The 144179-nt window shown below is 37.7% G+C and overlaps 2 protein-coding genes across 2 annotated transcripts in view; one reads left to right on the forward strand and one right to left on the reverse strand.

The window, feature by feature from the left end:
* Positions 1-3211: 3211 nt before the first annotated feature.
* Positions 3212-65536, forward strand: DNAJC15 (DnaJ heat shock protein family (Hsp40) member C15). Its single transcript, XM_044669385.1, has 7 exons — positions 3212-3259; positions 5557-5715; positions 13714-13765; positions 23469-23542; positions 46871-46947; positions 51418-51488; positions 65295-65536. The coding sequence occupies exons 1-7, from the start codon at positions 3212-3214 to the stop codon at positions 65363-65365; spliced, it is 552 nt and encodes a 183-aa protein (XP_044525320.1). The 3' UTR covers positions 65366-65536.
* Positions 65537-100910: 35374 nt separating this feature from the next.
* The window catches only part of ENOX1 (ecto-NOX disulfide-thiol exchanger 1), a 388236-nt gene continuing 344967 nt past the window's right edge, over positions 100911-144179 (reverse strand). Inside the window, exon 14 of the mRNA XM_044669387.1 lies at positions 100911-101114. Coding sequence (XP_044525322.1) covers positions 100911-101114 — 204 coding nt within the window. The remainder of the gene's footprint in view (positions 101115-144179) is intronic.

The following is a 144179-nucleotide window of genomic DNA, read 5'->3' on the forward strand; positions in this document are numbered from 1 at the left end:
GGTAGGCATTTTTTTATTGCTCTTTGGGCATAGTTCCAAATTTCCATCCAGAATGGTTGGATCAGTTCACAACTCCACCAGCAATGCATTAATGTCCCAATTTTGCCACATCCCCTCCAGCATTCATTACTCTCCCCTGCTATCATTTTAGCAATTTCTCAGAATTCCAAGTTTCCTTCAAAATGGCATTCCTATAGGAGTCCTTTCCTGTTCCCCCCTAGTTATTAGTGCCCACTTTGTTGTTGAGTCATTTCAGTCATGTCTATAGAGTGCCACCCAGCTGCCCTTACCCAGAGTGGGTGGTGGCCTGTCCTCAGGCAGGCCAGGCTTGCTCCAGGTTAGCTTCCTTGACTTCCCAGCCATCTCTTGAGCAGACCCCTTGTGGCTGTGGGGGTACTGTTATGAGGAGGAATATAGATGACAAGCTTGAGGAAATCTTGAACTTCATGGACATTCCATAATGGAATGAAGCTGGGCTTTCAAGCTGTCATCTATATTCCTCCTCATTACAGTACCCATCCCACTTCTAGCCCTCTCTTCTCCAGATCGTTTTCCATCTAGCTGTCCAAATATTCTGCCACTAGAGCAAATGGAACCATTTTGCTTCCTTTACCTTTGGTGACTTCCTTTTGTCTCTGGAACAAAGTCTAAATTCTTCAGTCTGCTGTTCAGGGCACGCCACGATCTGATGCCCACTTGTCTTTCCAGGGCATTTCATGTGACTCTCCTACATGCTGGCCAAATCAAACTTCTCCATCTTTCTGTGAATCAGCTGTCTTCCTCTGCCACGTACTGTGTCTCCCTGTCTTCCTCCATTATTTCTTTCCCTCCTCAATTAACCCCGTACTTCCTTATCTGGATATGTGTTAGATTCCCTGATGGAATAGTCACTCCTGGGTGGCTGGGACTGTCTTTGTCTTTGTATCCCCAGCACCTGCCAGAGGGCCTTGCACCATGTGGTGGGATTTAATAAATGTTTATAGAATTGAATTGAGGCAAAACACAAAGATATTTTGCCTTAGAATTGGCCGGAACTGGCAAAATGGCTAAATAACAAATACTATTGTGTTTTAGCTCTAGCCCAGTGATGGCAAGCCTTTAGAGACTAACCTGTAACCCTCACACTGCATGGGAGCCTCCCCTTTACCCCAGACAGGGGAGGGAGGAAGTGCTTCCATTGGCTGTAGGGCAGAGGGGCGGGGCATGGCAGAATGTCCTCAGGTACATGGAGAGGAGGAGGGGAGCAGCTCCTCCAGCCTGCTCTGACACACATAAGATAGGTTTGCCAACACGGATCTAGCCCATAAGGGGTGCAGAGCATCTAGCAACTTGAAGGCAAGGATTTGAGGAGCTATAGGAGGATGGGACCTAAGCCCATGGGGAAAAGGACATTATAAAAAGGTCTTTTCTCCTGTTCTATGGAAGGTACAAGGTTAATCCTCTTCTGAAATACAGTAGAGATAGAAGACCAGTATTTCATTTAGTTACTTACAACATCAGTATGTTATTATTCAGTCGTTTGAGTCACGTCTGACTCTTCAGGACCTTGTTTGAAGTTTTCTTGGCAAAGATGCTAGAGTGGTTGGCATTTCTTTCTCCAGCTCATTTTATAGATGAGGAAACCAAGGCATATGGAGTTTAGTGACTTTTCCAAGGTGACACAACTAAGAAGTTTCTGAGGCCACAATTGAACTAAGGTCTGACTTAAGGCCCAGCACTTTATCAACTGTATCACCAATATGTCCAAATTATGGTATGAAACTTAGTAAATATTGAAATAGCTTCTAACTTCATCAGAGAAATAGATCAATACCTGTTAGCACCTAGGTATTTAATAAATTGATTAGCTAGTAGTTGCTTATTAACTAATTTTAAATACATAATTTCCAAATTACATCGTAATGTATTTCTTTGAAAACAGTAGAGCATGTTTAATTTAAACAAATTCAAGTCTAAATTCTGCCACCACCACCACCCCCGCCACCACCACCCCGCTGACTCTTCACCTTCCCAAAAGAGGAAGAATAGCTGTTTAAATGTGGTCAATTTATGCAGGGAACACACACCCTGGAGATAGCATGAAATGAGAGCAGTGAGTATGCCTTTCTCTGAGCTCATACCTTTCTTTGTAGGAGTCTCTGCATTGAATGTAACCCCTCAAGCTCACAGACAAGCTCATTCTGCTTGAGCTGCTTAAGGTAGCCTTTTTGGCTAGCTACAAGGCCTCTAATATCCTTTTGGCTTCCTTTTATTCTTTCTTACCTCATGGTGAAGCAGAAAGTAAAAATAGTTATGTGATGGTGGGCTCATCTCTAATGTAGCTGCTTTTATGTTTGAAACTCTTTCAAAACTGTTTAATCACCAGGTTTTCAGCTGGGTGGGTTTTTACTTCTTTTTGTATTCTTCTGGTTGAGCAGAAGTCTCTCCTTTCTGCTATTTAATAGCCTAGTTGATATTTTGAAAAATAAAATTTACTTTCATTTGTTGTGAATACTTTCTTCTAAAGATACTCAGCCCCTTTCTAGCTATGGAATCTTCTTTTTGGAAAGTTAAAGAATTTTCAAGGGTAATTTTTCTGTACAGCAATTTTCAGTTTATTCGCCTTCTGCTCTGACTTCAAAACCTGACTCTGTATAAGAGCCATCTCTCCTATAATGTTGTAATACATATTTTAATTATACTGGGATTATGGGAATTGAACAGTGATCACTACTTCCAACTTTGCACCTAGTATGAATGTGTAATAAATACTTTCTGAATTGACTACTAATAAATAATTGAGAAATCAGTGATAAAATTCTTATCTGAGAGGAAAAACTTCCCTCTGGCAAACAGTTTTCAATTGTAACTTGTCCCTGCTGGTTAACAATGTCCCACAAGGTCATTTAAGTTCAGAGAAGTTACCTAGCTTTATGGTAGGTTTTTTTCCCTAACTTTTTTCTTGAACCTTCACATAATAATATCAGTGGAGCCCAGATTACAGGATTACTTTTAATGTGTTTATAGATGTTTTGGGTAATATTTTCTTTCCTCACTTTTTGATGGTAAGCAAATTCCTCATCTAAATACAGACAGCCCTAAACTTACAATTGGATTGTGTCCTAGAAAGTTTATTTCATTGTTATTAAAGCTTGGAATATATTTCCCATTAAAAACAAAACAAATGTCTCCAGTATTTTGAATAGTGGCATTGAAGTAGGATGTTGTGAAGATGGTAGTCATTTATTATTACTACAAGGGTTCAGAGGAACACAGTTTGGTAAATGCTTCACTTTTTGATGATACTCAACATATTTTGTTGTTATTTGAGGCCATAGTAACCCACTGACCCAGTAACTAAAGAGAATTTTCTATAGTGATCTTTTTGCCAGGCCCCTTTCCTAGCTTATATATAGCACCAGCCCAAGCTCATCTATCTATGTGGATTCCTTGGTAAAAATGGAATGGAATTTGAGGTTTTTCCTTATTTGGAAGTTTGTGAACAAAACCTGAATGATACTTGTTGGCTATGTTGAAAACAGATTATGACCTGGTTGTACCAAATGGCCTCTGAGGTTCCTTGTAACTTTAAGATTCTTTACTCAAAGATTATGAAATTAAGAGATACTTTTTTTGACCAACTCATATTATCTACTACTCTTGCTCTTACCATAACATCTTGAATGTGTTCATCAATTTATAACAGGGAAAGGGACTTTGCAATTATATGAATTATTTTCTGCCAACCCTTATTTCTACATTTATTCATATTTTAGTTTAATGTCATCAGTGAAAGCTTTTAGCTTTAATTAGGAAGTAGAAACCATGTTGACATCAGTGGCACCCTGAATAAATATAGAGTAGTACTTAAAAGATTATTCTTAGGCAATCACTGTACATAATGAGGATTTAAGATTTTTTGAAATTATGCATAAAATGCTACTGATTTGGGGTAAGCCTGTGAGATTCTCTTTTATTCACTCACTAATCTCACCATGGAAGTTAGTATATGCCTATTACTCTATTACTTTAGTTATCTATGATGTTAAACATTCAACTTTCCTGTCCGTCAGTGTAGATCATTACCTGCCTATCACTTTTTATTCTGTGTGATTTTTACTCCTGTTATCCCCACATAGCTGCCATGAAGTGTGTTCTAAAGGCCTTCCTCTAGGCCTTGATCTTCTTATATGTTCTATATGCTCTCTAATAGCCCTTGTTCTTGCTAACCAACCCTCCTCCTTTCCCATCATGTCTTTCCTGAATGACTTTCATTTTGTGGTCTCTTTCCTAAAAGAAGGTGAAGTGGACCTAAAAGGAATAGAAATAGAGACTGGACTGCAATTTAATTGGGTGTAGAGAACATCTATGTGAGGAAACACTCCCTAGCAATGTAGGAGCATACAGCCCAATGGATGAAATCAGAGAAAGGATGAAGGATAAAGTGAGGAAATGGGTCTTGAAGCTCAGAATCTAGGACAGGGCCTAGGGACAGAATTCCCTAGAAAGAAATGAAACCTATCCTGGACTAGTAAAAGGTTCAGGTCAATGAAAAACGAATACTGTTCATCTTTCCTATTAAATTAATGCAGTATTTTCATGGAAATTTGTGTTTTAGTGGGGATCTGGTGTATTTACTTTTTTTTTTTAAATCATTTATTAATATTCATTTTTAACATGGTTACATGATTCAAGCTCCTACTTTCCCCTTCACCTCCCGCTGTCCCCCCACCCATGGCCGATGCACATTTCCACTGGTTTTAACATGTGTCATTGATCAAGACCTATTTCCAAATTGTTGATAGTTGCATTGGTGTGGTGGTTTCGAGTCCACATCCCCAATCATGTCCTCCTCAGCCCATGCGTTCAAGCATTTGTTTTTCTTATATGTTTCCTCTCCTGTAGTTCTTCCTCTGAATGTGGGTAGTGTTCATTTCCATAAATCCCTCAGAGCTATCCTGTGTCATTGCTTTCTGCTGGTACAGAAGTCCATTACATTCGATTTTACCACAGTATATCAGTCTCTGTGTACAATGTTCTTCTGGCTCTGCTCCTTTCGCTCTGCATCAGTTCCTGGAGGTCTTTCCAGTTCACTTGGAACTCCTCCAGTTTATTATTCCTTTTAGCACAATAGTATTGGTGTATTTACTTTTGAAGGTAGAACATCAGTTTTTGGTGAGGTGTTCCCCAGCCATTATTAACACAGATCATAAAAGTTTGGGAAATTTGTGACAGGTGTGAAGATTTGAGGGGAGCCTTTCCTCAATGAAATTTTGTCATTCCTGAAACATTCTCCTCAATGTGAATTAAAAAAACCCCAACTACATTTGTAACATCTTCCCACACCAGTATTTGCTGATTCATCAATACTTTATCCTTCCCCTTCCTTTTTCTCCCCTCAACTTCATGTTGTTTGAATTCAAAAAGCTTTGTTCATAGAAATTGAACTAAAATAAGACAGCATGAAAATACTGACTTCAGCAGAATATGGTTTGCCAATGATTAACCCATGAGATTTGAATCACTGTAAGATAATACAAAAAATTGTAAGACATCTGGCTTATTCTTTTCCATTAGTTTGATGTAAACTTGTTTATCCGGGTCCAGCCGGATACAACCGCGAGGTCCGTGAAGCAGCCACCTGAAAAAACCATAGGGGGAGAAAGGAGAGACCAAGCACGCAAGAAAGACAAAATCAATCTAATAGTGTCAAGGCTCGTTTATTGTGTGCAAGGGGTGAGTTTATATGCTTTTAGGGCTGGGGTAAGGAATTTTCTGATGGTTTCAGGCCATTGGTCTTGCCACGCCTATCCCGGATGAAGTTGGATAAGTTTCTATTCCTAACATAAGTTTCGTTTCTCGGGAAACCCTTCACTAAGTTTTGTTTCTATGGTTTTTAGGTTTCGTTCCTTGGTCTCTGACACTTGTTTCTCAGGTATTATGAATTGAAGATTCTGTTCATGTTGCTTTTTTTAAAACAATTTTTATTATTGCACATTTTTAAGAATAAAAATATAGCTCATAAGCACACTTAAGCGTCAACAAGTTTGTAATTGGTTGTGTTATATATCTGCTTTCCCTTTATTAAAGATGGAGGTTCTGTTTTGGTGAGTTGTTGTTTAGGCCATGGATGTTAGCAATTAAATAGAATTATTTAGCTATAAAAATTAGTATAGAACATTTAGTCAAAAACAGGCAGCATTGAATAGCCATGACTTCATATTTTCAAACAGATTGGGCATTTTAGGTTGACAGGATATATTTCTTAATTCCAGGCAGTGTCATTTCAGGGTAGTGAGTAAGAGGCATGAGGGTTGTTTTGGGAAAAGAGATTGGACTGAGGAAGTACAGGTGTGTATTTTATAGGATAAATCCATTAAGTCAAATCTCTGAGTTTTCTCCATTGGTAAGACCAGTGGTTCCCAAACTTTTTTTGGCCTACCACCCCCCTTTCCAGAAAAAATATTACTTAGTGCCCCCTGGAAATTATATATTTTTTAATTTTAATAGCAATTAATAGGAAAGATATATGTATTAATGTTTCTACCTTTTTTGTAAAATATAGTAAAGAAAAGTGTAAATTAGAAACATTGAACTTTGAAATTATGAAACTATTTATTGAACTCAGAATAGAATGTAATACAAAAAAAGTTAAACCTCGTAGCCATCACTGCCCCCCTGGATTGCTGCAACACCCACCGGGGGGTGGCGGCGCCCACTTTGGTAATCACTGGGTAAGACCAACCATTAAATATTTATCTCTGACATATTTCAGCCTTGGATTTTTTTTAACTTTACATTATTTAGTCACAGAATTGGTAGTGAGCAACTGCTATGGTTCTTTTTTCTTTTAATGTGTCTTCTTTTTTCTAAATGAGAAAACATAGACTAAGATGGATTGTCATGTTGATGGAATGTATTCCTTCTCTGGAGGAATGATTCTTTTACACTTAGAGATTGTTTGAATTACTTTAGGTTGTACCCTCTACATTTATGTAGCTTTGTAGAATAATGGAGTATTTTCCCCAAATGTATATTCTGTTGATGGAGGCAGAAAGAAGGAAGGAAGAAAAGAAAGAAGGAAGGAAATAAGCAATTATTAAACACATAATCAATGGATGACTTTACTGAGTTGGATATCTTGCCAAGTTTCCTTCCTCCTTCCCTCTGTCTGTTCTTTTTTAATGGAAGAGGAATGCAAAGAGATGCCAAATGTAACCTTCTGTCTTAGAATAGATACTAAGTATTTGATTTCCAGGCCAGAAGAGTGACAAGACTAGGCAATTGGGGTTTGTGACTTGCCCATTGTCACACAACTAGGTAGTGTCTGAGGTTGGATTTGAATCCAGGACTGGCTCTCTGGTTCACTGAGCCATCTAGCTCCCACGCTTTATTTAAATTAGTTTACCTTTCCCTATCTCTCTCTCTTTCTCTCTGCTTTACACAGTGATAACACTTACAGTAATCCAGCATACTTTTTCGTAAAAGTTTGCAAATGAGTTCACATTTCAAATTGGTGTTGCCATGGGCACCTAGGTGGTACAGTAACTAGAGTGCCAGACTTGGAGTCAGGAAGACTCATCTCGAGTTCATATCTGGCTTCAGACTCTTACTAGTTGTGTGACCCTGGAACATTCACTGTTTGTTCCAGTTTCCTCATCTGCAAGATGAACTGAAGAACGAAATGGCAAACCACTCTATATCTTTGCCTAGAAAACTCCAAGTGGGATCACACTGGACACTACCGAAATGACTAAACCAATTTGTTGTTGCTTTTGCAATCTCTTTCTACCTGGCAAATATATCAAATGTTTGCTGACTATGGTGCTTTCTAGGCTCACTTGGTGCTCTCTTAGTGTCAATTAATTTATATAATTAAATTTCTATATAAAATTATTTTAATTGAGATTGTATTTTTGCTGTCTACCTCCCATTTTTCACTAGAGATTGTTTAAATAGTTCAGGATTGAGGTGCTTGTATGCCATATTTCCTTAATTATTCCTTCTTCTAGCTTTCATTCATTCTAATATTTGCTCTGACAAATCAGTAATTTCACCATTCACAGACAGCTAATTTAGGAGTGACCTCAAAATCAGTAACACATTTTTTTTCTGTTTCTGTTAAAATAATTAATTTCATTTTTAAGGCAATTATAAATATTATATAAGTTGCCATTCAAAAGAGTTTGGACTGTCACTACAGATCAAGAGATTGAAGAATGTCTGTTGACAACATTAGGATATGTGTATATATATATATATATAGACAATCTATTTCCATCAGTATTTATATTGGGGACAGTACATATGGCAACAAGTTGGACCCAAAGGTGAGTGGGAGGAAAGCAAGCCATCCTGTCTTTAGGAAATTGGAAAGCTATTTTCAGACACTAGGTTTCCCATAAAAAGAAATAACAGTTTCTTAATACCAATATTCTAGCAGTGATATCCAGAATACAGAAAGTCCAAAAACATGAAAATAAGTAGAGCAGAGAGCAGTAGAAAGATACACAATGGTTATGGGCACCTATCTCCCAGGATCATTGTGAGAATAACATGGGATAGTATTTATAAACCACTCTGCAAACCTTAAATACCTTATGGATGCTAGATAGTAGTAGTGGTGGTGATGGTGGTGGCAGTGATGGTGGCGATAGAAGTTGTTGTGGTGGTTTGAAAATAGGCTAAATTTAGGACTACAGTCTCATTATTATAGAGTATATCTTCACTTTCATAACTAACTTAAAAGCAGCATGAAAATTTCACAGAAGTTCTGAGATCATTTTATTTAGTCATATAAGCAATTATAATTTTTACTTGGTGATTGCCAAGTTTATTAAAAAATGATTGCAGTTGCAAAATAATAGTGGACTCTGATGCTGGTAACCATGAAAACAATTGTTTTTATACTCTCTAGTAGCTTAATTTTGAAAAAATATTAAAATATTTAAAATAGAGACCAAAGTCCATTTTATATGTGACAATGGATAAAGATGATGATATATGCATAAAAGAAATCAAATAGATCCTCAGCTTAAGGATATGAAATTTAATATTAAGTAAATGTGAAATTAGATGTTGATAAAGAACATGTGGTAGGTTTTTTTGTTTGTTTTTTTTTAGCAATAGTAAAGAAGAGAATATATTGATGGGATTGTAAATCCTTACACCATTTGTGTCAAATGAGCCATGGGAGAGTTTTACAACCAAATGTGTTTTGGATTGTTTTGTTTTAATTAAATTAAATGCTTAAAATAGGTATGTTCCAGAGATTATGTATAAACTACTTGCTCAAAAATTGTAACATTTTTCCTTTATTTTCTTTTTAGAATTTAAAATTATGTGGTTCCCACTTTTTTTTTAAGTCTCCTTTATATTTTTTTCTTCTTTTAGCCTTCTCAGAATATCTGAAAAGGAATTCTTTTATACTACTGCTTTTTTTTTAGTGACAGAAGATGAGGAATTTTTCAGGCCAAGACAATCTATATCCCTTTTTCATACATTTTCTCAAAGGTGTGATTCTCTACCATTGGTGAAAATGTTCTGTCATCCTTATGTGTAGGTTATATATTTTTGTGTGAATATGATTTCTCCCCCACTCAATCCCACCCACCCCTGGTAGAGAGGGGTACAAGGAGAGTCAATTCACGAATCTAAGGAAAAGTCCTCAAAATATATATGAGGAGATGGATAGAGCTAATTAAATGAAGCATGATCATTCATTGGTCTCAGAGTTCAAAAATGATGTTAGTTCTGAAAATGAGCATGTTGATTCTTTCAAACTAGAAAGGAGAACTTAATGGGAGATCCATCAGGAATAGAAGTTTGCAAATAAGAGCAGATCAATCATTTTTCTTTTTGCAGAAATGTATGTCTAGAAAGATACCTCAATTTATTACTATCCAGGCTTCTGATTCAGGTGGTAGCAAACATACTCACCTTTGGCTCACTTGAGCATTTGTTGGGTATTTCCTCACATGATGTTGGAAAGCTGTCATTACAATGAGATAGATTAGGAACCACAACAAGAATGCTTAGGTTACTTACTAAGATTTTTTTTTTTTTCTATTTCCTGAGCCCTGTATGAGTTAGATTTAACAACTCCATTTGTATCTACTCAGACCACTTGTGTTAGGGAATAGTTGTAAATAGCCAAAAATACCGTGTGATTAATGCAATCCTGGATGTTTGTTCAAATCTTGACCCAACTCTATCCATCTCTACTGCCTATCTAGGATACCCAGACTATCCAAACTCCTGTCAAAGTCTAGGCAATATGCATGCTTCATCTCCTTATAGATTACTAGACCAATGTATTTCTGAATTTGTATATGTGTCATTAAGGAGACCCTCTAGTATTCTGACTTTGAGAAGTTTTCTCTTGTCTAGGAATTTTCTGTCTTATTCCTAACAGTACAGAGTGGCCTATTATTTTAAGATAATAAATGGTTCAACATGTAAAGATACATAATAATGGTTTTGAAATGTACATAACTCAGAAATGCCAAGATGTAGTTATTTCTCCAAGGCAGACTTGCTTGTCCTGTTTGTTTTTTGAAATGAGAAAACCAGAGGATAGCTTACAAATTTTGGCTCTGCCAGGTAATTAATCAACAAGCTTTGTATCTACTGTGTCAAGCCTTGGGGATACATGTACAAAGACCCCAAAAGCCCTACTTGCAAGGAGCTAACATTCACATATCAAACATTTGGCAGTACATAGCCATCTAGACCTGGACTAAAGGAAGCTTTTCTGCTTAACAAAAAATACTAATTGGATTCATTGATTTAAATAGCTTTTTTCTATAAGCAAATTGTTACTTGTTACAGCCAAATGCAGAGTTTTGCTAGTTTCTTTAGGACACACAGACATACACACCTCTCTTTCTCTCTCTCTCTCTCTCTCTCTCTCTCTCTCTCTCTCTCTCTCTCTCTCNACACACCTCTCTCTCTCTCTCTCTCTCTCTCTCTCTCTCTCTCTCTCTCTCTCTCTCATGAACTGTATGAACTGGTGCTTTCTTCAAGCCAACTCTACTATGGGACAAGGTAAAAAAATGAGGGGGAAATGGGAAAGATCTTGATTTACCAGATTTAGAAAATTATAGAATTAAAGAATTAATTAATTTGATTTACCAGATTTAGGAAGTTATAGAATTAAAGAATTGATTAATTCTAGTGATTAGAGTGTGGAATAGAGAGACAAGGATAATATGTTCATTTTCATTACATATGTTACATTTCATTACAATAATTTAGGAAAACTCAATTTATAAGAATTAGACCTTATAAAACAAATAAATGAATGAGTGATTATGTACACTGCAGAAGATTCTTCCCTTTTCAGAAGCTTGCCTGTTCTCTGTTAATACTCCCATTGAAGATAACCTCAATTTTTATGTATAGATGACTTATCATAATGATTTTGTAAAAATGGAACAGTAATAAGCATCTATGGTCAATGGATATTGATGTTCTCTTAAAATTTTTTCAATATTAATAAGGTATTAAGACATAGAAAAAACTATGCCCTTGGTGTTTTTTATTCCTTCATATACCTTGTGTACTAACCTCATAATGCCTTTGTTGGATCCCTTCCGGAAAGGATCCTATCTATCTACCTATCTGTCATAGTACATAGGAAGAGTCCATTCAGGCTGCTTTTCCATGTTTACATTTGCATTATTTCTACCTCTCTTGTATTATATATAGTATTATGATATTAGACACTAAGTGTTTTGGTTCTATTTTTTTGACAGAGAAAACAATTTTCTGTAATGATTTTTTCCAAGTCTTGTCTATTTTCTTTTGTCATCCTTCCATTTTCATTTTTAAATAACTTTGTAATATTTTTGCTTAGATGGAGAGCTTGCCCAGCTTTCTTTAAATTTAAAATATAGAATATCAGTGTGCATTTAGGTTTTCAAGAAATTAATCTTTTAGATAAACTAAGGTGAACAATTCCATTGTGATTAGTGTCAATAAATGATAGCATGAGGCCTGATTTCTGGGTCACAGCAAAACAGATGAGATTTTGCAAAGAAGATAAATATATTACCTACTTGATGTTTAAACACACTTTTCTCAGTCTTAAATTTGTTTTTATTTACTGTCTCCATGTATTTTATTAAGACTAAAATTGGGGCCCATTTTGAGTACTGAATATCACTCAGTGCTGAGTAAGTTAACTGAAAAATATGTGCAGAATTCCTATTCCTTTTCTCCATTTCTGCAATTGTGGGCATCCAGGGGAGGATTAAGAAGCTTCTAGCTTTCCTTTGCTTCTTTAGGGGTAGAGAAAAGAATAATTACTTAGATATTTTTTCTTTTTAATTTAACAAGCATTTTTTGAAGAATCTGGATGACTAGAAAACTGGGAAGTAACCTTGACCAAAATGGGGGTATTGGGAATTCAGCTATTTCTCGCTAAATGAAAAATAAAGAGACAAACTCAAGTTTGTTGTCCTTAAAATGATCTGATGGTTACATTGAATTCTCATCCTGGATGTCACATGCTTAACTCTTTTACCTTGTCATAAGATTATAAAGATAAGTTATTTAACTTTTAAAATAACTTTGTTGTTTGTTGTACCAATTTTCAGGAGTTCTAATTCTCCTTAATAAACATGTATCTGAAAATTTGTTTAACTACTTGAAATAGTAAATGGCAGTATCTCAAGAATAAAATAATGGAAGAAAAGTATAGTTACCTTGATAAAAGGTAATAAAAAATTACCAAAAAATCTCAAAAAATTAAAAATAATCCTTAGGTTGTTGTTGTTTTTTGTTTCAGTTTTTGTTTTTTTTTGCCCGAAATATATACTATGGAGGAATTGGTTAGAATGAATTTTGATATGACATTAAGGGAAAATTTTTATTTCTATCAATTTGCTGAAAATTGCCTTTCCTATTTTGTGATAAAAATAGTGATCTCATAGGGTTTTAGACATTTTTAAATCTTCTAAGATTTCTTTTTTCCCTCCTTTTTTTTTTTATTTAGAATATTTTTCCATAGTTACATGATTCCCCTCTATCCCTCCACTCCCCCACCCCACTCTTTCCTCCCCACTCCCGAATTCGACAAGCAGTTCCACTGGGTTATACATGTATCATCATTGTTCAAAACCTATTGCTGTGTTAGTCGTATCTGCATTAGCATGATCCTTTAGCATCAAAACCCCAATCATATCCCTATCACATTACATGATTGATCACATTTTTCTTATGCATTTCTGTTCCCATAGTTCTTTCTCTGGATATGAATAGCGTTCTTTCTCACAAGTTCCTCTGAATTTTCCTGGGTCATTGTATTGCTGCTAATAGAGAAGTCCATTACATTCGATTGTGCCATAATGTATCTGTCTCTGTACAATGTTCTCTGGTTCTGCTCTTTTCACTCTGCATCAATTCCTGGAGATCATTCCATTTCACATGGAATTCCTCCAGTTCATTATTCCTTTTAGCACAATAGTATTTCATCACCAATAGATACCTCAATTTGTTCAGCCATTCCCCAACCAATAGACACCCCCTTTTTTCCAATTTTTTGCTACCACAAAGAGTGTGGCTATTAATATTTTTGTGTAATTTTTTTTCCTTATCTCTTTGGAGTACAAACCTAAATCTCAGATTTTAAAGCAAATTCTGTTATTTTAGAGGTGTTGCACATAAAATGATAATATCAGCTGTTAAAAATGAATCTGCCTTTTGAACACTGCCTTTTTTCTTCTTTCATAGGCCAGGACTCTGATAACAGTGGGACTAGGGGTTGCAGCCTTTGCATTTGCAGGTAAGTAAAATAAAAAGTAAGTAATTAAGGGTTGTAGAGTGTCTCCACATTATTCTTCCCCTTATTATTATTAAAGTTATCTCTTAAGATAGATTTTTGGGTAAGAATGTAAGTTTATTGATTATATCAGGTTTATTTGTTAGGCTAGGATCATAGCTAATAAAATTATATAGGTCTCCATGGCTCTGTCATGACCAGCATTGACCTGAGCTTAATAAATAGATTTTAGATAAATAGATTAAAGATAGACCTCTTTAATTGGTGATAGCTAATTAAAATGTGGTCCATCAACCTATTGTTAAAATCATTATCTGGGATAAGATGGATGCCACCTTGACTGACAGGGATGGCAGTTGAGAATTTGGAATATTCCCGGGTGCTGTGAGCCAGGGGCAAAAGTCGGTTGGCTCCACCCTATAAATACCCCCTAGGAACAGCAGTTGGGGTTCTTAGACTTGAGAGGTCTCTGACTGAGAGCTCAAAGCTCAGAGAAAGAACTGAGACAGAGGGAGGTGAAGAGTGTAGGCCTGAACTTATAACCTATACCTGACTGAGAGAGTGCTAGTGATCAGTGAACACCATTGATGGCAGCTGAGAAAGTATAGAGATCATCTATCAACATCAACATCAATAGGTCAGATGAGATAGGTAAAAATCAATAGGTCAGTGAGAGGGTAAAAACCTCCAGCTTCTACCAGCCTAGCAATCTCCAGACTTGATCAACAATTAGCTTAGTAGCCAAACAATAACAATAGGGTTCCCAGATCCTCAAACCTGTTAACTTGTTTTCCTTTCCCCATCAATAGTTAATACAGTGATTTACCAACAAGTACCTTTCCTGAGTAGTTATTCTACCACAGCCCTTGGGAAGGGGAGAATCAATACTCAGTCAGATAACAATGTTTCCAATAGCCAATTAATAGCCTATTAACAACTAATCCAACCTCAGGTTGGGCCTAGTAAGGTTAACCATCTACCTAATCTCTCAAGGGTCCCAACCTGGGCAATTGTTAGAAGGAAGCCACTGAGAGGCTTAACCAACCAAGCCTGTCAGGGAGAAGAGGAATAGATTACATTAGCAGCTATTGTGAGAGGAGTGTGATTCCTCCTTCACCAAATATAGCCAGCTTAGGCTTTGGGCACCTGATCCCTCCTCCATTCATATTATCTCTGAGATCTACATACCATTTATCCTCCCAGATCTAGAGAGGAAGATCTATAGGGAGATCTATAAAGATATATATTCTTCTATCTTTCATTCCTTTTTAACACTGCCCAACCCTCCTCATCTCCTCAGGTAGGCAGGTAATAGTAGGCAGGACAAGAACCCTTTTCCCCTTCACTTATTAACCAAATTCTTTTAAAAAGGAAGACATTTTTTGAGATTCCCAAGAACAAAGAAAATGCAAAAAGCAACCGTATGGATAGTACTAGGTTCCCAGTCACAGGAATACACAGTAATTCTCTCTAATATATAGGAATTATTATAGTATATGAAAAATAAATTTCAAACTTAAAATCTTAGTGATTCATAGAAACTTTTAGACATCTTTGTATCCAGTGATCTCTTCATTCTGTTCTTATTTCAATTTCTTACACTATCTGTAGTCATTGAAAATGTATCCTTGAAGTTGAAATGGAAGAAGGTCCTCATAAGCCTTGTTCTGAAGGAAAGTAATGAAGCTGTATGCTGTTTTCCAGACTTAATAGGCCCATCAAAATTTAATTATTTCTGTTATTTTAGGTAATGACATATATTATATAAATTTGTGCTTCAGCAAGCCCAGAGTATAAAGGTGGTATAGAGACCATCAGTCCCAATGGCAGCACTATTCTAACTCCATTACTGGCTGCCTGAAAGTTTAGAGCTCAGAGTCCTGAGGTCCTAGTCCTTCAATAAAGGCACTGAAGCATAACTAGAGAAGAAACCTTGTGAAGGCATTGCCAAAGTGCCAATATTTCTGTTTATTCTAATTTTTTTAGTTGCTTGTCCAATTCATTTATCTAATTTATTGCTGTAAGCATTTAGAAAATATAAACTTTCCTCTAAGTACTGCTTTGGCTGTATCTCATAAATCTTGGTATATTGTCTCATTGTTGTCATTCTCATCAATGAAATTACTGATTGTTTCTGTGATTTGTTTTTAGACCCACTTATTCTTTAGAATTAGATTTAGTTTCCAAATAATTTTAAATTTTTCTTTCTATGTTTTTTAATATAATTTTCATTGCATTATGATCCCCCAAAGATGCACTTAATGATACTTCTGCTTTTATGCATTTGTTTGTAAGGGTTTTATGCCCTAATATATGGTCAGTTTTTGTGTAGGTGCCATGTACTGATGAGAAAAAAGTGTATTCTTTTCTATTCCCATTCAGTTGTCCCCAGAGATCTAATTTTTCTAAAATTCTGTTCACTTCCTTAACTTCTTTCTTGTTAATTTTTTGGTTAGATTTTTCTAGTCCTGAGAGGGAAAAGTTGAGATTCCCCAGCTAGTGTAGATTTACTATTTATTTCCTTCTTTAAAAAATTTGGATGCTATACCATTTAGTGCATATATATTTAGCATTGATATTACTTCATTGTCTGTAGTACCTTTTAGGAACAGATAATTTCCTTCATTATCTCTTTTTAATTAGACCATTTTTTTTGCTTTAGCTTTGACTGAGATTGTGATTGTTATTCCTGCTTATTTTACTTCATCTGAAGCACAATAGATTTTAATCTAGCCCTTTACCTTTAGTCTGTATATGTATCCTTGCTTCAAAAGTGTTTCTTGTGGCTAGCATATTGTAGGATTCTGGTATTTGATCCATTCTGTTGTCCACTTCCATTTTATGGGTGAGTTCCTCTCATTCATATTTGTATGTGATTATGATATTTTATGTTATTTATGATAATTGTGATTATGATTATTGTATATATTATTATACATATAATTATGATAATTGTATATTTCCTTCTGTCTTATATTTACCCTGTTTATTCTTCTTTCTCTTTCTTCCTTCTAATAAGTAGTTTACTTTTGAGCACTCTGTAAACCTGTCTTCCCTTCTATCAGTCCTTTCTTCTTCCTTCTCTTACCCTGTCCCTTTTTACTTCCTCATAGAGTACAATAGATTTCTGTGTCAACTTATTATGTATATTTTTCCCTCTTTGAGCCAAATCTTATGAGAGTAAAATTAAAGTGTTGCTTACCACACTCCCTCCATCTTCCCTTTGTTGACTTTAATTAGTTATTAATTAGCTTTCTAGTCTAATTAGAAGCAGAGATGTAAACCAGAGAAAGGATTTTTGCCCAGTCCCCTTTAAGGCAATGCCAGGGGAAAAATCACTGTGGGCGCTTTTAAGAAGATTTGCATGTTGGGAAGGCAGTTACAGAACTCTTGGCCTGTCACTTGAACTCCCTCTTTTGAACAGGTTGCTTGAGATTTTTTCTTTGGAACTATCTGTTAGTGATTTCTGTGAGAGTTAACTTTGAGAAGTTGGTTGAACATCTGTGAAGCTGAAGAAAATTGTTTGGGATTAAGAGCTTTCTTACAGAGAGATAAGCTGCCAGGAGAGGGCTCTGTTTTCCTCTCACTGGAACAACATCAGTGTCTGGCTCCCTGCTGGGAGAGTCAGGCAGGCTAACCATTTCTAACAGTCACATTTGACAGTTAGCTGAGACAACTTGTGGACTTTCATAGATAATTTAAGGAGTTAATATAATTTGAAGTTCATAATTTTAGAATAGGCTAATAAGATAGAATTTAATCTGTAGTTAGTTAGCATATGAAAGTATAATATCTACCTGATAGACAAAGAAGACACCCCATGAAGTGTATTTTTGGGTTCTGGGTTTTAGTTAGACATATTTGTATTAGGGTAAGATATTTCCTGCTTTATTCCTACCTATTTATCCTGTCCCTGCCTCTCCTCATAGTTATAAATACATAAATTTCGAATTAAGCTGTGTTCAGCCACTTTATCCACTTCCTTCAACTAGGTTGTCCTAACAGCTTTAGCCAGTATCTACCACCTGATCAGTATCAATCAACTATCAATATCTAAACCTCATACACGATTAATATTACCCATAAAACCTTCCATTGTAATGACTCTTTCATGCCACTTTTATTTGAGATAATAATTCACACCACTTTATTTCTCCCTTCTCTCTTCTCCCAGTGAAATCTCCTTTCTCATTTCTTAATTTTGTTTTTGTGGGTAACATCCCATTGTTAATTCACACCTACATCCTCTCTCTCTCTCTCTCTCTCTCTCTCTCTCTCTATATATATATATATATATATACACATTCCTTCTGATTATCCTGATATTGATAAAGTTTTTAGAGTTACAAGAATTATCTTCTAAGAATATAAACAGTTCAAACTTATTGAATCCATTATGATTTCTCTTTCTTGTTTACCTTCTTCTACTCTTGAGTCTTCTGTTTGAATGTCGTATTTTCTATGCAGTTCTGATTTTTTGATTAGGAATGTTTGAAAGTTCTCAATTTCATTAAATATTGATACCCCCTCCCCCTGAAGAATTATTCTCATTTGGCCGGGGGTGGGTGGGTGGGTGGGAGATAGGTAATTCTTGGTTGTAATCCTATCTCCTTTGCCTTCTGGAATATCATATTCCAGGCCCTCAGTTCCTTTAAAGTAGATGTGGCTAAATCTTGTGTTATCCTGACTGTTGACTCCATGATATTGAATTGTTTCTTTCTGGTTGCTTATTGTATTTTCTCCTTAACCCAGGATCTCTGGAATTTGTCTACTACATTTCTGGGATTTTTCATTTGGGGATCTCTTTCTGGTAGTTATCAGTGGATTCTTTCCATTTCAGTTTTGCCTTCTGATTCCAGGATATTTGGATAATTTTCCTTGATAATTTCTTGAAATACAATAACTACGTTCTTTTTTTTGGTGGTGGCTTTTAGATAATCCAATAATTCTTAAATTATCTCTCCTGAATCTGTTTTCCATGACAATTGTTTTTCTGATGATAAATTTAACATTTTCTTCTACTTTTTTATTCTTTTGATTTTGTTTGATAGCTTCTTGATATCTCATGGAATCATTAGCTTCTATTTGGTCAATTCTAATTTTAAGAGCTTGTTTTCTTCAATGAGCTTCTGTACCTCCTTTTTCATTTGACCAATTTAAGGAGTTGTTTTCTTTGGTGAATATATGTATGTGTGTGTATATATTCTTATTTGGGGGGCTTCTTTTACCAACTCTTGACTCATATTTCATGATATTCTTATGTTATTTTCATTTCTTTTCCCCAATTTTTATTCCCTCTTATTTCATTTTTAAAGTCCTTTTTACTTCTTTCAGTTCTTTTTGGGCCTGACTCCAAATTCATATTTTTCTTTGAGTTTTACAGTTATATAGCCTTTTTGAAATTGTTCTGTTTTAGGTTTGTGCCAAGATCCTCCCTGTCACCATGATAACTTTATGTAGTTAGGCTCTTTTTTGTTTTCTTGCTTATTTTTTTTCAGTTTATCATGTAACTTTTCACTATATATTAAATTTTGACTCTGTTTTTGGGTGGAAGAAGCCACTGTCCCAAGCTTTTTCTTTTGGAGCTCAGGGCTTTGCTTCTAGCTTCTAGAAACCTCAGGGTCTAGTTACTGGCTTGAACCTTATTGGGAGTAGGGGCAGCTCACAACAGATTTGTACCAGTGCCAGTGTTCACTATTGGTTTATTCAGTGGGGGTTCTCAACTACTGGTTTTCTTCAATGCTTGCATAGTGTGGAGTCTTGCTATTGGCTTGCCCTGGGGGTGAGGCCTCACTTCCAGCCTCCCCAATGGTGGACTTTGCCGGTAGCCTGAAGTGGGGTAGGGCCCTATTATGGGTCAGTGTCCACTTGAGGCATCTTTGCTAACCTTCAATTTGCCTGGCCTTCTGCTGGCTTGCTTTGGGTTGTGGCATCTCTGCTATGGGGACTGGTACTTGCTCTTCCCCCACTTGAGTGCTGCCTGCCCTGTCTCAGACTGCTTGCTCTGGATTTCACTTCCCTCCCACTTCATGGAGACAAACTCTCTCCTGCTGATTCTTTGAGCTTTTCAGGGTTGGAAAACTTCTTCATTGCTCCAAAATTTAGTAAGAAGCTTTGTGTTAAAGTGGTTTGGAAGGGAATTTGGGAGAGATCAGGCAGTTCTCTCCTTTCTCTGCTGTCTTGGCACCAGAAGTCCAGAATATTCTTATTTCAAATTCTGTTTTATAAGGATGATATTAGAAAATAAGTCTTGTTTTATTAGTTTAGAGACAAGAAGTAGAGAAGCTAGCTTGAGAAAGAACTGGAGTTTCAAACAGAGCTGAGCCAGTCAGTTTCAAGTCTAAAGGGTTTTTTGTGACAGTTACTCTCTGTGGGTGTGACAGTTGGTCTCTGGCAGTTGGCAGAGTCACTCACAGAGACTCTGTCCTGTCTAAGGTAGAAGGAAAGGATGGAAAGACCTGAAGGAGCTAAGTGTTTTCCTTTTCCAAACTGGGAAACACTAGTGACTATCTATTACTGTTTTTATAGATTGTTTTAACTCTGAGAAGACCAGAGAAAGACCTGGTCTTTGGTTTGGACTCTGAATCTGCTAAGGCTCTGAGTCCTAACATGGTTCTTGTTGAGACTCAGCCAGTTAGCCTTTGTTATTTTTATAACTTAGCAGTGAAGTTAAGAATTATAAAGATAATTAGTGTTAGTTTATTTAGAATAGTAAACACTTGGGTTAGTCAGATCAGGATCAGTGTAACCTGTGGACACAGGAAAAGTGGTTCTTGTGGAACCAGAGAGTTTTATTTGGGAGGTATTTGATTCCCTTAGAGTTAAAAATCCTTTTTATCCTTATACTTTCAATAGTTTATTTTTCTATAACAAGAGTCTCTTTAGTGTCCGTGTGCCTGGCCCTTAAGAGAAGTTAATTTATGAGCTTCATTTCACTTTATCACTGAAGATGCTTTTAATTACATCTATCAAAAGTATCTAAACAGTTTTAAACCTTTATTTGCATAGTTTTCATTATTTATTTTTACAGTCTCTTTTTTATTTTTACAGTTTCAAACTTTCAATTTACTCTGAAACCCTCAATTCTTCTTTGATACCTCAGACTTTTTCAGTATCATCATCTTTTCTTGCTTAATTTTATCTGCTTATAGAAGAGATAGTCCTACTTTGTGCTAATAAGCATGCTACAGAAGCCCTTGATCCTGTTCTCTCCTACTTCTTCCAAACTTTGCTCCAGCATTTATCCCTATCCTCTCATGTACCTTCCTTGTCATCCTTCAGTCACAATTGGCTCCTTCCATTAGCTTAGAAACATAACCAGGGCTTTCAAATACTTTAAAAAGTCTTCCCTTGACTGTCCCATCTAGCTAATGTCATATTTTTCTTCTTTTTCACTGCTGAGCTTTAAAAAGTGACTTACCTGTTTAAAACATCAACAATAAAAGCAGAGTTATTTACCTGCAATATCTCCGTTTCATTATCTTTGATTTCTTAGAATTGGGAATTTGTCTGTGACCTCCTAATTGCTAGATACAATGATATTTTTCTATGCCTTACACCCTGGAGAAGATAAGCCCTCTGAAGGCAGAGACTTGCTTTATTTCTTACATTTTACTCTCTGCTTTGACAACTTGCTTACTTAAATAGCTTGAAAGAAAGACGTTTTTGTCTTAATATTCTCAGTGCTTACCATAGTGCCTGGCGTGTAATAAGTAAGAGAAAAAATGTCATTTGATTGAATGATAAATCATACCTTTTATTGAGGTCTTTCCTTCTGTTACTTAATATGGCATCACTGATAACTTCATTTCTTTTAAGACCTGAAGAATAGTCTTTCTATTCCAAAATTGCTACTTAAGATAGAACGATTTTAAAGAATTAAAACAAAGTTGTTGCCTGCTTGAATTATTAATTTGTTTTTATATTTTGCATGACTGCTCACTAATTGAACATTAACTGTAGAACATTTTGTATGTTAAACTTTATTTTAATTTTTTTCATATTTAAGCTCTATGTACTTTGCCTTTTTCTAAAAAGCTGGATCCTCTGTTTCAGATCAAACTATACATGAATGTAGATATGCTAAGTCCAGCTACATACAGCTAGAAAAGTGGAAAATAAAAGCTGTTATTTTTTGCCTTTGTCACAATAGGATATTTAATCTAATTGGCATTATTTTGAGTTAAAATGTATAACCAGGAGAACTTATATTTGGGTTTGGGTTTTCTCTCTAGACTACCATAGTTTTACTAACTTTGGTCCTTGTATTTGGAGTGCCTTGTCCAGAATTAGTTCTCAATGAGCTTTGGAAATGAATCCAAGGAACTACTATGATTAGTGTAGAAATATGTTATGAGAAAAAATTTTTAGAATTTCAGGTACAAATGTTGGTTCAAAAGTAGAGAATATAGCTCTTCCTCATCTGCTACTTTTGCTTTGGGAATTGCCTTTCAAACAGTAAGAGTCCGAATGAATGTTCTATATGGGGCCAAATGGTCAAATGTTTATTGTTAACTATAATATTCATTGAGTACATACTTCTCAGATTCACAGATTCCTTGAATAAAAGTCTTGTGAGGAAAAATGTACTTAAACTTAAAAAAAATAAAAAAGGGTTCTTGATGACTTCATTTTAATGGGTTTGGCGTATCCCATGTCCAAGACTCCAGCTTCTTTTTTTCAGGTTCCAGTAAGCTGTCAGTTGTGGCTTCATGTTCCAGGTTTGGAAAGGTCTTGAGGCAATTTAGAAGCTAAATCTTATAGAAAGCAAAATTGAATAAAAGATGCACTAGTGAACATGATTAAAGGTTTGGTCAAGAATGTGGGTAGAAATGGACCTGGAGGCTAACCTTATTTAATGTTTTCCTTTGTTCAGAAAGCTTTTTGTTGTTATTACTGGGTGGAGCTGGGTCTTGTGGATGCCCCAGTTCTGTCACTGTGTTTTGCACCCTGAAGCAGTCCATTTGCAAATGAAAAACAATTCTCTATATGTGTGTACTGGTGAGACTTTGATTCTTGTAAAAATAGATACAAAAAATCCCCCCCCCCAAAAAAAAAAAAACTGCAGGATGCTGTGAGCCTTTCTATAGACCTTGATATTCCTATCAGTAATTTGCTTTGCAGATAGACAGAGGGGCAGACATTCAAACTGAAAAAAATGAAAGGTAAAATTCCCAGATAATAAAGTTATGTTCTTACTTTATGTCCTAAATACAAAAGGAGACTTATTTCTTCTTTTATATGTGTGGGACTTGGGGAGATAGGAAGGGGCAGAGAAGGTTGTATAAGTATAAATGTATAAGTATAAAATGTATATGTATAAAAAAAATCTAAAAAACTCCAAATAATAAAATAAACTATTAAGAAAGGGAATATGAGGTCACAGTTATATTTGGAAAAGATTTTCTGCTAAGATGTTTAGTTTAGAGGTAATTCCATTAAAATCATTCATGTTCATTTCTTAGACTAATTGTGATCATTTTTATTATGAGATTCAAGAATATTATTATCTATATTTTAAATATAACCATAAATTTAAAAATTAAATATAAATATAAAATATAAATTTAAATGTAATCCTGGCTACTTTTGGAAATAGCTTGTATAAAGTAAAATGTCTCATAAAATAAAGGCTATAATAGATAAATATATTGATGACTCTTTCTTCATTTTTAGAAATTGTATTTGCTTTTATGGTTTTTTTTAGGTCGCTATGCATTTCAGATCTGGAAGCCTCTGGAACAAGTAATCACAGAAACTGCAAAGAAAATTCAATCTCCTGTAAGTCTTGGAGTGGCCTGTTTAGGACTCACTTCGATTTGGCTGTATTTCCATAATTTGAAATAACTTACACAAATCTATTTAATTTTGTCTTGTTAGCAAAAGTTATTTTACTTCACTGACTATTTGTGTCATTTTAACCAAGTTAATTTTCTCATCCCTGAGATTAGAAGATTGTATTCAATGAACTCTAACCTCCCTTCTAGCACCAATGTTCTAGTAGGGTGAAAATCATACTCTCTTTCCTCAATGGGCCTAGAGGGAAGAGAGACCTATGTTCAAATTCTGCCTTCAGAATTTATTGGTTCTGTGTTTCTGGACAAGTTACTTAATCTGTGTGAGTCTCAGTTGGGTCATCTGTAAGGTCTGTGGTACTTATCTGTCTCACAGTAGGAGTATGAAGACCAAATGAGATAATGGGATTAAAAGGTCACACAAACCTTGAAGCACTAGCAATTCCAACTGTTCTTGGAAGGTTTCTTTAAGAGCTCTTTCCAGGTCTAAACACCTCAAGCATTATTTTCCAGATTAGTCACTGTCAATCAGGAAGCATTTGTTAAGCACTGACTTTGTAGCAGGCATTATACTAAGTGCTGAGTATGCAAAAACAAGAGTGAAATAATCCCAGCCTTCAAAAAGAAGAGTTATGAGAGGTAGAAACTGCCTGGAGACTTGGGATGAAAGGAAACTGTTCCCACCCCTTGTAAACTCAGAATTAGGTGAGAAAGGATCTCTTTTAGTCCATTGATCATAGGCCCGCTCTCTTCAGAGTGAGTGGTCGGGATAGCTTCTGAGTGTTCGTTTTAGAACTTTTTTGTGTTGTTCTTTTAGTTTACATTATTGTAGTCTTTATATTGTTTTCATGTTCTGTTTACTTCACACTACATCAGTTCGCCCAAGTTTTCCTGTTTCTCTGAATTCTTCATATTTGTTTCTTATGGTGCACTAATGGTATATATTCTATTCATGTACAACAATTTATTAAGCCATTTCACAATGAAAAGACATTTGGATTTTTTAGTTCTTTACAACTTCAAAAAGTGCTACATTGAACATTTTGGTATATATATATATGGACCTTTCTGTTTTTGACCTTGGTCAAATGCCTAGCAGTAGAATTTCTGGGTCAAAAGATATAGATGTTTAATTCATTTTTTTTTAAACCCTTACCTTCTGTCTTAGAATCAATACTATGTACTGGTTCCACAGCAGAAGAGTGGTAAGGGCTAGGCATTGGGGATTGAGTGACTTACCCAGGGTCACACAGCTAGGAAGTGTCTGAGGCCAGATTTGAACCTAGAACCTCCCACTTCTAGGCCTGCCTCTCAATCTACTGAGCCACCCCGCTGCCCCCTATTTTAATTCTTTTTAAACCTAATTCCAAGTTGATTTCCATGATTGAAACTAATTAAAAAATATCTCATATTCATATACCTAATGCTTAACTGTTTCTATAGAAGGTAATTCTATAACTCTTTAGTAATAAACTTCTAATCTTCTGAGGTGTGAAAAGGGAATTACTTTTTTTTTTTTTTAATGTAATCAATCATCGACCTTTGATGTAATCAGTCAGGAACTTGAAGATCCTTTACTATTGATGAGCAAGTACAGACCACACCCTCAGAGACAGGAAATTATCCCACAGACACTGCCCCCCACGGGTGGTGCCAGACAAATTGAGGAACTATGATTGGTTCCTGAGATGTGATGTGGGAGAACTAGTGGGTGGAGAAAAAGGCATGACCAGAGGTCTGAAGATTCATGCCTTGGTGACACTTGCTGGAGACACTACTGCGCCCTGGTTACTCTTGCTGAAGGGAGATGCTTACTCTGGGGACTCTTGCAGAAGAGACTCTCACAGACTTCGATTAGAGATTGAACTTGAAGGAACCTTTGTCAGAGGTGAACTTCTTTCCATCAGAACACATTTAGGGTATTTAGCTAAACTGCTCCCTGCCTCTTTCTTACATTTCCGTCTCTTTACTGTCTTTACTTTGATTAAACTAAATTGTTAAAGCTACTAACAGACTCATAATTTAATTTTAACTTAATTTTTAATTATTACATTTTGGCAACCTTAATTATTATAGAGGAAAGTTTCCACAGTGCCAGAATAACGCTGTTGTATAGTTAAATAAAAATCTGCTTTGGACATGGTGTCAGCATTTGTGTTCTATCTCTGTCACTTATAAGGCATGTGCCTTTGGCCAGGGCACTTCCTTTCTGAACCTTAATGTTTTTATCTATAAAATGAGGATAATAATATTTGCACTCTCTGTTTACTTCTTATAAAGTTATTTTGAAGATTAATTGAGACCATATATGTCAAACTACTTGCTACTTGAAAAGCACTGTCTAAATGAAAAGCATATTTTCTCAGTTACACCTTCATAGGGTCATAGATAAAATTAGAAGGGATCCCAGAGTTCCAACAACTCTCTTATATTATAGATATTGAAAACTACAGCTTACATAGGTTAAGTGACTTATCCAGGGTCACATAGTTATTAAGTGTTGGATAACATATTTGAACCCATTTTTTCTTATTCAAATTCTAACCTACTTATTACACCAAACTCAGTCCCATTTTTTTCTTGTCCTTCTCTAAAAACAATAGTAATCAACATTTACATGCCATATTGCTTCTCAGTTAAGACTATAATTAAGTCCTCTTTTAGACTTGGTGTTGTAAACAGTTTCCTTAGAATATGTTCATAGAATACCAGAGTCATAATTATTTTGTTTCCCATTTCTCGTTTCTTAATGTTGCTATAGTAATAGACCCCATCTAGACACAAAATTTAGTAACATAGAATCATAGATTCAGCACTGGTAGGGATATTAGCAAAATTTAAAAACTATAATTTAGGATGTCATCTTTAGGAATTACCATTTTTGGAAAATTTATTAATGTGTGGTTAAGCTAAGGATGAGCCTCTCTGAACTTACCATCGCTGGTCCTTGTGTTGTATGGTAGGCATAAAAGGACTCATGCTCATGTTCCCATCTTGATGTAGGACCTAAGTCAGACTTTAGATCCTTTGGTTTGGTTTCAGAGAACCCATAGGTACCTCTAAACTATGAATTTAGCCAATTAAGATTTTAATTTCCAGTGTTAGCATTACCAAATCTTATTCTGTCATGCCATTAAAATCAAGTCCTTTGCCATTTGTAATTGAAAAGATTGTTTTTCTAACTTATATTTGTTTTCATTTAACTACATTTAGAATATTAACTACAAAAGAGTATTTTGGACTGTGTGTGTGTGTGTGTGTGTGTGTGTGTGTGTGTGTGTGTGTGTGGTATATTTTAATCAGGACAAATATGGCAAAAAGACTAATTACAAGAACCACATAGGTTCATTTAAGTAGCGGATTCTTTTAAGTACCAGAAATGGAGAAGGGGAGGGAAAGGAACACACATATTTATCATTGGTTCCTCCATGCTAGGCCCTGAGCTAAGTTCTTTACAAATATCCTATTTTATATTCACAGCAGCTCTGAGAAGTAGGTGCTGGTCCTCTTATTATCCCAATTTTATAATTGAGGAAAACTACAACACAATCTGGTGAAGTGACTTGCCTAGGGTCACCCAGTAAATGTCTGATGCTCCAGCATCTTCCTGATTCCAGGCTCCAGCATTCCATCCACTGGGCCACCTGTTGTAATAATAAAGAGAACCTGTAATCAGTGTTTGATAAAGAGGGGAGAGAGAGAGAGGGAGAGAGAGAGAGAGAAAGAGAGAGAGAGAGAGAGAGAGAGAGAGTGTGTGTGTGTGTGTGTGTGTGAGTGAGAGTGTCTATGAGGTGAGTCTCTCTTCTAGCTCTCCCCTGGGGCTGAATATACACTAGGAGACTTCGAGGGAGTGTCACCCTGTAACTGCGTGACCTGGATGCTCATGCCACCCCATAGGAGTTGGGGGCGAGACGTCCCTATAAGATGAGGTATGTGGTACCCCAATCCAATTCTGAATGAGGGTGGGGTTCACACAAGCCTCCCCCGAGGTCAGTCAACTTCACAGTGGGTGGTCTGGCTTCAAGATGGAGGCAGCCAGACCAAGCTGTGATTCCCCTCTCCCTTGTTGTCTCTCAGGCACTCTGCTATCTGACTAATGAATGGCTTTTATTATTCACAATTCAGGGTTTGGGGAAAGGGGTGAAGGGCAGAGGGATTTTGGGAATTCCCTCTTTATTGCTATGAGGTCCGTTACTTAGGTGGAAAACCCAATGGTTCTCACTCCTAAACTTCTCTGCTCGACTCTTCTCCTTCTATTTCTATTTCTATCCTTTTCTGTAATTGTAAGTTTTGACTGAAAGGGGGTCTGTCTCCTAGCAAGGTTGGGTAGTGGGAGGAAATTAAGAGATTGCTCCCAAAATGGAGTCCAAAAACTTAGCTCACTCTATGATTGAAGTCTTGATGGTTGAGATGTGATGAATGGCTTTGACCAGGGAATCAGGATTTCAATTTCCAAAGAAAGATAATCAGGACTGGATCCAAGCTTGAATCCTCCTCTCTCTTCCCAGGCCTCCGCCCAAAGAAGCCCTCTCCTCCTTCTTCCTCCTATGATAATGAGATTAAATCTACCCTGCCCTTATTTAGATCTAATCACCGAAGATGTAAACACCACCATTTGATTCACTAGTGGAGGAGGTTCATAATCCATGTGTGTTAGAATGAGTAATGAATCAGAATCAACTGACTGCCCCCTAGACAGTCCTAAGAGAAGCGTCTGTTGTGATTGGACCTGCAAACTAGGAGGGAGGCACAGGAACTGATGCATAAGTGACCCCTTTAAAAAAGGGAGAGTGGAGTGAATCAGCTCTCTTCTTGTTCATTGCTGGGACCTGGAGGAGTGCTGGACCTGGGACCCTGAGACCTTGGTGAGAATGCTCTTAAATCTCTCTCTTAGAACAACACGTGGTGAGTGAAGAAGGCTGATTCCTTTAACCTTCCAGGAGGTACTAGCCTCCGGGAGGCTCCCTTGATTGGGAGAAGCCCTTGTGGCTAAAACCCTTATTTTATTTACCCTCTGGCTAAAACCAGAGACTTTTAGAGTCTGGCTGGGCCTCTAGCGCCCTGCTGGAGTAAATCCCAGACTTAAATGCAAACCTCTTATTCTACCCTCTTCTCATTTTTCTACTTCTACTCTCTCCTTTATTTTGTAAATAAACTTCCATAAAAGTCATTTTGACTTGTGGTTATTCCTTAATTGGGGATTTTTCCCCGGTGACCAATATTTTAATATATTCAACCCTAAAGCCCCTTTTCCCCCTTTACACTCCGAGAAATTCCCAGAATTCTCTTTGGTCTCAACTGTCACCAATTGTCAGCAACTCCTTCTCTGGCTCCTTTTGTCCCATCCCCTTTGCACAAATCCCATCCTTACACTGTTGCTTAAAAAGCTAGTTCTTTTTATGACTGTAGTCCTATGATCAATCATGTAGGGGTATTGTGCTTCAGAATATTGATTGAATTGGATTAATTAAAGGTTTTTGTTTCCTTGATTTATTTTGAATATTCCTTTAACAGATTTCATGATGGCCATCATGTAATAATAGTTTAGGTGTTAGGATAATCCTGACTCTTCAGTTTGTAACTGTACATCTTTTATATGATTATGACCTGTTTGGGACATTTGAGAGATTAGAGGTATATCCTAGAGGACAGTGGGCTCAAACTCAAATAGAAAGGAAGGCCTTTGAATCTTACATAAGGATCCCTGTGGGCTATTTAACTGATTTAGACAACCACATATAACATTATGCATGTTCTATTGTATGTTTAATTAATTTTGTTAATATTTCTCAGTAACATTTTATTATGGTTTGGGTAGCACTGGGGAGTATTGCATGAGTTTGACAATTCTGCTTTATTCATTTAAATGTTTTTAAAACATTTTTTCCCAATTACATGTGAAAAATTTTTAATATTTGTTTTTAAAATTTTTGAGTTTTTAATTCTCTTCTTCCTTTCTTCTATCTCCTTCCTCTTTGAGAAAGCAGTCAGTTTGATATAGGTTGTACTTGTATAGTCATATAAAACACATTTCTTTATTAATTCATGATGTGAAAAAAGATAATTGACAAAAAGAAAGTAAAAAAAGTATGTCTCAATCTGCATTCAGACTCCAATTCTTTCTCTATAACAGTGATTCCCAAAGTGGGCGCCACCGCCCCCTAGTGGGTGCTGCAGTGATCCAGGGGGGCAGTGATGACCACAGGTGCATTTGCAAAAGGAGATCCCTACGGCTTATCCTGAAATATGGGCTATAATTCAAAAGTCCTTAATTGCATTTCCTTCCTCATATTTAGTGGAACATGTATTCAATGCAGTAACCAGTTTATTAACAAAAAAAAAAGCAACCAATTGCAAATAGTCAATCGCGGTGATTTAAGATCACTGCTAATGAAAATAGAGCCGAGGATTACTAAATTGGTAACAACACACTAGGTTCATCCTTCTCATTAAGATGATTTTGAATGTTTTAACTTTTTTTGTATTACATTCTATTCTGAGTTCAATAAATAGTTACATAATTTCAAAGTTCAATATTTCTAATTTACACTTTTCTTTACTATATTTTTACAAAAAAGGTAGAAACATTAATACATATATCTTTCCTATTAACTGCTATTAAAATTTTTAAAAATTAATTTCCAGGGGTCGCTAAGTAATATTTTTTATGGAAAGGGGGCGGTAGGCCAAAAAAGTTTGGAAACCACTGCTCTTATAAGGTGGATTAACATTTTTCATCATGCCTTCTTCAGAATTGTCTTAGGTCAGTGTATTGCTGGGAATAGTTAAGTCATTCACAGTGGATCATTGTATGATATTGAGATTACTTGATACAATGTTTTCCTGGTTCTTCTCACTTCACTTTGCAATAATAGTTCATGTAAGTCTTTCCAGGTTTTTCTGAAATCATTCTGCTTGTCATTTCTTATAGCACAGTAGTATTCCATCACAATCAGATACCATTTGTTCAGTCATTCCCCACTTGATGGACATTCCCTCCATTTTTAATCCTTTATTACTATTAAAAAAGAAGCTTATATAAATATTTTTGTTCATATAGGTCCTTTTCCTTTTTTAAAAAAGTCTCTCTGAGATATAGACTAGTAGTACTATTGCTGGGTCAAAAGTAAGTATGGTTTTTATAGCCTTTTTTTGTAGTGTTTTAGGGATAGTTCCAAGTTGTTGTCAGGAATGATTGGGTCAGTTCACAATTCCACCAACAGTGCATTAGTATTCCAATTTTTCCACATTCCCTCCAACATTTATTATTTTCCTTTTCTGTCATATTAGTCAACCTTATAATTGAGAGTTGGTAATCAAAGTTGTTTTAATTTGCTTTTCTCTAATGAATAGTGATTTAGAGTATTTTTCATATGATTATGGCTAACTTTAATTTCTTCATCTGAAAACTACTTGTTCATATCCTTTGATCACTTATAAATTGGTGACTTGAATCGTTATAAATTTGACTCAGTTCTCTATATACTTAAGAAATGAGGCCTTTTGCGAGAGATACTTGATATAAAGTTTTTTCCTCCCAGTTTTCTGTTTTCTTTCTAATGTTGGGTACATTGGTTTTGTTTGTGTGAAAGCTTTTAGATTTAATGTAATCAAACTTATTCCTTTTATATCCTCTATTACTCTTTATCTCCTGTTTGATCATAAATTCTGCCCTTATCCATAGGTCTGACAGGTTAAATATTATTCCATGTTCTCCCAATTTGCTTAGGGTATCACTCTTTTTGTCTAAATCATGTACCCATTTTGACCATATCATGACAGTGTGAAGTAGTTTTCTGCCAAATTGTTTTCCATCATTTCCAGCGGTTATTGTTAAACAGTTAGTTCTTTTAAAAACAATTTATTAAAATAATTTATTTCCAGGTATTTCAGTCCCTCCTTCTCCTCCTCACCCTACGGAAGACATCATCTGGCAAACATGTATATATAGGTTATGTCTTTTGTCTTTCCATTTTTCAGTTGTTTCTCTGGAGATGAGTATTTACAAGTTATTCTTCAAATATTAAATCTGTAGCTATATATAATGTTTTGTTTGTTCTATCATTTCACTCTTCATTATCTCATATAGTTCTTTCTAAGTTTTAAAACAATTAATCTGCTCCTTGGAGCACAGTACCATCAGTACCACAATTTGTTTAGCTATTCCCCAACTGATGGACATAACCTTTATTTCCAGTTCTTTGCCAAAAGAGCTTCTATAAATATTTTGCAATGTACAGGTTCTTTTCCTTTTTCCCTGATCTCTTTGGGAAACAGACCCAGATGGGTCTAAGAGTGTACACAAGTTTTTAACTCTCTGGGCATGATTCCAAAATGCGGATCAGTCTACAGTTTTAGCAACAGTGTACTTACATCCCCACTTTTCAACATTTCTTCCAACATTTGTCATTTTGCCTTTAGTCATTTTTTTCTTCCAAATGAATTTTGTTATTATTTTTTCTAACTCAATAAGATACTTTTTTGGTAATTTGGTGAATAAGTAGATTAGTTTAGTCAAGAATATCATTTTAATTATATTGACTCTGCTTATCCATGAACAATTAATACTTCTCCAATTATTTAGATCAGACTTCATTTGTATAAGAGGTATTTTATAATTATGGGTTTGTTTTGGCAGGTATATTCCCAGATATTTTATTCTATTTGTGGTTATTTTAAATAGTGTCTCTTTCTGCCTCTTCTTGCAAGACTGTTACTAAAACATAAAAATGCTGATAATTTGTGTTTATTTTATATCCTGCTACTTTACTAAAGTTACCCCTTTGGCTATTTTTCCAAATTGTTTATATAATATTTGAATTATTTGTTCTTTTTAAAAAAAAACACCTTATCTAATACTAATCAATATTACTAAGGCAGAAGAGTGGTAAGAGCTAGGTGACTGGGGTTAAGTGATTTGCCCAGGGTCACAAATAGGAAGTGTCTGAGGCCCAACTTGAACCAGGTTCCCCTGACTCCAGGCCTGACACTTTGCTTCATAGATGCCCCTTACGTGCTTTTTTTAAACTTTTTTTCAATTACATATAGAAACAATTTTTTACAATTGTTTTCTGACATTTTGCTATTCATATTCTCTCCCTCTTTCCTTCCCTCACTAGTTTATACCAGTGCTTTCATGCAGTACATATTTTCATATTCCCCTATGCCATGACATAAGATACATGTTCACACATCATATAAAAAGTTCATGAAAGAAATAAATTAGAAGATGGTATGCCTTTGATCTACAATCAGGTTCCAAGAGTTCCTTCTTTGACTTTGAATAACATTTTTTTTTTTTTTTTTTTTTTTTTTTTTTTAAAACCCTTACCTTCCGTCTTGGAGTCAATACTGTGTATTGGCTCCAAGGCAGAAGAGTGGTAAGGGTAGGCAATGGGGGTCAAGTGACTTGCCCAGGGTCACACGGCTGGGAAGTGACTGAGGCCAGATTTGAACCTAGGACCTCCCGTCTCTAGGCCTGACTCTCATTTCACTGAGCTACCCAGCTGCCCCCTGAATAACATTTTTTATCATGAGTCCCTTGGAGTTATTTTGAGACCTTGTTTTGCTGATAATAGTTTAGTCCTTCATGGTTGATCATTGTACAGTATTTTTGTTATTGCGTATAATGTTCTTTTGATCCTGTGTACTTCACTTTGCATCAACTCGTGTAAATCTTTCCAGGTTTTTCCAAATTTATCCTGTTCATCATTTCTTGTGGTATAATAGTTTTCCATTACAACCATGTACCATAACTGGTTCATCCATTCCCCAAATGATGGACATTTCCTTAGTTTCCAGTTCTTTGGCACTACTAAGAAAGCTGCTAAAATTATTTTTGTATAAGTAGTACCTTTTCCTGTATCTTTGATCTCTTTAAGATACATACCCTTTAGTGGTATTGGTTGGTCAAAGGGTATGCATAGTCTTATTTCCATATTGCTGTCCAGAATGGTTGTGGCAGTCCTCAGTATATGTGTCCCTATTTTCCTACATCCCTTCTGAAATTTATCACTTACCTTTCTGGTCATATTAGCTAATCTGATAGGTGTGAAGTAGAATCTCAAGAGTTGTTTTAATTTGAATTTTTCTAATCCCTAGTAATTCAGAGCATTTATTTCATATATAGTTATAGTTCATAGATGGTTTTGATTTCTTCATCTGAGAACTGCCTATTCATATTCTTTGACCATATATTAGTTATGAAGTGCTTTGTATTCCATAAATTTGAACCAATTCTCTATATACTAAAGAAATGAGGCCTTTGTCAGAGATATTAGTTAAAATTTTTCCCCAAAATTTGTTGTTTTCCTTGTGAAGATGGGATTAACTCTCCCCTGCCAATTTTTAGATTTAATCACCAGAAGTGTATACACACCCCACATATCCTTAAGTGGGGGAGATCTTTGACTCACGTGTGCGATAGTGGATGACAAATCAGAATCGACTAACTGCCCTTTGAGCAGTCCTAAGCAAAGCTTTAGCTATAATTAGGACACATAAAATGGAAGGAAGGCACAGGAAGTAACAAAAGAAATGGTCTTTATAAGTGGCAAGAACTTTCTGTGAAAGGGTCTTTCACCTTGAACTTAACCCTGGAGGAGCTCCGGCTGAGGGCTGTTTTCTATTAGGACTACCATGTAGGTGAGTGAAAAAGGCTGACTCCTTCCCTGGATTTTCTGGAGGTACTAATCTCCAGAGAGACACCTCAGCTAGGAGGATGCCTTGTGGTTAAAACCCTTGTTAATTGGCCTTTAGGCCCTCCTGCTGGGGCTTCTGGAGCCCTGCTGGAATAAAGCCAAGGCTTAAGCAATAGTCTAGCTTGTTAAGCTAGATTTCTTACTCCATGCATTTTCTCATTTCTCTACTTTCACTCTTTCCCTCTATTTTATAAATAAATTGCTAAAAAAGTCATTTGGAATTAAATAATCATTTCTGGTGTCCACATGTCTTATTTAGTCATGTTTCCCTAATTTGTTTATGGTATCACCCTTTATTTCTAGATCAAGTGTTCATTTTGACTGTCTTGGTATGTAGTGTGAGGAATTGGTTTCTGTTTAGTGTCCGCCATATTGTTTTCCAATTCCCAGAAGTTTTGTCAAATAGTGAGTTCTCCTTAATAGTACGGATCTTTGGGTTTATCAAAACCAGGGTTACTATGGTCATTAACTATTATTTGTTGATTTCCTAACCCCATGATGGTGAACCTATGGCACAGGTGCAAAAGATGGCACGCAGAGACCTCTCTGTGGGCATGGGCACCATCATCTGCCAGATTTTGTTACTAGAAAGGCAGAGGGACTTAGGCAGAGCTGCTCCCCTCCCCCTCTCCACCATGCCTCCCCGACTCTGCATCTACTCTTCCCCCTAGGCAGAGCACTGGGGGCCACTCCTTTCCCTCTCTCCACAGGCACCTCTCCCTCCCCTGAGCAAAGTGCTTGAGCCATTCCCCTCTCTTTCTCCCTCCTCTGTCTGGGGTAAGGTAGCAGGGGAGGAGGAGTACAGCATTTTATCTCGGAATGGGGGGAGCATGGCATGCAGTCTGGATGTGGGGTGGAGGCGAGCATGGCACACAGTCTCTAAAAGGTTCACCATCACTGTTCTAACCTATTCCATTGATCTACTACTCTTATTTTTTAAACATTATCAAGTTGTTTTGATGATTGCTGCTTTATAATATAGTTGAAATCTGGTTTGGCTAAGCCTCCTTCCTTCATATTTTTTTTCTCAATAATTCCCTTGATGTTCTTGATCTTTTATTCTTCCATATGAATTTTGTTATTTTTTTCTAGTTCTTGAAAATAATTTTTGAGCAGTTTAATTGGAATGGTACTGAATAGGTAAATTAATTTATGTAGGATTGTCATTTTTATTATATTAGCTTGGGTTAACATTTACAAACATTAAATATTTTTCCAGTTGTTTTAGCCTGACTTTATTCATATGAAAGGTATTTTGTCATTGGATTTATATAGTTGCTGGGTTTGTTTTGGTACCCTCAATTGTTCTTTAAATGTTTGGAAGACTTTTCTTGTAGATCATCTGACCCTAGGGGTTTTTTCTTAGGAAGCTCACTGAAGGCTTGTTCAACTTCTTTTTCTTTTCAAATTCTGTATCCTTTTCTGTTAATCTGGGCAGTTTGTAGTTTTGTATTCATCCATTTCACTTAAGATGGTTAAATTTATTGGTAAATAATTGGCAAAATAGCTATTAATAATTGTTTTTATTTAATTTTTCATTGATAATGAATTCAGTCTTTTCATTTTTGATACTGTTAATTTGGGTTTCTCCTTTCTTTTTTTGTAAATCATTATAACACAATGGTTTATCTATTTTATTGGTTGGCACTTCTGTTTTCTATTATTTACATTTTCTCATTCTTTTCCTAATGTGTGGAATTTGGAAGCATTAGTTATAATGGAAACAAGGTTAATAATAATTCAGTTCTTGATAATGAGTAATTGCTTTTCTATGATCCAGAAGTTTCAGTGAGTGTATGAAGAGTTCCAGAGGGATAGCAACAAAAAACCATTGGTCTCAGTTTTAGACTGTTCTGTTAAAAATAGAAAAAAATATTATCTGATCATTCTTACTGTTAAAGAGTTGTTCTTATGCTCTAATTTTATATATATCTTAACATTTCTTTTGAAAAACTTCAGTGTAGTCAAGAAATGTAGTCCTAAATTATTTTAAGATTTTAAGTATGTTTAATTTTTTTATGCTGTCTATTCATAGGTCTGATATAATTGAATGTTAAAGGTCTGTCCCATGTATACTTTATGTAAATACAAAGTTATCCTATATTCTTTTGGGTTCTGGTCACTAAGCAATGTAACATTAAAATGTTATTCAGTTGTTCAAATAAGTTTTCATGCTACTTAAAATTATTTATTATGCAGTATAAACGTATTTGCAAATCACATTAGTGGCTATCCACCTACTTTCAGAATGACTTCTTCTTTCTCAGAGAAACTGCTTGTAAAAACATAACTGAGGAATGAAAGCATCATTCATCTCTATTTTTTTCTATTGTTGGCATTTCTAAAATATACATTTTTTAATCTTAAAACCATTTTTTAGGGTAAATTGCATTAATTATGTTGTATCAAACTAATTTTTTTCTATGAACAGATGAATGTTTTTGGTTTGGAGCCACTTCTTGTCATTTTTCTTTGTGTGGCCCTTCTTGGATAAGTGGTGGTGGTATTTACCCTTCATTTTCTTTTGTGTAATAATAATAATAACAATCAGAATGGCATAAGTATTACCCACTTTTATTACTATTGGGATTTGTGACTATAGCATGAATAATGAAAAACCACAATTTGACAATATATTAATAATACATTAATGCTTTAAAAACAAAAAGTTTCACAGCTTCCTGAGGTGAAAAATTTTAGGAAAAGAAATATTTTTCAAAATATGAGAAAGAATTATTCTATGTGTTTGCCTCATCAATATTAAGCATAGTTGCAACACTGATGACAAATTCCAAATGTTTCCCATAAACCTGACAAAGTGGTATCTATAGAGTACAGATCTGATTGACTGTCAGACTCCTGATGCATACTAAAAAATAAATGCTCTGTTATTCAGTAGGAGAGTGAGTTGATCAGAGCTGTGCTTTAGGGTATCCCTTTGGCAACTTGGAGATACAGTGATAGCACACTAAGCCTGGCATTAAGAAGGCCTGTTTTCAAATGTGATCCTTAGATGCTTACTGTGTGATCCAAGACAAGTCATTCAACTTCTCTTTGCCTCAATTTCAATATTATCTGATCATTCTTTCTGTTAAAGAGTTGTTCTTATGCTCTAATTTTATATATCTTAACATTTCTTTTGAAAAACTTCAGTGTAGTCAAGAAATGTAGTCCTAAGTTACTTTAAGATTTTAAGTATGTTTAATTTTTTTATGCTATCTATTCATCTCTCCCTTCAACTAAATAGTGTTACTAGCAACTATCCCACCTTTAAAAAAAAAAAAAGATTCTTTCAAACAATATAATGAAAAAAAAAAAGATGGGAATGATAGTATGAAATCCAAACCATATTACAAATCAATAATCATCAAAGCTATCTGGTATGGTTAAAAACGGAAAAGTCAGTCATGGAATAATTTAAGTAAATGATTTAAAGGCCCAAATGAACAGTAACATAATGTTTGCTAAACCCAAAGACTATACCAGGAAAAGTGGAAAGGAATCTGGCAGAAAGTGGGTTCCAATCAACATCTCATACCATAGGAGAAGAAGGAAAGCAGTAATAGTTAGCATTCGTGGAGTGATTAAAGGTTTATAATGCACTGTAAGTACATTATTTCACTTGATCAGTTACCATGATAAGCTCCAGATGTATTCAGAATGTAGATATATATGGTCATGTCATGGACAGATTAGAGTAGTAAAGAAGAAGATACTTTTCCAACCATGGATAGAAGAGTTCATGATCAAACAAAGGATAGACCACAAAAAATAAAATTAACAGTTCTGATTATTTAAAATTAAAAAAGCTTCTGCACAAATAAAATCAATAAAGGAAAATTTAGAAGGGAAATGGAGCTGAGAAGCTAACATATAACTAGGAAAAAATCTTTGCAGAAAGTTCCTCTGATAAAAGTCTGATTTCAAAGATACATAAGGAACCCAGTTCTTCCGTGATAGATAGTCAAAGGATATGAATAGGCAATTCTTTTGTTTTTTGTTTTTTGTTTTTTTTTAATTTTAAACCCTTAACTTCTGTGTATTGACTTATAGGTGGAAGATTGGTAAGGGTAGGCAATGGGAGTCAAGTGACTTGCCCAGGGTCACACAGCTGGGAAGTGTCTGAGGCCGGATTTGAACCTAGGACCTCCTGTCTCTAGGTCTGGCTCTCAATCCACTGAGCTACCCAGCTGCCCCCCCCTGAATAGGCAATTCTTAAGGAAAAATCCAAGATCTAAACAACCTTGTGGAAAAGTGCTTCAGATACCTGTAAGTGAAGAAATGCAGGTCAAAGTGATATCAAAATTCCATCCCATACTCATCATACTGGGAAAGATAACATTTGTTGGAGTGACTATTCAGGGTACGCACATAATATGCACTATTGAGAGCATGAATTAGTGTACTCCAAAAAGATCAAAGAAAGATTAGAAAGACTCACATATGCAAAGATATTCATAGCAACTCTTATGGTGGCAAAGAACTAGAAACTAGGGAGACAAACTTCTCATCAGTTTGGGAATAAAGGAACCAATTATGGTATATTAATGTAAGGGAATACAATTTTGCTAGAAATGATGAAAGGAATAGATGGAGAGAAATCTGGAAAAATTTAACTGAATTGATCCAGAGTGAAATGAGTAGAACCAGGAGAATAATTTATACAAATACAGCATTATAAAGAAAAACTGTTGAAAGTTTAGACCTCCTGGACAGTCTTCTGGCCCTATTGTTTATAGAATCTATTCATGGAGAAATACAATATTATTTTTAAGGTTACTATAACTATGTACCCAAAAATATCTTTACAAAAATTAGCTTGCTTTTCTCTCTGTGCCTGAATACTCCAGAAATCCCGTGATGCCCTGACATGCAAAGTAGCCAGCTCCAGGTGTCTAGCAAAATTAGGGTGGACAAAAACAGTGGATCCCACCCTCATGAGGACATCTTGGAGGATATGACTATGCTTATTTGTTACTAGTGAGGGTTGGTGATTGTTTTCAATTTAGGGGAGAAGTATTGGTGGGGCGGGATGCTAAGATTACATTTGCCCCCCCCCCAAAGAAGAAAAGATCCCTTCCTGTGCGTTTTTTACTACACAGAAGAGAGCAGAATGGGGTTTCAGAGGATACCCACATAAGCACAGCTGCTTTGTGACTGCTTTGAATTTATTGCATGTTTATTTTTTTCTTTCTTTTTTTAAAATAATTTTTATTTTTTAGAAAAGTTATCATGGTTACATGATTCATGTTCTTACTTTCCCCTTCATCCCCCGGTCTCCTCCCCCCCCCCCATAGCCAATGCGCATTTCCACTGGTTTTAACATGTGCCATCAATCAAGACTTATTTCCAAATTGTTGATAGTTGCATTGGTGTGGTAGTTTCGAGTCTACATCCCCAATCATGTCTGCCTCAACCCATGTGTTCAAACAGTGGCTTTTCTTCTGTGTTTCCTCTCCTGCAGTTCTTCCTCTGAATGTGGGTAGCGTTCTTTTCCATAAGTCCCTCAGAATTGCATTGCTGCTAGTACTGAAGTCCATTATATTCTATTTTACCACAGTTTATCAGTCTCTGTATACAATGTTCTTCTGGCTTTGCTCCTTTCACTCTGCATCAATTCCTGGAGGTTTTTCCAGTTCACATGGAATTCCTCCAGTTTATTATTCTTTTGAGCACACTAGTATTCCATCACCAGCATATACCACAATTTGTTCAGCCATTCCCCAATAGAAGGGCATACCCTCATTTTCCAGTCTTTTGCCACCACAAAAAAATGCAGCTATAAATATTTTCATACAAGTCTGTTTATCTATGATCTCTTTGGGTTACAAACCCAGCAATGGTATGGCTGGATCAAAGGGCAGGCAATCTTTTATAGCCCTTTGAGCATAGTTCCAAATTGCCATCCAGAATGGTTGGATCAGTTCACAACTCCACCAGCAATGCATTAATGTCCCAATTTTGCCACATGCCTTCCAATATTCATTACTCTCCTCTACTATCATTTTAGCCAATCTGCTAGGTATGAGGTGATACCTCAGCATTGTTTTGATTTGCATTTCTCTAATTATTAGAGATTTAGAACACTTTCTCATGGGTTTATTAGAGATTTAGAACACTTTCTCATGGGTTTATTTTGATTTCTTTATCTGAAAATTGCCTATTCATGTCCCTTGCCCATTTATCAATTGGGGAATAGCTTGATTTTTTTATACAATTGATTTAACTCCTTGTATATTTGAATAATTAGACCCCTGTCAGAGTTTTTTGTTATAAAGATTTTTTTCCAGTTGGTTGTTTCCCTTCTGATTTTAGTTGCATTGTTTTTGTTTGTACAAAAGCTTTTTAATTTAGTATAATCAAAATCATTTATTTTACATTTTGTAATTTTCTCTAACTCTTGCTTGGTTTTAAAATCTATTTTACTATTCTGTGTTCACTTAATTTATTTATAGTTCCCCTCTTTATATTCAGGTCATTCACCCATTATGAATTTATCTTGGTGTGGGGTGTGAGATGTTGGTCTAAACCTAATCTCTCCCATATTGTTTCCCAATTTTCCCAGCAGTTTTTTTGTCAAATAGTGGATTTTTGTCCCAAAAGTTAGGCTCTGGGTTTATTATACAGTCTTGCTGATGTCACTTGCCCCAAGTCTATTCCACTGATCCTCCCTTCTGTCTCTTAGCCAGTACCATATTGCTTTGATGACTGCTGCTTTACAGTATAGTTTAATATCTGGTACTGCTAAGCCACCTTCCTTCACATTTTTTTTTTCATTATTTCCCTTGATATTCTTGATCTTTTGTTCTTCCAAATGAATTTTGTTATAGTTTTTTCTAATTCAGTAAAGAAGTTTTTTGGTAGTTTGATAGGTATGGCACTAACTAAATAAATTAATTTGGGTAGAACGGTCATTTTTATTATTTTAGCTCGTCCTACCCATGAGCAATCAGTGTTTTTCCAATCGTTTAGATCTAGTTTTAATTGTTTGGAAAGTGTTTTGTAATTGTGTTCATATAATTCCTGTGTTTGTTTTGGTAGATTCCTAAGTATTTTATATTGTCTTGGGTGATTGTAAATGGTACTTCTCTTTCTACCTCTTGCTGCTGTGATGTGTTGGAAATATATAGAAATGCTGATGTTTTGTGTGCATTTATTTTCTATCCTGCAACTTTGCTAAAGTTGTTGATTATTTCTACTAGCTTTTTAGTTGATTCTCTAGGATTTTTTAAGTAGACCATCATATCATCTGCAAAGAGTGATAGCTTAGTCTCCTCATTGCCTATTTTGATACCTTCAATTTCTTTTTCTTTTCTAATTGCTACTGCTAGTGTTTCTAGTACAATGTTAAATAATAGGGGTGATAGTGGGCATCATTGTTTCATGCCTGATCTTACTGGGAAGGCTTCTAATTTATCCCCATTGCATATGATGCTTGTTGATGGTTTTAGATATATACTGTTTATTATTTTTAGGAAACGTCCTTCTGTTCCTATACTTTCCAGTGTTTTCAATAGGAATGGGTATTGTATTTTGTCAAAGGCTTTTTCAGCATCCATTGAGATAATCATGTGATTTTTTTTTTTTGTTAGACTGTTGATATGGTCAATTATGTGGATGGTTTTCCTAATGTTGAACCATCCTTGCATTCATGGTATAAATCCCACCTGATCATGTTGGATAATCCTCTTGATCACTTGCTGGAGTCTTTTTGCTAGTATTCTATTTAAGATTTTTGCATCTATGTTCATTAGGGAGATTGATTTGTAGTTTTCTTTCTTTGTTTTTGATCTCCCTGGCTTTGGAATCAATACCATATTTGTGTCATAAAAGGAATTTGATAGGACTCCTTCTTTGCTTATTATATCAAATAATTTGTATAGTATTGGGATTAGTTGCTCTTTGAATGTCAGATAGCCTATTACAACAATGTTAGCAAAATTGAGAGAAAGCTTGGAAAATATATTCTTAGTGAAGTTATAGAGTAAAATTTATTTATCTGAAGTGGGTTAAATGAGGTCTCCCTTCAACTCCTTGTCTTCTCATTGTAACTATAAATACCATGCTTCCATTAATTCTGAAGATTCTGGTTCTCTTCCATCCCAATTTATTGAGTCCCCAAAGTATTAATCCTATTCTCTGACCATCTGCTCAACTCCATCTCCTTATACTGTAACCCCTACCTTTCTGTCCTGTTTCCCATCAATAGGTGTCTCTTACTACATCATTATTGATTCACCACAAAAATCTGTTTTGCGAATTGCATCTTACCCCTCCACCCATACCTTTCCTTCTGTTCATCTTGATCTATACTTCCCCAGCCTGTCTTTACCACATTTTGCCAGTCCTTCCTTTTTCACTACTAGTTGCTGTTTGACAAACTTGATACAATGAAAAGAATGCTGACTCTGGATTTAGAGGTGACTTCAACCTCTAAACACTTAATGAACTTTATGAACTGTGTGTCCTTGGGCAAGTTACATAGAGGATGAGGGTGTTGGATTAAATGGTCCCTGAGATCCCTTCCTGCTCTTCAGTTAGTGATCCCAAATGTCATGGTAAAAAAGCAGATTGTCTCTCAATCAGTTGAGTTGGGGTATTCCTCAAGGTTATCTAGACCAAAGATAAAACTTAAATCTTTGTTTCTTAGCTTTCCAAAAACTTTTCAGATAAGAAAAGAAATGAAATGACACAAGTGCTTAAACACTTGATACTTTTGCTACATGTAAGTAGAAATTCTCATATGTTAATTTCTATTTGATTATTTTTTTACTCATATTTGTCTTTTCCCCGAGGAATATCAGTAGAATTCATCTCATGTTTATAAAACTTAGTGAATAATATATAAAATAAAACAAAATGTGATCTTTACATGTAGCTTCCACTATTTTACTGATTTATTGTTTTTTATTTTTCTATTTTTTCAGAATTTACATTTAGATTTTGATAATAACATAGCCTTTGCTTGCATACTTGTTGATAAAATGTCTTAAGAGACTTTCTGATGAATAGATTTTAGAACTAATTAAAAAATAGCCCATCCAGCTCATGGTAAATTTACATGAAGCAAATTTGATGATGTAAATACTGTAATTGTAACCCATAAAGAAGAGTATTCCTCATCTGATTCCAGTGACAATAAGTCCATCAGTGAAGTTTGTTTTATAACTGATCATCTAAAAGGTAATAAAAAACACAGTGCTTGTCCAAACCAAATTCATGACAAAAAAGATGATGCCTGAAAGGTAAAGATGGTTTAGCTGCTTCTCATGCAGTATGAGGATTCTTGAGATAGCTTAATATTCCATCTGGACCTGCTAAACATTCTAAAATCCATGTCGTCAAGACAAGCCTCCTTTAATTTCTAATTTTATTTGTAGAAATGCTTATGACCAATGAATAGCAGGCAATGCTAATTCTTATGACATTATTGGTGGGAAAAACCTACCTATTTCCCCCTTTGGGGTTATTTTTGTTTAGTAAAACTAAACCACATAATTGATTCCTAGATGATAATAATGAGATAACTTCCCTTTGACCTGAAAACAGAAAGGAAGCCAAATCTGTCTCAGGACAAGTTGTGTCTAGCATTCTCATCATGGAATTCTTTCTTTCATTGAAAATTGTCAGAATGCATTTATTCCTGATGTATATATAATAGTCGATGAGCTATTTTGCTGCTTTGCAAGGCACACAGTAAATTTATTCAATTAATGTCAAACATATCAGACAAATTTGGTCTGAAATTTTGGTTGGCAGTAGACATCAAAAACAAATATTTATGCAATGGATATACTAGTATAACTACTGATATAATACTGAAGGATGTGAAACTGTCATTTTACAAAGGTATAACTGTGGCAATTATCTTATATTCAGCATGCAGCATAGTTGAGACAATTCATTAAAACTATAGATAACTTCCAGAAGTAATAAAGACACATAGACCACTGCATGAATCTCTGGTTTGGAAATCTGTAAAGAAAAACCTAGAAGGGCCCTGATGTAATGTCAGTGTAAGAGATCCAAGTCTGTAACTATCATTAGTACCTTCCATCCAGATGTTCATAAACCATCAGAAAATAACCTAAAGCAAAAATCAAATACTCTTCCTTTTTATAAGAAAACGGTGAGTTATTGCTTAGTGAAGACCACAAGCAGGGGATTGCTCAAACTTGTTTTCCACAATGTTCTAGGTAGGGTCTTCATCAATGACTGGCTAATACATTTAAAAGTTCTTACTTCAAACATTAGCTATCAAGAATACCTCCAAAAGAAGAGAGACGGCCATCTTGGAAGTTATCCAAGTGGCGAATAAAAAGTTACAGCAACCATGGCGTGAATGATCCTCCAGCCACAGTTGTAATGCAGGATTGATGCAAGATCTCTTGCAGTTGCAAAATCACCCTAGGCAATCCTGGCAGTTAGGGGAATGGAACTTTGACCCTGCAAGTCCCTGTCTCAAGACCTGACTGTTGGAGCTGGGACTATAAATACCCCTGGAGAACCAATCTGGGGGTTCTGATTTCCTTGACCTCACCCAGACATCCATCTATCCCCTGGACTTCCCCTTGGGACCCTGGGAGGGAAGGGAGGTTTGAGTTGTGGAACGTGGGCAGGAATTAGTTAAATTAGCCTAACCAGGGACACCCCTAAACCAAATCATTACCCTCTTTTGTCAAGCTGGTAAACCCATCTACATCAGGGCAGTGGAATTATCCCTGGCTGAGGGGCTGGTTCCCTCAGACTGATCCTACTTTCTGAGGTCCTCTGCCAGCACTGGCCATTCATCCATAGCAACAGCTTCTCCAGACCCTAACCCTCCTCCCTCAGTCTACCCTTGTGTTTTAAATAAACCCCTTGGCCTGATTCTGAGAGTTTCCATAGTTCATTTATAACATCAACCAGGGCTAAGGGGCTGAGAAGGAGGATAGCTACCACTTGTCTCCAGAGGGGGTTAGACCAGGCATCCATTTTATCCAGGAAGTGAGACGGCTTCACTTCCTGTTGGTTTCTGGTTTCTCACCAGCAGGGAGGGGCTCCTCACTCCCAACCTTAAAGGAGCCCACAGACAACAAGGAGATTGACTGGGCTTCTCAGCTCAGGCCCACACATCCCTGGCTGTCTCAAATCAACAAATACTGTAGTTGTAGGCTCCCTGGTCTAGGAGACTTAGTGGTACCACCAGCGCCCCTATTATCAACCTGATTACCCCCTCATTACACAGTGCACTACTTATGAGCCTATGACATATGTAATAGCAACCTCTGGGAAGATGATCAACTTGAATGACAACTGACAGTTATGGAATCTAGAATTTACCCAGATGGCATGAGCCAAGGGGCAAGAGACAGTTGCTACCACCACTATAAAAACCCAGGAGCTGAGCCTTTCAAGGCTCTCATTCTTGAGAACAGAAACCAGGTGGTTGGTGGGTAGGCCTAACTACCTGCACTAGCACCTGTATCCTATTGCCTTGAGTATCAATTCATCAGTTGCTGAATAGGGCTGAGAGATATACATCAAACATCTAATCATCAAGAATTTCATCAAACCACACTCCACTTGGTCAAGGCCACAGCCGGGCCTGACCAGGGCCTGAGGGGAGAAGGGATCTCTTCAGCCAGCTGCCAACTTGATTAACAAATGATGAGCTACCTTTAGTGCCTGTAGACTAGCATAGCCATCCCCACACCATCTTCCTTATCCTTGATCCTACCCCTTGAGTTATTTCAATTAAATCCTTGAACTTGTTCAGGTGAAGACTGTTATTATTCCAAAGATCAGTTAATAGTTTTGCATCTAAGGGGAAAAGGAATACTTTAGCTAAGCCGCAATCTCATTAATAACTATTCTCACCCTAAACATTTGTCCATTAACCCAACCCCAAGCCAAGGAGCCAGAGAGGCTATGTGAGCCAGCTCACATCTTCTCACTTGCCACTTAAGCTTGGGCACTGTAGGTAGGATTGGTGCTCAACTGAGTAATAAACATTGGTTGGACCTGGTGTTCATTATCAATCTTTGGTGTTCACCTAGGCTTCCCATCCTTATTCAGTCAAGTCCTTATACCATCTGAGGATCTTGGGCCATCTCTTTATCAGGCCCAAATACAGAAGCACCATACTGCCCATAACACATACCATTTCTTCATTTGCAAAAACAAAACAAAAACCTGTTTCCACCAAATTTGCACTGAAAAAATGTACAAGAAAGATTCCTAAATAAATGATTACAAAGGAATATATTTGGTACTAAGTATTTTCTTTCTTATCTGTACAGATTCATTCTAAATGCAAGAAGTTAAAGCAGATATTTTACTTTAAATGAAAAATTTCATCTACCCTCTATTTTCTTTGACACATAAAAAAAATGCACTTTGTCAATTGATACAGCTTGGTCTTTTGAGGTATTCCTAAATTTTAGTTCTTCTGGTGCTGCAGTGTTCACCTTGACATAGTTGCTTTAAAATGAGCATTGTTTTATGCATATTTCACAATCTGAAGTTGAATTCTAGTAAAATGCATTATTTCTCCTATAGCTATGTGATGGGATTGAGGTCATGTCACCTCATGCATGGAACTAATTATTTCCTGCTCTCTCTTTCCTGTACAGAGCCTTTCATCCTACTATAAAGGAGGATTTGAACAGAAAATGAGTAGGCGAGAAGCTAGTCTTATTTTAGGCATAAGGTAGGTGTGTTGCATAAGTATTATTTTTCTTCTCTGACCAAGTTTGCCCTTTTAAACAGGAGAAAATGCCAGTTTCAAGGATGAGACAAAATTATCCTTGTATTACAAAATGGAGGGAAAGGAGATGTTTTGAATGTTTATATTTTGAAATATCAAATCCAGGCATCTACTTACAGCAGAAAATATAAACAATCATGAGATCTGGCTTTATGCCTTAAGGACAAAAATCTGCAGCTGTTGAAATAATAACCCTTTAGAAATAAGCAAAATTTCACTTACTGTGCTACTTTGATTGCTTACTGACTTCACCATTAGAATCTGAGATCTGATATACTACCCAAACCCTTTTAATGTGCAGCATATTTTCATTGTGTTATCTATTTCATCCTTGCTCTTATTTATTGTTTACAAAAGACAGAGAACTGGGAATTCAGTAGTGATTTTACATTATGAGATGTTACTTTTGACCAGGAGAATGACACAATTTACTCATATGCCTTAGAAAGATTATTTTTGCTAGCTTTGTTAACAATGGAATTGGAAAGGATAAGACTGGAAGCAGGCAGACCAATTATGAAGCTTTTCCAATAGTCCAGGCAAAAAGAAATAGCCTGGAGTAGTGTCCATTTGAATAGAGAGAATGTCATGAGAGATATTGCAGTTTGAATCAACAGTATTTAACCACCAATTGGATTTTGGGAGAGAAAAGTATAAATGCTGGTTCTGTATTTGTGATCCTGGTAACTGCAGCAATGGGAATCTCACAGGTTTAGTATTGTTTTTTAAATTACAGGGTTCAGTGGATAAATAGGACAATTTTATGAAATCTTAAAATAAAAATTGCCTCTCATTGCCATTGGAGTTAAATTTTTAGCTAGAATTTGATCTTTCTTCTGAATTAAATCCTGTTCTTCTTGACATAGTTCCTTAATTTCCTTAACTCTTTCTTCTCTCTAGCCTAGGAGTTCTTCACTTTTTTGGGGTCAGGGATCCCTTTGGTGGTTTGATGAAAGACTATGGACTTCTCAAAATCGTATTCTTAAATTCATAAAACAAAACATAGGATAATAGAAGAAAACAATTATGTTGAAATACATATAAAAATATATTTTAAATAATTTCATGGATTCAGGGTAAAGACTGCTGCTCTATTAAGAAAACTATTGTTCATCCAATAACAATCTTTACTTACAAGACTTCTCATTTATTTGCTATGTTTTTTTTTTTTTTTATCCTTACCTTCCATCTTGGAATCAGTACTGTGTATTGGTTCCAAGCCATAAGAGTGGTAAGGCCTAGGCAATGGGGGTTAAGTGATTTGCCCAGGGGCACACAGCTAGGAAGTGTCTGAGACCAGACCTCTTGTCTCTAGGCCAGACTTTCAATCCACTGAGCCACCCAGCTGCTCCCTATTTGCTATCTTTTTTGATTGTTTTTGTTTGTTGGTTTTTTGGTTTCACTGTTTCTCCATATTCTCTTCTTTTCTCATTTCCTCTCCTGTTTTTCCTTGAAACTAAAATTTCCATCTAGCTCCTACATTTTAGAACAGATTTTGAGAAGCAAAGCAAATTTATCACTCTGTGCCTTCAACATCCTTCCCTGTATTAGTTAGCTTTTTTTACTTTAGAGGTAAAGAAATGAAGGGTCAAGACTTTAGCAACAACAATGGACTTTTTCTCTACCTTCATTCTCCTTGACCTCTAATAATAATATTAATATTAATAATTTAATATTGTTGGACATTGTCTCTTCCTTGATATTCTCTTCTCTCTAGACTTTGGGGACACCACTCCCTCCTGGTTCTCCTACCTATTTGACCACTCCTTCTCTCTCTTATTTGCTAGATCTTCCTGCAGACTGTGCCTTCTGACCTATACGTGTCCCTCAGAGTTCTCTCTTGGGGCCCTCTTCTCTTCTGCCTCTGTCCTACTGCACTGTTATCTTTTCAGCTCCTATGGATTAATTGCCATCTCTAGGCTGATGATTTTCAGATCTACCTTTTCTGCTTGACTCTCTGCTAACATCCAGTCTCTCATCTCCAATTACCTTTTGGACATCTCAAACTCAATGTCCAATAGACATTCTAAACTCAGTATGTCCAAAACTGAACTCATCTTTCCCCCTAAGACTTCCCCCCTTCCCTCCCACCTCCCTGTTGCTATAGAAAGCAACAAGATCTTCACAATTTTAAAAAGGGGGATGGACAATCAAAATGCATACCCTTTAACCCAGTAAGGCCACTAGTAGTTTATATCTCAAAAAGATCAAAAAAGAAAAAGTACTTATTTGTTCAAAAACGTTTATAGCAGCTCTTTTTTAAATTGAAGGATGCCCACAGTTTTATACCGTAGTTCCAGATTGTTCTCCAGAATAGTTGGATCAGTTTTTGGTGTTTGTTGAATGAATTCATGATTGGGCCTATATTTTAGGAAAATCTCTTAAATTGCTATATTAGAGGATGGATTGGAGCAGGGAAGAGACTTGAGGCAAACAGACTCACCAGCAGGCTACTCCAGTTGTCCAAGTGTAGAGAGATAAGTATCCATCCCAGAGTGGTGGCAGTGTCCAGTCAGAGAATGGAAAAGGGCAGATTTGAAAGATTTTACAAAGCTGAAATCAGCAGACCTTGGCAATATTTTGGATATAGGAGATGAGAAACAATGAGGAGATTAGGATGACTTCTAGGTTGTGAGCTAAAGAAGTTATGGTATATGATTATTGTGGAATATTATTGAGTTATAAGAATTGATGAGCAGAATGCATTCAGAAAAACCTGTAAAGACTTACATGAACTGATGCAAAGTGAAATGAGCACAGTCAAGAGGACATTGTACACAGTAACATCACTATTATAAGATGATCAACTTTGAATGACTTAGCTATTCTTAACAATACAGTGATCCTAAGACAATTCTGAAGGACTTTTATGAAAAATGCTATCCTCAACTAGAGAAAGAACTGATGGAGACAGAATGCAGATTGAAGCCTCCTTTTTTTACTTTATTTTTCTTGTTTTTTTTTTTTTTAGTCTTTGCTTTCTTTGCAACATGTTGAATATTGGAAATGTGTTTTTTATGACTGTACATGTATAATTCATATCTTTTGTTACCTTTTCAAAGAGGGAGAGAATTCAGAACTCAAAATTTCAAAAAGCAATTGTTAAAAATGTTCACATGTAATTGAGAAGAAAAATAAAATAAGAGACAAAAAACTAGATTGGAAATTCAAAAAAAAATGTGCTTATGTTTTCTGCCAACATCGAGCCTACATCCTTAATGACTGTTCAAATTGGTATAGCACCATTTTATTTTTTACAGAAGCAATTTACACATATTTTTTTTTCTTTAATTATCATGAGTGAGGTCAGATATTATTATTCCCATTTTAGGGAAGAAATAGTCTTTGCCCAACGTAACACATAAGTAGGATTTGAATGCATGGCTTCTGACTGAACCCAGTGTTTATATCTTGGAACACAGTAGCTATCCAGAGAAGTTAATTTTTAATGGACTTTTAAACAGCCAAAATATGTCAAAAAAGTCTTTATACTAATTAAAATCTGTGTACTTTATTCAGAAAGCTCAGGCTTTGCATAAACCAATTTACCCTTACTTTAAACAGAGTCCTAAAAAGCTTGACTCTCTGATTTCCCAGCCCATAGTAGATTAGAAGAAGCAACCAAAGGATAGCTGAGAGCAAGAAATGGGACCACAGAATTGTAAATAGTGAGGATGAGAACTCAGGAAGCAATCTAGGACCATTTGGTATAGGTGCAAGTAACCAGTAATCCTTGAGGGTACTACTAAGGGTCTAGGACAGTAGAATAACTTGTCTTCTTAGCAAATACCCAGAGTCATAAAGAAAAGATTAAGTCTAGTTTAGTATAGTTTGCTTATGAAGGCAGGGAAATTGGGAAGACATATTAGAAAGACTATCCAAAATATTTGACTTCACTTATATAAGACTTCACTTAGCAGTGGTATGGAACCCTTCATTCCCTAATGATGTCAGATAAGTGAAGTTTTCCAGATAATTTTTGAATCTCCTTTACAATTCCCCTAAAATATGAAGACAAACAGCTGAACCTTTCTTATAATATTTCTCATATATATATTCGGGGGAAGGTTAATTGCTAAATATGTCCCTGAGAATCTTCTTTTAAATGGCCACTTGATTTATAAAAGGAGACCAAGTTCACTAGTTAGCATACTCAGCACTGTGACCCCCATGCATAGTATATTTTGTAGAAGCTTCTCAACAGAATAGAAGTGCAGGGAAACAAAACAATATATAAATCGGGTTAGAGTTTTATTCTGATATTATGTTCAAGTGAAAAACTGTAATTTCGTGTTTGTCCACAAGATGGTGAAATCCTCACTGGTTTTTAATTTTGAGAAACCCATATAAGCAGTTAATTTACAATCTGCATTTGACACTATTTATTGTAAGCGCTTTAATTTATTTTTACAGCCCATCTGCTGGCAAGGCCAAGATTAGAACAGCTCACAGGAGAATCATGATTTTGAATCACCCAGATAAAGGTACATGGAATTTCTATTTTCAATATCATGTGGATTAGAATATGCTAAGAACTCCCTTCAGTTCATTTAAGTTCATTGTGAATAACTTACTATAAAATTCACTAAATGATATACAGTTAGGATGGCAGTTTATGCTCCACATATATTATGATTTCTGTCATAAATAAATAAGACTATATTGGAGTTCAGTGACCCACAGAAGTGGTAGATTTATATTATCTGCTTTGAAGAATTAGTTACTAGTTTTTTTATATATAAGAATCTGAACCCGTTTAGGGCTTCTGGCATTTTGGATGAGAAAGAGAAAGCATGAATTATAGACTATTTGATTATATAAACTGATCTGAACATAATGGCAAGTTTCTATGGGATCTGTTCTAAGTCATGGAGAATAATATATCATGGATTATTCTGAGTTTCTTAATTTTATTCTGTAAGACTCTGAAGCTGAGCCATTTGTTTTTAACTGGCCAGGTTTTTAATGTAAATTTATCTTACAGAAAAGCTATTATTATAACTTTAACTACACTACAGCTGGTTGAGAGAAAAAACCCATATGTTCATTACTGTTTCTGCTTTAAAATAACAGATGGTAAAGAGTTGCCCTATATTTCAGAAGTCAAAGGGGGAGGAGAAAGAGAGTTGGGGTTTTAAGAAATCCTTATTGACGGATTGCATTTTTCTAATGGGGAAGGGGCATAATGTGGGTTTCACAAATCTCCATACCTTCCAAAATAAGAAAATTTTCCATCAGCCTTTTTAACTTCATTATTTTCTATAAAAATAATTTTAACCCAACACCATTCTCTTAATTTCTATACTAGTTATTTAGTATGAATAAATTAAAATTTGAAAATGGCTTTTAATATTTTTATTATGTCTGTAATAACATTCAGTCACTGAAATCTCTGCTCTACTGACTTAATTCTCTTTCAGTATTTGAGAGTATCTTATTTTGAAAGAACTTTATGTAGGTACTTCCATTAAGCCTCCTGTCTCCAGAAAACTACCATTTCCAGGTCAAAAAGTGCACCCCCACTGATTGATTTGTAATAGGGGTCAGGAATTCAGGCACTTGGGCCTTCCATATGATGGACAGGTTGTTGATTGTGCCTGTTGGCAAGGAAACAGAGTTTTTAAATACAGCACTTAGAGAATTTTTTTCATACCCAAAGAGATGGGAGAGAAAAGTATATCTTAAGGTCCAATATTGCTTAAATAATTGCTTGATTTTTTTTTTTTACTGGAGTATATTTCTAGAGGGAATATTATGTTAAGGTAATAATTTTCATGGGTTGGTTCATGTATATTCCATATTATATACCATGTCTTATTATATACTATTTAATAATTTATTCTGTTCTTCATACTATATTAGTTTGTGAAGATCTATACCTATATTTCTTATCTCATGACTAAGTTTTCATTCAGATTACATTTTAAAATTTAGTGCTAGTAGTAGTTTATGTTTATGTAACTTTTCAGTTATGAAATACTTGTATATGTATTTTCTTTTTTGCTTTCTTTTTTAAATAGCCCTTACCTTCTATCTTAGAATTGATACTTATTATCGGTTCTAAGACAGAAGAGCAGTAAGGACTAGGCAATTGAGGTTAAGTGACTTGTCCTTGATGACACAGTTTAGGAAGTGTCTGAGGCTAGGTTTGAACCTAAGATCTCCTGTCTCCAGGCCTGACTCTCAATTCACCAAGCCACCTCACTGCCACTTGCACATGTAATTTCATTTCATCCTTAAATTATCTTAAGTAGGTTGTGCCAGATATGCTCTTCTTGATAGATGAGAAAACTCCATTTTATAGAGAGGTTAATCTTCCTGAGGTTTCCCAGCTAGTAAGTGGTAGAATGAGGATTTTATTACAGATTATCTTTTTTTTTTCCCCTCTATGGAAAAGTAGAAACAAAGGAAATAAAGGAAAGTGAATCAATAGATACTTTTATTAAAATTCCTGCAAGTCAGGGAGAGGTAGGAAATAAAACACCAAAGGTGGGAAGAGTTTAGAGATGATAGCCCTTGCATCTGTGTAATAACCACTGAAGATGAAGTTGTCTTAGAAGGTATGCAGTTTTAATAAAAATATATATCAGGAGAAAAGAAGAGGAATATGTTTGAAGGCAACAAGCATGATAGAGTAGCTAGAGAGCAGCCCTGAAATCAGGAAAGTCTGGTTTCGTTCTGGACTCTGTGTGGATACCCAAAGTCCCAAACCCAAGTGATTCTCTCAGACCTGGCTGGTTCATTGTGGTGGTTTGGTCTTTTACTATTTGTTGACATCATTGCTTTGTCCAAATAGTGTTAAAAATTGTTATGAGGATTCCTATTCTGTAGCCTGCCTCTGAAATTCATGTGGAATGTTTCTAGCTATTAATCATATGTGCCAAGAATCCATCTAATCACCTGCCTGATAGCTCTGCACTTTGTCACTCCTTTTGATCCCTCATAAAATGGAGATAGGTTTGGGGAAATGCTTAGCAGAGAAGCCTGAAAGTGGGAAGAGATCCTCTGTGGTTAGTGCAGTCACTGTCATGGTTACCAACCAAGCCCCATAAGTGACTGTTAAAGTTTGGCTAAGGCAGGGGCCTGCTAAGTATACCTAGACATTGGATTTGCCCCCCGTATTTCTGTACTTGCCCCAGGTAAATGAGCATGCCCAGTTCTTATCCATATCCTATGACTGTTTTTGGTGCTTCACACCAGGGAAGAATTTAGAGATCCTAAAAGGAAAACTGAATTCTAATGACAGGTAAAACTTGACCAAGTACTGTTATATACTGTGGATTGAGCTTATATGTTATACCTTGAGAGACCTAGATCCATAGATGGAAATGCCCAAGTATAGGTTTTAAAGTTATTTGGCAACTCCCTAAAGAGCCATGGCCATGATCCAGGATCAGCATGACTTCACCAGAGGCAGATTACATTGGACAGTGTAATATACAGAAATAGTCAGCCATTTTCTGTAGGTACAAAAAGCAGTTTGCCACTTTAGAGCTCAGAACCTGGCAAAGCAGCCCTGGGCATGTGCCAATCTGACATTTAGGTAAGGGGTATAAACTGAAGGGCACAGACCATTCAACCCCACTTCTTCTTGCGCTGGGAGGCAGGGAGGTGTCTGCTGTTTGGGCTCTGGGAGGAGGGAGATTTTGGTATAGGCAGGCAGGGTTAACCTATATTGCTATCCATATCAATCACCTTTGTATTGATGAGGCCACTGAGCTTTATTTCATTCAAGATCATTTATCAAACCAACAAAATTTATTTCAACTTCTGACCCAGGGAGACTTCATAGCCCTGGGCTCAGCATCTAACCGATTCCATATTAAGTTTCAGAGTTTCTCAAAGTCTCATTGAACTCTGCACCTAAGACATCTTTATATTTAAATAATATTATAACTTATTATACTCTAGGCAAGATTAATCAGGGTTACCTACTTCTCTCTCTCCTACTCCCAGTTTACCTTTCTAATTACCCAAATAAACCCAGTTAATCTTCAAGCCTTTAGTAATTATTTAAGAGTTAAACAACTTACTTTTGACGACAACATCTTTGATAAACATAGTCAGAACGTGGTAACAGCTTATCTGATCATATCCAGATCAGGCTAATGCTAACACATAGTTATTGCTAAGGTTCAGGAAGTCAGCTCTTACTTCCTAGTTACTTCTGAACCAACAGTCGGGAGCAGTTACTAGAGTGTGTGGTCAAACTTGAGAATTCTAACCTCTTCAAGGAAGCTTTGCAAGCTGGTGTGGGAAGCAAATCTCTGCTCCCATATCTTAGCTGTGCAACTGTGCTTCTCTCATTACCTAATATTAAGACCTTGACCTCGGCTGGTCATAACAACACACCAACCCTACTTCTCTTTTTAGACAGGATAGTAAACTATGAGATCAGGGGAGTGTATTTGGATAGTTCAACTAGATTTTTTTCTAAAATCTTTCATGTTATTCCTGTGGAAAAGATGGCAAGAGATGGTCTAGAGGATTGTATGGCTAGATGTATTCTGGAGTGGTTAATCGGAAAGTAATTTGGAACTATAGACCTTCATACAAAAAGGCTGCATATCCATATCATCTTCTCTATTGATTTGAGGATCATAAAATCAAATCACAGGAATACAGAATTAGGTTCTAGGGACATACATCACCTAGTCTTGTTACTCTTTTCTTATCTAGGAGAAGTCTGAGACCCAGAAAGTTTAAGTGGTTTGCCCGAGGTCATAAAGCTAGTATGTGACAAAGCAGATACTTAAACCGAGATGTTCTGTTGTGTTCTATCATATCATATCATCATGATCTCATACTTTTTGCATCTGCCCTTCCATATTTATTAGGTACAGATATCAAAATTCTAGCTTTGATAGAGCTCTAATTTCTGTGTGGGTAGTCCCTTACAGCCCAAACATTCCCCACCCAAACCTCTTTTGTTTTTGTAAAGGCAGCACTGAAATATATAGGCCATCCATTATTAGCCTTGCCTTTCACTATTATTGGTCCACCTCCTTAAGTCAGATGTCTTTTTTTTCCTGTGAAGTTCTTCGTTGGTAATGTGTTGGATCTTACTCATGCCTACCATGTGCCTCTCTACTGGCTTAGGTATGTCTCACAATTTTAATTCTTCAGGGACAGTTTTATTCTATGACATTTAGCTATACATTACTAGAAGAATATTTTTTAAAATTCTTACCTTCTGTCTTAGTATTAGTTCTAAGACAGAAGGGCCACAAGGGCTAGGCAGTCAGGGTTAAGTGTCTTTACCAGAGTCATAATAGGAAGTGTTTGAGGTCCAATTTGAACTCAGGTCCTCCTGACTACAGGCCTAGTACTCTATCCACACTACCTTGCTGCCCTGAAGAATATTGTTATTTTTTAAATGTACCTTTGCTTTAGGGGGAGTCTTTGGGGCCATTAAAAGCATTGTGCAGTTTCCCAAAGGCAATCTAGCTTGAGTTTTTCCTCCTTTTTAGTTTCTATGTTTAGCTCATTTTTTGTTTATAACATCTTTCCATGTTATAGGTACTAATGGACAGGCATTGAGTTGAACATTCATCTGTACCTCATAGTCTGCATAACAGGAATACCTCATCCTCTTGTTTTTACCTACATGAATAATTAAGCCAAATGTTCTTGAAAAGTTATGGATCTGATTTAGAAGGCTTTATGGTATTCTGGGACTAGATATAATATATAAATAGGAACATCTAGAAGACTTCATCTTTAGGGAATCCTTTTTCAAAGTAGATTATACTCTTCGCAACCATCATGACAGTGGCAACACCTTTGACAATCATATGTCTCTATTTTTTATCACTTGCTTGATCTGAGAAGGTCCTGGTGGGATGTTGGATCTTCTTAATTTACCATGAGATAAGACTCAAGTCTTCTTAGGCTTAAAATTCTCATCAAGTAATCCTCATTTGGTCTCTACTAGATTTAAATATCTTTTTTTTTTAAATAGACATATTTTCAATAACCATATCTCTGTTTTATGGGTTTGGTGTAGGTGAGTTTGAAGGGTGGAAATAGTATTGAAAAATCACAGGAGCCCCCCACTTTTGCTTACAGGCTGCCATTGATTTAGGAAAGGTCCAACCCTTCTTAAGTTCTCTCTGAATTCTCCAGACCTCTTCTCCAGTCTTGCCAACCACAGTACTGTGGTACCCTTTTCCCCCTCTCCCCTCATCTCCTCCTCCCCAGTTCTGAAACCATGATAACAGCAACTCTGCCATTGTTTCTGTATGAAATCTATAAGTCATTACCCTGTGATGCCCATCAGCTAGTCCAGGAGAATTTTAGGGTGTCTCTCCCTGATCGTTCACTGTCTTCTATGTGGTATCTCCCCCTATAAACTCCTTTGAGGGAAAGTACTGGTTTTGCTTTGTATTTGTTTCCCATGCACTGGGTAGAGTACTTAGCGTCTAGTAAAGGCTTAATAAGTGCTTGTTCATTCATAGAAATATCTGAGAGTCTTCATTTTAAGTGTTGTCTGGAGGACAGAGTACTTTGTTTTTCACTCATAGGTCAATATTCTTAATTATCAGATGTACATTATTAATAAATTATAATTATTTCAAAAGTGTCAGTCAAAAAACCCTCATATCTTTTCTCATGATGACTAATATCTTTGAATACATCATTTTTACACAAAATTTGATTAGTAAGAAAGTATTTTGTATATAATTTGTTGATGTTATATACTATTAACATGTTCCTCTCTATCTCTTAGCTGTCCTATATAGAAAAGCAGTAGTATTTCTTCACTGAAATGGTACTGTCAATGAAAGTTGGTAAATTGATGAAATAAATGTTTGGGGAATCAAATTAAATCAAAACTGACAATGGAATGACAGCTTACCATTCATTAGCAATAGGACACATTTATTGACCATCTATTGCTTTCATGGCACTTTGTTTCTGTTTATTGGTTTTATATTTTTTAAAGCATTGACTTGTAAATTTTTTTTTTTTAGTTCCAAACACTCGCTTCTCTCCCGCATGTTGAAAAGCCAGAAAAAAAATTATAATCTTGTATAATCTTGCAAAATTAGCCATGTCCAAAAATAAATAAATGAATAGATAAAACAAGAAAAAAAAGAAAAAATTTATATGTGTTTCAGAGTGCATCTGAAACCATCAGTTCTTTCTGGAGATGAATAGTATGTTATTTCATGAATCCTTTGTAATTTTGGTGGGTCATTATGTTCAGTTACTAAGTTTTTCAAAGTCGATTTTCTTTACAATATTAATCATATTGAATAAATTGTTCTACAGGTTCTGCTCACTTCACTTTCTATCAGCTCATCCAAGTCTTCCCCAGTTTTTCTGAAACCAAACCCTTCATCTTTTTTTACCACACAATTATATTCCATCACCTTCATATATTACAACTTGTTTAGCTTTTCCCCAATTGATGGGCATCCTTTCAGTTTCCAATTCCTTGTCACCATAAAAAGAACTTCTGTAAATATTTTTATATAAATTTTCTTTTCCTTTCTCTGATCTCTTTTGAGTATAGCAGTATTGCCGGGTCAGGGGGCATGCACAGTTTAATACTTTTTCCAGCATAGTTCCAAATTGCTTTCTAAAACATTTGGACCAATTCACTGCTCTACTTAAGGTACATTAGTGAACCTGCTTTCCCACATTCCTTCCAGAATTTGTCATTTTCCCTTTTCAAAAAGTTTTTAATCTAATGGATGTGAGATGGCGCCTCAGAGTTGTTTGCAGCATTTTTTCATGTGGTTATTGATGGCTTTGAATTCTTTCCTGAAAATTGCTTCTTCATATCCTTTGACCTTTTATTGAAGAATGGCTCTTATCCACATAAATTTGGCTTAGTTCCATATGTATTTTAGAAATGAGGCCTTTATCAAAGAAAATTGATGCAAAGATTTTCCCCCTGTTTTCTTGTTTTTCTTCTCATTTTAGGTGCATTGGTTTTGTTTGTGCAAAAGCTTTTAAATTTTATGTAGCTAGAATTATCCATTTTCCCTCTTATGAATCTCTATCTTGTTCAGTAATGAGTTCTTCTGTCTATGAATCTGACAGATAATTTCTCCTGTATTCTACCAATTTGCTTATGATATAACACATTCATGTTTAAATCATTCATTTTGAGCTTAGCTTGGTGTACAATATGAGATGTTGATCTGTGCCTAATCTCTGTCAATCTGCTTTCCAGAGTTCCCAGCAGCTTTTGTCAGATAGTAAGTTCTTGTACCAATAGCTGGGATCTTTGGGTTTCTCAAATGCTCGATTACTGTGCTTATTTGCTTTGGTGTCATGTTTATCGAATCTGTTCCACTGATCCACCTCTTATCTTTTTTTCCCTAGTGCCAAATTGTTTTGATGATTATAGCTTTTTTTAGTACAGTTTAAGATCTGGCACTGCTGGGCCCTTTTTCTTCCCATTTCTTTTTTCGTTGATTCTGACGAGGAGTCCATAGGCTTTGCTACCTGCCCAAGGGATCCATGACACACACAAAAAAGGTTAAGAAGTCTTGTCTTGAGCTTCATTTTTGTTATCTGTTATATGGAAGTAATGCTTACAATATATACCTCAAGAGTAGTCTGTGGTGGAAGCACTTTGCAAGCAGCAGACACATCTGAATTATATTAGTATTAAGCAATTGGCAATGAGAAGAGAAAGAGATTTGAGAGCTATTACAAAGGAAGAACTGCAAAGACTTGATGCCCAACCACATGTGGGAGAAAAGGGAATTTGAAGACTCAAAGATTATTTATAGGTTTCAAGCCTGAGTGATGAGGAGAATGAATGGTAAAACTACTGAAGGAAATAGAGCAGATTCCAGAAAGCCTGACTTTGGGAGAAAGGAAACACTGTCAGTACAAGTAAGTAGAAATATCTAGCAGACAGAGATGAAGGCTCCAGTGAAGAAAAAAATTTAAGCCTAAATATGGAGAATTAAAGCTAGTTTGCATTCTAAATAAAAACACATTCACTTTGAATAAGATTGTTAACACTCTACTCATGCATTTAAAATATCTACAAGCTGAGCTAAGAGAATATGCCAGAACAGCCTTCTAGTCTCTTATTCTGCCTGGAAGGGAGAGAGAGGGAAGAGGGCACCAGGGCATTGCAGGAGAAGTAGGAAGTGCTCATTCTTCCCCCACTTTAGGAATTTAGCTTCCCAGAATTCAACAGAAACTGCAGATTCAGTGCTTGTCTCCCCCCCCCCCCTTCTTCCCCTTTTTCTGCTTCTCCCCCTTGCTTCCTTACTCTTCTGTTAGTTCCACTTTTCTTTCCCCATTTTCTAAGCTGCTCTTCCCCTCCACCTCCATCCTTCCTTCATTTGGAAAGGAGGAATACAAGAAGGAAAACTTCCCAGAAATATTTTTAACAATGTTTTTTGCTTTGCTTTATTTAGATGCTTTTTGATATTTTGCTAATGAATTAACATCAAATTTGTAATGCTGGGAATATTTGTATCATCATCCTTAAGTCAAAAACTCCTAGAAGTTCAGTTTCTCACAATCTCTTTTACTCTTCTACATGGCATCTCCCACAGTGGATTGTGGAATAAGATGCTTATTCTTATTTTTTAATGTATTTTTTTTTTTTAGATTTTGCCCCTGACTTTGCCTTTGATCAGTCTTATCTTCTTTTTACAAGCAGGGAGGTAATAATTTTTAAAAAGGCTTTCTTAATGCTTTTTTTCTTACAGTCATTTCCCAATATTCCTACCACCACTACCAGAACTTCCTTTTAATAAAGGAAAATGTTAAGAGAAAAATAAAGGATTGTCTGACAGCTCATCTCTGTTGTATCTTAACTCTTTATAGAAAGGAGGGAAGTAAAGATTAGTGTGGTCATCTGTCTTCACAGTGCAAAATTAGTCTTTGCAGTTCATCAGATTTCAGCTGCTGTCCAGTGATACCAACCTTTGCTTAAAATCCGTGGCTTTTTTCTCAGCCTCTTCCTTCTTGTCTTCTCTTTGGCATTCAAAATTATTGATTACTTTCTCCTCCTTGGAATTTCATAACATTTCTCTCTTCTCATTCCCTCTCTCTCTGAGAAGTCTGCAAGATCTTCCTCTATCTCCACTTCCATGTGTGGATGGATCCCTCAGCTCTGTCCTGCACCCTCTCCTCTGCTTTGTCTACTCTCACAGTCTTAGTGATTTTATTAGCCCCATGGATTCAACTCTATGCAGGTGGCTCACAGAACTTCATATCTCTCCCTAAGATTCAGGCCAAATGTCAATGACTACCTGTAAGTTATCTCCTTTTGTATGTTCTAGAGGCTTAAATCCAGTATTTCCAAAACAAATCTCACCTTTCCCCGAAAGCTTCTTCATTAGCTTTCCCCTTTCTGTTGAGGGCATGATTATGTTAGAGCATTAGAAATGAAGAGTTCTCCAAGGGTTTATCTTATTCATTTTCCAGATGAGGAAATTTATTAGAGATGCTGAGTGACTTTTTCCCCAAGGGATATCCAGCTAATAATTGCCCAAAGTGGGATTTGAATCCATATCTTCCTGACTTCAGAGAGTCTTGGCCTGTCCACTACCACATATTGTCTCCTACCATCCTTCCAGACTGTCTTCATCCCTCCATCCCTCACATGCCAAATCTAAAATTCTTTCTCCACAGCATCTCATCCATTTATCCCTGTTTCTTCACATAGCCACCCCTGGAATTCAGCCACTCACTCACTCACTCTCCCTTGCTTGGACTGTTGCCAGTGGACTCACTGCTTCCATTCTCTCTCTTCTCTAATTCTTGTTCCTCACAGGTGCCAAAATGATATTCCAAACATTTATATTGGACCATTTTGTTCCCTTGCTCAGTAATCTCATGGTTCCCTGTTACTTGTAAGATAGAGACGTTTCACAGTCTGGCCCTCGTGCTGTCTCTCTAAATTGATTTCACCCTTTATGTTCCAGGAAAACCTGCCCATTTGCTACTTATTCCCTGTACCCAACCCTCAATGCTTGTGCATATCCCCTCCCATGCTTCTGAACACTCTCCTTCCTCTCTTGTGGCCCCTCTCCTCCCCCAGAACACTCTTACTCTCTTCAAGGCTCAACAAATACCTCTTCCTCTATGAACCCGTTCCTGGCCCCTTCCCCTCATTAGTGCCCACACCCTGGACGTTATTTTCTATTTTGTAATTGCCTCTTTGTGTTCCTGTTTCCTTTCAGTAAAGTGTAAACTCTCTAAAGGTAGGCACTGTTTCTGATTTTGGCTTGGTATCCCCCCACCACCTAGCACAGTGCCTAGAATAGGGTAGGCACATGAATGATGTTTGTTGTATTGAATTGAATGGGGTTGAAATATTTTCTTAGTGTGATTTACTCCCTTCTGCATCAATTTGTAGAAGTTTATCCTTGCTTCTCTGGATTCATCACATTCATCATTTACGGTACAGTAGTATTTCATTGTGTTCATCTACTATAGTGGATTCCACCATTTTCTAATCAGCAGGGCTCCCCTTTGTTGGGATCGGCTCATTGACATTAGCAAAGCATCTGGCCCTCCATGCCTTAGTTTTTCCATCAGATAAATGAGCATATCACAACTTATTTAACCATCTAGAATTTTGAGGGGATGAATTAATGGGATATTTCAAAAGTTCACTTCATGTATTATTTACAACATGCCCACATCATGCTTGGCACTGGCCTGTCACTGCAAAGGTTTTAAACTCCTTAAGTGCAAAGAATTATTATTTCCTCGTCCAAGTCTTCCCCCTCCTTCTGCCCCCAGAACCTCTCCTCAAACTTTATTTGTGTTCCCAAGCACATCCGTAAGGTTTTCATTGACTTTATTAGGCACTCTCATTGTGTATTCAAGGGCATAGTTTGACACTATATGATATATTCTGTAATGAGTGTTTACAGTGATTCAGATCTTGATATGAAAATGTCGCCAGAGTCCTCAAGGGCAGAAGGCTAAATATAACTACATCCAACATTTTCCTCTCCACCCACCCGAACCCCAGGCTTGTAGAGCTGTCACTTTCCTCTTCCTTCTGTCTCCTGCATTTCTCATTCATAAGAACAATGTTTAGGAAAGCGCCGTCCTGAGCACACGCTCCTAGGAGGGAGGAAACAAGAAATATTTCCACAAGTGACATCTAGGCGGATCGGAGTGTTTTGATGTTTTTAGCCACTCTGGGCAGATGGTTAGCACTCAGCTGGGGTGGGGAATAGAAAAGTAAACTCAAAAAGACGAATCCGATAGTTAGATGGAGCGATAGGCCATGCCCATCCAAGATGTGAAGTTAGAAGGCAGACGTGGTATAAGTAGCTCTAATACAGCATTTGGGGACTGCTCATTTGTGTGTCAGATCTGAGGCGAGACAGGCTCAGTTTGTCATTTATAACTGTTCCATATCCAAAAATTCACCTCCATATTCCTTGTTTTATTATGGCTCAAGAGAGAAATATCACTGTATAAAAGAACATTAAACAAGGACTGACCTCATTTCATTTGAGGGCACCGCGACTGGGTCTAAATTCTGCTGCTCTCTGCAAGTATTATTTCACAGGCCAGGCCAGGGAGCCTTTCTGGGAGTCTTTATTATTGTCAATGAGATGGCACACCCCTTTGTGAACGCAGGAGTGTGTTTTTGGAGCCACGGACTCTGCTGGCCTCCTCTGATGGCTTCCCAAAGGGAACGGCTGCTGTTTCTATCGAGCCATGAGGTTGGAAAAGACCTCAAAGGGTCCGTCACCAGATTCGATCTCCCTGAGCAACCGAATGTTTCACTGGTTCTTGTTTTAAACGTTGTATCATTCTTCATGCCACTGTCATTTCCAGATACATCTCTCTCCCCACCCAGCAAGATATTGCTTGTAACAGAGATTAAACAAGAAAAAGAAAAAAGGCGAGCCAGCAAACTAGCCAAGACAGCGGAGAGCCAAACAGAGCGGTTGGCCATGTCTCTCGCCCACCCAGGGAGCTCAGCCATTCACGTCACTGACTCGCACTTCCTTGTTCTTTCATTTTACATCACCATAGGAAATATATTACTTTCCTGATTCTGGGTCATGTACACTGTATCAGTTTTTATATGGCTTCTCATGTTTCTCAGAATCCTTCATATTCGTTGTTTATTATGGCACAGTAATGTTCTTTTTTAAATTGCTTTTTAGTTAACAGAAATTGATTTTCTTTCCCTCCTATCCTCAACTCCCACCACTGAAAAAGAAAATTAAAAAACCTCTGGTATCAAATACTCATCATCAGGGCAGCTAGGGAGCACACTGTTTAGAGCACTAGTGTCTCAGATACTTCCTAGCTGTGTGGCCTTGGGCAAGTCACTTAACCCTGCTTGCCTAGCTTTTGCCTATTAGTGGCCTCCTTGGGTCAGTGAGTAGGTTACAATTTAATCATGTTGGGGGTATAGTTCCAATTTACTTTTCCAGAATGGATGGACCAATTCACAACTCCATTCACAATGTAAAATAATGTTCCACTACATTCATAAAAAAATTTGTTTAGCCATTCCACTGTTGCCTAATTTATTTCCAGTACTCTGATATCTCAAAATGTGCTTCTATGAGATCATTTTTTTCTCTTTTGCCTAATTGGAGTAAGTGCATGGCTAACAGTGGCATCTCTGGGACAGAGTATGGACATTTTAGCCACTTTTAAAAGCATAATTTTAGATCTGTTTCCTAATGGTTGGAACAGTGCACTGGTCTACCAATGGTTTATTAGTGTACCTATCTCCTGGCAGTTACACCAAAAGTGATTATTTCCATCTTTTCCCATCTTTCTCCATTTGCTGGGTGGGAGAGGAAACCTCAGAGGTATTGTGATTTGCCCAAACATTCTTTCATTTGGTTATTTATTCAGTAGCATGCAATTCTTTTACAAACTATTTATCTATTATCTTTTGATCCCTTAGCCACTGGGGAATGAATGACTCTTTGTCTTATATAGCTATTCTGTTTTTAAAAAATTAATTGAGAAAGGAGAGCTGTTCTTGTGAATTTTTTAAAAGCTCTAATCATTGTCTGCCTGGTGAAATCTATGTATATTTTTCAAATCATTCCAGATTACAACTTTTTCCGGGGTCTTTTTTCTCAGTGGCTAAGTCTTTGATTGTTGGATGTCAGTAGTGCTTCACTACACAAGTTTAATTTATGCTGTTTTGATATTTAGTCAGCTTTGTGAAACAATTTTTCAGAGGATGAATGCATAAGAAAATCTGAGAGAGAATTATAATTAGGAGTGTTTTTCTAAATTTGGGTCTTTAAAAAAATCTATCATAATGAAGTATATTTTAATTCATTTGTTTTTCTTTGTCCTCTCAGGTGGATCTCCCTATTTAGCAACCAAAATAAATGAAGCAAAAGACTTGCTAGAATCCAGCACCAAGCAGTGATGCTCAAGGACTACTGTGACAGAAGAAAGTAGAACTTTAAAAAAATGTAATGAAGCCCTGCAAAATTAAGCTACACCATCGCTTGCTGATCTACACATTTACACCCTACTGCATAACAGACTAATTGTTCTGTTGTTGACCTTTTTGAAAATAAAACATGAATTACATGGTTTTAGTAGCTTTCCTTTTTTAAAAGCCACCTTGAAATAAATAGCCATATTTCTTTCTTTGTCTTCCCATACATTTATGATGACACCAAGATGTTTCTGATATAAATTGTGTGATTGCAAAGAAATGAGACTGATGTTCATTTGCCATATGGAAATTTTGCATTTTGCAGTCAGACCTTGTATGTACTTAATTTACGAGAATTTCATGGGATGAATAGACAGAGTTGATGATTCTGAAAAACATTTTTGTTGGTTTTCCTTTTCCCCTTTGGCCCCCACCCCAGAGCTAGATGTGATTTTTTGATTTTTTTCTCATAACAGTTTATAATTCTCATGTGCCTATTATATTCCTATTTTTATTATAGTGCCTGTATTATCTACCTACTACAAAATATCAGTTAGGCAAAATGATAATGTGGGATGAACAGAGTTAATTTCTTGGGAACAGCATGGTTATTCAGGCCGTCTTGCCAATATGGAATTCAATTAAATTCAGTTCCATAGTTGTATTTCTAGCACTGTACTGAGTTTATATGGGCCTTAAGGTAATGAGGTGGTACAATGGATAAATATCAAACCTGGAGTCAGGAAGACTCATTTTCCTGAATTCAAATCTGGCTTTAGACACTTCCTAGCTGTGTGACCCTGGGCCAGTTACTTAACTGTTTACCTTAGTTCCTTATCTATAAAATGAGCTGGAGAAGGAAATGGCAAAGCACTCCAGTATCTTTGCCAAGAAAACCCCAAATGGGACCATAAAGAGTTAGACACAACTAAAAACAACCCAACAACATGGTCCACAGTTCCTGTCATCACTGAGTTAGTTTATCATGCTTCCCTCCCCACCATCATAGGACACCTGACAAATGGCCACAATTCAAAGTAATACATAGGTATATTAGAGATCTAAGAAGGAATATCAAAGATGACATTTGAATTGGGCTTTAGAAATAGGTAGGATTTTAACATTTGAAAGGAGAGGAGATGGCCCTGTGGAAGACATCATCCAAAAGAGCTTAGAGCATCCCATATAGAGGAAGTTATGTGGAGCTCCCCTCCCCAGGCCAGGACACCCAGAGCCCACCCTTGGTTTTTCTGCCCATGTTCCTTCACCTTTTCCCCCTGACCACCAACTGCCATCTCTGCCCTTACCGAAAGGAACCCAGAACCTCTATAGCCTCTTTTCCCCTTCCCAATGGTTGTGGACCTGGCCTCTTGGGGCTCCCCCGCCTGCACGGCAAACCCCTCAATGTGCCCAGTTTCCACCACAATAGAAATTGATAAAATATCACCTGTCTTAACATTTTACCACCAAAGGAGGGCTTAGCTTTGTGTAGAAGGTGAAAAAAACCCAGCCATCTCATATTTAACAGACTCCCTCCTCTCCAGATAATTAGTCTTACAGGCTATCTCGGAGAATACTCCCTCCCCGCCCCCTCCCCCCCCCCATTGCTACCACTTCCTCATCCTAGTCCAGTTCAGTCTCATCCTTCTAGTACTCTTAGCCTACTCCCACCATTGTGCCCTTTGGAAATCTATTGGATTGTTAACAAGCTTTTTATTTATCTGAGAAAGCTTCCTCTCAAGTTCCTTCCATTTTCTTGCATTCTTTGGAAATCTGGCTTTTTCAAGAGATGCCACCCATAGTGGAGAAATTGTTGGTGGAATTGTGATCTAATCTAACCATTCTAGAAAGCAATTTGGAAATATGCTCAAAGGACTTTAAAACCAGAATTACCACCCCTAGATCTGTATCCCAAAGAGATGTCTTCCCCCACAAAAAAAAAAAAAAATGAGAGAGAGAGAGAAAAGGACCTATTTGTACAAAAATATTGCTGCTTTTTTTGTGGTAGCAAAGAACTGGAAACTGAAGGATTGTCCACTAATAGGAGAATGGCTGAAAAAGTTGTGGTACATGATTGTAATGGAGTACTTTTGTGCTACAAGAAGTGAAGGGCGGGATGATTTCAGAAAAACCTGGACTTGCGTGTACTGATCCAAAGTGAAGTGAGCAGACCCAGAAGAACACTGTACAGAGTAACGATATCTTATAAAATGAAAAACTGAATGAGCTGATTATTCTCAGCAATACAAGACAATCCCAGAGATTCATGATGAAAAATGCCATCTGCCTTCAGAGAAAGAACTTTAAAGGCCAGATGCAGACCAAAACATACTATATTTCACTTTCTTCTTTTTTCCTGTGTGTGTGTGTGTGTGTGTGTGTGTGTGAGAGAGAGAGAGAGAGAGAGAGAAAGAGAGAGAGAGAGAGAGAGAGAGAGAGAGAGAGAGAGAGAAATCTTTCACAAAATGACTAATATGAAAAAATGTTTTACATGATTGATGATTGTACGGGTTAAATTGATACCATATTTTTAATGTTCCTCTCCCAGCTCTGCTACTTACTACATGTATGACCACAGGCAAGTCAACCTCTCAAGTCTTGATTTCTTCATTTGTAAATTAAAGAGTTACACTTTAAAGACCCTGCGGTCTTACTGTCTTTTTCTTTGTCATCATTGAAACCTGTTACTCTATTCTTCCCTGATATGGAAGTCCATCACCCCTCCTCTTCACTTTCCTCTTCTTGACATCTTGACCCTAAAGCTCACCTGTTCAACTTCATACTGTCCTCCACCATTGAATCTCTTGCCTTTTTGTCCATTCACTACTCATGCTTTGCCAAATGCCATCAGCATTCCTCCATTCCTTCTTGTGTGCTGCTGAATACCATTAGAGCAAATAACTGGATACACTTCAAAATTATTTAATTTCAACTACAGCCTCACTGCTATATGCGAATCTTTTTATTATTCCCTTATTGAATTTCTATTGCATTCCACAGTGGCTATTCCAAACCTCTTATCATTTCAAACCATTTATGTTACTCTTCCTTTCTTTCTCCTCTCTCCTCTCTGAGCAATGGACCTCATTTCTTCTTTGTAGAACTACACACTCTTTGTAACCCTATGGTTCAAGTGGGAGTACTTGGAAAGCCACTATACCGATTCGAGATTTGCACATTAAACTATAAAGTCCAAAAAGAGCCTAGAGAAGCAAAAATCTTGTGAGTTTGGGAAGGGGCAATATTTAATTAGATGCTACACATGAGTGATCCTTCATTCTTGATGACGGATTCTCAATTTCTTCCACTAGCCTTGCTTTCTTGTGCTGTGAAATTCTTGTTTGCATTTTCCCATACATTTAGCATGTAAGATCTACCCAAACGACTAGATGCTATCTGTTTTGCTTTTAATTTCTTTGGGGTACCAGGATACTGTCATGTCATCCATGAATTGTGTTTTTGTCTTGATAGATAACTAGATCGCCTTCTTTCATAGCCATACACATTCTTATCTTTTCTACTACTCATTGGTAGCATGCAACAACCTACTTATGCACATGATAGTTTTTCCCCAAAATTAATCTTTGGGTTGCTTATAATTGTGTAAATGGAATTAGCTCACTCATTCATTCTTTAGACTTTAGCCACCAGGAAAAATGTCACCCCACCCAACTTATAATTAAGTGGGGAGGGGGAGGTCTGTGACCCACATGTGATAGTAAGTGACCAGAGGGCAGTCCAAAACAGTGTTGAGACTGTCATTTGTCCATGTGAAACTGGAGGTGGTCGCAGAAAGTGACGAAAGCTGCTATCTTTTAAATATGATGGTAACTCCCTGTGGGGAGCTTTTTGGCGCTTTGAACTTGGTATGGAAGGATCTCTGGTGAGACCTCAGACTGCTTCCCTCTGAATTGTCATGTGCATAAGTTAGGCTGATTCTCTTTCTCTTCCCTTGGTGTTTCTGGAGGCTCTAGCCTCAGGGAGGCCTCTCTTCTTAGAGGTGGCCTCGTGGCTAGAAGCCTTGTTTAATTCACCTCTGTGCCCCTCTGCTGGGACCTCAGAAGCCTACCTGGTCCAGGCCAGAGATTCTCTCTCTCATTTTCCCTACCTTCAACCTTCCTGAATATAAATAAACCACCATAAAAGTCATCCTGACTTGGGTCTCTTATTTGGAATCGAGTAATCGATCCCTGGCAACCAACTTTAATATCCAGTCCAACCATAATCTTCATAATCCCCATTTTACCCCTTACAAATCTTAATTCTTCTGTGATCATATTGTACCCTGATTCAGAGAAAACCTGGAGATAATGGGTTTTAAAGCAATAAATGTTTGCAACAGAAAATAAGTAATTCTATATTATTGAAAGTATTCTATAGGCTAATCTACTGTTGCTCAATTTCTATGCCAGATCATTTGCTACCTTCCAAGATAATAATAATAAAAGTAGAAATAATAGATAGCATTTACATAGTGCTTTAAGGTTTATAAAGTGCTTAACAAATAATATCTCATTTGAACCTTATAACAACCCTCAATAGTCAGTGAACATTTATAAAGCATCTACTATGTGCTAGGCATTGTGCTAAGTGCTGAAGATGTAAATACCAAAAAGACAGTTCCTGACTTCAAAGGTTACAACACACAAAAGAAAGCCAAGTATGGATGATGGAGGGAGTACCTGGTGGAAAGGGACCAGGGGTATAGTCAAAGAAGTTCAAAATGAATGAAGCTGGAGAAGCAAGTGCTACAATTACGCCCATTTATAGATAAGGAAACTGAGGCAGTTAGGTTAAGTGACTTGTCTAGGGATGCACAACTAATAAATGCCTTTAAACTCAAGATCTCCCTAACTCCAGGTCCCTCACTGCTCCCAAATACACTAATTGACTAATTTGATAGGTTGTCTATATAGTTCTATGTCAGTCTGGGAAGTATACATTTTTCATCCATTAAAACAAAAATAAAAACAAAATACCAATGTGGAAATCATGAATTTATACATAGAAGAGTCCTTTAAAATCATCTAGTCTAACTCCCTTATTTTTAGAGAAGTGAAATTCCATGGTTCCAAATTGCAAAACCAGGATTCAAACTCAGACCCTCTGACTTCAGATGCAGTATTCTGTCCACTAAATCACACTGCCTCCTCTGGTTAGGTCAATAGCTTCTGCACAGCTATGCCTTTCACTCAGGATGTTTTGATTTAAGAAAACTGAGAGAAACAGAAGTTAAGTGACTTGCTCAGAGTCACATAGTTCTCTGATGCTGGATTTGAACTCAGTATTTTTCTGCTCCTATGCCACCTAGCTGCCTCTCATTTCACATGGAGCCTCGCTGCTACATAGGATCTCACAGTACATGCCACTGGCAAGTGCCTTAAATGTTTGTGCTTCTATATTGCCCAGCTACTTGTCGATCCATTCTTAGTTGATTGCTGAACAAAGTTTATTTATTTATTTATGATAGTTTCCCATGGTTACATGATTCATATTCTTTCCCTCCCCCCTCCTGGAGCTGAGAAGCAATTCCACTGGGTTTTACATGTATTGTTCTGAACAAAGTTTTTGCTTTGACACGTCTGTCATAGTCTTGTATAGTTTGAACATATCTATGAGAAAAAAATGTTACCTGGGAAGAGACTTCTAGGCAACATCTCTTTCTAGGAAAATAAATATGTGTGTACACACCTTTTATTTATATGTAATATATAAACACATTATTTATATTTACATATATGTATTTTTTAGTCAGATTAAACAGTAGACATAGCCGGAACTTAAATTCTCAGCCCCTCTTAGTTTGGTCTGCTGGAGAAAATTGTATTGCAAGAGGATGCCTGTTTGCTTTTTAGTATTTTTATAGAGGATATCCTTAGTGCCTGAATAGACTATTGTTATAAAACTTTTATAGAACTGAGAAAGAATACTGTGGACCAGAATACTAATGTTTTGGGGGCAAGGGAGGATGGAAATAGAGGGAGGTGGGAAACAAACATAATCTTTTCCATTCTTTTGGCATCACCAACTGTCTTTTGCATATTTCCAACTGGATGTGGGAATCTCAAACCCAACACATCAAAATAGAACTCTATCTTTCTCCCACAAACCCTTACTGCCTGTAAACTTCCCAATTTCTTGAAGGATACCTCTGTCTTCCTAGTAACTTGGATTCACAATCATGGAGCCATCCTCAGCTCCTCGCCCTCCTTCTCTCACCCTACATAGCCAAATTGTTCTTTGGTCACTTCTGTCTCCCTAGCATCTCTGACTTCCATTGCCTTCTCCATTCACACAGACCCCATTCCAGTTCAGACCCTTATCACAACTCACCTCTACTATGAAAATATCCTCCTGAGTGAATGCCAAACCTCAAGTCTCTTACCCTCTCCAATCTGTCCTTCCCAGAGATGACAAAGTGATTTTCCTAAATCACAGGTCTGACAATAATATTCCTCCCCTCAATCAAATTCGGTAGTTTCACAATACCTCTGGCTGCTAGGATCAAAGAAAAACTCCTCCACTTAGCACTTAAAGTCCTTCATGGCTTGGCCTCAGCCTACTTTTCCAGCGTTATTATCCAGTCCTCCCCATCATATATGCTACAAGCCAGTCAAACTGGTCTAAGGGTTACTCATTCTATCTCCCCTCTTTTACAGGTCTGCATAGGCTGTCTTGTGCCTGGGATGCACCTTCCACTTCTGTCTTTTAGAATTGCTCATTACCTTCCACATTTAACTCGAGCACCATCTTCAGCTCCTCCCTACTCCCTATAGGCACCATTCCCTCCACCAGATTACCTTTGATTAGCCATGCAGATGTCCCTGAAGAACCCTGTAGAATCAAGTAGTCACCAGGATTTGTTAAGTATCTACAATGTGCTGGGAATACAAAAAGGTAAAAGATAGTCCTTGCCTTTAAGGAGCTTACAATCTAATGGAGGAGACAATATGCAAACAAAGCAAGCTATAAACAGGAAAACCATGAAATAATTAAAGGATAGAAAGCACTAAAATTAAGAGAAGTGAAGAAAAGTTTCCTACACAAGGTAGAATTTTATTCACAAAGACATAGATATAGATATGTATGTATGTATGTATATACAGAAAAAATAAAGAGAACAAATACAAAGTAATTTTAAAGGAAGAGCATTAGCATTTGGGGGATCAGGAAAGACCTTATGTAGAAAACAGTACTTGGGTGGTACCTCAAAGTACTACAGAGTAGCTACAGGATAGTAGCTACAGGATAGTAGTGAGGATAGTATATAAACTCCTCAAAGGGAGAAACAATCTCATGTTTGCATCCTCAGTGCCTAATATGGTACCTTGCACAAAGTAGGCAACTAAGAAATTCTTGCTCATTAATTCACAATTCATTAATTTTGAAATCTTTTTTTAGTACTTTTAAAATTATTTTTATTTTTGTTATTTTTTTGCTTTATGTTTTATATTTTAAATTTTTATTTATATGTATAATTTTAGTTTACTTCTATTTTGTCATTATTTATATTATATTATCTTCAGTACAGATCTCTTCTGCACACATTTGGATAGTCTCTTAGATGCTCAAATTATAATGGTCTCAAGGTTGTTAGAGTTCAAATGCGGTAGCTCTTCTAATATTGTTGATAAGAATAGATCACTATAAATAATGCAGATCTCTTTATTCCACTTTGTGTCTTTTATCCTCTCATCTCCCAGTATTTTGGGGTTAGTTGGCTTAACTGAATCTCATTCTAGACTCTCTTTAGGATCAGCCTCCTCTTCAACTGCTTTTCACTATTTTGTAAGATAGAGAATTCATTGTCTCCTATCGTGCCCCTCCATGATATTTTGCAAAATGAGCAAATACTCTAAACTCTTGTTGCCTGTGATTTCCATGTTTATATCTTTAGGAAGAAGATTGTTGGTTGCAGTGGTTTGAGTTTTTCCAGTCTTTTCATCATGGCAAGTGTTTTGATTCAGTTAAACTTCTCTAGGAGAAATAATCTTCAAATTAAAGAAGTGGAAGGAACTTCACAGTGGCCATCTATGGCCCAAACAAGAGTTATTCCTACAAAATTCCTTCAGAATTGATTATCCAGCCTTTCCTTGAAGATATCCGTTGAGGGGATCTGAGGCAGTCCATGCTGATTTTGGATAGCATATTAGGAAGGTTTCCCTCCACCTTCACAGAGATGTGCTAGTAAATGTTTAATAATGAATTCTCAAAAATTTGGCATATATAGGAAACACTTTTGAGATTAATTTGTATTGTTGACATTTTCTCTATCACTTTCTTAAGTTTATTGATAATAAATCAAGCCCTGTACAGAGAGAACAAATTGTTTACTTAAAATCATATGGAAAATGTCTACCAAAATAGAGATGAAATTTTTCATGAATACTCAGCTTCACTTGAAAAAAATCAACAGGATATAGGGAATTCTAACTGGGCCACATAGGACCAATCATTCCAACATTCTATTTCTGACAAGACACTAAGAAATAGGCAGTTTTCACTAAGGATGATTTAATTGAGAAGGTAGAGTCCAACCTCCCAAACATCACTAACTTCTAAAAAAAGCTAGTTGTAGATCTATTATCCATAGATTTACCTACTCATCTTTGGAAACTATGTTTTCATCCTTTCATCATTCATTACCATCTGATGTGGATAACCACCTTCACCCATGGACCAGGTAAGAAAGGCACAAGGAGATATCTAAGTTTCAGCACAAAGAAGAGAAATGAGTTAGATAATTAACTAAACAGTACCTTGCTGATAAATGAATGCCTACTTGAAAACCTCATACAGCAGACAGTCCAGAACAGCTTTTTTTTTGTTTCCCATTTGGGCTCTTTAGAAAAGTACACATTGTCAGTCAAAGATAGCTAAGCAAGATAGTTTTTTCATAACATGAGAAAAGGGAAGAAGTCAGCCCTGAAGAAGTAAGCCTCCCACAGGAGACCCCAACCACTGAGTCCTCAATGAAGCAAACCCATCCGCTGCCCTGAGAGTTAGCTGTGAGAACCATAAGACCTGCCAGAAAGAACTGGTGATTTTGTTTCAAGCAAGTAGGTATATCCTTGCCATATAAAAACCATAAATGCAGAAAGTACAAATTATTCTATAACCTAATGGCAAAGGTAAAAGGTTTAGAAGTGACTCTGCCCTCTTTGCTGTTTCTCACACCAGAAACTCTATTTCCCTATTCCAGGTATTTATATTGGCTGCTTCCCATGCCTGGAATTCTTTCCCTTCTTATCTCTGCCCCTCCTTCAAATCCTGACTAAAATCTCACCCCGACAAAGAAGGAAGCCCTTTCCCAATTCCCCCTAATTCTAGTCTTTTCCTTCTCTTAATTACTTCCGTTCTATAGATCATTGTTTTCATGTTTTCTTTCCCATTAGACCTTTAGTTCCTTGAGATCCAGAAATCTTTTTTGTCTTCATTTGTATCCCGTTGCCTGGGATAAACACCAAAAAATATTGATTGATTAACTATTTTAGGATATTGTAAAGAATGAAATTCCTTAAAGGAATGGGAGGAGAGTTTCAAAAAAGAAATGAGAAAACATCTCAAAGGCCACAATTCCAACCTGTTCCAGGAAGAATGGGACTTAAAAATAGAAGGAAATGGAATGCTTTGATCTGTTGAGCAGGTAGAATACTCTTCTTGTAGGGGTGTAAATGTGAATATAATAATTTTATGAAATTATGTGGTCGTCAATATTTATTATATCTTGAGTCAAATTTTTATTTACAAAATCGAGAGGAAACAATAATGTAGAGAAATGTGAAGGGGATAGAAAAGTTATCTAGCCTTTCTTAACCCAGGGAGAGATTAATTAGCTCTCAACCAAGAAGGCTGGTAGCAAGTAAGCAGGAGGCCTCCTCCAAGATGGAAGCTAGTCTCTCCAGAAACTAGGGAAGGAGTCAGCCCTCTTCACTCACCCAATGAAGTATTCCAGGAGTCAGAGTCTAAGTTGAAGCTGAGCTCCAGGCCCACGATCCAAGCCGCAGTCTCCATTGAAGCTCCTTCGAAAACTATCTCCAGAAGACACTCTCTCCAGATTATCTTTTCAAAAACCATCTGCCTCAAGCCAAAGGATTTCGTGGCTTTTCTGGTGGCTCCTTGTCTCTTCCCCTCTTCACAGGGGCCAATCAGTTTCCAAATTGTCTAGCACTGCCCAGAGTGTTTGTGGGAACCAGTTCTCACCTTCTAGAGGGGTAAATACTCATTCAAAGGGTTCATAGATTCCTGACTGATTGAGTTTCTGAGGGTGTAAACTCTGATCATATATATTCACAAGTTTGGGACTGAGTAAAAATGGTGGAGCTCTCTAAGTAAGTAGCTTGTGAGTTCTCTACATAATAAAGGATTCCCTTTCGCAAGTATAAACTCAGAGAGAACAAAGAATTCCCTTTTACTGGGACAGGATCCAGATTGCAGCAAAGACTTCTGGAGCTCTCAGCCACTCGACAGTAAGGGGGTCAGATAACTGGTCAGAAGGAAATTACAGGGGTCCTTTTGCTGGTTCTGGGTGCAAGACTCTGTTGCATTGCCCGTACATACTCCCTGGGTTGGAATCTCAGGGGGAGGAGAAGTACTAGCACATACTATCGTTTGTAGCCATAGGGAAGCAGGGGATCCTGATCACAGTTCCAGGCCAGAAAAAGTGCTTGTTCTCATAGACCAGAGTACAGGTCTGGGGAGTGTTAAACACATCTCTCCTTACTTCATACCACCTTGGAAGAACTAAAAACTTAGAGATTCCCAGAGCTAGCTCTGGAAACAGCTGCATAAAGAACCAAAAGCTTGGAACAATGCTCCCTTCATCACAGGAACAGTCCCAACTTTAACATGTTTTTTAAAGTTAAAAGATAAGAAAAACACTGGCAAATGAGCAAACAAGGAAAAAAAACTCAACAAAGAAAGTTATGTTGGTGACAGGGAAGACCAAAACACAAACTCAGAAAAAGTCAACAAAGCCAATATGGCTGTGTCCAAAGCCTCCAAGAAAAATAGGAATTGCTGTCAAGCTCAAAAAGAATTAAGGAGGTGCTTTAAAAGAATGTAAAAATATTAAATGAGAGGAGTAGAAGAAAAAAATGGGAAGAGAAATGAGAGCAATGCAAAAAAATCATGAAAAAGGTGTCAACAGCTTGGTAAAGGAGGCACAAAAAATGCTGAAGAAAAGAATATTTTTAAAAAATAGAATAGGCCAATTAGTAAAAGAGGCACAAAAATCCAGTGTAGAGAAGAACTTTCTAAAAGGCAGAATTGGTCATATGGAAAAAGAGGTACACAAATTCCCTAAGGAAAAAGACTTCTTAAAAAATAGAATCCCCCAAATGGAAAAGGTACAAAAGTTCACTGAAGAAAATAATGCTTTAAAATTTGAATTGGGCAAATGGAAGCCAATGACTTCATGAGATATCAAGAAACAATCAAAGTCAAAAGGATGAAAAAAATAGAAGAAAATTTGAAATATCTCATTGGGGAAAAAAAACTAACCTGGAAAATAAATCCAGGAGAGATAATTTAAGAATTATTGGACTACCTGAAAGCTGTATTATATAAAAAAAGAGCTTAGACATTATCTTTCAAGAAATTACTGAGGAAATTTGCCCTGATATAGAACCATAGAGTAAAATGGAAATTGAAAGAATCTACCTATTGCCTCCTGAAACAAATCCCCAAGAGAAAATTCCCAGGAATGTCATTGCCAAATTCCAGAATTCCCAGGTCAAGAAGAAAATATTTTAAGTTGCCAAAATGAAAGAATTTAAATATTAGAATCACAGTCAGGATAACACAAGATTTATCAGCTTCTACATTCTTTAATGATTATAGGGCCTGGAATATGGTATTCCAGAGGACAAAGGAACTAAGACTTCAACCAAGACTCACCTACCCAACAAAACCAAACATAATTCTTCTGGGGGAAAAAATGGATATTCAGTAAAATGGATGACTTTCAGACATCCCTGATTAAAAATCCAGAGCTGAATGGAAAATCTGACTCTTATTTACTGACTCATTTATTTTTCTCAATAGAAGCATAAGAAGGTAAACAGGAAAGAGAAATCAAGACAGTCAGTATGGTTAAGCTGTGTACATCTCTATATGAGAAGAAGATTCTTATAACTCCTAAGAACTTTATCATGATTAGAGCAGTTAGAAAGAGTATACACAGAGAGCAATGGCATGAGTTGAATATGATGGTATGATGTATAAAAAAAATAAAATTAAGGGGGGGAAAGAGAAATGAATTGGGAGAAAGGGAAAGGGAGATAGAATTTGGAGTAAGTTAGCTCACATAAAAGAAGCATGGAAAGAGCTTTTACAGTGGAAGGGAAGAAGAATAAGATGGGGAAGGATGTGCTTGAACCTTTTTCTCATTGGAATTGACTTGACAAGGGAAGAACATAAATAATCAATTGGGTATAGAAGTCTATCTTATTCTAATACATGTATAAAAACCCAATGGAATTGCTTGGCAGTTCCAGGAAGGGAGAGGGACGAGGGGAGGGAGAGAAAATGAATCATCTAACCATGGAAAAATATTTTTAAAATACAATTATATTTTTAAAAAAGAAATCATTTCTACAAGAAAGTAGGAGGGGAAGAAGATAAGAGAGAAAGAGGATGATGATAGCAAAAAGGGAAAACTGGGGGATGCAGTACTCAGAAGCTAAATATTTTTGAGGATGGACAGAATGAAAGGAGAGAGAAAAGAATGAGGGAAGGATAGGATAGAGAGTAATACATAGTAATCATAATGATAAAAAAATGTACAAGTTTCTCTCATAAAGACTTTATTTCTCAAATATATAGAGAAATTAGTCAAATGTTAAAGAATACAAGTCATTCCCCAACTGATAAATGGTCAAAGGTTATAAACAGACAGTTCTCAGACCAAGTAATTAAAGCTATCTGTAGTCATGCCAAAAAATGTGAGAAATTCAAATTAAAACAACTCTGAGGTACTACTCCACACCTATCAGATGGACTATTTTGAAAGAGAAGGAAAATGATGAAATTTCAGTGGGTTGGTGGGGGTAGAAAAGAATCTGAGACTCAAAAATTTAAAAAGAAAATGTTAAAAATTGTTTTTCCATATATTTGGGGGGAAAAGTAAAGTATCGAACTATACTCCCAAATAAAGAAAACTATTTGGAAATAATGCTTAAAAATTGGTGAATGACTTATAAATTTTATTCAATTCCTTAAATATCTTTGAAATTAGATCTTTATCAGAGAAACTTGCTGCAAGGATTTCTTTGAAGATTTTTTAAAAATTAGGTTCGAAATACTCTCTCTTCCTATAGTCTCTTCCCCACCCACTGAGAAGGCAAGCAGTATGATATCAATTATACATGTGAAATCATCCAGACATATTTCCTTTTTAGCTATGCCATTAAAAAGGCAAGAAAAATAAAGAAATTTATACTTTAATTTGCCACAAAGATTTTTCCCAGTTACCTGTTTCCCTTCTAATTTTAGCTTCAATTCTTTTATTTTTTTGATTTTGCATAATCATTATTGTCTCTTTTATTTTTTTGTGATTCTCTCTGTCCCCTCTTTGGTTATGAATTGTTTCCCTATTCATAGATTCAAAAGGTAATTTCTTCCTTGCTTTTTTTTAGCATCATTTTTCTTTATTTTTTCAATTACATGTAGAAACAATTTTTAACAATTGTTATCTGACATTTTGTGATTCAGATACTCCCCCCTTCCCTGTGCCCTCCCTGAGGTGATAAATAGTCTACTATAATCTATATGTTATACCAGTCTTGTCATGCAATACATATTTCCATATTCTTCATGCCATGAAAGAAGATAACATATTGTACATATAAGAAAAAAATCTCATGAAGGAAATATAGTGAAAAATGGAATCCTTTGATCTCCTTGCTTCTTTTTTTAATGATGTGACCTTTATTTCTAAATCATGTATCCATCTGCAATGTAAGTTTGTAAAGACAACTTTGTAGAGTTCTGGCTTCCTTAAATCCAATTCATGGGCAATTAAGACATCATCTATGTCTATTTCCTATTACAACTGGTCCTCTTTGAAAATGAAGGATGAATAACGACAACAAATATTTACTATATGAGGCCAAGTGTTGGTCTGAACCTAGTTTTTGCTCAACAGCTTTCCAGTTTTCCCAGTGGTGTTTGTGAAAATAGTGAGTCTTCTCCCAGTAGTCCCTCACATTTCCATCATATTGTCTCTTAGAGTCTCAGTGCAAGAACACCTTTCTATTTTGTCTTTGAACGCTTTGCATCAACTCTCTTAGGTTAGACTATGTTCCTTGACCCCCTCCTACTAGATCACAAATTATAAAATGCCATTGTTGACACCTGCCACAATGCCTGTCATTTCCACTTCACCAAGTATTATCTCCCTGTAAGTCAGAATTATGTCTGTAATAGCCTGCTCCTTTGCTTCTTCAACCAAGCAAATAAAATTTATCAACTATTCTGCTATGGAGAGACAGAAAGAGATAAGAGACAAAGAGATGAGAAAGAAACCTGTCCAGATAGATGATATTCCACCTCACAATTATATCCTGTTTTGCCATCTACCTCAAGAATTTGTTTTTTATTTCTTCTTGCTGGCTTGATGATCTCTTGGATATACTCCTGTCATCATAATGTCTATTTCTCCCTATTTTAGTTCTTACTCAAATGGTTGTTACAATTTTCCCCTCAGGTTTAGGAATCTCTTCACTGGTTAAAATCTTTTTTATGTACAATGCCATCCTAACACTTTCTATCTAGGTAAATTCTGCCATCATAAGTGCCAGTGAAATTTTCAAGGATACAATTCATGGCTTGAATGTGGCAACAGAAAAGTGTATTTTATCCCTAAGGGACAGAATAGATTTAAAGGGAAGGGAAGTTCCATCTTTATTAAGTGATTACAATAGGTAAGAGTGAGAGTGGCTCCCAGAAGCTGTAGCATGCACAGCTGTCACAACCTCAGATGAGCTAAATAAGGTTGAGGGTAACCAAGAGATTTCAAACCTATCAGTGAGTTGGGGGGATGTCTACCCCAAACACCAGAATGGGAAGATGAAAACAATTTGTTCCAATGGTCATTCAGCTGAAGCAGGCACTATGGAGTGCTTAAAGCTTGATCAGACATCAAGGAAACGAAAGGCATCCTAGACCACTACCAGCTGTCTTGACTTTTGTCTTGCCACTGAGCTTGGATGACTCTAGAAGAGGGAGTAAGGCTGACAACTTTGTAGAATTCTGTCTTCCTTAAATCCAATTCATGGGTGATTAAGACATCATCTATGTCTATTTCCTATTACAACTGGTCCTCTTTGAAAATGAAGGATGAATAATGACAACAAATATTTACTATATGAAAGGGATTGTGTGAGGCAGTAAGGAGTCAAAACCAAAAACCAAATGGCCTCTGCTTCCAAGAACTTGTTCTACTGGAGGAATACAACATTTGTACAAATGTCACACAATGAAATAAATCATTGAATTGAAACGACTGGATCAGAGTCAATAAAAAGATCGTGAGATCATGGTCTCTAGTGGAATGAATGTCCCAGTGATTTCTCCTTGACCTTTTTTCAATGATTTGAAACCAGTGGTGCCCAAACTTTTTTGGCCTACTGCCCCCTTTTCAGAAAAAATATTACTTAGCCCCATGGAAATTAATTTTTTAAATTTTAATAGCAATTAATAGGAAAGATAAATGCACCTGTGGCCATCACCGCCTCCCTGGATTGTCGCAGCACCCACCAGGGGGCGGTGGCACCCACTTTGGGAATCACTGATTTGAAACTATGCACTGAGGATTGAAATGTGCATATAATATGAAGTTGGAAGAGGTCTCTAACATGTTGAATGACAAAATCTACATCCAAAAATACTTCAGCAACCAGAATCAAGAGGTCAAATTTGAAAATTAATATAATTTTAATACTTATTAGAATAGAAACTAAATAGAAAAAATAATCTTACATTTGCTTTATAAAAACAAATCGGTTTTTATAGAGAATGAGGAAGTCATGTCTAGACAATACTTTGTATGAAAAAGACCCAGGAGTTTCAGGGTACTGCAAGCTCCTTATAAAACAATTCACAGGGCAATATGGCAGCTAAAGAATTAATGTCAACTCTGGCTGCATTTATATAATATCTTCCAGATCAAGGGATGCGATAGTACCACTGTTTTCTGTCTTGGTCAGGTCACTGCTTAGTCCTGAGTACCATATATTCAAAAGTAGAGAGACAAGCTGTAATGCGTGCAAAGAAGGACAACCAGGACTTGAAACTTGATAAACCAGTGTCTGGTCTGACACAGTTGTGTCTATGCACTTTCTCCTTTTTTCTCCTCATTTCTCACAATCTCCCTGAATTCATCTCCCGTATTTTCAGTTTGAAATCTTCATAACTGGTTTTGGCACTCTACAGAAAAAATGCAGTCTTCCTAACCCTCATTAGATATATTCTACCCTATATTTCATGCTATCATCTACAAAGAACTGCAAATCACATTCTCAGATGTGTTCTTCATCTTGTGAATATTCTCTCAATTGATAACTTGTCTAGTTTTGCATGTGTTGTTAGAATAAGTTAAGATTTAGGAGGCAGTTGGGTAGCTCAGGGGATAGAGAATCAGGGAAAACAGGTTCAAATCTCGTCTTGGACACTGCTTAGCTGGATGACCCTGGACAAGTCTCTTAACCCCAACTGCCCAGCCCTTATTGCTCTTCTGCCTTGGAACCAATTTTTGTATCAGTTCAAAGACCTTCTAAGACAGATGGTTTTAAAAAAAAAGTGAAGATTTTCGGGTAACTTTTTGTAGGATTTTTAGTCAGTTCATCTCCCCAGGATTTGTTTGATTCTTATAATTACCATTTTAGCAATAGACTATTGTAATCAGGGAGTGTTTGCACTTTAGAGTCCCATGGAGCATTCCTAAGAGCTCTGCCTCTTTTAGAGCTACTTTCCATTATGTTATGCACCTATTATTCTTAACTTTCATTTCCTAGGTACTTTTCTCAAACTTCAAGCCTGGCCATTAGATTGTCTTGAAATTTTTTATTCTGAATAGATCAATCATTTAAGTATGATGTTTGAAAGGGAGTGAAAGGCAGAGAATGGAAGCAAAGCTAGCTGGAGTCTAAGCCCAGTGGGTTTAAAATTGCCCAGTGAGCTCTTTGGGTAGAAGCTGATCAGGAGCCATTCTCCAAATGGGGATCCACCTGAGACTTGGGTTTTAGCTAGCTAATTAGCATCTGCTCTTGGGTATTTATCCACAAGCATTTTATTCAACCATTAGAATATGAAATTCATACTCCACAGCAAATCTTTCTGCTCAATTCTTATTGCCAGTATCTATTCTGCTTAAGTTTAAAGTATCTTGTGGCAAGTAAATGGTAACAAAAATAAACCGAGGCAAGATTTCTGTGAGATACCAGTTTCTTAACAGTGACTCATTAATGAGTCAGACTATCCCCTCCTCTCAGTGGTGAAAGGCCATATTTATTGAGATCCCAAAAGGAAGAGGGTGAGGTGGGGTCAGGGTAGTAGATAAAGGCTTAAGATCAACTTCAACTAGGGAAAGTGGGCTGGTCTTCAGGTAATAATCTAAAAATCTTGGCTACAAAATCTAGAAGAACCTCAATTAGGATTCCACCTACCCTACCACTCCCTGCCCTTGCCCTTGCCTCTGCCCTTGTCCCTGCCCTTGCCCTTTCTCTTGCCCTTTCCTCTGCCCTTGCCCCTGCCCTTGCTCTTTCTCTTGCCCTTGCCCTTGCCCTTGCCTCATTAGGCTTTCTCTTGGAGACCAAGTTATCTTGAGCAAAAGCAGGGGCAAGAGAATCATCATCCCCTGAGGAGTCCCTAGTCCAAACTGGTTCTCTGTTTATGGGGTAAACAGAAGTAAGGGTTTTACTTTAAACTCATTAGTTAGCAAATGCCCAGGTGGCCAGGCATTATTACCTTATTCCACTAGACTGTTAGTTTGGACTGGGAGAGAAGGTCTTTTGAGCTAGACTGAGAAGATGGAAAATAGTATTATAGAGTAATACTGATCATTAAATGATAGAGTTTAATAGTAATTTTTTTCAATCTATTCTGCTTTAATGTAATTTTCCATTTGTATTTGTCCTTGCTTCCTGAATAGATCCTGAAACCCAAAGGTATTAGAAGGCAAACAACTTTAAAACACACACACACACACACACACACACACACACACACACACACACACACACCCCAATGACAATAACAACAATAACAAAACCAAAGAAAAACCCTTTTCTTGGCCCAGATGAGGTATGTGGCAAATAATAGCCCAGAGAGGAAAAGAGAATCAGAGGCAGAAAGATAAATGTTGATTTGCATTTATCTGGGAAATGATGTCAATTGTTGTTATTTGTAATAGTTTTAGTCTGATTCTTTGTGATTCCATTTGGAGTTTTTCTTGGCAAAGATACTAGAGCAGTTTGCCATTTTCTTTTCTGACTCATTTTACAGAGGAGGAAACTGAGGCAGACAGTTAAGTAACTTAACCTTTCATTTCCCCTCCTCTTCTCTCTTCTCCAAAGCTATCTCTCATGATCTTGAAGAAAGGACCTGCTGCTGTGGCAAACATGGGTTGATGCCACACTTGTGCTATTGCCATGAGACCATCGCTGCCTGTACCGTCTCTCCTCCTTCACCTCTAGAATCCCCCCACTTTTTGTCTATAGCCCATACGTGAAAAACTTACATTCTCCTATGAAAGGGCTGATCTCTTATTAGTTTCTTCTCTTCCTAAATTTAAAAGAACTAAAAATCTGTGTTTGTGATCAACCTACTCTTTACCAGAGGTTGTTAAAATGGTATCATTGTTTTGTATCCACAAGAACAACCCCAACATTGTGAACCAAAGACTGGCTTGTCCTGGAATAATACACATTAGGAAGTGTTGAGGTTGGATCTTGCTGGCATAACTTGTTTGCTGAAAAAGTGGTGAAGTTCTTGTGGATTCTGGCTTTTATAGGTAGGCTCTATAAGTGATCTGGACCGCTGCCCACCAGCAAATTGCTCTGCATGGTAGACAGCAAAAATGTTCCCTCTAATGACTTTTATGAGCTGAGTAGCTATTGTTCCCAGCTGAGTGATCTTCCTTTTTTATTGTTGCTGAGCAAAAGAATTTATAAAAAGCTCACTTTTTTATTAAAAATCCTACTCAATTGAAATGCAAGTTCATTAAATACTGTTCATTCTTCTTCTTCTTGCTCTCTGAACTACTAGACAGTGCCTAAGAGCATTGGACAACATTTTACTAGACAGTGCCTAAGAGCATTGGACAACATTTTAGGGAAAATGCATAACCACTTCTGGAGGAGTCTCATTTTAGGTAGGCAGAATATTCATTATTCAAGCTGGATTTTGGCCACAAGCTTTAAATTAGTGCCTTGGCCTGGAGGGCAAAAAAATGTCCCTTGGGAAAGGCAATGAGTATAGGTGTTCAGCCTCTAAATTTTGCCTGAATCTAGACGATGAGTCTCCAAGTTGGAGAATGATGGTGAGATATCTGATCAATGTAGACATCTCTCCCTGGTTCAGTTGAGGCACCAATGATGCTGGCTCAATGGCAGAAGCCAAATCTAATGGCTGGAATGATCCCACTTGGATCCAAGCTACTATATTGTTCCTCCTCCAATCTCCCAACCAAAGGAAATGGTGTGACTCTGATGTCTGGAAAGGTTGCAGGTGAACCACTGCCTTGAATCTCCCTGGCCCACAGCTCAGAATGGGGGCCGGGTTACAGTTACTGGCCTTGCCTTTGGTGGTTCTGCCTTTTTTCTGTACACGTGAATAGAATGTGGAAAGCTTCTCAAAGTATGCCCTACCACTGCGGAGCATAAACAATGGCTCTTTGATGGTCCCAAGCTCTGCCTTGCAGCTTTGTGGTCTTGGTTCAGAAACATCCAAGACTGGAAGGTGGTTTTAATTCCTAGAGTAGCGGATGGGAGGGTGGGTGGGACAGAGCCAACTTTAATGGCATATTTTTCTTTGAAACTTTTCGTGGAAGAAAGATTTCACTTTCAAAAAGGAAAGCCATGAAAGGGGTTAAACAGCAGGCAGTCGGTGGCTAAGAAATGAACACTTAGAGGTGAGGGCAAGAAGACTGAATTTATTTAAAAGGTGAGGGAGTCAGTAAATGGTGAAAGGATTTAAGGCAAAAAAAAAAAAATTCAACCAAAACAATGAGGAATAATATGTAACATTTGAAAAGACATTTTAATGTTCTATTAAATTCTAAAGAAATCTTTTTCTATTGATTTTTCCCATTTCTGAAATGCATCATTGTTCCCTGCTGTGCTTTCATTCAAAATGCAAAAAAAATATTTTTTACAAGTCTGTGGTCTAGTGAAAAGGCACTCACGTGGACTTTAATCTACATTCACAGAATCATCCAGTTGGAAGGAGAATCTGAGGCCATCTGTTCTAATCCACATCTGAGCAGGAACCCCTTTTACTGACCACAGACCCTAGAAGTGGCTGCCCAGCCTTTGTTTAGAGATCTCCATTGGGAGAGGGAAATCCATTCTCACTAAAGGTATCCCATTTTACTTTTTGTTGTTGTTCAGTCATTTCAGTTGTGACCCATTCTTTGCGATCTCATTTGGGGTTTTCTTTAGCTCATTTTACAGTTGAGGAACTGGGTTAAGTGACCTCCCCAGGGTCACTCAGCTACTAAGTGTTTGAGGCCAGATTTGCATTCCTTGATTCCAGGATCTGCGTTCCAGGGTACCACCTAGCTACCCTTTCATTTGGGTAGTTCTTATTGTTAGCAGGCTTTTCTTTATTTCAGTTTGCCTTTATTCAACCCATTGTTTATTGGTTCTGTCCTCTGAGACCAAATAAGTCTAATCTGTCTCCTACACTGCCCTGAGACCAAAATTTCCTCCTTTCCCCACAACAGGGATTTGTTTTTCCTAAAAGACAACAAAGCTTTCCCAGAGACTTAAATGGCTCCTGCCTTGGTGAATTCCCCAAAATCACTCAAGGGAATAAAAGTCCCATTCCTGGGCAGTTGGGGTCCCTCCAATTTGGCGGATATCTGAAGAACATCACCATACCTTGCCCAGCTGACCAATGGTCATATGGAGTGGGAGCAGCAGCATCAATAGAACCAAGAAGTCACTGTATCCTTCTTGCACATACCTACCATTGTAGGGCAAAGTCAACCTCCTTTTGTTCACCACTCAAAGACTCAGGAGTGTCTCCTTTGGGTGAGATTAAACCTGAACTAACATGATGCTGTGATCAAACCCATCCCCTGCTCTAACTGATGTCTATTTCAAGGGGTCAGAGATAGAGAATTAAAGGGACCTCAAGAGGCTAACTAGTCTAAGCTGTTCATTTGACAAAGGATGGAACTGAGGACCAGTGATTTGCCAAGTTATACAGTTAGTAAGCATTAGAGGTTATAAGTAAATTGAGTTTCTCTAACTCCAGATTCAGCATTCTTTCAACTCTTCCAAGTTGACTCTCAATCTACAATGGAAAGAAAGAAGCAAACATTTATTTACTTGGCACCGACGAGGTATCAAGTATTTTACAAATATTATCTCATTCGATCCTTAGCACAACACTGGAGAGTGGATACTATTGTTATCTTCATTTTACAGTTAAGGAAACTGAGGCAGACAGTGGTTAAAGTGACTTGTCCAGGACCACAGAGCTAGTTTCTGGTGCAAAATTTGAATTTGAGTCCTCTCGAATCCAGGCGCAGAGCTCTATCTACTCTGCCATCTAGGTGTCATTTTAATAATGTGCTATTAAAATTGTTCGTCACAAGATAAGAGAATATTGTCGATTTTAAAATTAATATCCAAGAACTAAATGTTATATTTAATAAAGTTTTATTAATGCTAACTAAAGTAAGAGACAGCTATTCAGCACGCTTGCCAGAGCCAAAGAGAAAGAGGGAGGAGTTACAGCCCACTATAAAACAATAACGGGACCACGCAAACTTGAAGGTGCAGGAGAGATTAAAGGGAATTTTGGGAAATACTAAGGGTCTTATGGGGGATGCAGTCCAAGGTTCAAAATCTCCATTATACAAAATTATCCTAATGATCAATCAATGAACAAATAATTATTTAAAGTTTTTATTTTGAATATTTTCCCATAGTTACATGTTTTATGTTCTTTCCCTCTCCCCCAAACCCTCCTTATCCCTCCTTAGCTGATGCACAATTCCACTGGGTTTTAAATGTATCATTGATCAAGACCTAATTCCATATTATTGATAGTTGGACTAGAGTTTTTGCTTAGTGTCTTCATCCCCAATAATTATTATTCCCCATCAGCCCACGTGTTCAAGCAATTGTTTTTCTTCTGTGTTCCTTCCCCCACAGTTCTTCCTCTGAATGTGGCTAGTTTTCTTTCTGATAAGTCCCTCATAGTTGTCCTGGGTCATTGCATTGCTGCCAGCACAGAAGTCCATTACATTCGATTTTACCACAGTGTATCAGTGTCTGTGTATAAGGTTCTCCTGGTTCTGCTCCTTTCACTCTGCATCAATTCCTGGAGGTCATTCCAGTTCACATGGAATTCCTCCAGTTCTTTATTCCTTTGAGCACAATAGTATTCCATCACCCACAGATACCACAATTTTGAACAAATAATTTTTAAAACACCTACTCTGGGTACTACGTTAGGTAGAAGTGATACAAAGAATGAAGCAATCCCCCCTCACAAGGAGCTCCCATTTTGGTGAGAGAAATAAGGACATATGACATTTATACAACAAAATTTTGTTATGAACATATACAAAATTGTTAAATCCTAGAATGCTTAGGAGGGGGGACACAAGCAATTGTAGGGGTCAGGAAAGGCTTCATGTAGAAGATGGTATCTGAGCTCTGTTTTAAAGGAAGAGAAGAACTCCAGGAGGAAGAGGTAAGAAGGGAGATCATGCTGTTGGGAAGGTACCGAGAATGGGAAAGCATTTAATAAGCTCTTACTATATACAAAGCACTGAGCTAAACTGGGAAAACAAATAGAAAAATAAGGCAATTCTTACTCTCAAGAAGGCCACATTCTAACAGAGGTTTCAGCTGTGAGTTAAATGGAAAAGCCCAACAGTCCTTAGGATATAATGGCAAAGCAGATGGTAAAGCTTTAAACCTCCTCCATCCCCCCCCCCCAAATATCACACAGATTTGCTAAATTGGTATTAGCCTACCTACAACATTATAGCATATTCCAGCTACTTCCCTTACTTAATCCCTTCACTGATATGGTCAGCCTGAAAATAAGAGTCACAACAAGCACACAAGTAGCAACGAGGATTTTTAATCAGGGCTGAGGATACAGTTCTGGGGTCATTGCAGGACACTGGAGAGCATCCCAATATCTGCCCAAGGTTTGGGCTTAAATAAACTTCATTGGGGAGGAGTAGATGTCAGGGGAGTGGCAAAGAGGAGGAAGGGCTAACATGGATGGGGGGTAAGGTCTGGGCAGCAACTGGGGAGGAGTGACTGACATCTGGGGAGATCAAAGGCTCTAGATAATGGAGAAGTGACTCAGGAGTGATGGGATCAAAGTGATTAAAGTGTGATCAAATCAAAGGCTCTCCTCTGAGTGGTAAGTTTCCAGAGATATCAGAACCTTGAAGTCAATGGGGTCAGAGTAGCCCTTTCTGATAACTGCATGTGACAACATCAACAAAGACAGTCTCTTAAGGAGCTGCCAGGAGGACACTTTTAAACTAAACAAAAACATGTACTTGTTCCTTAAAAGATGAATCAGATACTTTTCAATCACAGAAAATATTTAGTCTGAAGGGTGATGTTGTCCTGACCCATTAGTGTGAGAGGTTGTTAGTGATATTGTTAGTCTTCAAAATAGCATTGAGAACTCTGAGGTACTACTTTACATTTATTAGATTGGCCAATATGATTGAAAAGTTAGATGATAAATGTTGGAGGGGATGTGGGAAAACTGGGACACTAATACACTGTTGGTGGAGTTGTGATCTGATCCAAGTATTCTGGAAAGCAATTCAAAATTATACTCAAAGGACTCTAAAACTGTGTACATCCCTTGATCCATCAATACCATGACTATGTCAGTATCCCAAAGAGATTTTTTAAAAATGGTGTGGAGGTGTGTGTGTGTGTGTGTGTGTGTGTGTGTGTGTGTGTGTGTGTTAAAGGGACAAGAAGGAAAACCACAGGCTTCCTAACTCCTGAATAGAATCTACACAGAGGACTTAGTCATTCCTGGAACATTAGAAGAGCTACTTTTCACACATAAGATCAAAGAAGCATTCTCAAACAATTTAAGGGATTTTCAGATTAATCTAAGACACTACCATCCTTTATGAATGTGGATAATCATGAGTCAACTGTAGGAGTGTTTGCAATTTGCTCAGTGTAGCAACCAGAGCCAAGTGACTAGAGCTTGATCCCAGGGTGTAGAAATTCAGGGTGCTGAAAATTAGTTGTATTCCTTCAGCAGGTAGCAATTATTGAGGTTTCTACTGCATCTAATTGAAAAGAGTTAGTTAAAAAGGGAACCTCCCAGATGTTCTCCTCCATCATTCATCAGCTATATCCCAGGTGAGTTCCTTGCCAGCCAGGACCTGTGCTGTTCTTTTCCTTGGTGGGTATCCTCCAGCTGCAACTTTGAGTTTTCCCAAGTTTCTCTTCCCATGAAGTTCAAGTAAGTTCCTCTTACTCCCTTAAACTACCTTCAGACCAGATTAATTTGTTTTAGAAAGTTAATTTAGTCTTAGATTCCCAAATTGCTAGGTATAGTCCCAATTACAATTTATTCTTGATTTTGAACAGAACTTAAATTAATGAATCATTTTTGTAATCCTAAAATGTGAAAGGAGATAGTATGGTCCAGTTCAGTGGTTCCCAATGTGCTCCTATCAGTAATAATATTAAAAAATGTATTGTGAATACCCAAGAGCAATTTAATATACAATTTGTTTTTTTTTCAGATTTAGTCATTAAGTGCTTACATGATTACAACTATCTGCCAAAGGCTCCAAATTAAATTTTTCATTATAGAATTATGATGATAAAACATAAAATTTTGTTTTACTATTATGAAAACTCTAAATATAAAAGTATAAAAGTAATTATAAATATTTTATGTGGGAAGCTCTAATGATTAAAAGAAAGTAATCTGGCAAAATTATAAAAATTTCTTAATTTTATAAATTTTATATAAGTAACATTTTAATGAAATAGGATACAATTTAGAAAATATTGAACATATGTTAATTATAGCCAAACTTAATTTTTAATATGGAATTTTAATTTAAATATAGGTTTGTAATATTTGGTTCCATACCAAACAAACATAGTCTTAAATCTGATTCTACAATTAATTTCTCTCTTCTGATTTAAAATGAAAATGCTTACTCACACAAATAGATGCTAGAAAATGGTAGGAGGTTGTTACAAGTTCTCTTACTGAGAGATGAAAATTGATTTTTTTATTTTTAAACACTTAATAAAAATTAATAGTTATATAAATTATTAACTTTTCCATAGGCTAATGACAAATGATATATTAAATGAGAAATAATCCAATTGCATATAGGGCAGGGGTTGGCAACCTTTTTGGCCGTGAGAGCCATAAACGCCACATTTTTTAAAATGTAATTTCGTGAGAGTCGTACAGTGCTCACAGTGCATGCTCCTGTAACAGCGCCTGAAAAAAAATTGACTTTATGGCTCCTGCAGAAAGAGCCACATCTGGCCCTCAAAAGAGCCAGATATGGCTCAAGAGCCATACGTTGCTGACCCCTGATAAAGGGCTTTATTAGTAACAGTTTATTTATAAACTAGCCTTTGTAAAGATAAAATTTCTTCAAATATGGCTTTCTTCTCTTCTATCATTGCTGTACTGATTATACTTTTATAGGAGTTCTATTGATTGACCAATGTTTTTGATAACTTCTTTTGAAAAATCTGCCTGATACAACAGTAATATAAGCAGAGGAAAAGTTAAAATCAGAAAATAGATTTAATACTGCAACAAGAGGCAACATAAAATTTGTTTCTGCAGGATTTTGTGATGGGTCATGGTAGTTTCAAAATAACTTGTTTTCAAACAGTGACATTTCTTTTTTAAGAATATAAGCATTCTTGACAACTTAAACTCATGATTTCAGAATTGTTAAAGTACAGTTACAATATATACATAGAGGAATGAGGGAGTTACTCTGGTATACTATATAGATAGTAAATGAGAGTATACACATGCATCTGTCAGTCCAGTGAGAATTGTTTTGTGTTCAAAAGTAAAATCTTTGTGGGTTTGAAAACAATTTGATAGCAAGTTAAGAAACTGCAAGGATGTGTTGTAATAAGTCAGAAATGATCAGTTTGCTGTAATCACTGCATGAACACCAAAATTGTTGTGCCTTTAATAGTGATGGTTTTGAATTGCTATAGAAATAAATCTATAATGCTTTCAATATGCATATGCTTGATTTTACAGAGGAAAAATATATTCATAATACAATTGGGTAATTATTTACTGCTTAAGTTTCCATTAAAGGATTAAAAAAACAAACAAACACCTCTTACCTTCTTTTTTAGAATCAAGACTAAGTATTGGTTCCAAGGCAGAAGAAAGTTAAGGGCTAGGTAAATGGAGTTAAGTGACTTGCCCAGGGTCACACAGCTAGGAAGTGTCTAAGGCCAGATATCAATCCAGGATCTCTTGTCTCCAGACCTGGCTCTATCCACTATATCACGTAGCTGCTCCTCATTAAAGAATTTTTAGTATGAATCCCTTGAACGATCATCACAAAATGCCAAAAGGTTTGAAAGTCACTAAATTGGAACCACAGGTGCAGTAGAGAGAGCATTAGACCAACAAGACTTGGGTTCAAAGCCTTCATCAGTGCACTCCTGAATTATTGTAATAGTCTTCTGGTTGGTCACCCTGCCACAAATCTATCTCCACTCTGGAAAAATTACTACTCATCTATCAGTGTTCTTTCTAAAAAGCAGGTCTTTCCCCATTTTTGCAGTAGCTTCCCAACACTTTCACTGATATTCAGAGTCCCTTATTGCCTTCCTCTCCTACCTTTCCAGTCTTTTTATACCTTTTATCTCACCCACCTATCCCTACACACTCATATTGTCTCTCCCATTAGTCCTTGAGCTTCTTGAGAGCACAGATTGTCTTTTGCTTTTCTTGGTATCTTTGTATTTGCTTAAGTACAGTGTCTGGTACATAGCAGATGCTTTATTGGCTGTTTAACAATAAATGAGGTGTTTATTAATTGATTTATGACTTCTAAGAGCATAAGATTTCATTCTCAAGGTGACCTCATGATTCTAGAAGTGACAGTCAATAAATAGATGAAAAGAGACTTCATGTAGAAGATTCTTAAAGGAAGGAATTCTTTGAGGTGAAAGTGAAAAGAGACTGAATTCTAACCATGTGAGATAATTTGTAGGAGAACACTAGGATGGAATGGCATTTGTGAGGAATAAGGAGAAGGCCAGTTTGGCTAAATCACAGAATTATGGGAGAGAGGATAAAGTACAATGGACTTGGAAAGACCCATTGAAACCAGTGTGAAAAACTTTGAGAGCTAAAAAAGAGTGTTTTATTTTAAAGGCAAAAGAGATCCATTGGAATTGATTGATTAGGAGACTGACATAAACAGATATGTCTTCAAGGAAAATAACTTTCATAGTCATGTGGAAGATATACTGAAATGGGAGAAAAACTTGAGGCTGTAAAGATAGAATTAACTCTATTTTTTAATCAAATCAAGAACTTAAAGTACTCCTACTTAGTAGCTAGCTAACCATTAGGTAGGACAGCTCACAAGTCACTAACTAGTTCACACCCCCAAAGGCCACAAGCACTGCCCCCCTTGGACAGTGCTAGGCAAATTGGGAGACTGCAATTGTTTCCTGTGAAGAGGGAGAGAGACAGGAAATGACATGGAAAAAAGGAGTATAAAACAAGAGACCTGAAATGATCTGGGCTGTCTTTGCTTCCTTCGTTTTGAAGAGGCTGGTTCCTTGGAGAGACTCTTTCCTTGTATTCTGCAACAGTGAGTAGAGCTGAAGAGACACGCTTTTCCTTGGAATCATTCTGCATTGGTGGAACTCTGGCTGAAGACACCACCGGGACTTCTGGTTGAGGACTACTGGGAAATCCACGTGGAGATTGGGACTTGGGGAAGCTCCTGTCCAGGGCTGAGCCAGACTTCACTGGAACAGCACTTAGGGCTGGTAGGCTAGACCAGGCTTTGTCTCTTTTCTATATTTCCCACTTTCACTATCTCTACCTTGTTGTAAATAAAAGCTGCTAACAGTCATTTTGACTTAGGGACTAATATTTTATGAATGGTGACCACAATATTATTTTTTAACTCTCATATTGAGTCAAACCCTAAATTTAATTGTTACCAGGCAAAGAGATAAAATTAAGAGGTGTGTAGTAATAATTTAGGCAGAAGAAGATGAGGGTCTAAAGTAAGCTGGTGGCCCCACAAATGGAAAAAAAAGCATAGAACTCAAGAAAACTTTATGACATAGTCATAGTTAAGAGTTCTAGATATTGAACCAACAAAGGAGACTGATTGAGACACTCAGTCAGGAAGGAGGAGAACCAGGAGAGAGAAAGATGTCATGAAAACACAAAGAGGAGAAACTATCAAGGAGGAAAATATGGTCAATAGTGTCAAATGTAAAAAGGATCAAGAAAGATGCAGACTGAGAAAAGACCATTAGATAGATCCATTAAGAAAGCATTGGAGGTACCCAAATTAATCTACTTATTGGGTGCCATACCTATCAAACTTCTAAAAAACTTTTTTATAGAATTAGAAAAATTTATAACAAAGTTCATCTGGAAGAACAAAAGATCAAGACTATCAATGGAAATAAAGAAAAAATTGTGAAGGATGGGGGCCTAGCAGTATCAGATCATAAACTATACTATAAAGCAGTGGTCATCAAAACAATATGGTACTGGCTAAGAGACAGAAGGGTAGATCATTGGAATAGACTTGGGGTAAATGACCTCAGCAAGCTAGTATTTCATAAACACAAAGACCCCAGCTTTTGGGACAAAAATTCACTATTTGACAAAAGCTGCTGGAAAAATTGGAAAACAGTATAGGAAAAATTAGATTTAGATCAACATCTTATACCCTATACCAAGATAAATTCAAAATGGGTAAATGACTGTAACATGGAAATGGCAGGGTGGAATTCCTGCAAGATATAGGGTCAAGCCTCACCCAGAATTCCAGGGGACCCCCGAGAACTCTGGGTAAGGGGACAGTTTAAAGAAAAATCATAAATAAATTAGGTGACCATAGAATAGTATACCTGTCAGATCTGTGGGAAAGGAAGGAATTTAAAACCAAGCAAGAGGGAGAGATAAAACATTGCAAAAATGTAAAATGAATGACTTTGCTTATATCAAATTAAAAAGGTTTTGTACAAATAAAACCAAGACAACCAAAATTAGAAGGAAAGCATCAGACTAGGACATTTTTATAACAAAACTCTGACAAAGATTTAATTTCCCAAATATATAGGGAACTAAGTCAAATTTACAAAGAAATCAAGCCATTCCCCAATTCACAAATGGTCAAGGGACATGGATAGGCAGTTTTCACATGAAAAAGTGTTCTAAATCCTTCCTGATTAAAGAAATGAAAATTAAAACAACTCTGAGGTACCATCTTACACCTAGTCAATATGGCAGCAAAGGAAAGTGATAAATGTGGGAGGGGATAAAGCAAAATTGGGACATTAATACACCGCTACTGGAGTTTTGAATTGGTCCAACCATTCTGGAGGGCAATTTGGAACTGTGTGCAAAGGGCTTTAAAAGAATGCCTGCCCTTTGATCCAGCCATACTACTGCTGGGTTTGTACCTCAAAGAGATAATGAGGAAAAAGACTTGTACAAAAATACTTCTCTTTGTGGAGGCAAAAAATTGGAAAATGAGGGGGTGCCCTTCAATTGGGGAATGGCTGAACAAGTTGCGGTATCTAATGGTGACAGAATATTATTGTGCTGAAAGAAACGATGAACTGGAGGAATTCCATGTGAACTGGAAAGACCTCCAGGAAGTGATGCAGAGTGAAAGGAGCAGAACCAGGAGAACATTGTACACAGAGATGGATACATTATGGCTCACTCAAATGTAACGGACTTCTCTACTAGCAGTAATGCGATGACCCAGGAATACAAAGGAACTTATGAGAAAGAACACTATCCACACCCAGAGAAAGAACTGTGGAAGCAGAAATGCAGAAGAAAAACATATGATTGATCACGTAGTTCGATATGATTGGGGTCTTGATGTTAAAAAAAAAATCACTCTAATGCAAATACGAATACCATGGAAATAGGTTTTGAACAATGATACATATAACCCAGTAGAATTGCTTGTCAACTTTGGGAGGGGTGAGGAAAGAGCTGGGAGTCAGGGGGTAAATAATGAATCGTATAAACATGGAAAAAATATTCTAAATAAATAAAGAAAAGAAAAGAAAACTTTGGAGGGGAGTAGAGAGCCAAGCCCAGAAATGGGAAGTTCTGGGTTTGAATCCAACCTCAGACACGTCCTAGGCATGTGGGCAAGTCACTTAACTCCAATTGCCTAGCCCTTGCTGCAATTCTGTTTTATAACTGATACTAAGACAGAAGGTAAAGGTTGAAAATAATAATAATAATAAAATACAGCTTACTTTAGAGAAATCAGTTTCAGTTCAGTTCTGTAATGAGATCAGAAACCAAACTGCAGAGGATTAAGGACTAAGTGAAAGAAAAAAAAATAGATGAAATAAAAAGTAGAGACCATTTTCCCTTGGAATTGCCTCTTATCATTGATGTTTGGCATAAAGATTTTTTTTCCCAGTTGACCATTTCCCTTCTAATCACCAGTGCATTTTGTTTGCATAAAAGCTTTTAATTTCCTTTAATCAAAAATTATCTTTTGATCTTTAGTAATCATCTCTATCCTATATCCAGTTAAGAATTCTCTCTTTGGCCAAAGCTATATCAGGTACCCAGTCAGGTTCTCTGCTAGTTTTTTTTTCTTTTAATGGTATGATAATTAATAGCCAGATCATGTATCTAAGTATACCCCTATACCCATTTGACAGTGAAAAGCTCTCCAGCTTTTCACTATTTGTATATTCTGTTGGAATTATATTTTAATATTGCTTTAGATATTTTATATAATGTTCCTTTGTTTTTCACCTTTACATATCTTGTGGTTTGCTTAAGCCAATTCAGAATATGAAAATATGAATTTATAAGAAAGACAAATTGAGAGGGGCAGTTATTTGCTTAAAAATGATTCCCAGCAGAGTCCCATTATTTTAAGTATTTATCTCTGCTAACACGTTTTTAAAAGAATGAAATTTTTTTAAAAAGTCAACAAAGTCAAAAAAGTACAACTTTTAAGGAATACATCTTTCATATATTATAAGGCACCTCTATAATTAAGGCAGCTAGGTGGTACAGTAGAGACAGTACCAGGTCTGGAGTCAGGAAAACTCATCTTTCTGAGTTCAGATGTGGCTTGTACTGGCTGTGTGACCCTGGGTAAGTCACTTAGCCCTATTTACTTCAGTTTTCTCATCTGTAAAAAAAGCTAGAAAAGGAAATGGTAAAGCATTCCAGTATCTTTGCCAAAAAGACTCCAAATGGGATAGTGAAGAGTCAGATATGACCGAAATGACTGAACAACACCTCTATAATTGCATGCACTCAACTTGATGTTGAGTTCTTCCAACTAGGACTATGATCTGGAATTATACCTTGTCTCTCTTGAATCCATCCTTCACGTGACTCTGGGTAAATCGCATAACCTCTCCTGGCTTAAGAGTCTTCCCCTGTAAAATGAAAGGGTTGAATTAGGTAACCTCTAACTTCCCTTCCAGTTTTATGTCCCTAAGTGATCTGGAAAACAAATGTTTAAGGTTCTTAATTTTAGACCTCGAAGCAAAAGATTACATATAGATTCACCCAGATGCTGAACTATTTAGGAGGGTCAGATTTTCACCATAGAATGTTGCCTCTTTCAAATGCCACCAGAGGATTTAAAAAAAGGTAGAAAGGGAAGAAAAACAATAGTTTAAATTTACTCTTCATTTCTTGTCTGTAAACTGAAGTACCCAAGGCAAGGTGTGTAAGTATTTTGGTTGGTTTACCTCTTTCTTTGCCTCAGGCACCTCTTCTGTGGAGTTTTGGCCCTTGGCAATTTTGACTATAAAGAACTCTAAACACAGGTGTTGGCCACAGAACTGCTGATATCACCCAATAGTCCTCCCTCCCCTCAGAATGCTGGTCTGTCTCTAGTGTCAGTCTTTAGCTGGGCTGAAGAATAAGGCTGTCACACAATCCTCAGCTTTTTTTTTACAGGGGAGCCAGGATTGATGTGCAGAATAGCTTCTCCACTTCCCCTTCATCCTCCTCCTCCTCCTCCTCCTCTTCCTCCTCTTCTTTCTCTTCTTCACCTATTCCACAAGAAAAAAAGTTCATGAAATTGGTATCATCATCTTAATAATATTATCTAACCCAGACAGAGGAAAAACTTCCTTTTCTTCCTCCTCTTCTTCTTCTTCACCTATTCCACAAGAAAAAAAGTTCATGAAATTGGTATCATCATCTTAATAATATTATCTAACCCAGACAGAGGAGAAACTTTCTCTTCTTCCTCCTCTTCTTCCTCCTCTTCTTCCTCCTCTTCTTCCTCTTCTTCACCCATTCCACAAGGAAGAAAGTTCATGAAATTGGTATTATCATCTTAATAATAATATCTAACCCAGACAGGGGAGAAATCAAGAAGGAACTGTGCCCATTCTGCACTGGCTTTGGGGAAGGTCTTATTTTTTTTATTAGGTCCCCACTATTTAATCTGTATTCAGCCAAGTATAGGAAGAAGGGTTGACACCGTGTTTGCCTAACACAGCATAAAGGTTATATCTACCATAAAATGGGAGTGTGGATTTTTTTTTTGTCATTGTTGTTGTCAAGGGATGAATATTTTCCATAGCAGTTCTGCATATTAAACACACACACACATACACACACACACACACACACACAGAGCAGAAGCATTGTATTTTCGTCTGTCGGTGGGATTTGTGTATGGAACATCAATTTTCTGAACAGACATAATTACGTACACAGTGCCATAGTATAGCAAGAATAGGTACAGTGTGTGGGATGGTGAATTTTAAGAAATTTAACAAAGACGGGGGAAAAAAATCAGATAAAAAAATGTGTGAACTCCAGCTATGGGTGAAGTTATTTTTATTTGCTTTTCTGAATATACCCAGAATCACTATTTTCTGTGAATGCTCGGAGTGGAAATGCAAACCTAGTTGATCTGGAGACTGGTTTTTCCTCTCTTCTTTTTAATAGGCCAGGAGTGCTTAAAGAAGAGCTCCCAGTGTTGGGTAATGATGTTAGTTTATTAAAGCTGCCTCCCAGAGGATGCTGGGGAAAGCCTGGTGTCAGCAAGCCGACCAGCATCTTCTCCTTAACAGTATCAAGAGGCTGGGAGTATTCCTGCTCATGGCCCTGCTGACGGTTGTCCCTGTGAGAGAAAGAAAAATCTGTCCAGCCAAGTCGTCTTTGGTGGAAAATGAACAGATCCGTTTGGAGTCATGAGAACCTAGTTAGCAGAGTTCAACAGTAGGGCAGGCCACTCTTGTTTAGGGCTTCTCTCGATGTTGTCAATGGGAATTACTCTAGTATAAATTGGCTGTAGGGGACAGATTAATCAACCAAAAGAGGTTTAAAGATTTTTAGCGTTTAGCTTTACTGACATCCATTCCGACTTTCTGATTTAAATGATGAAATAAACGACAGTTCTCACTTACCTTTCCCTTGAGTCTAGTGTTGGGAGATTTTTCTTTTTTCTCTCCTTTCCTTTTCAGAGAGGGCACAAAAGCCCAGGACAGGAGTGGCCGAGCTAGATGGCCGTAGGATTCTAGGGGGCTGTCTAGATGACACAGATCTAACGTGAAGAACCCTGGTTGGGCTTAGGGGTGCTCCGCACCTTCTTTCTCCCCCTAAGAGGTCTCTCTCAAATCTCAACCTCTGTATAAGATCTAGTCCTGGTTCAGTCCTGGGAGTGCCTGTCTTCTAATGAAGAGGAGTGAGGCTCCCTTTCCTCACAAAATTAGACCTAGAGCATCTCCTGCCCCAAAATTTAGAGGAAGATTTACTCATATTTTAGTTTGTGGCTCATGCCTTGGATTTCCCCAAAGCAGGGAGTGGAAAGGTCCTCAATAAAATGAATTTCAGGTATAGAATGTGGAGGTTGGTGGTACAGCGCAGAGTACCTGAACTGGAGTCAGGAAGACCTGAATTCAAATCCAATCTCAGATACTTACTATCTGTGTGATTCTGGGCAAGTTACTTAATCCTGTTTGCCTCAGTTTTCCCATCTATAAAATGAGCTGGGCAAAGGAAATGACAAACCACACCAGTGTCTCTGTCAAGAAAACCCCAAGTGGGGATGTAGACGCTAAATGATCACCTTAGTGCAACTATCAGTAATATGGAATAGGTCTCGATCAATGATACATGTAAAACCCAGTGGAATTGCGCATCGGCTATAGGGAAGGAGGGAGAGGGGTTTGGAGAGAGGGAAAGAACATGAATCATATAACTATGGGAAAATATTCTAAAAAAGAAAAAGAAAAAAATCTTTACATAATGTTAAAAAAACAAACCCTAAGTGGGATCACAGAGTTAGACCTAACTGAAAAATGACTAAACAAAAATTTTATTTTATTTTATTTTATTTTGCTTGTTAACTAATACTTCTTTATTTTTATTTTATTTTTTCAAAAATTTTATTTTTATACACAAAGAAATGCTCAAATATACAAATGATTCACAGTGCCTATTGGTAAAAGTTGAACAATCTTCTGTAACAATCTTCCTGGAATCTGAGTCACCACACTGAAATATGTGGAACTCCTGAATAGGTATGTTTCACCTCAGTTCTACACTGTCCCTCTCATGCCAGTTATCTTCTAAAAATCCAGACTAGGGTTTGTTCTTCTACTGGTGGCCATCTTCTCCAAAAAGCACTAAAGTAGTGATTGGGGAGTTTTCCCCCCTGTCATCATTTAGCTCTGGTTAACGGATCCAGACTCTCCAAACCTCTCAGACAAGAACCATGTCAAGTACTATGCTCAGCCACCTTTGCTCAAGAAAGAGTGCTAGGTGACCTACTAAGTGCATAATAAATGTTGGATCATTCCTTCCTTTCTCATTCAAAAAATAACAAATACAGAAAAAAGCAGCCCCAAATCTAGCCTCATTCTTCAAGGGAAGACAGGTACTTTTAGCTGCCTTGTCGTGTTGAGCCATTTCTACTAGAGTGGGGAGAAAGCCTACCCCTTCCCCACTTGGAGGGAGAAATCTCAGAATTACAAGGAGTCATCTAGAGGGTCAAAGGAAAAGAGGTAGTGAAGAGGGCCTTTTATAAAGGTCCACCAATATCACTGGCACTTCTGGTTCAGGAGCCAGTGAAAGGCTTCTTCATCTCAGAGTAAAAGGACCTCATCACTGAGTCACACATCTGGAAAGCAGGTAGGATATTGTTGTGATGAAACTCCAAATTCTCCTCATCTTTGACTCCAATCCTGGGCTTAAGGCGGGCAAGGGATCCTTGTATCTGTGCCATGCGGTCAACAGCATTCAATGGCGACCCACACCAAATCTGCAAAGTTACAGGCTGAGGAACTGAGAGTTTCAGTGCCTTGTTCAAAGTCCACTAGTTGGTATGTAACAGAGGTGGGATTTGAACCCACTTCTCTGAAGTCAGGCTCTGTATCCACTGTGCCACATTATCTCTCCTATATTTATTTCTTTTTATTTTTTTTTCTTAAACCTTTACTTTCTCTCTTAGACTCAGTGCTGCGTATTGGTTTTAAGGCAGAAGAGTGGTTAAGGGCTAGGCAACTGGGGTTAAATGACTTGCCCAGAATTACACAGGTAGGAAGTATCTGAGAAGAGATTTGAACCCAAGTCCTCCAGTTGTCTCTGGGCCAGCTTCTCCATCCACTGAGCCACCTAGCCACTCCTATCTACATTTATAAAATAAGCCATCGCTGTGCTCCCTAGAACTCTGCTCTTGCCAAATAATCTACTGCTGTCACCTCCATGCTGTAATGTACAGGAGATGGCAGCATGGAATCCCTGCAAAATACAGGGTCAAGACTCACCCAGAATTCCAGGGGACCCATCCATTGTACATTACAATGCCCAGGATCCTTGGGGAGACCTGGCTGTGGTGTTAGGAGCACCAGCGCCTTTATTCTCCCTCTTTGGCAAAGAGGGAATACTCTGAAGTTCCTGTCTATAGCATAGCATCACAGTATCTGAATGAGAAGTTTCTATTTCTGCCTTCCAGTTCTATACACAAGCCTTCACTCCATCCTGCCATTGTCTGAGAAGTCTTCTATTCCTTTTCATTCAGAGCATGCCACATCTGCTTTATTGGGAACATCAGGATTTCTGAACATTTTTATCTGATTCACGGTGTCCATGTTACCCAGTTCAAGATACCCAGTTGTATACCACTAATATGGTGTCCTACGTCCATGCTGGCTTGCAAATCTTCCAGTGGCACTAATGAATTTAATTTTTTTTTTCTTGGCAACTCAGCCAATCAGGTGACCATACCTTGGAGCCAATTAGTATTTTTTTTTTCTTCAGAACCAGGTGCAGAACTGCCAAACAACATCTGTGAGCTACTTGCATGCTCTAGTGGAAACTGTGTATGTTCAGCTTTCTATGAAGACGTTTTTCACTTGACACAGAGTCATCCTTGGTCTTGTTCTCCACCCACTTCATTAAGCACACACTCCTACATGTGTAGCTGATTCGATCTGCTTTCAGAGCAAGACTGTGCCTGGGGCTTCCTTTCTCAGAACATGTGGGTGTTTTTGATGCCTCTCCTCTGGAGAGTGTAGCCATACACACTGAATGTAGAGATATTTCTTCCCACAGACCTCCATCTAGTTAGGATGCTCTCAGCCCTGAATTCACATCCCAAATAAGCCAATAACTATTTTTGTAGAGGTTTTACTGAAAAAAAAAGCCATATTTGGAGACTTTGAAACATTTCTTGAGACAGTGCCACCAAAATGCTCCAGAATTCTATTCTTTAGAGACCTGTCCTTGTTCTTATCCATCCATAAGAAGTTTTCAATTGACCTGACCATCCTCAAATTATCATCCTGGTTCTCTTTAGAAGCAAAACTCCTGGAGGAAATCTTGATGAAGAGGGAGCTCTTCTTGGCAAGCCCAACCTCTTTCCTTGGGCTCTTGAACTCATTCCTTCCAAGCCACTCCAACAGCTTATCTACTCAATCCTCCCCTGATTTCCTCTCATCTTTGATCTCTCCTTATCCACTGGTTCCTTTACTACCACCTAAAAATATTCTTAAATCTCCCCAATCCTCAAAATACTTTCACTTAACCCTACTATCATCTTGTGAGTGCCCTACATCTCTTCTCCCTTTCACAGCCAAATTTCTAGAAAGGATCATCTCCATTTCCTCATTTCCAAATTACTTCTCAACACCCTTGCAACCTAGCTTCTGACCTCCCTTCTCAAATGAAACTACTGTCACCAAGGTAACCAAAGATCTGTTAATTGCTAAACCCAATCGCCTTTCTCAGTCCTCAAATTACTTGAGCTCCCTGCAGCTTTATCACTGTCAACTATCCTTTCCTCCTAGATATAAATGTTCTCTTCTCTTATATTTCATGCTGCTACTCTCTCTTGACCCTTCTCCTACATTTATGATGGCCTCTTCTTAGAATCTTTTGCTGGTACATTGTACTGCAAATAACATTTGCTCATGTAAACTGGATTGGTCTTTCAAAAAGTGTAAACCACACAGGGGGCCCACTTCACTTTGCATCTCTTGCTTTGAGTGATTTCAAGTCCACTAAATAAGAGGTGCCTTCAAAAATAAGCTCATTATTCTCTTACAACAAAGACCAAAGTATGGAAATAGGTCTTGATCAATGATACATGTAAAACCCAGTGGAATTGAGCATCGGCTACGGGGGGTGGAGGGGAGAGAAAGAACATGAATCATGTAACCATGGAAAAATATTCTAAAAATTTTTTTAAATGACCAATATGAAAGTGAGTTTTGCATGATAATACATGTATAATCCAGATCAAATTGCTTACCATCACCAGGAGGAGAGAGGAAAAGATGAGAAAGAGGGAGAGTATTTCTATCTTTTAATTTGGGAAAATGTATGTTGAAAATTGTTGCATATAATTGGGGAAATAAATATGCATTTTCTAAAAAAGATAAATTTATCACTTCTAAACTTGTCAACTTGCTACTAATTCAAACCTTGATTGACCCCTTCTGCCTTAGCCTTCTCTCTCCTTTTTTTTGGAGGGCAGAGTACCAAACTCCACCCAATGCCTTCCTTTATAGTGGGCAGAAGTTGGATTCTCTTATCACTTCACTTTGCATATTCTGTCCTGCCTGGTTTCTACTCCACAGAACAAGATACCCCTGGTACTCCCTAGTATCCTGTCTTACTTCCTCCACCCCCATTCGTGTCCCAATCCTTTCGCGCTTTCTTTTGTGCATTGTTCCCCTTTTTAGATTGTAAGCTCATTAAGGTCAGGGCTTATCCTTTTATTAGTTATATACTTAGCATTTAGCATAGTGCTTGGTACATCATAGACCCTTAACGTATTTATTGGCTTGGATTGAATTGATAAGTCTGGGGCAATTCAAAATAAGTCCCTTAATGTGAAAACAACCATGATAATCAAAAACACACCAAGAATATTAAGTCCAAAGCAGATGATGATAGTTCTAATACCATCACTTATTCCCATCACAGGGTCCAGGTCATTTGGGTCAAGACAATTAAGAGTTCTTGGTCTTTTGCATGCACCTCTCCTTAAGACTGAGTAGGTAACAGGACTGTCCTTAGGCTACCACCTGCTTAGTGTTATCTCAGCCCTCTAGCCAAAATCACCTTTTCCTGTGACCTACTATCAGAGGATAGAATCAAATTTTGTCCCCTTTATGAGTTCTCTACTGAGAGGTTGCCCTATTTCTCTGTGGAGGTTGGATAAAACTCTCTACCTTCATCCAGAGATTCAATAATATCACCAAGTCTGCTAAAGGACTTTCTTCCAGGTAAATTTCTGCTTTTCGTGATGACTATGCAACTTGACTTCCTCCGTGTCATTAAAAAGCAATAATTTCAATAACTTTACTCCTGAGACTCCATTTCCTCCACAACATCCTCCTCCAACTTCAATAATGAATTTAACCACAAAGTCATTGCAAGCAAATCCCTGCCAACTACGTCAAATATTCTAGGCCAGGTTTAAATCAGGTCAATTTGGTGATTCAGGCTTGGGATTATACTGCATTGAGACATATGTGGACCACAACATAGTAACTCTAAGGGTGACAAAAGATAAGGTTAAACAAAAGCTACTACTTCAGATAAAACTGTTAAGCTCCGCCACCTCCGCATTCATCAACCATTCTATGTCAGAAAGATCATTCTTAAAAGACAGTGAGAATTCTACTAAAACCTTTCATAACAAATCTCCATAAGCTGTGCCTTTTATGCATCAGATGGCAGAGAAGCCAAATGGCCTCCCTTTCTCCTTAAAAGACCATCTCAGCTTTCATGAAACAATCCCCACTCCAACTAGTTATTATCTATCCCCCATCAGCTAAGCTGCCATTGTTCTCTGAGGCTCTGTCCAAGGTCCTCTTCTATCTTTATACTCCCTCCTAATGACTGTGTCAGTTTTGTGGTTTCATTGATCATTTCTATTTAGATGGCTTCAAACACATCTATTTCACCTTAATCTTTCTCCTGAGCCCCAGTCTCATGTCACTAACTGACCATTGGCTACCTCCATGTGGATGTTCCATCAGTATCTCAAACTTGACATGTCCAACATGGATTTCATAGGATCATAGATTTTGAGCAGGGAAGGAACTTAGAGGGCATTGATTCCAATCCCTCATTTTATAAATGAAGAAACTGAGATGCCAACAGATTAAGTGACTTGCCCAAGGACATACCCTTATTAAGTATCTAAGAAAGGTTTTGAACCCAGGTTCATCTTGACTCCTGGTCCATTTTCTACCTCCTATTATACCATGAACTTTTCTCATCTTCTTCAGATTTTCCAGTTTGTGCTGAAATAACCACCCTCCTTCTAATCATCCAGGTTTGTGATTTTGGAGTCATCTTTCCATATCCCTCATGTCCAATTAATTGCTTCTACCTTTACAAAATTTCATGACTTCATCTCTTTCTCTCTTCCCATATTGCCACTAGTCTAGAATCCTTGTTCAAGTCCTTCTCACTTCCCACCTGGACTATTACAATAACCTCTTTTTATGATTTATTTTTATTTCAGGCTTTAATATATGTAGTTATGATTTGATGGACATGATTTTTCCCACAGTATATAGACATGCACTGGACATGATGTGCTATGATGAGGTTCTATTATAATTGAAATCATATACACAGTTATCAAAGGCATCACATTTTAATCATGATCGAATGAATAACATATTAAATTTTAATTTTTTTGCCATTAAAAAGCAATACCATTCAGATACCACATTGCAATTTTTTTTAAAGGTTTACAGGCAGATTAAGGCTATGGACCAGGTTAGGTGGAATTCAATAGTCTCTTAATTGGTCTCCCTGCTCCCAGTTTCTCCCCTTTGCAATTCATCCTGCACACAGCTAACAAAATAATATTCCTTAGACATAGGTCTGACTGTGTCATTTTCCTGCTCTGTAATTTTTAGCTGGAGATTTAAAACCTTCCATAATTTGGTTTTCACAGATTTATTTTCCAGATTTATTCCACATTATTTTCACAGACAGATACATATACATACATATATATGTGTGTACACATACCCTATGCACACACATATACTTATGTACATTTGTCTTCAAAGAAATGGAAATTTCTGGTACATAGGAATTGTTTTATTTTTGTCTTTGTATCCCCAGCAGCTAGCATAGTGACTTTCACACATTCCCTGTTCCTGGCAAATGGGAATACGCATATCTCCTGAATTCATCCTTCTGTCTCTTGCCTCCTTTGCTCATCCTGTTCCTATGTTTAGAATGCACTCCTCCATCCTTAAAGCCTTGGTTTGGGTGTTATCTCCTTAGCAAGGTCTTTCCTGATCCCTTTTATTCATATTAACATCTCCCTACTCAAGTTATATTTTAATATCTTATTGGTATATAAATATTGTCCCATTGACTATAAACTCTTTAAAAATAGAGTGTGTTGGGGCAGTTCAGTGGTTCAAAAACCAAAGAAAGGAGGTCCTGGGTTCAAATCTGGTCTCAGATACTTCTTAGCTGTGTGACCATGGGCAAGTCACTTAACCCCAATTACCTAACCCTTACTGCCTGTATGCCTTGGAAACAATCACAAAAGTATTGATTCTAAGAAGGAAAATGAGGGTTTTTTAAAAAAGAGAATAGGGAGTGCTTCATTTTTGTCTCTTTATCCCCTTTGTCTAGTATATTGGCTTACATAATAAGTGATTAATAAATGTTGACCTAGGTTTATTTTAATTATTTTATGGACTACACATTAATTTGCCACTCTAGAAAAGGAATCTGGCCCAAGGCAAATTACAATCCTCATTACAAACTGACATCGGAGGAGGGGGGTCATGTTATGGTAAAATGTTTAAATGGACCTCATCACTAATGACTAAATGACTAAATGTTTAAATGGACCTCATCACTAATGACTCGTCTAGCCACTGAAGTTCTCAATCAGTGACATTGTACAAAAGTGAGAAGGTGCATCCCATAGGTGCAAGTTGAAACATGGCAGAGCTTTCCCTTTAAGACTCTTAGAAGAAGGATTTTGAGTTCCCGAGCCCTTCATTGATGGCCTAGAATTGATGCTGCTAATGCACTGAATCTCCGCAGGGTAGTCATTCATTTCCACATGTGTTGCCATCCAAGGGCCTTGTTATCTTACAGCACATTTGTCACTTGTCATGTTGCATTTATGAAACCAGAGGAAGCATCCTGGGAAGCGAATTGGAGGCTGTTTCGTAACAAATCGTCCTAGGAGCCAGGGATGGCAAAGGCCTTCTAGCTCATCAGGCCAAAGCAGGATATATTTCCCAGATCCATGAGAGAACACTTGCTCTTGGCAGGAAGGCCAAATCTGGGAGTATAGAGGGGAAAGTTGTCTGGTGTGGTGATGAAGAAGGAAGTTATAAACCTTGGTGGAACCTGGACCCACACACAGAGCTCAACTCCCAAGGCAACAGGAGCTTCTCCTTCCACGTCAGGTGTGTGGTCTGGAAAGGCTTCCTGAGCTGGCTGTCAGAATGGGGCAGAGCTTAGAGGGACTGTTAGTCTCTCTCTATCACTTTCACAGAGGGTAGATGGGGCAACAGAGCCACAGGCCATTCTAAGGATCATAAAGATCATGGAGTCCAACCTCCTTATCTTAAAGAAGAAAAAACTGAAAATCAGAAAAATTAAATGACTTCCCCAAAGTCCCACCTGTAAGAAATGGCAAAATCAGGATTCAAAGCCTGTTCTTCTGATTTTTTAAAATTATAGCTTCCATATTAGAATAAATATTGTGTATTTGATTCTTAAGGAAGAAGAGTGGCAAGGGGTTAAGTGATTTACCCAGGATTACACAGCTAGGAGGTGTCTGAAGCCAGATTTGAACCCAGTATCTCTTGTCCCTCATCCTGGCCCTTAATCCCCTGAGTCATCTAGCTGCCCCCTGATCTTCAGATTTTAAATCTAGTGCTCCTTTTACTGGGACACACTGGAAGGGACCCCTTTATTTAGAAATGAGGAAACTGAGGCTTTGAGAGGTACCCAAGGTCACACAAGTAATAAGGGTTGAAAGCAGAATTACTACCTAATTCTCTGCCTTCAGACTCAGGGCTCTTTCCATTATCCCAAGTTACACAGCCTGTGCCTTTCACCCCCATTTTATGTAACTCACATCAGGTTAAAAGGAATACCAAGGGCAGCATTGAGGGGAAAAAAAAGTCATCAAAGGGCTTTGTAAAGAGAGCATGAAAAAAATGCAGGACTCACCTTAGTTGGACTAATTGACAAGAATTGACATTTGAGTGGGAGTCATGAGTTGAATTAAAATTAAATTAATTTTAAAAAATTGAATTGAAATTAAATTAAAAAGTGAAAAAAAATTATCATGGTCCCATGAAAAGAGGGCTGGCCTTGGCAATTCTAGGCATAAGGTTCCACCTGACCTTGCATCCTGCCTCTGCTACCTATGTGCCCATGGGTGAATCACTTAAATTTCTGTGACTCAGTTTCCTGATCTGTAAAAGGAAGAAGATGGGACCAATAATCTTTGAAATCCTCTCCATCTCTAAATCCAGTGTCACTTACAACTTTGGTAAATTGCTGAATCTATAAGAACCTTGTTTTTAACCCAGTCCAGAAGACTGGAACAATAATAAAAGTAATAGTGTCTTCATTAATGAGTTCATAGGGTTATGAGGAAAACATTTTGTAAGCCTATAGGGGATTTATAAAAATGAGGTCTCATCATGAGTTTTTATCATCTTCAGGGAGGATTGGTTTTGTTTGTGTTGGCCAGAGCTACTACATTTGCTGTCTACCCCCTCTCTTCTAGTTAACCCTCTTGATTTATAACACTTAGCAGTTTGGCCATATCAGGTTGCAGAGACCCCAAGACCAATACCTTGGAAATCAGTATCTTCCTGGAAAAAATTAGGATTTCTTCCAACCCACTCTGTTTCTGTCAAGGGCACCATCATCCTTTCAGGTACTCAGGTTGACATCCTTGGAGTCATCCCCGATTCTTCCTTCCAACTCATGACTCCCACTCAAATGCCAATTCTTGTCAGTTCTGTCACCATATTTCTTACATAGGGCAGATAGGTGATGCAGTGGAGAGAGCACTAGGTTTAAAATCAGAAAGATTCATCTTCATGAGTTCAAAGCTGGTCTCAGATACTTACTAACTTTGTGGCCCTGGGCAAGTTACCCTAATCCTGTTTGCCTCATTTATAAAATGAGCTGGAGGGGACAGAGGCAAAATGGCAGAAAAGATATAGACCCAAATGATCTCTACCAAATTACTCCCCCCTTGAAAAAAATAGAACTATGACATAATGCCTCAGAATGAATTTTGGAGCAGCCAATGAAGTAATTTTTTAGCTCAAAACACAGACAGTAAGGGGGAATGAACAACTGCTCAGAAAGATATTACAGGGGTCCCTTTGCTGGTTCTGGATGCAAATAATTATTTCTCTGCCTATATATATAGATCCAGGAATCAGTCCTGGGGTCACTTTCAGGGGGAGAAGTAGCACTAGCACACATCAATACTTGCTGCCATAGGAGCATAGGAGACCCTAATCACATTTCCACAGTGGAAAAGAATGCTCGTAGATACCCCCAGAATAAAGCACAGGTCTGAAGAGTATTAAACACACCTTTTCTTACAAAATATACCTTGGAAGAACTGAAAGTAGAGAGATTCCCAGATCTAGCTCTAAAGGCAGCTGCACAAAAGCCTGAAGCTAGGAACAGAGCTCTTCAACACAGTTATAGAGCCCAATTTTAACATTTTTTTTTAATTTAAAGAAAAGAAAAAACCTGTAAAATGAACAAACAGACAAAAAAAGAAACTCAACAGAGAAAGTTATTGTGGTGCTAGGGAAGACCAAAATACAAACTCAGAAGGCAACAAAGTCAATATTATTGCTCCCAAAGCCTTCAAGAAAAATATGAATTGCTTTCAAGCCCCAAAAGAATTAATGGGGGAGTTCAAAAAGGATTTAAAAGCCACTTCCCAGCTGTGTGACCCTGGGCAAATCACTTGACCCCCATTGCCCACCCTTACCACTCTTCCACCTATGAGACAATACACCGAAGTTAAGGGTCTTAAAAAAAAAAAAGGATTTAAAAAATCAAATAAGAGAGGTAGCAGAAAAATGGGAAAAGAAATGAGAATGATACAGGAAAATTGTGAAAAAAGGAGTCAACAGTTTGGTAAAGGAGGCACAAAAAAAATTCCAAAGAAATTAATGTTTAAAAAAAAAAGGAAGTGGTTAATTGGTAAAAAGAGGCACAAAAACCCAATGAAGAGAAGAACTCCTTCAAAAGCAGAATTGGCCAAAAAGAAAAAGATATATAAAAATGTACTGAAAGGAGGAACTTCTTGAAAGATAGAATTGGCCTTTTTGGGGGAAAACATACAAAAATTCACTGGGGAAAAGAAAGAACTCTTTGCAAAGTAGAATTGGCCAAATAGGAAACTACGAATGCTCACTCAAGAAAATCATGGCCTAAAAATTAAAATTGGGCAAATGGAAGTCAATGACTACATGAAACATCAAGAAACAATCAATGTCAAAAGATTAGAAAAAATAGAAGAAAATGTGAAATATCTCACTGGAAAAATAGCTGACCTGGAATGTAAATCCTGGAGAGATAATTTAAGAATTATTGGACTACATGAAAGCCATGATCAAAAAAAGAGCTTTGACATTTTTCAAGAAATCATTAAGGGGGGCAGCTGGGTAGTTCAGTGGATTGAGAGCCAGGCCTAGAGTTTGGAGAACCTAGGTTCAAATCTGACCTCAGACACTTCCCAGCTGTGTGACCCTGGGCAAGTCATTTGAACTCCATTGCCTACCCTTACCACTTTTCTGTCTTGGAGCCAATATACAGTATTGACTTCAAGATGGAAGGTAAGGGTTTTAAAAAAAAATCTAAAAAAAAAGAAATCATTAAGGAAAATTGCCCTGATATTATAGAAACAAAAGGGAAAATAGAGATGAAAAGAATCCACTGATCATCTCCTGAAAGAAATCACAAAAGGATAATTCCCAGGATGATAGCCAAATTCGAGAACTCTTAGGTCAAAGGGAAAGTATTGCAAGCAGCCAAAAAGAAAAAGAAACAATTCAAAGAGCATGGAGCCACAATAAGATTTAGCAGCTTCTATGTTAAAGAATCAGAGGGCCTGGAATATAATATTCCAAAAGAGCTAGGACTTCAGCCAAGAATCACCTACCCAACAAAACTGGGCATAAGCCCTCAGGGGGAAAATATGTGTTCCAAGAAATAGAGGACTTTCAAACATTCCTGAAGAAAAGACCAGAGCTTAACGGAAAATTTGACTCTCAAATATAAGACTCAAGAGGAGTATCAAAAAGGTAAACAGGAAATATGTCAAAAGACTTTCAATAAGGTTAAAAACAGTGTAAATCCCTACATGGGGAGATAAACCTTGTAAATGCAAAGAACTTTGACATTATTAGGGCAGTCAGAAGGAGTATACATAGGCAGTGGGCAAGGATGTGAATTGAATATGATGGGATGATATAAAAAATGAAATTAAATTAAGACATAAGAAAGAAATACATTTGGAGGAGGGGAAAGGGAAAATAGAATGGGATAAATTATTTCACATTAAAGAGGCATAAAAGAGTTTTTACAGTGGAGGGGAAGATGGGGCATTTGGGGAGGATATGAACATTACTCTCACTGGAATTAGCTCAACAGGGGAAGAATATGAACAGTCAATTGGGTATAGGAATCTATGTTAACCTACAGGACAGCAGGAGAGGAAGGAAATGAGAGAAGGAGGCTGAGGTTGATAGAAAAGAGGGCAAATTGGGAGAGGTGGTGGTCAGAAAATAAACAGGGGAATATACAGAAATACAGAAAATAAACAGAAAATAAGATGGGGAATAATACACAATAATCATAATGATGCAAAAAAGTTTATGTCTTTCTAATAAAGGCCTCGTTTCTCAAATACATAGAAAAGTGAGTCAAATTTACAAGAATACAAGTCATTCCCCAGTTGATAAATGGTCAAAGAATATAAGCAGGCAGTTCTCAGACAAAGTAATTAAAACTCTCCTTATCCATGCAAAAAATGCTCTAAATCACTATGAATTAGAGAAACACAGATTAAAACAACTCTGATGTACCACCCCCCACCTTTCAGATTAGCTATTATGATAGAAAAAGAAAATGATGAAACTTGAAGAGGATGTGGGAAAACTGAGACACATAAATGATTCAATCATCCTGGAGAACAATTTGGATCTATGTCTAAAAAGCTAAAAAACAGTATATACTCTTTGACCCAGCTATACTATGTTTAGGTTTGTATCCAAAGAGATAAAAAAGGACATATATGTACAAAATATTTTTAAAAGCTTTTGGGGGGGGGTGAAGAATTAGAAAATGGGGGGATACCCATCAATTTGGGTAAAGCTAAGCAAGTTATATTATATGCTTGTAATGGAATATTATTGTGCTCTAAGAAATTGATAAATAGGAGGAACTGAGCAAAAAAACTGGAAAGACAACATGAATTAAAGCAGAGTGAAACAAGCAGAAATAGGAAAACATTGTATTCGCTGACAGAAATACTGTACAATGAACAACTGAGAATAACTTGGCTATTCTCAACAACTAATCCAAAGCTATCCCAAAGGACTCATGATAAAAAAAAAATCCATCTGTTTCCAGAGAAAAAGAACTGATTGAGTCTGAATCCAGATCAAAGCAAACCTTATTCACTTTCTTAATTAAATTTTTCATTCATTTCCTTCCACAAAAGGATTAATATGGAAAAATGTTTTATGTGATTATACATGTAAAATCTATATGAGATTGCTTGTCATCTCAATAAGGTGGGGTTAAGAAGGTGGGAAAGAAGAGAATTTGAGACAATATTTTCCAAAAAATTTGGAAATTATTTTCACATGTCAGTGGGGGAAAATCTAGCAATTTAAAAAATACTTAAAATAAATAAAGTAAAATGAGTTGGAAAAGGAAACGGTCAACAACTCCACAGTCTTTCCCAAGAAAACCCCAAATGATGTCACAAAGATTTGGACATGACTGAAACTATTGAACAAAAATATCTCTTATATCTTTCTCTTTCTCTTCGCTCATACAGTTACTAACCTAATTCTGGATCAACTTTTATCTGAAGCATAACACTTTTTCTTTATTTTTTTAATTGATATCTTTTGTTTTTGCATCACATATATTTCCTACTCTATTTTACCTTAGCAGAGCACCATCCCTGGTAATAAGGAATAAAATAAGAAGAAAGAAAAAAAATGTTCCTCAAAATAACCAATATATCAGAAAAAAGTCTGATGTTATATCAATTCATCAATAAACATTTTTTAAGTGCCTAATATGTGCCAGGCATTAAAAAAAAGTATGATACACATCCTCTACCTCTGCAAAGAACTAGGGATATCTTCCCATATCTCTTGTGGAGCCCAAACATGGTCATTATAATTGAGCAGTAAATCAATTGGGACAGTTTGGTGGTTGGTTGTTCTTTCAATTTATGTCTAGGGTTCTTAATCTTTGTTGTGTCAAGTATCCCTTTGGGAGTTTGGTAAAGCCATTGAAGACCTTCTCCTAATCACAGTCGACATTCATAACTGAAGGAAATGTTAAGTTTTAATATATGTTAATGAAAATAAAGATATGGTTTTCCCCTCCTCGTTCAAGTTCTCATATGCCCCCAAATCTATCCATGGACCCTGGATCTATGTAGCTCAAGATAAGCACCAACTGACTTACGTTATTATAAATCATCTTGCATATTGTTCTCGTTCTATATATCTGTGGGCCTCCATCAATAGGACTGCAGATCTAGGTCCTTAGTTGATAGATGAAGAAACTGAATCCCATGGGGAGTCAATGACATGCCTGAGGCTGTAGTGGCAGCAAGCATTAGAAATAGAATTTGAACCCAGATCATCTGAATCCAGATCCCATGGTCTTCCTGATATCTCACACTTAGAGGATCCCAAAATTAATCTTGTCTCTCCAGAGACCTCAGAATTTCCCAACTTCTCTGGGCCTGCCCTCTTCCTTGCCTGTAAGCTCAGGAGTCCTTTAGACCTGAACTGACTTAAGGCATAGACGGAGAGTCAAATAACAATTGATCCATTAAATTTCAATCCACGGTGACACCGCCATCTTGAAAGACTGATGAGATTGTCACAAGGGGCAGACTCAAAAGCCTTCCCAGAATCCCAGGAGATTATATCTATTGCTTTTCCCTTATCTGGGTGACCTGTCACTTTGTCATAGGAGGAAATTAAATGGGACTGGCACAATTTGCTCTTAATAAAGCTAGTTTGGTTGCTAGCTAGCACACTCTGGTTGGTTCATTTGGGTCTTGCTCTGAGAAAGTAGTGAGTAAGTCTTCTCTGACTTCCCAGACAGCAGAGCCATCCACAATGGAGCTCAGCTGCTAACAATGTGTTCTTCACTCAGCAGGTGCTTAATAAATGAATAGAAAAGCCCGGCAGCACATGACAGCTATATCCTTAGGGAGGAGCAGAACCTAATCTCCTAATGAACTGATTGAACTACAAACAGTAAGTGCTTCCTACATTTAAGCCATGTATTCTGCCACCTACCCAGGACTCTAACTTCCCTTTTATCTGCTTAGCACTGGAGCAAATGAAAAAAAAAAAAGGTGGGCAGAGTAAAATCTTGATTCAGTGGATGTTGGGCAGGAGGCTTCTTTCTTGAAATATAACTCCAGAAAATAGGAACAAATGGAAAAAGAAACAAAATGAGAAAGGAAGAAGCTGGGAAGACAGATAAATTTTAAGAACTGTCAGAATGGCTTAGATACCTCCCTACCTTTTTCTATCCTACTCTTAAAAGTGTCGTGGGTATACCAGGAATTCAGGAAAGACCAATACCTTGTATGAGGGCTTGCTGAGCCCTTTTCCTGCGTTGCTTTCTGTCTTTGGTGTTCACCCGCCACCCAACTCTTCTCTATAGTGCCAGGAAGCAGTAGTATACACAGTGGCAACATCTCGGTAGACTTTCTTGGCAGGAAGGCTAAATCAAGATGAGGGTAATGAACAGGTTTCAAAATCATCTGTGAATTAGGGGATGACTACCCCAGGCATGTGAAGACTTCTTGTCTCAGAATGGTCCAATGAAAACAATTTGGCCATGAGGCAATGAAAACTGGCGTTGTGGAAGGCTTAGATCTTGGTAGACATCAAAGAAGCCAAGGCTATCCCCTGCATCCTAAGCCATCATCAGTCATCTTGACTTTTGTCCTGCTGCTGGTCTGGGTTGACTATGGAAGAGAGAGAGAGAGACCAATGACTGTGCAAGTCTACCTCACTTAAATCCAATTCATGTGTGAGTCACAAGATAACACCCAGTGATGTAATTTTGGTCCTTTTTGAGTATTGTAGAGATGAAAATGAATATACAAGAACTAAATAGTATATTTTATAAGGTTTTATTAATAATAAACTAACATAAAAAACTAGAGTGAAAACGTTCTAAACTAACTTCAGCCGTGCTCATGAAGAAGAGAGAGAGAGGGAGGAGCTACAGAACTTATAAAACAATAACATGACCATGCAAACGTGGAGGTGCAGGAGGGATTAAAGGGAATTTTGGGAAATACTAAGGGACTTCTGGGGGGATGAAGTCCAAGGTTCGCAATCTCCATTTATACAGTATGAAGAAAATAATCAACCAACCAACCAATCCTTATCCATCCTAGACTCCAAAATAGTACCAGGAAATATGTTGTCAGATGTGGAGATTATACTTTAACAATTTGATAGCACTCTTGAAGCTTAGAGATATAACCCCTAACACCCTAATATCCTCAATAGCAACTTACTACTTAGATCTATCTAGAGCAAGCTTTCTTAATCTACAGTCCTCTAGTTTAAAAAAATTATTGCATTTCTTTGTAATCCTACAAACTATTATTCTGAGGAGTCCATAGGGTTCACCAGGCATCTATAGCACAAAAAAGAATAAGAACTTTTGATCTAGAAGGAACTTAGTTTGATGGATAAACTATTGGATTTAGAAAGACCTGAGTTCAAATTCTACCTCTAACCTTTACCAGTTATGTGACTCTAGGCAAGTAACTGGATATTTTGGTGTTCCAGATAATTTTCTTGGACCATCTTCTACATGTTAAATGGGCGATATTCAATCTTTCTTTGTGAAAGGAATTTCCCACAAAAGTGTTTCCAAGCTGACAAAAGGGATGCTTTTTAGGGAATCATTCATGATTTAGTGGCAACAGCACTGGTCCTCTGGAATCAGAGGACCCAGATTCAAATTCTTGTTCCTTAAGTAGAGAGTTGCTTGAGATAACTCCTACCAGCTCAAAAGAACCTATTGTTAAGTATACAAAGTAAGCATTTACACCTTAGAAGTTTTCAAAAGCTACAAATCCAGACTTGATTTATTCCTTTGTTGATTGTCTAGACTTCAGAAAGAGATGGAAAAATGTTAGTAATGCAAATTAAACTATAAAATATATCATATGTTTTGAAGAGCTGATTGTTAAACATTTACCAAATGTCTTAAAACTTACTACCAGAGTGTGTAACCTTGAGCAAATCATTTAGCTTATTTTAATCTCATTTTCTTCAAGGCTCGAACTGGATACTCTCTAAGGTCCCTTCTAGTGCTCATTATTTGACCTTTTAATGAAAACACTTGTTGAACCTTTTTTACATTTCTGTCCTGCACAATCTCTTGGGGTTGGGGAGAGGAAGAGAGGCAGCATCTTTGTATCTGCAAGAGACTGTTCCCTACAGGCAACTACAGCAATTTGTTCCCCGCCCAAATATTTGCCTTCTTGGAGAAACGTGCTAATAGTGACATTTCTTACTCAGATCCTCATGCAGCGATTTGCATTTGCAAAGCACTTGGTAATTGATGGTGCTTCTAAGACCTTTCCTGTGCACTTTTGTATAGTTAGAATTGCTTCTCTGTCTGTTTTGAATCTATTATTTCCTGTTTAGGAGTGAAGGAGATTTTTGTTGTTGTTTTTGGTCATGGAATCTGTCTGACTCTTCATGACCCCATTTGGCCTTTTCTTGACAAAGATACTAGAATGGCTCGCCATTTTCCTCTCCAGCTCATTTGACAGGCAAATGGGGTTAAGTGACTTGCCCAAGGTCACACAACTAGTAAGTAACTGAGTCTCAACTCAAACTCAAGAACATGAGTCTTCCTGATGCCCTCTCCAACTCTTATCCCTCAAGGAGGGAGATTAGAGGTGGTTTAAAACCCATGAGCTTCGAAAAGTCAGCAGAGTGAGCCACCAGAAACCTGGGGAGTTGGAGGTCTTGTCCAATTAGGGATTTGACAGTAAGGAGCAAAGTCCCAAGAGACCTGCGCAGCCCAGTCCAGCAGAAGGGAAGAAAACTCATTTATCAATCAGGTATAATTTGGAAGTGAATTAGGTAGGAGGATGCTATGTAGCCACCGCATTTCGTTTAAGTCCTTCTTCCCAGACACTGAGATGAGACAGAAGAAAGCAAAGCGTGCTCCCCCTGCTAGTGTTGGAGAGAGATGTATGTGCCGAAGTTCTTAAGTAGACATACATCCCTTTGTAAAAGCTAATTCATGTTCATTGGTTCAATCTAACTGGAAGGCTAGTGGCTGTTGGCTAATGGTGGAGGGAACACTGGACTGACAGCTTGAGCTGATACTGTTAGAGAAAAATCACACACATTCACTGCCTTGGGGTACCCTAAAACTGTGAGGGGAAAATGCATTCCTGGCCAGAGTCCACATACAGCTAGAAATATCTTGCAGGAAAACAAAGCACACACTTTTCTGTTTAGGGAGGCTAAATACATTAGCTGGTTTTCTACGGGAAACGGAGACTGACATGTGGAAGAAAGCTGGACTTGGAGTCAGGAAGACCTGAGTTTGAATCCTACCATGAGCACAGGTTGGCTGAATGTGACCCTGGGGCAAGACCTGTGACTTCTCCAAGTCTTAGCATCTCCAGGGATGATAATAGCACCTACCTCACAGGGTTGTTGGGAAGATCAAAAGAGACAATATAAGGAAAGCCTTTTGCCAGTGTTATAAAAGGCTATAAAAATGTTGCTATTATTAAATGAAATAATAAATTATTATTAAATTAAATGCTACTAGGGGGCAGCTGGGTAGCTCAGTGGATTGAGAGTCAGGCCTAGAGACGGGAGGTCCTAGGTTCAAATCTGGCCTCAGACACTTCCCAGCAGTGTGACCCTGGGAAAGTCACTTGACCCCCATTGCCCACCCTTACCACTCTTCTGCCTTGGAGCCAATACACAGAAGTTAAGGGTTTAAAAAAATTAAATGCTATTATTAAATGCTATTAGCTAATTTCCACAAATTGGGACCATAGCAATATCAGTCTAGAAGTAGAAGAGACCTCAGGGGCCATCTAGGGCAACCACCTCATTCTACAGATGAGGAAACCGAGGTCCCAAGTTGAAGTGACTTGCCCAGAGACACACAGCTTTGTTGTTATGTTCAGTTGTTTTTCAGTCTTGTCTTCTTGGCTCTTCCCGACCCCATATGGGGTTTTCTTGGCAAAGATACTAGATTGGTTTACCATTTCCTTCTCCAGTGGATTAAGGCAGAGGTTAAGTGACTTGCCCAGAGTCATACAGCTGATCAGCATTAAAATCCAGGTCCTGACTCCAAAGCCAGTATTTTTCCTGTGGTCCTGTGTGTATCCAAATGCCTAATTTTAGATGGTATGATACAAGGAGAGTATTTGTCTCTCAATCCACAACCCCAGACCTAACCAGAATGTTCAGTAAATTTATCCTTGATGATGATGATGATGATAATGAAAAAAATCCCCTTGTCCTTACGATGTCTGTCCGATTAGGACTCCCTCTCTGTAAGGGAAGCCAACTCCTTAACCTGTCCTAGACACGAGCAAGAACCCTGACATTCTAGGACACATAGGATTCTTTTATTGGGGATTTTAATCCACAATGACAAAATCCTGTAGATAAACGAGTGGTTTCTTCTTTTGGGGAAGTGATTTCTGATTTGGACAATTCCACAGAGACCTGGGTCTTCTTACAGTGTGCTCCACTGGACTGGAACCTCATCCGTCTCTTTCCTTCAGTGGTCCTCCTCTTCCCATGCGTGACTCTAACCCAGAGAAGGCTGCGGTTTGTGGTGAATGTTATTTTGTCCAAAACATGGTTTTCCATTTCTTACATCTCCTCTCTCCTTCCTCTCCAGGCAGGGAATTGCTAACACCTTGTGACTGACAGTAAGAGTTTTTCAGATACTAATTGCTGCAGTTCTGCAGCTGGTACCAGAGGCTGAGGAGAATTCTCTGCAGTGTACTTGCTGGTGTGGTTATGGTTAACTTTTTCATAAGTTTTATTAGCCCTGCTTCCTTGTTTCAGACCTGGGGCATGGGAAAAGGGTTATTGTTTGGGGTTTTTTCCTCTCGTTCAAGTCTATCATCTTTAGGAACGATCTCCTCCCTTGTAGCAGACAATCATAAAGTGGAGACACCTTCCAGCCTGTTTTTTCCCTCCTCCCTTTTTCCTTTCTCCATTCTCCCCATCTGTTCCTGTCATCCAACTAATAATAATGTGCTTGACTGTCACCTGGATGTTGAAGCAGGTGTGCTTCTCCTGAGGGCAGAGCGGCTTCTGGGAGAAGTTCCCCTCCTCTCCACCCTTCTTTTAGCTTCTCCTCTTGACTCAGAGAAAGGGTGGTGTGAGATGACTTCCCCAGGCAATGATGATCTGGCCAGGAGAGTTGTGGGTCTCCTGTTTTCTTTTCTTTTTCTTTTTTAAACCTTTACTTTCTGTCTTAGTAACAACTCTAAGACAGAAGGGCAAAGGCTAGACAAACAGTTAAATGATTTGCCCAGGGTTGCACAGCTATGAAGTATCTGAGGTCAACATTTGAACCCAGGTCCTCCTGACTCCAGGCTTGGTGCTCTCTCCATTGTGCCCCCAAGTTGCCCCTCTTCTGATTTATTTTAGTGACTTCAGGGGAGCATAGATTGGGAGCACATGGCATCAATAGAGGGAAGTGCCCTCAAAACTCCACCCTAGCTGAAGACATGCTCCACTGAATTCTTTAATGCCAGACACTCAATAAGCATATATTAAGTGCCTACTATGTGCCAGTTGGGCAGCTAGGTGATACAGTGGATAGAGCATCAAGCCTAGAGTCACGAGGACCTGGGTTCAAATGTGACTTCAGGAGACTTCCTAGCTGTGTGACCCTGGGCAAATTACTTAACTCTATTTGCCTCAGTTTCCTCATCTGTAAAATGGGCTGAAGAAGGAATTGGCAAATTGCTCCAGTATCTTTGCCAAGAAAACTCCAAATGGGGTCAGGAAGAATAAGACATGATTGAAAAAATGATTGGACAGCAATAAATGGGCCAGGTGATTATGTAAATAGAGACAGAAGACAATCCCTCAAAAAGTTTACATTAAGTTGGAATCTCATTCACCCTGTAGAACTTCTTCCTATATGGGTCAGGTCAGAAGACATCTACTTCTAAATCTTGTCTTCCCCTTAACCCCCTGACTCAAAGCCTTTTTTTTTTTTTTTTAAATCTTTTATAAAGAAAAGGGCAGGAGCCCTTTCATTGTTTCCAGGACAATAAAAATTCTGGTGTAGTGAGCATTTGAGACATGTAGTAAGTTACTAATGTGGAAAAGGAATATAAAAAACAACAACAACAAAAAAACTATGTTTTGAGGGAAGAGTAGAGAAGAAGCAGTCAGAGTTTTGATGGCTTTCTACATTTTGCCTGGAGGCAGGGGATGGCCCAGAATTATATGGTAATTGCTGTTGTCCTTTCAGCTTTTCCTTCCTGGGTGTCTCATATTCATTCCCTCCTTTTCATTCACTGAGCAACTTGTAAGCTAGGTAGGGTTGCTATATTTTTATCCTCTTTTCATAGTAAACTGAGGCTCAGATCAGCTAAATGATCCAAGATCACAGCATTGGAGTTATCTCTAACCCTCTTGGCTTTTAGCCCCCAAAGTCCCTTTTTGTCCCAGAATTCCTTAAAAAACAAACAACATTTTATTTATAGCTTTTGTTTTAACATTGTCTTTTTATCTGACTATTTCCCTGTCCTCTCCCTTTCCATTCTTGGTTAAAAAAAAAAGAATAAAAGAGAGAATGGGGCAGAGGAAACTATTCAGTAATACCTTTCAACTCATCAACTGGGTCTGACAGTCTAGTCAACAAGCGTATATACTGTGTCAACTATCAGGCAGGTAGGTGGCACACTGGATAGAATGCCAAGCTGGGGGTCAGAAAGTCCTGAGTTCAAATTCGACCTCAGACACTAACTAGGTCAAGTCACTCAACCCTTTTTGTCTCAATTTCCTCATGTCTAAAAAGAGCTGGAGGAGGAAATTGCAAACCACTTCAGTATCTGCCAAGAAAACCCCCAATGGGGTCAAGAAGAGTCGTACATGACTGAAAACAACTGAATATCATCAGCCAGGCACAGTACATGCAGTGTTTCAGAGTCCCTCAGCTCTTCAAAGAAGAACAGGATTAACCTCAGAATTCCTCCATAGATGTTCCAAATAACTGCAATTTGCCTGGAGAAGATATGTAACTTCAATACACACGACCCTGACCCTGGTGGGATGGGTTTTTTTGTTGTTGTTTATTTGTTTTGCATTGCTTGTTTGTGTTATTTAAAACTAATTTTTCCCCTTAAAAGGATGAACGGGCTAAAATATCTAATCACACTTTCCATTTTAATCAAAAGCCACAAATCCTTTGGCACAAAAAAAAGGCAAGTGCTTCACCAGAAACCCTGGTAACCAGCGAGCTATCTCCGGATACAGTAGAATAAATTATCCAAACACTTGTGGCTCCTTCAAAGGCAGCAAAACTTAATTCCTGGTGTGATAGTATGATAAACAAAGTGTAATCTACGGTATTGTCCTCGCCTGTCCACATCTTATCTTCCTTTTCCATATAAGCAATTTACAAAAAAATTATAGGGACCCGCTCGAGCATTATCTTATTTGGATCTGATTTTAAGGGGAGGCTGAATGTTTTACATTGAAGTGAAGTACACAGTTTCCCTGAATGCAGGTGACCTTCAAGGTGAAATATCCCCCCACATACAATCGCAAATGCAAATGCTTGGAGTCTGCTCCACAATTTTCCCTTCACAGCTGCCCATTTTTATCTCTTGCAAAACTAGTAATGATACAAACGGCTGATTATGGTTTACAATAGCAATAAACCTCTCAGAATTGGTTGTTTCCAAAATAAATGGCCATTCTGTTAAATGTTAAATAACAAGTCATAAACTGCTGCAAACAACCAATTTCTTGTGGATTATTGCCTGAATAAATTTCCGTAGGAAATGTAGATCATTAAGCTGTGAACACCATAGATGAAGCCCAGTAAATAAATAAAAAAAAAATAGTCCAATCCATCAATCAAAAGCTCCTCCCACTTGATAAACCATATGTGACCTCCCCTTAACTCTCTTCTTTGGGTGGTTGGGTGTGGCCATCTTGGATGGCTTTCCTTCTCTGTCTTAAGAGGTTCAGAGGGACAACTTGCCTTTTTTTTGGTCTCGTCTCCCCCAACTGGGTCATGCCCTGTTTCCCTGGGCATTTTTATACAGGAGCGTATTTAGAATTTACCATCTTTCAAATGATGAAACAGGCCTGTCCGCCAAGTTAAACATTCGAGTCAAAGCTCAGCGGCAAATGCATTCAGGCTACAGCTAAAACAGGATGCTCTTGCAATAGGAGCCAACTTCATTGCGGTGACTGACAGCCTATTCCTCGCCATGGCAACCGGGGTTATCTCCCAAGAATAACAACATTAACCTCCTTCCTAACCAGTTTTACATCCTTAAGTATAAAAGGCAGTTGCGAGGCATCTTGCTGGGATGCCTTATTTTTATTATTGAATGTGCATTTAGCACTTACATAAAACTAGAACAAGACACAGGGAAGCTAAAGTAATTGAGAATTTCTCCTAAAAAAAAAAATACATTACAATGGATCTTGTAGACAGGACAGTTAAAGGGCAAAAAGGTTTTCTGTCCCTGATGAGTAAAGGGCGACTGCATAGAGATTTCTATTCATGCCCTTGCATCTTGGAAATAGATTATTGCATTGATTCACTTTTTACAATGTTGGGGGGAGGTAAAAAAGAAGGGGGGGAGACTAAGGAGACTTCTCCTGAATTCCTCCATGTCTGCCTCGCCTTCCCTGCCCCTCCATCTGAAAATCAGGAGCTCTGGCTTCCGAGTTTTCCATGGGTAGCATTGTTTAAGATATCAGGGGACAGGGTTGCTGTTCTCAAATGGAAAATTAACATTTTCTGTGATTATTTGGAAAGAAACAGGCAAACTCCTTTAAACCCAAGCATTCTGTGGGAGGCCAATTTGTCTGTAGAAGTTAACAGCGTCTTAAAATGTCATTTGAGACATTTCTTCTGGTCCTCCTCACTAAGGAGCTGTGCTGGAAGTGAAGAACTTGACAGTCACAGACTATGATCAGGAAGAGAGCCTGTCAATCTTCATGGCCAACGGCCCAGACCTGATTCCCCTCTCTCTTATCCATTTGTTTGCCCAGTTGTCATTGGGGACAAGTTAATTATAACGGTTGCCATGAAAGGTTGAGGAATCTTTTTAGAAGTATAGATACATATTTTTTAAGACAACGGGCTTAAAATCTAAGGTTCTTAATTATCATAGTGAACATGAGAGAGCTTGGCAGAGCTCAGAATAAATAGAGTACTAGAGATGGGCTCAGGAAGGAAGACTTGGGTTAGAACCTCCTCACCCTTCAGTCATTTTACCATCCATGTGACTCTGGGCAAATCTCTCCAAGCCTCAGTTTAATGGACATAATGCATGCAAAGCCCAGTGTAAACCTTAAAGCCTTTATAAATGCAAACCATTTATTCCTATGACCTCATTATTGGAGAAAGAAACTGAGAAGTAGGAAAAAGTAACCACAGTTAATAACAAAGGCAGTGGATAGAAGGGCCTGGGTCTGAAGTCAGGAAGACTCCTCTCCTTGAGTTCAAATCTGGCCTCAGACACTAGCTGTGTGATCCACTAGCTGTGTGATCCTGGGTAAATTTTGTTACCATTCACCTCAGTTTCTTCATCTGTAAAATACGCCAGAAAAAAAATGACCAAACACTTCAGTAAAAAAAAAAAAGCCAACAACAAAAGCAACAACAAAACACTTCGGTATCTTTGCCAAGAAAACAGAGTTGGACATGTTTGAAAAATTACCAACAAACAACAAACAATATCAAAGTCTAGGAAGAACTAAGTGCCGTCCCATTGCTTGATTATTAGGGAAAAGGGCAAAAAAAAAAAAAAAAAAAAGTAAATCATGCTCCAAGTAAATCATAGACCTGCTTTTGACCAATTATCAGGACAAGTGGATTTTAAAAGATGTGTGCCAGGCTTTGTTCTAAGTTGGAAGCCTCAGATGAGGTCTTCAATTTCTCAAGAATTTCTCTGGCTCCTGGGTTCCTATTCCCAGGGTCAGAAGTGTGGGTGGTTGACCTAACCATCCCCTTTCAGGCAGATGGATATTTATTTCTCAAACTGAACTGGGCTTGAGGGCTTTTCTAATTGATCTCTGATTCTAGGGCCAGATCCAGGAAGCTGCATGATTCCAAAGAATTTTGGCCTGAGGAAATCCTAGTTAAATGAATTCCCAGAGAACAGCACAAAATACCTCCTTGGTTTAATTTTCCTTGATTGACAGTTTGTGTACTGACAGGTGGAGAAGAATGCTGGAGATCTCTAGACTGTTCTATACATCTGGAGCTTCTGTGAAGGATTCTTTTTAAAAAACAAACAAACAAACAAACCTCTTTTCAAAGAATAAAAAAAGGTCATAAAACTTCCTTGCTGTCAGAACCAGTAGGCCTCTCCTCCACCCCAAGAGATGAACACTTCAAGGGAAGGCATCATTTACTTTGTGTTGTCTTCCCTAGCAAAGTGGAAAGGAGGCCAATGTGATGATTTCCCTTTTCTTACTCAAAGCCCAGCTCACACAGCCTCCCTGAGCCCTCCACTGCATGTAAATATTTAATCATGTGCTGGTTTGTTGGTTTATTCATATACCTGAATATGACTCTCCTGTGATCTCCCTCCTTAGTGTATGGGAGGTTTGGGGGGGACAGGTTGGCTCAGTGGTTTAGAATATGGGACTAACAAGGCTCAGGGCTGTGCTCCAACCCCCACAGGGGCTAGTTAGTCTCAGGCACATATATATCACCCTCAGGCCTGTCCAGCTGTCATTCTAAACATAACGATGGGTCACAAAGCTCACTAAAGAAGAAGAGAGGATGGATGGATAGAACACAAATCCTTCACAACAACTGGAAAATTAATTTGAACCCTATCTCCTACTGGCTGTGGGTCAGTGGTACTGCTGTTTTGCCAGAGACCAGTTGTCTGATGGTACAGTTATCTGTTTGTATGTGACTTTCATAGGTAGTTCTGAATATAAATATATATAGCATATATAAAAAGAAAAAATGTGAAATATATACATATGTATGTATATCTATGCCTCCTCTCTCTTTTTTCTCTCTCCCCCTCTCTCCTCTCCTTCTCTCTCTTTTTCTTTCACCTTCTCTCTCTCTTTTTCTCTCCCTCTCTCCCTCTTCCTCTCCTTCTCTCTCTACTTCTCCCTCTCCCTCCCTTCCTCTCTTCCTTCTCTCTCTCTCTCTCTCTCTCTCTCTCTCTCTCTCTCTCTCTCTCTCTCTATTGATTAACAATGATTCCCAATGATTCCTTCCCCTCCCCGGAATACTTGGATTCTCCCACTGATGCTGCATAGCTCTGAATCATGCGACATTGTGGCCTCAGAAGAATCAGAGGGGCAGGTGACCCCAAAGTCAATAGAAAACCATATATAGATATAAAGAGACTGCAGCAGATTCCCAATGGTAACTACTCTACAAAGAGTAATGTAAAGAAAAAAATCATCTAGGCCACATATGATCATAAAGCAGATGGGGACTGATGTAGGGGGAACAAGGTGTAGTATGGACAGCCCTACCTAGGTGCTGCCCAGGGGTCAATGCAATAATGCGTAGCAAATCAGAAGACAAACTTGAAATAAAATCCTTAAAGCCAGGACACATAACCAGGGAACCACATCAAGGGAGCAGCGTGTGTGTGTGTGTGGGGGGGGAGGTAGGGGAATGGAACACACAGAGAGAATCTGGTTAAAATTAGGTTTGTGGCATACCAGAGGAAGATACACGTCTGTATCTATAAGTGACTCTTTATATACATTATGGCATTTTTTCAGAGTTAATGATTCCCTGGTCAAAGGCTATATCTTTAGGTCTTCATTCTTTCAACAAAAAAAAACTTCCTGTAACATTGTGAATTGTGTGTTTCCAAGTGAAGAACGTAAAGGTCTTCTGGATGGGAGTATGACCCAGGAGAAGGGAGAGCCATATTGTGAGAATCTCTGACATAAGGACCATTTATATAGCACTTTCAAGTTTACAGAACACTTTTCATCCATTATTTCATTGTATCCTCACAACCAACCCTGGGAGGTAGGCGTCATATTGTTTTGCATAGGAGGAGACTGAGGCTCAGAGAGGGTCATGTAGCTCCTAAGTATTGGGAGTGAATCTAGGTCTGTCTTGACTCCAAATTCAATGTTTTTGCCACCATACCTCACCGTCTAGATTTTCAGCATGTTGGTGCCTACATGGACTGGTTCTCCTGCATCCTCATCTTTGCAATGACTATCCCATGCCCCTGGAATGCATTTCCTCCTTGTCTCCAACTTTACCCCTTTTTCTCCTGCTTTTCTTTTAAGATGTAGCTTTCAATCATCATCTTATCCCTGAAGCCTTTCCTCATTCCCCAAACACTAGTGCCCTCCATCCCAAACTACCTTGTGCTTTTACTTTGTATCAATTCACTTTATATATGTACTTATTGTCTCCCCTGTTGTAATGGAAACTCTTTGTGACAAGAGATTATTTCATTCTTGTTCTTGTATCCCTGGGAACTGGCATAGGATGGACTCTTAAAATCTTGTTTATCAATCAATACTTATAGATGTACAGTAACAAAGTTTGCCACTTGGTGGCCCCTCAAGGATTTTCTCCCAGGAATGAACTTGTCTTCCCCTGGAGGCAGATTGGTGTAGTGGATGATGAATCTGAAAGCCAAAGATTTGGGGTTCCAATTCCCATCCTATTTCACCATACCAGTTGGGGCAGGTTCCTTCATTTCTGGAGATCTCCATTTCCTTATATCAAAAATGAATGGGTTAACTCAGCTTCTGAAGTCTCTGCCTGCCCAAAGTCTATCAGGCTATAATTCTCCTCACTCTCCAAAGTGCTTCAAACCTAGATTGGTGACTGTGTGTGTGTGTGTGTGTGTGTGTGTGTGTGTGTGTGTGTGTGTGTGTCAGAGAGGAATCTTGGACATTTGCTACCTGGGCAGTAACAGTGCTAAGAATCAATAGGTGTTGCTGATGCGTGAAACAGACTGGAATACAACCCGCTACTCAAACCTCTATTGATTCTGCACTAGGTTTTTGTCAGTAAACCAAGCAAGCATACTGAAAAAGGATGTCATTTCAAGTCTACCTTTGGACTGTGATTGCCCTTTGGATTTGCCTGAAATCTTTAATAGCTAAAAGGGAGAGCTTAGGGCTGTCTTTTTGCTCTTTGCTCATTCTTCCTTGCTCTAGCCTCTGCCTACAACCTGGCACTCCAACTTCATGACCCTGATTGGTGAGAGTTCTCCTAATCTAGGCCAGATCCAGATCCACCACACTACTCTCTGGCCAACTTTTCCCATGCCCCCGTATACTCTTCTCGAGTCCCTCTTCCCCTGCTTTCCATCCCTGGCTAGGAGAAATAAGTAAGAAGCACTATAATTCCTAGAAAGGATGAGTCAATCAAACTGCCCCATAGCTCTCCATTCTCTAGCCCTATGGTTTTTTGGCAAAATAAACTTCTCTGAGTCCCATTCCCCTGTTAACTTCCCTAAAACCTCCTTGAGGGCAGGGACTATTTTAACTTTTGTGTTTAAATTCCTAGCACTTAGCACAGCCCCTTATAAATGGTAAACGGTTAGCAAATGATTTTCCATTTATTCATTTCCAGTCCATGAAAGAGAAAGTTTCAATGTTGGCATCCTTTCATGTGAAACATATACCCTAGTGTCCTCTGAGATATCCTCTTACCTTCTTTTCTTTTGTTCTCTAATACATTATTTTCTGTTCCTGTCTACTCCAGAGATACCTAAAAGACCTTTTCTATGCCAACCCTCTTCATTGTGACATTTGGTTGCCATTCTGGATGATTATTGATTAATTTTCTTGACAGTGAGTTTTGTAAGTATATCACCTTGTGAAGTTGACATCTGCCTAGTCTATGCACACATTAATTCAAATATTTACCCACTGAGAATTTCTTATCCCAGCAAAAGAGATACAAGTAACTCACAGATATAAAAATGACTATATTTGCAGAAAACCAAGTTGACCTTTGGATTCTTCTCTTGGCTCTCTTTTGAATTAGAAGTTTGCTTTGCTGTAGAAAAAGGGCTGAATAGATGCCATGTTCTCAAAGAAATGAAGTCTTCAAATCAATGATTTTCTGTCTTGGTGACCTGGAAGGAGATAAGAAGTGGGGATAAGATGAAGAGGGAAAATAGGAAGACAAGTGTTACCTAAGGCAGAGAAATGGGAGACTGGCCCTAGCACTACATTTTTCTTGGGCACATGAGAAGAAGTCTTGGGCTCAGTAGACTAAAAGATGAATAGGACATCAGAGGTTTAGTCCAGCTTTCCACTTTACAGATGAAGAACCCAAGGTTACAGAGATCATGAGTATTAGAGGTGGCGTTTGAGTCCTGGTCCTCTGACTCCAAAGTCACTATGTTTGTACGGCACCCACTTGGGTTTGAGACCTAAATAGTTAACCAGTTCTTCACAGATTCTTGACATATAAGTAGACTATCTCTATCAAAAAGTCTACTGTAAGGAAAGACCATGTATGTACCAGAAGGACAAGGGTGATACTACTACCTATAATCTATCTCTCTGTATGAATGGACTTGGATCAAATGGATGCATAGGAAGAAGAAATAGCAAAATGAATGCATGAGTTTGGAGGCCTTTCCTAAGGGTCACCAAGAAAGTCCATCAATGAACATATTCATCACATTCAAGCATTGGTCATCTGAATTTTTTTTCCAGAAAGTTGGAGGTCTTTGGAAAGGTTTAATGATGAAAACCAACTGTTCCTATCACTTTAATTCACCTCCTGGCAATTGTTTTTTGGCATGTGATGCTGGTGCCTAAAATCTGTATTTGCTCCTGATGATAGAGTGAATTTGGTCTGATGTTCCCTTCATCCAAGAAGAAAGCCTTTCCTGCCTTATGCAACCATCTCAGGGTACCATCCAGAGCACAGTGTGTCTCTCACATTTTCATCCTTTTTATTGTCTCTGTTACTAGACAGATTTCAGCGACACAGTAGATTTGAAAGACTTTACCTTAGGGAAACTCCAGGAATTGTCTGTATTAGGTCTTATAAAGCTGGGACATTTATATTCACATGAACGTGGCCATTTATGGATCCCGTAGAATGGGAAACAAACTAGGAGACAAAGACTGCAAAATTAAGCTATTCTCCAGTTTCCCTGGTTTGAAGGCACGCTAAAAGATGTATGACAAAGTGATCTCAGCTAGAAAGAATTGCCTGGGATAGATATTCATGCAAACTAATACGTATCCTGGACTTGCACTGCAATTTTGATTAGAAAGAATGAGCTCATTATGTCTGGGCATACATTTTATTTGAGGTCATTCTGGGGTGACAAAAGCATAGTGTGTGGAGGGTTCAGAGAATTCTTTAATAGTTGCTGTCTATCCTCAAATCCCAGCATGTATTTTAGGACATTTTTTTTTGCCTCCTGGCCAGCTTGAACAGGATCTAATGCATGAATTATGGAAAATCTCATCTTTTTATCACACATATCAGCCTGGTGTGATGAAATAAAACCTCAGTTTGGAGGCAGGAGACCTGGGTTCAAATTCTGACTTCTATCTTTAACTATTGGTTGTGTGGACCATAAGTAAGCCATCTCTCCTCACTGAATCCCAATTTCTTTGCCTGTAAAATGAAGTGAATACTGAGTTATAAATTCTGAGCTCGAAAGGACCTCAGAGGGCATGTAGTACCACCCTCTCATCTTACATATGAGGAAACTGAGGCCCAGAGAGAGTAGGAGACATACCCATGTTTACAATACAGTTAGTAATTGTTGAGTTGTTTCAGTCACGTCTGACTCTTCATGACCCCATCTGGGGTTTCCTTGGCAAAGATACTGGAGTGGTTTGCTATTTCCTTTTCTAGTTCATTATACAGATGAGGAAACTGAGGCAAACAAAGTTAAGTGGTTTGTCCAGGGTCACACTGCTACAGTGTCTGAGGTCAGATTTGCACTCAAGAAGATGAGTCTTTCTGCCTCCAGGTCTGATGCTAGAACCACTTTGCCACCTACCTGCCCCTATTTGTAGAAGCTAGGATATATTTGAGGAGTATTTACATACTTTCCTAAGGTTCTTGTCTGACACTTCATGGTATGGAGTTCTCATGTAGATGTTCTCAATAATAATAGACCTCATTTGACCTCAAGAACCCTGTTAGCTAACACTACAGATGCTCTTTTATACCAGAAAACTGAGGTATGAGTTTTCTTCTCTCTACAATGGGAGTTCTTAAACTTTTCTTTGTTAGAAAGCCTTTAGGAATTCCAGTGAAGTTCCTTCACAAAATGAAGCTTTAAATGCATTAAATGAAATGTATCAGATTATAGAAGAACCCAATTATATTAGAATGTAGCTATCAGCGCATTTTAAAATCACAGATTCACAGAACCTTCTATAGAATGTTAGCTCCTTCAGGACAAGAACTGTTTTTGTCTTAAACTCCACACTTAGCATGGCTACTGCTTATTGAATAATTGGCGAACCATGGCCAGAAAAAAATGGTATCAAAATATAATATACCTTATCATAGCAAATACTTATCAAAATAAGCAGAATTTGAGCCCAGGTCTCTATTCAGATGACAATTTCATTGTCCTTCCCAATTGAATGTGTGTTGCCTCTCAAAGGCAATAATAGCAGAGCACAGTTACAAGGAAATCTTACCAAGCTGACTGTTTTCTGTGAACTAGAAAAACTAGTGGAAAAATTAGCTGCAAAGTGTTGACTTTTTCAGACTCAGAGACTTTTCAGCAACCATCTACTAAGTCATAGAGGGTTGCAATCTGTATCAGTGAGAGGACTAACTCCACCAACAAAACCGATGTGGGCAGATATGTATAGTTAGAAATATCTTGAATCCATAAAACTACATTACCCAAACTTCCTTTCTATATTACTTAGAATGCTTTTCCTTTTAGCTGCGTTTGTGTGGTCATGTTTTGTATAAGTTCTGAGGCTCCGCCTCATTCTTTTCTCTTTTGCTCTTGAGAGCAGGCTGGTTAGTACCTTTTAGCTAGTATTTTTGTGTTAGTTTATTATTAATAAAATTTTATAAATATAATATTTAATTATTGGATATTAATTTTAAAATCCACAGATAGTAGGCAGTGAGGGGCAGAAGCAGGAATGGAATCTTCATACTCCGAAATCTTGCTTTCTCACTAGCTAGCATTAGTTAAATATCAACTGCAAAACCTGTATTTTCAGCATTGATCAAGCATAAATTGCAGATTGATCAATTACGCATTTTGTGTGCTGGATCTGTAATATTCTATACTGGGCATCAGCTTTGTGAGTAATCTGTTTTATTAATTACTGATATTGTTCTTAGAACTATAGTCAAAAATAATTACCTATAGTAGTCCTCTAACATATTGCATCCCCCCAAACCTTATTCATATTCTAAAATTGCAGCAAGACCTCTCCCATGTTGAGAAATGATGACAAGGTGGACAATGGGAGAACATGGAACCTGCACATTGGGGACTCAGGTGTTCCAGAAGAATCCCCCAAATTTGTGCAAGCTCCTTATTCCCTATGGAACAAACTCCAAAACATACCTGCACCTGAATTTGGAATGGGAGACGACAAGTTTCCAGACCCCAATAAATATGCCAACCCAGATCCATGGGGTATAGAAGCTGCCACTGCTCAGTGGAAGCTGCCACTCTACAGTGGAAGTTGCCACTTTACATGGAAGCTGCCATTCTACAGCAGAGTTACTATTCCATGCTATCAGTTCCAAAGAGATTAATAGTCTTCTTATCCATCAGCCCTAAGGCTACCTGATTAGCCCCAAGACTATTCCACCAGCTATTCGGCTATCTATTTATATGGGACCATAAACCACTTCTTTAAATACTTCTGGATTGAACAGAGTTCGAGTCTTCCATTCTTGGGGTAAGAACTTGCTACAAAATTGGGTTTATACGTAACCATGGAAAAATATTCTCAAAAATAAAAAAACAAACAAAAAAAATTGGATTTCTTTCTCCCACACAAAACCACCAATCCTTGGAGTATTAAAGTGTGGGGAGGTGTGTATGTAAGTATGGATGGGTGTATGTATCCCTTTTTATTTTTATGTTTTTAAACTATGGGGCAAAAGTTTGGGAGGATCTGGAAGGAAATAAAAAGTACCCATTTTTTACAGGATTTGTAATTATTTACTGTAATGGGGCAGGCGGGGGAGGGGGGAATTACCAATGGACAGAACACATCTTCCACTCATTGGGGCCAGTAGAATGCCCATTCAATCCTCTGCTTTCCTTCTGAGCCAGCTCCTACCACAGGCTGCTGTCTATGGAATGCGGTGGAGAATTCAAGTTAAATCCTGCATCTTCTTCTGTTACAGCTCTTTGGGACACCGAGTGTGCCCACAAGTTCCCTTTCTCCCCCGTGACCTGCCATTTCCACCATTTCTGAAGCACATGCTTGGCAGGCAGTCAAAAGAGTGGTATTTGAGTGCCTTGCTCAGAAACAGATTTCACCATCCCCTTTGATGCTGTGTGGACTTCTTGTCCAGCTGGCTGGTTCCTTAGATAGCTGCTGCAAGCCCAGAACTCTGCCAGAGAATAAGAGGGCAGAGCTGTTGCAGGAACAAAGAAAATTTATTATCAGTCCAAGTTTAGCTATGGATGGGACGTCACCTGTTTAAACAAACTGCAATTCCATGCATGAACACTAGGGGGCAGTGATGCTTCTAGTCAGTTGGTACCCTACTACAGGCAGAAAGGAATTGAATCTGTAGCCTTCTGCAACATTCTGTGGTGCCTTAAAGCCTTATCCAATACCCAAGAACTCTAAAATCAGATTTCAACAAGATAGTTCTTTTTCCTATCAAAGCGTTTACCCCACAGTGTACTTTTTACTCAAGGTGGATCATTGATTCACTTATTCATTCATTCATTCATTCATTCATTCAATCACATTCTTCCTATGCTTTCCTGATTCTGAGCCTTTGCTCATAGCATTCTGTATCCTAGGTGCACCCTCCATCTTTTGAAATATTCCTTCTCTCCCCTTCAAGATCTGACCAAAATGTCATCTTCCCTTATTCCTCTGATCTAGTCAGCATCACTGCTCCCCTCCTACATGCCTTATTGTGTCTTGTTTGTGGCAAGGGTTAATTATATATATATATATTATATTGCATATTTTATCATAGATTTGTCATATTCTATTTTTTTTTATTATAGACTTCAAAACATGGACTATGTCTTTATCTTCCTTCTTGCCTATCAGAGCTTTTTGCTCATAGTTAGTGCTTAATAAATATTCATTTGGATTTATTTATTGAAGAAAAGCAGTCAATTAGCCACGAGATGATTTTTTAAAGTAATTTTTCACATTTTCAAGAGGTATAGATTCCCAGCAGACTTAGGAAGGCTCTCCTCTCACAGAATCTCAGATTTGGAGGGGACTTGGAGGCTATTTAGTCCAACTCATGTATGACCAAGAGCCTGTTCCACATCATCAATGTTAAATTGGTCATTAAAAGTCTGCTGGAAAGCTCCAGCTATGGATCACTCATTACTTCATGAAGCAGCCTACTCCATGTCTGGACAGCCCTAATTCTTTACATAGAAAAGCAAAATCTTCTTTAATGACCATCTAGACATAGCTCTTTTTTTTTTTTTTTTGTCTTTTGGGACCAAAATGAACAATTTCTCTCCCCTATGACAGTCTTTCAAACTAATGAAGACAGTTATCATGTCCATCTAAGTAAGTCTTTACTTCTCTTAGCTCTTCAAATCAAATCTCCTATGGCCTCCTATGTGGTCCTTTCACTAGCCTGGCCACCCTCTTCTGGATGCTCCAGCTTGTCGATGCCTTACTGAAACAAGGCACCCGGAATTTAATATGAGACTACAGACTTAGTCAGGACAGAGCACAACAGTAAGACAAACTTCCTTTGTTCCAGTATGCATGCTTTTCTAGATATGAGCTGAGAGAGTATTAAATTGTTTGGCTACCATGATATATCTTTGACTCAAGTTTAGTTTGCCATCCGTTCAAACTCCAAGAACTTTTCCATGCGAATTAATGGTTGATTCTTCTCCTCCCATTCTGTGTTTGTGAATTAGGTTACTTTATCCCAAGAGTGGGATTTTACATTCATTCCCATTTAATTTCTTTCTATTTGATTCAGCCCATCATCCTAATCTTTCACAATCTTTTGGGATCCTACCTCGATATTTCAGTATATTAGTTATCCTAGCTCATTTTGTGTCAAATCTGTAAATTAGGCAAGAATGTCATCTGTCCTTTTATGCAAGTTATTGATAACATTGCTGGATTGTAAAGGACCAAGGGTACTTCTCTAGAGACTACTCCCCACATCTACAGTGAGCAATCAATCATCACATAGCCCATTCATTACTATTGGGGGAATCTAGTTATTCATTTGGATTCAAATCTGCCTAACAATATTATCATCCAACTCACAGCTCTCCATCTTGCCTGCAAAGAGAACATGAAAGATTTTGTTGTATTTTTTATTGAAATCTAAGTACACTATGTCTACACTTACAGAAGCTGAAGCCAGACTTTGAAGACATTATCTTCCCTAAGAGAAACTCTCCACCCATCTTTTCGATCTCTCTTGGCTACAGATTCATTATACTATCTTCAATAAGGCAGATAATTTTTATTAACTCCCTGCTGAGCACATGGCACTTCTATAAGGATTCTGGGAATACAAAGGAGGTACCTTAGAAGTCACTGGCCTTAGCTTCAAAGAAAAATCTTCTACTCCAGTAGTAGCAAATTCATATATAAAGAACGTGCACTAATTTATGTATAAGGAATACCAAGGGTTGCATATTGACTTAGAATACCACATACTGATATTCTTTAGGTTCTATTATATTTTTATTTATTTTGTTAAATATTTCCCCAATACATTTTTTTCTGGATCAGCAGCACTTGGGAGTTGACTGCTCTGTCATATATTAGGGTCTTGTGAACTTCTGGACAAGCCTGAAATTTCCCTTCATGATGCTTCCCAAGCACTTATCTGATGATATAGTACTGTGATGACAAACTTATGGCATGTGTCCCGAAAAGGGCATGCAGAGCTCTCTCTGTGGGCATACCTGCAGTTTACTAGAAAGCCAGAGGGAGAGGGGATGGAGCTGCTCCCCTCCCTCTCTCCATGGGTCTAAGGACATTTCTCACTTTCCCTGCTCCTCTGCCCTGTAGCCCAATGGGAGAGTTTCCTCCCTCCCCTGACTGGGGTAAAGTGCTGGGGGAGGAGGGTTGGAGGGAAGAAGGGGAGGGTCTCACATGCTATGTGAAGTTGTGGCACAGATGGCAGCCTGTTGAGTATATGGCAAAGGTGATTCCTCTGCTGGGGTTGGAGAGGAGCTAGGTTTGAAGGGAGCAGAGCTCATAGTGTGGTGCATGGCTGGAGTGGAGCAGAGCTGGAAGGAAGCAGTGAACTATGGCCACTCTCTTCCCTCTTTACATGTGCATCTCTCATCACCTGCCCCCCTACCCAGCAACCCAATGGGAGTGCTTCCTTCCTCTCCTGTTTGGGGCAAGGGGAGGGAGGGGACAGGGGGTGGTACATGGCACTGGGGGGCATGGCACTTGGTCTGGGGGGGCCCAGCACTCTGTCTCTAAAAGGTTTGCCATCTCTGATATAGAAGAATTCTTTAGTGTGTATTTGTACAATGCTTCAGCTTAATAGATATAGACAATTTTGCAGTTTCTTGGAGAGGGACCAGCTCCAGTTCTGGACCTGTCCAAGAACCCTAAATATTATAGTCACATGTGGTGAGTTGGTTACTTGTAAATCTCAAGGTCCAATTGTAAGAATTGGTTGAAAGATGTTCAGAATGTGTATTTTTATTTGTTTCAAGGAAGAGAAGTAGGAGAGAAGAAAGGAAAGAAAGATAGAAAAGAACAAAAAAGAATAGAAATGAAGAAGCAGAAGGAAGAAGAAGCAGAAGAAAAAGAAGGAGAAGAAGGAGAAGAAGGAGGAGGAGCAAAAAGGAAAGAAGAAAGAAAATTAATGTTATTGGTTAGAATTCATCTGTTAAATTTTTGTTTGCTGTGGTCAGGGAATTTCCATTGTAATTCATGGGATAAGTGTCTAAACAGTGGTCAGTATGAAATAATCATTAGTAAGCTAAAATCTTGTTAAGTTATAGTCATAGAATTAAGATATCTTAGTTAGAAAGGACCACATTGTTGAAATGATACCAAACCTACAATTAATTTCTTCAGGTCTCCACCCATGCAAAGAGCTCCAACTGATTGGCTAGGACAGATGAAGTTAACAATTGTTTTGATCATATCAAAGAGAATATCAAATTTTGAGAAGCAGAGAGGATATGGGACTTCTGAGTTTAACAGGCTAATAGATGTGAGCCAAACATATGAGCTCACTTGGGTGAGGGGATATTTCGACTCCTGCTATTTTTGCATAAAGACCATTTCACATCTTCATTCATAACTTGCATGCATGGACTGCTTTGCCAATTAGTTTAAACATAAATTAATGAGTGTCCTCATTTTCCTAGATCACCAAAACAAAACAAAACAAAATGTTTATCTCCCATTCCAGATTGACTTCTTGAGGATTAATGATGATTGTTATGTTAGTGAATTGACAGACCTTGGTCTTAACTGCCTCATAACTTCTCATCCTCCTCCTATTTCTCACTAGAGCCAGAATGGCTGCTGAGGGACTTTTTTTTGCCAGTGAGACTTCCATTATTTGAAGGAAAACAAACACTATTTCAAAAGTAACCCTAATTCCAATAATTGACTAGAGTTAATGCCCTGAGGCAGAATCATAGGGCATCAATTTATCCTCCCTGGTCCTTAATCACAAGGAACTTTCAGGCATCTGGATCACTGTTGTATAAATAAGAATCTACACAGGAGGATTCCAGTGCCTTTGAAAAGATTTGTGATGCTAATTTTATTGGAGACTTCTTATTCTGGTCTCTCTATGAAGGAATATTTTGCAGGTATTCAAATGGAAAGGGAAAAATATGTGTGTATGCATGTGTGTATGTGTATCTGTGTGTGCATGCCCAGGTGAGAGTGTACATCGATTCCCCAGTAAGATGAGTTCTTTGAGGGCAAGAACTGTATTTACTTTATCTTTTTGTCTTCGCTATCTAGCACAATTCTTGGCACAGAGTAGGGACTGGTATGCAAAAGGTGGGTAAAGGAGATTTGAAAGTAAGCACAAGGAAATTTAGTTTAAGAAGCACCAGAATTAATAGAAAAATGTGTTCAATCATAGGATTATAGACAGAGAATTAGAAGGTATCTTATAGGTCATCTAATCTAACCTTCCTTTCATAGATGAGGAAACTGAGGCCCAGGAGATGAATTTATTTGCCTGAGATCACACAACTAGTAAAAGCCAGAGCCAGCTTTCAAAACAAGGCTGTTTGACTCTAAATCCAGTATTATTTTTTCACTATACTACATCTCTTTTCATTTTTTTCATAAGCTCAGCTTCATGAATTCGAGTTCTTTTTTGTATGTGTATCATTGATTTCTTGTTTAGGTATGATAGGCAGCATTGTTTCGGAAGGAGGGAAGTTACTTTCCTTCTGATATATTTTGTGAAAAAAACACAAAAGTTCTTAGCCTAATACACCCCTCTCCAAAATAAGTGGCCAACATCTTTGATGTCCATACCAACCATTTAGTCTCATCTCAGAACCTCAGTGCCTCAGCGGATGCACAATCTCATTGATGTCTATGTGTGTGAGAGAGTTCACGTGTTCCTCTGCTCCTTCTACTAGGACAGATCACAGCCTATCTGCGTCTTCTCATTTTATATGATTCCTGATCATACCTTTTCCCTAAATCCCCCCCACAAAGGATCTACCCAAACCATTGAAAACCTTGCTCTGTGCTTTTTTTTTTAACCCTCACCTTCCATCTTAGAATCAATACTTTGTATTGGTTCCAAGGCAAAAGAGTGGTAAGAGCTACACAACGAGGGTTAAGTGACTTGCCAAGGGTCACACAGCTAGGAAATGTCTGGGGCCAGATTTGAACCTAGAACATCCCATCTCTAAGCCTGGTTCTCAATTCACTGAGCTATCCAACTGCCCCCTCTGGGACCCATCTTATGGGTACCAGTTCAGCCAGAACTGGGCCTGCCCATTTGTCCTCTCTTGCTACATGACTGGCCATCCTCATTTTCTGATCATGTATTTCCTGGATGAGTTTTCTTTTAATGTACTTGTTATACATTAGGCATCACTGGCAATATGTTGCAGCTTGCATATGCTTTCCCTATATCTCTCTACTGCCCTTTGGGGAACTTGCTATTGAGTTCTCTGGAGATTATGATGTTCCTTGATTTGAAAAGGCATAGACCATCTTTGGTCTAATAGGGATGTTACAGAGGTGAATTCTTAGTGATAATCACCTCTCACAACTTCTGAATACTCTAAACAAGAATCAATAGACATTTAATGAATTATAAGCAAATGCTAAAATAAAACTAACATAAAATATTGAGCAATGGGAAGTCTAAATTCTTTTTTCTTTTTGTACTTTATGCCTTTTAAAAAGGCATTGCTACTTTTTGCTTTTCTATCATTTTTATTTCCAAATATATCTTTCCTACCTCCTCCCTAGATGGGAAGTCATACCCGATAACAAAGAATTAGAAGAGGGACAAAAAAGGGATTTAGCAAAAACCAAGCAATATATTAACTAAGTCTTCCATAGTTCCCCACTTCTGCAAGGAAGGGAAAAAGGCAGATTTTTATTATCTCTTCTTTGGGGATAAGCTTGATTATTACAATTATACAAAGTCTTACTCAGTTTTTGTTATTATTCTTTTGATTTATATTGTAATTATTTTGCATATTGCTTCCCTTTTTCTGCTTACTTTATGACATACTAGTTCATATAAATGCAAAGGCTAAATTATTTTTAAAATAAATTTTTATTGATAACTTTTAAAATATAACATCTATATTTTTCAGTGTCCTCTAAACCCATTACGTCCTTTCATCCATATATTCTCTTTCTGGTTGATGAGTTCTTCCACAACTTCCATTTGAAGAAGCCTTCCCCACTCCCCTGCCATTACTCTCTTCAAACCTGGATGGTATGTGACACTCTAGACCTCCAATACATCTTGCCCCCATTGTTGTCTTTCCCCACTGTAAGCCCCTTCAGTACAAAGACTGTCTTTGTATTGGACTCCCAGTACTTAAATTCTCTCTGTCTCTCTCTGTCTCTGTCTCTGTCTCTGTCTCTCTCTCTCTCTCTCTCTCTCTCTCTCTCTCTCTCTCTCTCTCTCTCTCTGTCTCTCTCTTTCTCTCTGTCTCTGTCTCTGTCTCTGTCTCTGTCTCTGTCTCTGTCTCTGTCTCTCTCTCTCTCTCTCTCTCTCTCTCTCTCTCTCTCCTGTCTGTCCATCCGTCCCTCTGTCTATCTTTTCTCTTCCTCTTCTTCTCTCAGAGGGCCATACCTTTTTAACAAAGTCTACCAACCAATTGAATAAAGTTGACAGTCCATTCAATGCTCCATACCCATAATCCCCTTCCTCTTCAGAGGGCTGGGGAGAGGTTCCTCCTCACATCTCTTCTTTGGGGATAAGTTCATTCATTATAATTTTTTTAAAAAGCACAAATAACAATTGATCCAGCCTGTGCCTACAATATATGTGTTCCTCAAGGCAGCTTAAAATCTCTGTTATTGTTGTATTCTGTTATATAACTTGGAATCATGGGCAACCCATATGTTTAATAAAAGTTAAAGGGAAGGGTGGAGTTAAAGTTTTATATGAAGAAACAAAAAAAATACAGAGAATGTTCTCAGGCTCTGGGTATGTGAACAGGTGGGACAGCAGCCCACACCCAGGAAGGGTTATTGAGCTCAAGGGCTCCACTGGAGAAATGTGAGAGAGACAGATCTAGAGAACAGATATCCAAAGAAGGAGGCTTTATCTGAAGACAAATAAATGAAGCCTGGCATGAGTTGTTGGGCTAAGTAAAGAAAAGGTCAGCTTAGCAAGCCCAGTGAACTGAGGAGGTAACGAGTTTAGAATATGTTAGTAAAATACACAAGTCATATCAAGAAAGAAGGAAACTTCCCTTGTCTCCACTCTGAAGTGATGTGGATGATCACATTTGATCAAGAAAAAAAGAGAGAAAGTAGAAAGCTTCCCAATTTTGATGTCCATTTTTGTGTGTGCTGAATTTAGAACCAAAGAATGTTAAGGATTAAAAGAGAATTCTGCACCGAACTGCTCCAACTGCTTTTCTACAGTAGGAATTCCTTCTATACCAATAAAAATAGCTAACTTTTATATAGTACTTTAAGGATCACAAGCCACTTTATATATGCACAATCCCATTTGGACCTCATTGCAACTCTCTAAGGGGGTTACTATAGACAACATTCTCTCTATTTTATAGATGAGAAAACGGAAACTCAGAGGGTTTATGTGACTTGCCCAGGGTCACATAGCCAGTATGTACACCTTATTTCTAAGTTGTTGTCTTTTGAATGAATGATTTTAGGCAGCACAGATTAATGAACAAAATGCTGAATCTGGAGGCAGGAAGACCTATATTGAAATTTCCCCTCTAACACTCATTAGCTATGGAATGATAGGGGCAACATGTAACCTATCTGAGCCTCAATTTCCACTTCGGTAAAATGAGTTTATAGCTACTCCTAAGTATCTTCTTTAAAGGATTACTGTGAGGTCCAAATGAAATCTTTTGTTGTTGTTGTTGTTCAGACATTTCAGTTGTATCTGTATTTTCATAGTCCCATTTGGGGTTTTCTTTTCTTTTTTCTTTTTTTAAACCCCTACCTTCTGTTTTGGAGCCAATACTTTGTATTGGCTCCAAGGCAGAAGAGTGGCAAGGGTAGGCAACGGGGGTGAAGTGACTTGCCCAGGGTCACACAGCTGTGAAGTGTCTGAGGCCAGAATTGAACCTAGGACCTCCTGTCTCTAGGCCTGGCTCTCAATCCACTGAGCTACCCAGCTACCCCCCCCCAACCCTAATTTGAGGTTTTCTTGGCAAAGATACTGAAGCAATTTGCTATTTCCTTCTCCAGCTCATTTTTTTTTTAAAACCCTTGTACTTCGGTGTATTGTCTCATAGGTGGAAGATTGGTAAGGGTGGGCAATGGGGGTCAAGTGACTTGCCCAGGGTCACACAGCTGGGAAGTGGCTGAGGCCGGGTTTGAACCCTCCAGCTCATTTTTACTGAGTGTTTAGGGTTAGCGACTCTTGCAGGCTCAGATAGCTAGTTAAGCTGGCTGAGACCAGATTGAACCTTAGGAAGATGAGTTTTCTTGATTCCAGGACCAATGTACCACCTAGCTACAAATGAGATACTGTATATAAAGCCTTTTGGCAAATGTGCTTCATTCATCAGATCTGCTGTCATTATGACTTTATTGAACAACCAGGTTTTATAGAGTTTAATTACAATGAGAAGTTTCTTTCTCTAGTGCCATTGTGGTTGGCTTGACACCTTGACATCTCTGCTTTGAATGCTATAGCTCTCTGCTTCCCTACTATTCTTAGTGTATATTTAAAGGAAAGAAGAAAGAGGAGGAAGAAATAATCATGAACCTTTAGCACTAGAAAGGACATTAAAAGCCATACAACTCAATCCTCTCATTTGATAGAATAGGAAACTGAGACCCAGGAACATTAAGAGATCCCTGGCCCAAGGTCACACAGCTAAACTGGGAAGTGAGCCCTTGTAGTTTAATTAGAAGAGCAATTCTTATTCTGAGGTTTGTGAACTTATTTTTAAAAATTTTAATACTTGTTATGTCATTATGATTGTTTTCCTTTGAAATCCTGTGCATTTTATGCATTCAAAAATATTCTGAAAAGGAGCCCATAGCCTTCATCAGACTACTAAAAGAGTCTAGAACACACAAAAACGTTTAAGTGTCCCTGACCTAGAACCTTAAAATGAGGAACACAGTTGAGGGCTCTTAACTAAAGTAGTCTGACTGTAAGAACCCAGAGCAGAACCATTTCTCTCTAGTATTATACCACGGTATTAAACAGAGACTATTTTTCTTTTAGGGGAGAGTTGGGGAAGTTTGTAAGACTGATTAACTATAGACAAATTAAGGGATTTGGCAGAGCTCTTCTTTCCATTCCTCCTCTACAAACTCTCCATGGTAGGGAAGAAAATCTCCTTGGGTATCAGCATTACCTCCATTCTCCTTAGTTTTCACATTGGCATATAGATGTTGTCATTTAGATGGGATGATACAATTGCAATGTGTTTCCTGGGAGTCATCCCAGTGATGCTGTAGAGTCCGCCATGGTGGAGATGAAGCGTTAATTACCTTCTGTTAAGTTGCGAACCTCTATTCCCCGAAGCCTCTGCTGAATCAACATTCATTTTATTCCTGCTTCTGACAAGAGAAAAATAGTTTAAATACTCCCTTTAAATCAACCGAGGCTGCCAGGTTTGGTTTTGTCCATTTGCCCCTGCCCTGGACTGACTGGTAGAAGTGCCAACAGAGTCCCTGCTGTAGCACAACAAAGGGATTCGTGCCATGTGGGCTGGGGACGATACAGTTGGTGGCTCATTTCATGATAATGGACAGATGCCAAATCTGAGATAGTGTTCAAAATCCAGGACCTAGAAAGGGCAGAGGGCAGTGGGACGTAAGTCAGTTCCAGTTTGGCTACTTCTTGTCTCTACAAAACTTTAACAGGAATGGGCGATGGCGCCACATTACTCATGCTGGACAGAAACAACGATGGGAAGGCAAGGGGACTAGAGATCAGATGGAGAAAGGAAAGCCTTTAGATTGCTCCTTTCCAATTAAGGGAAAATGCCTTTGTGGTGATCTGGGAAAGGCTATTGCTACATATTAGGGTATAGATGAGTCTGTCAGGACCTGCTTGACTCTGTTGATTAGAATGTCTTGTTTAACAAAGCCATTGGTCATTGGTACAATTCTTGAGTGGTTCAGTAAGTTTCATGCTGTTTCATGGTCTATGTCCATTCCTCTATCTTTTAATACATGATATTAATCAGAAGGGAGACTGGGTAAAAGTATTGTAGATTTTAAAATTAATATCCATACTTATAAAAATTTATTAATATTTAACGAGAGCTAGAAAAAACAGACAGCCTTTACCCAAGCCACTCATGTTGCAGAGAGAGGTAGAGCAGAACAAACCAAAACTATATACAATCAAGGTAAGAAGGTGTGAATAAGAAAGGCAAAAGGAATTGTGGGTAATACTGAAAGGAATTTTGGGTAATGTAGTTTTAGGGGTTCAAGATTTTCCAACTATACCGTATGAATTCATCAGCAATACTGGAAAAAACCAATTAAAGTAAGTACCTAGTTAATTA

This window comes from Gracilinanus agilis, chromosome 3, assembly GCF_016433145.1.
Source record: "Gracilinanus agilis isolate LMUSP501 chromosome 3, AgileGrace, whole genome shotgun sequence".
In the NCBI taxonomy this organism is placed as follows: domain Eukaryota; kingdom Metazoa; phylum Chordata; class Mammalia; order Didelphimorphia; family Didelphidae; genus Gracilinanus; species Gracilinanus agilis.

Bases quoted from the DNA above. Each gene is read 5' to 3' on its own strand.
- DNAJC15 (XM_044669385.1), top strand. From the start codon at position 3,212: ATGGTAGTCATTTATTATTACTACAAGGGTTCAGAGGAACACAGTTTG. The intron at 5,716-13,713 runs GTGAGTTTATAT...CTTCTTTCATAG, and splicing joins TCGTTTATTGTGTGCAAGGG to GCCAGGACTCTGATAACAGT. The intron at 46,948-51,417 runs GTAGGTGTGTTG...TTATTTTTACAG, and splicing joins AGTCTTATTTTAGGCATAAG to CCCATCTGCTGGCAAGGCCA.